Source organism: Nannobrachium achirus (genome assembly GCF_963921795.1).
Source record: "Nannobrachium achirus genome assembly, chromosome: 13".
NCBI lineage: Eukaryota > Metazoa > Chordata > Actinopteri > Myctophiformes > Myctophidae > Nannobrachium > Nannobrachium achirus.
This window is the reverse complement of record NC_137833.1, coordinates 9,646,657-9,790,835: the sequence shown is the minus strand read 5'-3', so window position 1 is coordinate 9,790,835 and position 144,179 is coordinate 9,646,657. Positions and strand designations below refer to the sequence as shown.

General features: G+C 43.7%; 2 protein-coding genes across 2 annotated transcripts; both read left to right on the top strand.

Annotated features, from left to right (window-relative positions):
* Nucleotides 1–56,525: 56,525 nt before the first annotated feature.
* tacc2 (transforming, acidic coiled-coil containing protein 2) lies at nucleotides 56,526–128,839 on the top strand (the record flags this gene model as incomplete). Its single annotated transcript, XM_080740113.1, has 21 exons — nucleotides 56,526–56,668; nucleotides 86,084–86,190; nucleotides 86,852–87,297; nucleotides 88,843–89,157; nucleotides 89,729–90,112; nucleotides 90,990–91,369; nucleotides 96,985–97,033; nucleotides 97,841–98,072; nucleotides 102,231–102,280; nucleotides 102,868–102,980; nucleotides 106,109–106,262; nucleotides 107,951–108,085; nucleotides 108,950–109,042; nucleotides 112,215–112,274; nucleotides 118,394–118,549; nucleotides 119,238–119,314; nucleotides 121,732–121,775; nucleotides 126,092–126,252; nucleotides 127,229–127,335; nucleotides 127,691–127,811; nucleotides 128,510–128,839. Coding segments are annotated over 21 exons (3,393 nt in total), but the record flags the coding sequence as incomplete, so codon positions are not given.
* A 2,371-nt stretch (nucleotides 128,840–131,210) lies between these two features.
* Nucleotides 131,211–136,776, top strand: ly6pge (lymphocyte antigen 6 family member pge; the record flags this gene model as incomplete). Its single annotated transcript, XM_080740111.1, has 3 exons — nucleotides 131,211–131,271; nucleotides 134,748–134,864; nucleotides 136,580–136,776. 3 exons carry the CDS (start codon nucleotides 131,211–131,213, stop codon nucleotides 136,774–136,776), a joined length of 375 nt encoding a protein of 124 aa, XP_080596237.1.
* Nucleotides 136,777–144,179: the final 7,403 nt, after the last annotated feature.

The window sequence follows — 144,179 nt, the reverse complement described above, 5'->3', positions numbered from 1 at the left end:
AATAAATACCTCAATCAATCAATCAAAAGGCATAAACCATCAGCCCAGGCCAGTTTCTTTCCGGCGTCTCTTCTGGTATTCAACTCATTCATATGCTACTGATTATAGCTATTCACCTTTTGTTGTTAAAAAAAAACAGAGAGAGGTGTCAGGATGAGAGGTGAGTTGCTTCTCACCGCGGTGAGAGACATAATGTTGTAGTTTACTCACCTAGTATGAATGAGCCTTTAGATACAGTATGTCACAATATCAGAGAGAACATCTGTTTCCATTATAGGACAGATCGATAATAACTTTTATACTTGGGTTTCCATCACTTACAGGGATATTTCACTTAAAAAAAAGCACCCCAGACAGTTTTACAAGTTGCTTGATGTAATATTTAGATATTTGATATCATTTTTATCAGACACGCCCGCTTCCTATACAAACACATCATAACTTCAAACTCCATTTTAACCATGATAGATTCATCAAATACACCTGTTCTTGGTTCTGGTGACTCATACTGTCCTCCTAGTGAGCTGGCCGTTTTTTTTTTCAATTACTTTTTTCATTTATTTTATATAATCTTTTTATTGTATTTAATTGTTTTCATTTTCCAAAACAGGACACACGCATGTGTGAATATATTATATCATACATACACATATCCCAGATCACCCAACTGTTTTGTTTGTGTATGTTTATGTGTGTGTGTGTGTGAGTGTGTGTGTGTGCGTGCGTGCGTGCGTGCGTGCGTGCGTGCGTGCATGCATGTGCATGCATGTGCATGAGTGTGTGCGTGCGTGCGCATGCTGCTTCACCAACCCAGTTTCCAGGCGGTTGCTGCCACCCCACTCTTTTGCCCTTTGTTTACAGCGTGGTGAACTCTGTCCCGTCCAGCTGACTGCCAGCCATACCAAGTCTGTCACAGCAAGCCCCCCCATGCAGCCCTCCCCCCTCCTCTGAACACCCAACAGTCATCATGGCTCACCCAGCTCCTGTTCTGTCCCCACCTCCTGTCCCATCTCATGTCCACCTCGCCACCTATCACCTCTTCTAACCCACCGCCCTGCTCGGCACCCAGGGCTAAGTATAGAACCAGGGGGGGGGGGACTCCTCAGAGGAGGCGACACACACGCGCACACATTGGCCTTGGATACTATTGGGGAAAACACTGGCGACGGCGCTGTCAAAAGCCTGAGGAGGACGCGTGGGTTGGACTAATCTATTTCTTGTTTGTTTTTGGTGAGTAGCCTTACCACAGATGTTCTTGTTTTCCTCAGTACATTTTATAGTTTTCTGTCAGTATAGGCATTCAAAAGAAGGTTTGTTGTTACTTGGGGAAAGTGAGAATTTGGAGATTCCTGGAAAGGACGATTATTTAACATTATTTAAAGCAGCTATGCTAAACATGTAACTGTTCAAACATTGGGAGCCACCTCTTCCTTTTATCATCCCGGTTGTATTGGTCAAATGAATGATGCAGAGTCATCCTCTCCTGCTGGCTGCCAGTCAATGACATTGTCTCTGCAAGTGTGTTTTAAATGGCACAGGCTGGCGTGCACACAGTATGACACCACTTACTGGGGCATGAAACCCTAGGCCCATTTCAGAGTTCGATTTAGGCGTGCCAATGTGCAAGCAATGACAATACTGTCTGTTGACTTAAATGCTTTGTTCTTTGGCACACCCACATCTAACACACTTATTAACTTTATTAATAACTGCAGCAGTGTTGTAATGTACTTTATTATTTTACCCACCTGCAGTTAGGGTTAGGGCTAGGGTTAAATAACAGAATTTGTTAATTTACGCACATGCATGCTTACTTTAATCCGTCATAGAAAGAAATGTGAGGATATTACACTTATTTTTGACAGTTGTCGCTCTCTGAAATCAGAGCGAGTCACTGAAGTTACACTGCACAAATACCAGAGTGTTGACTTAACTCAGAGTTGAACCTCTTAATCCCTATATACTTTGTTGACAGGAATCCTGCGTATGAGGTCGGGCTCACATGGTTAATCATCACGCATGGATTGTGCAGTGTGCAGTTGGAGTAGCTCTGGTCCATAGCGTTAAGGAGAATTCCTTCTAGTTGGAGATACATCAGTTTGTTCAGACTTCAGGCAAATCTGATTTGTTTCCACACTGTTAATTGCAAGTGATCAGATTGAATTTGTGCATTATTCAGAGTCATGACAGCACCCGGAATAGCGGTTCCATACAAGAGCACGTGATGTGGCAATGCAACACGTCGTGACCATATAGAGTTATGGTTGTGACCGTATTTTTTGGCAAGCACAAGGAACGTGGTTCATATCTGATTAACAAAAAACATTTCCCACTAGTCCTTACCCGTTTGAAGTTATGATAGCACCCAAAGTGCAGCGTTTGGGTTATGTGCTACGGCTGTGCACACGCCAGGATGGAAAGTAACTCTGTACTGTAAATGGCTCCTGCACAGTTAAGCGCGCATTCCGTCGCCGCGTCGTGGACCCACAGGGACCACACAAAACGCTAATAAACAGCTTGAATTTGGGGTGAAATTAACAACAGGCTTCCTCACGGTCTGAATAATGCTAATGGTCAATGCCATGTGCAAGTTGAGATCAACTGCTGAAGCCAGTGAGAAGGAAAATGCGGAAAGCATCAGAGCGTGACATTTGGAGAATTATAGGAGGATGTTGTTTTATGCTGTTCAGATTTGATAAAAAACAACCGTATTCCAATCTGGATAGGCCAAAGATGGGCCAGGGGTGTGCAATGCTGTGCATGGCCTTTGAGGCTGGTTTAAGGGTCAGCTGCAGGGCATGGGACACCAGTCTCTAACGAGGGCCGGGGCTGGAGCTCATGCCAATCCAAAGAGCTTAGAGAGATGGCCAGGTGCTGAGTGATGAGGGCCTGGCAACAAGCTCTCATCATGTGTTTCACTGGACAAACATCAGGAAACATTGCAGCTTGTTGTTATGTACACACGCACGCACATACACACGAGATAGATAGAACATAGCCTACACACACCACAGAGGCTGAAATTACACCTCATTCACTAAAATAGCTTTGGGGGCCCGGCACTGCAGGCTTCCTAGACCAGAGGATGCGAGTAATAGTGAAATTGATCAGGGAAAACCGTCAATGGTTCCATTTGTATGCCTCTGAGTTACAAAATGGATTTAAATGAACACTGAGGATTTTAATGTGTTGTCTGAATGTCCTCAGTAAGTGGAAGTGACTGTATCACAGCTCAACTTTAGACTTGGACTTGCATACGCATTATGCTATTGGTACAGGCAGGTCATATTATGGTACATTTGTGTGTTTTTCTGAAATGTAGTATAGAAGTATACCCTTATATAATATTCCACAAATGATGCAGGACACTGGACTGGAATAAAGTGTGACAGCTGATGACAGGACATAGATCTATTTATACATACCGTCTTTAGTATCCAGGTCAGTGCACTGTGGTTTATATGTAAACACACCCCACACACAGTGGTCCCACATGGGAAACACAAACAGGCTCTCTGCAAGAGAACTGTTTGTTAGTTTCATCAATATGTTTGGATTAATATTAGAGATAACAATGATGATAAGCACGTTTTGTTTTGGAAGTCATGTAGGTAGGTTTGGCATGAGAGGCTAGATCTTATTATTTGACTGCCATGCTTGTTGGTTGAATTTCCTCTACATTATCTCCAGTCTGTGGTTAGACATAATTTCAGACGATTCTTCAGTTTTTAACCACTTGAACAGATCTACAAGCTCACAAAATAAGAAGCTATGTTACACACAACGCAACACAGCTTGTAGATCGTCAATTTTATATTAGTAGAGTTGTAACTCAAGTAATTACAATATTGCATGATGGCAAACATGCATTTTCAAGTCAGTTTTATATTTCAGCTAAATGTAAACATAAACCATGGTCTCTCTAGTTAACAACATATTGGCCTTTTGAGCATTGCTGAAATGGAGAGAACAGAGAGGACTGATGTTTCAAATCTTTCAGTTGAAAATCAGTTCATTTGGAGAGTGACAACAAAGCATAAATTAGGCTTCAAAGAGGTGCTGCTGGCAGATTTTGATGGCATCCTGACAAAGTGCAGTTCTTTTAACAGATTGACACTGCTGGAATTCCACACAGTAAAGTCCTTGGTACGAAGGGGATCGATTTGGTTCCATTTATGCACTATTCTCAGTTAAATTAACACTGAGGATTTTATTGACACCACAATCTGTTATATGTCCCGTCAGGTGGATTATGGAGATCAGATCACAGACTTTGAGTCACCATGTCAGTCCCAAATAGGGATGGGACGATAAGCGATATGATTGTTCATCGTGATAAAAAACACGATAATCGTATTGTGGAGATTTAATTTATCATGAAATAGTCCTCCGTCATGCACTGGGATCAATTCACCTTTTATTTGCCGAGCTGCATATCCGGTACCATTTAAACCCTCTGTTGGTAAAACATACTTATATTATACTATACATACTTGATGCTGTCTTTTTTTCACTCTCTACCAAATCTCGTTGCCAAAAAAATAGCACATCAACGCAATGCAGCGCGTTGTTGTGAGCTTGGCAAATGTTCTGCCCCAGGAATATGGATGTTGCATGGGGATATTTTGATTATCGCGATGGTATCGTAAATCGCGATTTCTTTGGTCACAATAATCATGATGTGAAACTTTCATATCGTCCCATCCCTAGTCCCAACACCGTTTACCTGTATTCCGCTTTTATCTTCAGAATGAGATAATTATAGCCCTTCCTCGGTGCCTCGGTGCCTTTTGGACCATGTCACTTACTGTAGCTTGACCAGAGGAAGTCAGGTGATGGAGTTTAGCTCATCTGTGCTGAATTTACCCAGCAGGTGTTGAATTCATCCATTGCCACCCCTTGTGATGCCAACTCTCATCATGTGTCCGGACCAAACTCCCCTGTCATAAGAGACGATATGTTAGATGTGATGCTGGGAAACATTGGTTCAGCACTGTGTTTATGCCTGCATAACGTTGTTGTCGGGTGGAAACCGTTTGTTTTGTATTCATCATTTTTAATAAAATGATTTAAAAGTAGTGAAAATAGCCGATCCACAAGCACACAACGCCTCGCATCGCGAGGCGTTGTGTGATTTGCTATTTTCACCACTTTTGTGCGGCACTTTTGTATGATGAAGTTCGAGATTCAAGGTTTCTGCCTGACAGTGATGATAAGGAGAGGGAAACCATGTAACTTTGGTCTGAGAGAGAGGGTTACATCAGAGGGCGCACGCACGCACACACGCACACACACACACGCACACAAACCAAACCCCCACTACCTCTTTCTCGGGCCCCATACCAGAGCTCTTTAATCCAGTGGAGTATGTTATGTTACGTTGTTGTGTGTGCCTATACGGAGGGAGCGTGGCTCCCTCTCTACGCCCCGTGGCTCTGCTCTGAGAGCTGTGGTGTGATGCGGGATCGTCGTGTGCTTTTCAGTATCTTTCAGCCCCACCGATGTGAGAGGTTGCTGGTCTGAGGCCCGGCAGGCAGCTCACTCACACACACAGAGCCATGGGGAATGAGATCAGCGGCAGCGCCACAGAGGGATCGGTAAGACCAAACCCAGCTGGGTCCTAGGCTGCCTAATAGATGGCTGCTGCTCTCTGCCCCCGTTGCTGTGATGCATTATATATAGCCTAGGCCTACCCTGATCTACGCCGTATTGCTGGACTTTATACTTGGTCGCTGTGTTGTGCAGTGGTGGATATGCAATAGTAATTTAATTTACTTAAGTAGCCTACTGTACCTAATTCTGAGGTATTTCCAATTTTCAACGATTTTACTTGCAAATATTGTACTTTGACTCCACTACAATTATTTGAAAACGTTTGTTGCTGGTTTCTTTCTAGATTTTTGATTATTATTACAAGACATGCATTAACCACTTCAGCCCTGTATGTTCTTTGGCTATTTGAAAATCGACCATCTACAAGCTCACAACTGAGCTTGTAGATCTGCTGTTTTCAAAGGTTTTTTTTTAATACATTTTATACATTCGAAAACATGTGAAATGGGACCTTCTGCAAAATGATGACCATTTTTACTTTGGGTATTTTAAGTATATTTTGATGCCAATACTTTTTTTTTTTTTTTACATTTTCCCCTCAAGTACATTTTTAATTCTGAACTTGCACTTGTAACAGACTATTTCTACAACAGAGTATTGATACTTTACTTGAGTATTGAGTATTATTTCCATCACTGCGCACAACCAAGTATAAACTAGGTTTAACAAATGCTAACATTTCATCTCATGATCACTAACATTCTGCAGGCTTCAGTGACAGCTTGGTATGGTGTGGAGGGGCTGTGAGGTTTGGTACGCACCCCACTTACAACAGAGATCGCGCCTGTCTAAAACTCTTCAGATAACAACTACTGAATCCTTGCACAGCGAATGTGTTCAATGCTTACTCAGGTGTGGTGACTAATCATTTTGAAATAAACAAAAGTAGTGCACGCTCAGAAACGGAGGGCAAACTACTTTTGTTTATTTAGAAGTCTTAACAAGGCAGTGTGTCATTCTGGTGTTGAGATTGTGTTGAGATTGTTGTTGAGATTGTTTATGGCTGTGGTTTGCTGAGGCACACATTCTATATTCTTAGAAATATTAGGAGTCCAATTGTCACTTTCAACCTGGCAGCCCTAATTTGGGACATATTATGTTTAATTATATTATTATATTATACATTTGAATGATTTTCATTTGTTTTCACAGATTTTTTAACAATAACTGTTCGAATAGCTGTGCTACCAGCTCACAATGCGTCGCAATGCAACACAGTAGTGTGAGCTTGTGCACTGGATATTTTAGCTACTTTTGTACATTTGTGGTAGGCTAAATGAAATGAGTTTGAAGTGGCAATAGTACATTTAAATACACATTTACAGTGCAATATGAGTGACAACAGTGTTATAAAGGTTATTTTGCATGGATATGATAATACTGGCGTACCTTGAGAGTAGGACTTGGCCTTTGGTTTGGTTTGGGCACAATGACATTTGAAAACCACTGGTGTATGGCATGGCTTTCAAGATCAAACTTCATCTGCGTTTACATGGACAGTTATATTCCACTTGTTTTCAGAATGACTGCTAATTCAGAATAGAAATGCTCATGTAAACACCTCTATTGGAATAGAATATTCCATTCGTGTCAATTGGAATAGAATATTATATTCCGGTCTGGAGGGGTGGTATATTGCCGTTTGAATCGGAATATTATTATATTCAGGTTCCATGTAAACAGTTGGGTATGAATCTCTGTTCGGAATGAGTTCATTCTGAATGAATAATATTGTCCATGTAACTGCAGCCCATCATGGTTAAGAGAATTGCTGCTTGCAGGACATCGCTATTGCTGGAGTTTACAAAAAAGGCCACAGGTTCTATACCAGCTTGCAGCTTTTATTTCACAATATCTCTTTGCAAGAGAGCCGTTGTGAAAGTACACTCCATGCATGTCCTGCATTGAACCTGAGCCTGATACGCATAGAGTGATTTCTTACATGTGACTGACTGGACCGCCTAAATTGTGGAATTTGGGATTACCTTAATAGGATTAAAACAAATGTTTTCCCCTCATGATGTATAGTATAGGGCTTGCAGAGAATGCATCCGTGGCGTCGTGGTGTCTGCTGGAAGGGCTTTAGGTTTAGTGCTTTGTTTTGAGCGTGGTGGTAGGCTATAGCATGTGTGCTGGATGCATGCAGGTTACTGCTTGGTGACTCACTATCATAGAGCTCTGCCATTCCCCTTTTCAGCCAGAAGATGGTACTCCCGAGAACGTGGTTCTGTTTCCACCCGAGGAAAGTCAGAATGAAGTACAGGAGGAGGTACTCTCTCTGAATGTGTGTGTGTACATGCGTGCGTGTGTGATTTTGTCCTCAATTCCATGCTGTATTGATGTGGAGCAGGGGTCTTCAACAGGGGGTCCGCGACCCCTAGGGGGTCCGCGGAGGTACTGCAGGGGGTCCGCGAAATTATTGCTTAAAAAAAAAAAAAAGATTTCAAAAAATGTTTTTATTTTTTTTATTTTTTTATTTTACATTTGTTAAAAAATAAATAATGATTCTATCCATTTATATGCAATTGACAGATTGTTGATATTATTGACATTGGTTCTCAGTTAATAAGGTGGTGGTACGGCCCACCCTGCTCGCTGTAACTTGTACATGTTTAAAATAAAAAATATGTCGTAGCCCCGACCCCCGTACCCTACGAGGTGGTAGGGGGTCCCTGCTCCATCTCCCCATCAGTTTGGGGGTCCCCGGCCTGAAAACGTTGAAGACCCCTGATGTGGAGAGATGACAGTAAAACGTAGATCAAAATAACTTTTCTTCTACATTCTCTAGTTGTGTAGACTAAAGTAATGCATATAACAATAATGTAACTCTTGAGTGACACCTTTGATGCGGTTAAAAAAATGTGGGTGGAATTCTCAGTTGTACATGCTCTCCTGTCATTTGCAGTTTCAAGTAAGGGGTTAAACTATGTGCTCATATAATATTAGGACATTTTACATATGACCTATTTTGCTTCTTTCAGTGTTTCTGAGAAACAGGGAAAACAGGTTGTATTTAAAATATCCTAACGTGAGCATATATGCTCAAGGTGGTTAAAATACTTAAACATGGCGATGAAACAGCAGCAGAAACTGTCTGTCAGTGAGTTTGTTTCATGCTGTCATGGCAGAGTGGACAAACTACTGAAGCCAATTATCCTGTATTTCATTGGTTCTCAACCTTTTCAGACTGTGACCCCCCCCAAACAATCTGCCTGTGATCCCCCCAAAGAATCACAATGCGTCGTGACGCGACCCATTGTGAGCTGGTAGATCTGTTATTTTTAGACTATAAACTTTCTAAGTTCATTTTCATACCAATAATTATTTTTAACTTTTACTAAAGTATATTTTTTAATTACAGACTTACTTTTAATAGAGTAATCTCTACATTGCAACATTGCTACTTTTATTTAAAGGAGTAGTTCACCACTTTTCAACCTGTCTTCATATAATAGGTCCTCACTAATGTTCATGATAAAATATCACATTTTTTTTCTACTAGGTCCAAGTCTCCTAGGAGAGCTGTGGGAAGTTCAGAATCCATCGTCTTGTGACAGTGAAAAAAAAAAACATCACAAGGATGCAACTGGAACGTATCATCAGTGATGTAGCCTGGGGTCGACGGGTGTTTCGGGTCTCGCAACATCATACACCCTCGCCCAGGTGACCCAGCCGGGGTTGATCAAGTCCCGACTTACGTCCCAGTAGCTATCCACGATCAGTCCTATTAGGGAAAGACAGGGTCACTCAATGTGCTGCACCGGAACTACTCTGCCGGGATTGGGGGTACTATTCTGGCGCGTGGAAGAACTAGGCTCTATGGGTTGACTCCTGGCCGGGCTCCTCCTACGTCTCACCAGGTCCTCTCCTGCTCTCACCAGGTTCAGAACCTGTGCGTTGCACCAGACCCCAATCCAAACATTCCATTCAGCTGCTGCAGTTGAATGGCCCTCCTAAAGGCCTCACCGTGGATTTGTTGGGCTTCTTCCTCGCGGAAGACACAGGCTGGGGCGCTAACCCAACCTGCTCCCGGGTGCCGTCTAAATTCCGGCCGTCAACCGAGTCTCCGGTGGTCACCAAACTATTCCATCATCATTTTCCAAAAAAAAAATTTAATCAATATTTTTGAAAAAGATATTTAAATTTTTATTATCGCGAGAACAATGGCTTCCACTTTAAAATTGCAACTTTTCAGGAATAGAAAGCCTGCAGTTTCTATAAGCTGGATTGGCAATCGATGATGTCACAAGACGATGGGTTTCTGACCTGCCCACAGCCCTCCTCTGAAAAGAAAAAAAAAGAAAAAAAAAAGGTATTTTTGAGTGAGAACCAATTATATGAACATAGGTTGAAAAGTGGTGGAGTGCCCCTTTAAGTAATGAAATGTGAGTACTTTTCCCCACCACTGATCATGTGTTAATGTGAGTGCGAGGAGTGTGAACTGTGGAGGCTCTGTCATGCTGCAGCATTGCTGCTGTGTTTATCTGTGTTGGTGATGGTTGACATGGTGAATTATGCTGATGGATTGGAAACAACAGCATGCACTGCACAGTAGAGGTCAGTGTGGGACGGCCAGAGAGATTATGTGGGCTACTGGTGACTCAGTCACTACAGTACATGCATGCATGCTGTCTTTGCTATAATTATATGAGAGAGACAGTTTTCAGTGTTTATGTCTGGTGGTGGTGGAGTGTGTGTGTGTGTGTGTGTGTGTGTGTGTGTGTGTGTGTGTGTGTCCAGACATAACTTGACAGGGTGTAATTGATCCTCTCTTTTGGGGGGGGGGGGGGGGGGGGGGGTCACTGCAGTGGTGCGACCCTTTACCTAATTCCCAAGGTTCCAGTGGTTACAACACGTCGACACTCCGACACATCGCTATTCCAACCACCTAAACCTAACCTTAACCTTAACCCTAACCTCAGTAAAACTAATGCTGGTGAATGCTAACAGGTGAGTAGCTAACCTGCCGACGCTGGTGAATGTTAACTTGGGGGATCGTAATGAGGTTGTGCCGGGATGGCGACCCGTCCCCCGGTTCCAGAGTTAGATGAAACACACGCACAGCGCAGCACAGCAGCACCGGTGCGAAGTGAGCGGTGCTTCGCATGGTATCAAACACGACACACAGGCATATCTCCTTGTATGGGCCGTTCTGTCTGTGACATCAGTTATCTCCATACATGGAGTTCCGTGCTCATACGGACACTTGCCTATCTTTCACAGATATTGATCAGCTTGCTCGTAACGTGAACTGAGATATTTCGATGTCCCACTGTTTCGAATCCCCAGTACTGTGGTTAGGGTTAGGTTAAGGGGTTAGACTTATTCACCAGTTTAGCGTTCACCTGCGTCGGCAGGTTAGCGTTCACCAGCGACGGCAGGTTAGCGTTCAACGGCACATCGAAACATCACTACGCTCCCCAGTTGGCAATCTTCCAAAAGTCATACGATTGGAGGTTATTGCTCTACACACACTCAGAGGAACGGTGAGGTGTGGGGAAAGGGTCCATCTTGAAGCGACATGTGAAAGAAAGGCAAGCCATACGTACACTTATACGCATACGCACAGATATAAAAAGCTAGTTACCTCTTCCGCCGCTGCAGTTCATTGGAGCGACCCGTCAAACTTGATAGGCAGAAGTGCGGAAGTGCCAAAAGCACGCTGCCACTCAAAGTGACTACTGGCCAATCACAGCGCATGTTTTCCGGGACTTCAATTCAATCGAACGTCCCCTTCTGTGACACACGCGGAAGCGTCCACGCCTGCAGCCATACAGTCCTGGAAAAGTTGCCTTGATCATCCGAGACGGATGCGCCAGAGCCGAAGGAGGCATCTACCTTTTTATGTCTATGCTCATATATGGACACTCTCATACATACACACAAAGCCGGACTTAGGAGCCGTTAGCACCACTCAAAAACTACAGCGGATGGAGAGAAGGGAGGGGCAAGGCTGGCCGTCAAGGAGGGAAGAGAGGAGCAGAAGGAGGGGAAGAGGAGGGGCGCTCAGACAGCATGCAGGGTTTTACGGTAGAGGGGGAGGAGCCTCAGTCAGTCAGTCAGTCAACAATGCTGTCACGGTCAACTCAGCAGCGTGCACACACACACTGCACGCACATACACATAGCCTCAGGGCTGGCTGTGTTAGTTTAGGATTTGGAAGATTGCTCAAGCGTTACACTGGCCATCCCACACCATATACCAGACCCAGGGGAGAAGGAGAAGAAAAAGGTCCTCCTTTTTCATCATGGAAATTTAACAGGGGAGCGGGCGGTAGCCTAGAGAGAGAGAGAGAGAGTCGGCGTCAGCAGCAGCAGCAGCACGTGTCCCAGCATGTTTGTGTGGTTGTGTTTGGCTGTGATCATCACAACACAACGACACACTGCCCTGCAGGGTGAGTAGAGTGAGTGAGCAGCAAGGTGAGCAGCAGCAGCCTGTACTGTTGTATTGGCAGAGAGAGAAGCACTGCACTGTTATAGTCGAGTCACCTTCAGGCAGGGCTGCACGGGTGAGTCACTGTATAAGCAGCTATACATCAGATACATGTTGAAAGGGTGTGTGTGTGTGTGTGTGTGTGTGTGTGTGTGTGTGTGTGTGTGTGTGTTGAATATGTATGCTTTATTGGCAGTTCGCATTGGAATAGTAGGCTACAGGACAGTACAGTTAGTTCAGATATACAAGCTCTACGAAAAGGAGTTAAACCCAAAAAAGCTCAAATATAGGCCTATGGCTTGTTTTACTGTGTGTGTGTGTGTGTGTGTGTGTGTGTGTGTGTGTGTGTGTGTGTGTGTGTGTGTGTGTGTGTGTGTGTGTGTGTGTGTGTGTGTGTGTGTGTGACTGACTGAATGTAAAGGGGCTTCATTCCTAGCATGGTCATGGGTCATGTATATAGCCTAGCTATAATATAAACATTGTATATTAATGTTTATGTCAGCATATGGTCTCCAACTGAGCATGGGGACTCTACACGAGCTTTATCACTCACTGTTGGAACAGCAGCCTGCCTGCTGTATTTGTGCCACAACAAGCGTGATAATTCTGTTGTTACTGGTTAATTAGTAACAGCTAAACTCTTTCCACAAGGTGCTTTTCCCATCTTTACAGCGCTCTCAAAGGGCTGTTGACGGCCATTATTTGTGGCTAAATAAATAACAGTGGTGGAAAAAAAGTACTAAAATCTTTTACTCAAGTAAAAGTATCAATAGTGCAATGTAGAGATACTCTGTTGCAAATAGAAGTCTGGATTATACATTTACTTGAGTTAAAGGGGAAGACCACCCATTTTCAATATTGAAATATGTCATTAATATACCTTAGAGGAGTTGTGTGGAAATAAAATAAAAGTTCCCCCTCTTCTGTTTTGCCTAGAACTGGAGGATTGATTTTGGGGTTTGTATTGTAAAGTACAATGTGTGATGTCATCAAGTTGTACTTTACAATTCAGTAGCGAAGTGTGATGTCACTTCCGTGAAATGGCGTGAAATGTCGCCCTCTACGGGGTTCATGCTGGTATTGTCTTGCATTCAAATCGCCATAGGGGATTCTGCGAACGCCGCATACAAGGTCTGTGTTAAAAATATAAACACACCATGCTCTCGGATTGACCCAAATGGATATGAAGCATCGACTAAGGTGGAAATGTACAGATTTACCCAAAGAGTAACACAATAAACGCTAGAAACGAGTTACAACAGGCTATATCAGATATGAATGAATATCATAAACTATGCAGAACCCCCCCGCTGACAGAAACGCGCACATGGTGTGTTTATATTTTTAACACAGACCTTATATGCGGCGTTCGCAGAATCCCCTATGGCAATCTGAATACAAAACAATACCAGCATGAACCCCCCAGAGGGCGACATTACGCACAAATGACGACATGGCTTCGTTTCTCTATACAAACCCCAAAACCAATCCTCCAGTTCTAGGCAACACAGAAGAGGGGGGAAAATTTTTTCTATTTCCACACAACTCCTCTAAGGTATATTAATGACATATTTCAATATTGAAATATGTCATTAAAGTACAAAAGTATTTGTATCAAAAATGTAGTTTGGCTGAATTGGCTCTGCACTATTGGGCTGTGTTAGTAGTATTGAGTATTGCTTGTGTTTGACATGGCAGTGAGATACTTGTAGCACTGACTAGCATTGACTGTTATGGACACTTTTGTTAGGCACTGTATTGATAGCTGTGCTTAAGTATTGCTATTTGCTTTTTTTCACTTATGAGCATTGACTGTTTTTTGACACTTATTCTTCATTCCCTTTCTTTGGTGTACCTTGCTCTTTACTGTACACTGTTCAATTATTTTCGTTTCATACTTCTCTGTAACTTTGTAAACATCCTTAAACGGCTGTGCTGCCTCCAGGCGACTGATTTTCCCCCTTGGGATAATAAAGGTATCTATCTATCTATATCTGTCTATCTATCGATCAGATTGATCGATCGTACCAGAAGTAAAAGTACTTATTATGCAGAATGTCCCGTTTCAAGTTTTCAAATGTATGCAAATCTTTTGAAAATGTTTTCAAATGGGCAAAATGTATATAGGGCTGAAGTAAGTAATGTATGTTTTGTAATAATAATCCAAATCTACTATTAGCAACTAAAGTCAAATAATTGTAGTGGAGCAAAACTACTAATATTTGGATCCGAGATGTAGCGGAGTAGAAGTAAAAGTATTGGATATTGGAATCACTCAAGTAAAGTGCAACTACAGTAACTCAAAAGTGTACTTAAGTAAATGTACTTAGTTACTTTACACCACTGCTAAATACCAGCCATGAACATGCTTGGTCCACCTGGAGTCTTGCTTTGTCATTGTACACTGCCTTAACTTCCTTTAATTAAACACAACAGGTCATGTTAGTCTGTTCTCTTCATCCAACACTTCCATAGCTTCTTATGCTACTGTAGGTGTCTGGCCTGTAATGCTGCGCCCATTACTGTCTTCATAGTGACTTTAGTTGGTCTAATGTAATGTTTGGGCTCATACCAGAAAACCTCAACTATGTGAACACACTGTGGTCTCAAACAGTGATTCAGGAGAAGTGAGATAACTGACCATTTAAAAGCCATTTCAGATCACTGATGAACAAGTAGGGGTGGGCGATATGGAAAAATACAATATCACAATACTTTTTCCAAGCTGTATCATGTTACTCGATCTTACCACGATTATTTTTCTTGTTGGTTTTTATGGTCCGCAAAGTGGGGTCCAGGGAGGGACTGTCCTTTTGGGAGGTCTAAATTGATCCTTACAAGTATGTAACTCTGACAGTATACAAATGAAACCAAATGGATTTGGTTTCATTTGTATACTGTCAGAGTTAAGAGGACACCTTGACATTGTAAAGTTTGACACTTCCATAGCTTTGTATGCTACTACAGTAGGTGTCTGGCCTGCAATGCAGGTGTTGTTACTGTCTTCATAGTGACTTTAGTTGGTCAAATGCAGGGGTGCCCAAAAGGCTGTACAGGTAGATCACATGACATGCACCTAACAAATATAATCAAGTCACTTGAATTAAGGCGACTTGATTGATTGACATCAAGAAGGGCCTGTCAGCTCTCTTCATGGCTTCTAAAGTAGGCAAACCGCCCAATGGAATCCTTTGTTTTCAAGAGTAAGTAGCATTACAAAGAACCCCAAAACCCTACCACTTCCATGCAGAATGGGATGAATCCCCACTATTTCCCATTCCAAGTGTGTTTGTCTTACATGTAACACCAGTGCAGCTAGTCCAAGCCCCCTCTTGGTACATGTTTTTGGGGGTGGGTAGATCATGCTGAGCTGGTCATTTTAAAAAGTAGCTCTCAAGTCAAAAAGGTGGGGGCATCCCTGGTCTAATATAATGTTTGGGCTCAGATCAGAACGTTAATTCACCTATGTGAACACACTGTGGTGTCAAATGGTTCATTCGGGTGACGAGGAACTAAAAAAGCCATTTCAGATCACTGATGAACAATGAGTAGGTCACACATTTTTAACATTCACTGTACCACATTTATTTGGACATTAAATATATTTTGCACTCCATAATGGCTCTTAAAAATACAAGATGCCGTGTCAAGATCGAGAAGACATAATATAGAGACAGACAAACAGAGACAGGACTTTATTTCTCTTATCTCAAAATACTCTAAAAATGATCTAAACATGACTGAGAATAAGGCACAGTTGCATGTATGTACATACATACATACATACATACATACATACATACTGGAATTCGTTGTTAACAACTGCAGTAATGCATTATGTTTAGAGATGTTACCGATCAATCGGCAATGGATCGGATCGGGCCGATCAAAGCGTGATCGGCGATAATCGGTGGTTTAGATCAAAAGGTAAATTCACCGATCCGATCCGATCGGTGCATCCGATCAACCAGCCGTTCAGTATGCCCACTTGAGGCCATTTTGGGGCATTGATTTCCACAGTGCTGAAGGAATAATTAGTTACTGCTATGATAATAAATACATAGTAATGCTGGTAAATAACTATAAGGCAAATATATAAATGAATTCATGAGTGAATTAATTAATTAAAGTTAAAACATTAACATTTAGAAAATATAAATAATATATAAATAATAACTTGATCGGATCGGTGATTGATCGGTATCGGGTGATCAAACTTTTGTGATCGGTGCTCGGTCATCGGTTCCAAAAAACCTGATCGGACCATCCCTAATTATGTTGAAGCTTAGTTTTTAGCAATTTGCTATTGCTGATGTTGTCACCTGTGCTAAAGGTGTGGCCTGTCAAGAAGATTCCTGACCTTGTCCAAAAACCTTTACAATACAGTAAGACGAGCACTGGAACCGTTGTTTTCCAAATCTCAAGTGGACAATAGAGTGCACACAACGACACTATAGTGAACAATATAGTGTCTTAGTTGTAGTGATTGTTGTGTGTGGCCCTTAACAGTGTGATGGGAGCGGCAACATGCAAGTATAATTGTTCAGCTTTATGCTGGTGAGACTATCAGAAATGGATCTATGGTCATCATGTTTTATGTTTGCACGTGACGTGAGCAAACGGAGCCTTGGTGAAATGTAAACGTGATGGGCAAAATGAGGTCATAGCTTCTGGGTTGGTTCTTTCTTTGTAGTGTGGGAACACACAGGTGAGGTTGATGTGGCTAGAAGTGACTCAGAGCGCGCACGCGATCTCACACACGCGCGCATACGCGCACACACAGATCCGCTAACCCGTCTCCGATTACCAACAGCAGTAACAGTAAGTATATTCAAGGAAGGAAAGTAGACCATGAGGTCAGAGCAGAGCTCAGGATTCATCGCACCTTTAGTTTACAAGCGATACGAGTATAATACGTAACGTAACACGTCCATGTAGTAGTACTGGTATATGTCATGTTGGCTCATACTGTAAAATGGTCAATCCTTCATTCAACATGTCAGTCTCAGCCACATTCTGTTTGTACACAATCCCCCTGAGTGTACACTCTATGTACACAAAAGAAATGTAAGGGATCCATAAAAATGTGTCCGCAACCCACGGGTCCCGACCCAGTGCTTGTACAACTACAAAAAAATGGAGCAATGGTTCTCAACATGTGGGTCGGGACCCCCAGAGGGGTCCCCAAATTATTTTGGGGGGTCCCCAGATGTTTAGCTAAATGTTAACATTGTTTTCTCACTCAACAGTAAACAAACCAACGTAAAGTTGAAGTGTAAAGAGGGTATCTGCACATTTCTAAAGTGACAATTTAAGGACTTTTTGATACCTCTAAAATGACAAATTGAACATTGGCCAAATATTAGAGGCAGAAATTGTGAAAATAGCTGATCTACATGCTCACAACGCCTCGCAGCGCAAGGCGTGTAGATCTGCTATTTTCACAATAAAACGTGTTATACAATATGTAATGCCTCAACTCTTAGTGCTCGTCAGGGTGGGGGGTCCCCAGTTAAAATATTATTATTTTTGGGGTCGCGGCCTGAAAAGGTTTAGAACCACTGCTGTGGCGTCGAGGATTGTGTGTGAGTGAGTGAGTGAGTGAGTGATGTTCCTCTTTCTCCAAATGGAAGAATCCCATCCCCGAGGGAATCCCCCCTCCACTAGCAGTTTTACTGTAGCCGTCAAGTGTTCTCCTGAGGAGGGAAGATGTAATGTGACGCCACCCAGCCTTGTGTTGTGGTGTGTGTCTGTGGTTCAATCACTGTACCTCAGTAAAACATGGACAAGTGGAAAAGTAGGGCTTGGCCTGAAAATAAAGTGCAGTGAATGTAATGGGCAACCTTGGTACATCTCCACTTGCTAATCTTCTACCCTGCCCTTCTGCTTGTGTATACCATTGGTTCTCAAAGTGGGGTCCAGGGACCCCCAGGGGTCCCTGAGGGAGTTACAGGGGGTCCTCAGCTAAATGATAGTTAGGAACCAAATGGACCCATATGGGTATAACTCAGAGAGTGTACAAATGGAACCAAATGGTTTTGGTTCCATGTGTACACTCTCCAAGATAAATTAACATTGATTTTAGAATATAAATTGGGGTCTCAGAGATAGAAATGCCATAAATGGGGGTCTGTAGCATAATGCATGTCAAATGGGGGTCATTGAAAATTAAAATGGTAGGGAATCACCACCAGAGCTGTAAACATCTTCTCTTATTGCGGTTCCTGGCATATCTTTTCAAATGGGGGTCCAATGGCTGATAAGTGTCAATTTGGGGGTCCTTGACTCGTTATGTTCCAGCTGGATTGGCTTATTTTACCAATACCTTTTCCTTTTTTCTAAAGCTGTGAGGACTAACAATTGTAACAAACCTAATTTAGTAGTGAGTTGTGTTAATCCTCTGCCTATGAGCCAGATTTCTAACCACAAGTAAGTTGTGAGCTTGTAGATCAGTTATTTTCACAATTTCTGCCTATATTGACAAGCCTAAAAGGGATGCCAGATTGAGAGTGGTTAAACTTCAAAACCTTGTCCACTCAAAGCAGTACAATAGGGCAGGAGAGAGGCTCCACCGGCACCCGAACGACCCTTTTGGTTTAGTGATGAAAAGTGATGACTCATCACTTTTCACAGTTTTGTGGGGTCCATTTTTAGCCCAAGGAATGTTTTTCATCCTAAACAAATGCTTGCAATGGATTCCAGAATCGTGAAAAGCCCCTAGTTAGACCCCTTATATGCTACTTAAAGAAGACTTTTTGGGGGGTCTTTTTTTCCTGTAGGCCTATAGTAAGGCAACCACGGCAACAAGAAGAGGTCGTAACACCTTAAGGGTCCTAAAAGCACATTTAGAAATAATGTTGTTCGGGTTCTGGTGGAGCTTCTCTCCTGCCCTACTACAATCAGTATGTTTTGCCATACTGTATGTGCCATAATCGCCAATATTTCAGACAGAAAAACAAAAACAAAAAAACAACAACAAAGGAACAGAAGATAGCATTAAATAATGTCTTTATGCCGATCAAATAACCTTGCTGCTTTGATAGGTTGCGCCATTTGAGTTTGGCATCACGTATTCTTGGCTATATGATGTTTTATTGGAGTTGTTCTTTGATCCCAGCAGCAGTGTAATCATAGCTGGCGGGGAGACAAATTATAAGGCTGTCTGAATTGGTATGATGACAAGCTTAAAAACCTTAAGCCTCCAGCGTTTGAATAGGCCTTACATAAACAATACCTAATGCTGTCACCTATGGGTGGGGATTTGTTTGTGCTCTTGGGCTAAAGGAATTAGATCTATAGGTGTTGCATTACAGAGCATAACATGATTTTACCTAACCACCACCATATCTAGTTATACCGGAACTTGTATATCAGATAACCGAGTAGAGTACTGATCCATTGTGTTAAAACAAATGTTCGTCTTCATTGTTGTATAATACAAAAATAAATCTAGGAATAAATAACAATTCCTTTAAAGGAGTAGTTCACCTGATTAGGGATGGGACGATAAGCGATATTATCGTTTATCGTGATAAAAAAACACTTATTGTGGAGATTTAATTTATCTTGATATCGTCCTCCGTCATGTACTTATAGATCTGCTATTTTTTCACAAATGTTCCACCCCAGGATAATGGATTTTGATTATCGCAACATAATATCGTAAATTACTATTTCTTTTGTCACAATCGTCCCATCCCTACCAGTGTTGCCGTAGTCTTGGGTCACGCGCCCGCGACAACCCATATCTTTTCTGAGCCGGGGTCAACCCCCCCCCAAGTTCACAACTCGACAACTGTTTTAACAAAGAAACAAGCCTATAGGCATATCAATAGACCTGTATAGTAGGCGTTGAGCGACGTTCGCGACCCCCCAAACATTGAATCACCATTGCACCACTGATCCCTACTATCAATTACACACCCCATGAAGCCTTGAATTCATGGCAAAGTTTTAGTTTTTGTCTCATTTGCTAATAATTTGATATTTGAATACTTCCACCGGAGACTTGAGCATCTTTAGAATCCGCCGGTATCGGTGTGTGCTCACCGATACCAGCCCTTTAGGCAGGCAGTATCGGAGACCTTTACAACACTGGAGTGTACATTACATTAAATGTGTTTGTGTGTGTGTGTGTTTGGCTGCCCCACAGGCTGGAGCTCATGCTGAGAGTTTGACCCAGAAAGGAGAGAAGCGGGAGAAGGGGCGAGCGGAGCCCTCCAGCACCCAGCAGAGTCTGCTGCGTACAGACGAACCCGTGGTCCTCACCGGGGTGGAGGAGAAGAACAGAGACACCCCAGAGCTCCAGGAAGAGGAACTAGAACTAGAGTTCCCACACGACCTGCTGCCCAGTCTAGACTTCAGCAGTGAGCTCAACATCTGGGAGTCCTCGTTGGGGTAGGCTCACTTTAGAAAGTTACACCAGGCTGCACACCAAATGATATAACTGCAACCACACGCACGCACGCACGCACGCACGCACGCACGCACGCACGCACGCACGCACACACACACACACACACACACACACACGCACACAGGGCTGTCACGATATGACATTTTACATGCCGATTAATTGTCGCTCAAATAATTGCGATTAACGATTTAATTGTGTTTTTGTCGTTGACAGTTACATTTCTGTTTGGCTTGTAGGCTTTGAAGTTGTACATGGCAGATATGACACATAACCTATATACAATTAAATTACTGGCATATTTGACAACTTTGTACTTAAAAGCAGTAAAGGACTGAAAGGTTCGCTGCTAAATTTAAGACAATACATTCTGTATTGGTCTCAGCATGTTTTTTGTTTTTTTTAGGGGTTCTAGCCTTGGGATATTGAAATATGACCACAAATAAACAGCCAGTGATATACACTGGGCAACTCAAACAATGGCTGGCAACACTACCCAAAGAGATGCCTTTGCGGATAAATTATTTGTTGCCTGGAGAAAAACAAATCCTAGACTTGTGGCTTGGTTGCCAAAATGTTACCCATCTAAAGTTGTCCCAAAGAGATTGTTTTTTTCTCCAATGACATTACTAATATCTAAATTCTCAGGAAGTAAAGACCAAATGGAAAGCACAATCATTTGCATGCATCTCCTAACTAAACAGGTAGTTATTTTTTAAAACAGGTAGTTAATTATTACATAATCGTCTAATCACAATTATTTGACATAATGGCAATTATTTTGTCATAATCGTTTTCACATTGAAAAATGTTCATGTACTTTTCAAACATTAAAAGAAATAGTGGAAATAGCAGATCTACAAGCTCACACGCTGTGAACTTGTAGATGCTGTCTGGCTATTTTCCACTATCAGTGTTGTTTTTTTAACTCATTCTGTGCCAATCACGTGTATACACGTGATATATTAGCGCATCCCACAGTGCCAATCACGTATATACACGTGATTCAAAAAAAAAAAAAAAAATTTTTTGAAAATTTTTTTTTGAAATTTTTTTTTTTGGACCCCATCAAAACTAGTGAACATGATTTCAATCGCGATTTTGCATGTTTAACCCCCATACAACCCCCATACAACTCAGGTAGCAGACCTCCAAGCTCACAACAGTGTAAAACATAATGGCTATTATCTCAAGAATGCCTGAACGGATTTCCAATCGGATTTTTTTGTTTGAAAGCTGTGAACAAACTGCACAAACCCACAACAATGCAATCCAGGATTGCATTGGATTTTTTAGAGCTCATTCTTCTCTGTTTTTTTCCCATGCATGAGGTGTGCAAGGTTTAATCATGGCTAAGTTGACGAAAATAAGGCTTTTAAAATGCTTGGTAGCCAATAGCTAACTTCAAGCTAACTTCATCCTCTTCCTGTACATGCACAAAGGAAAGTGTTTAGGCAAGTCATGGCTGCAGGGCTTCTGCATATACCAGCATATCTCTATGGGATTGTCTGTGGCACACTGGGCCCCCTCTAGTGGTGAAAGGGTGGCATTAAATGAGTTAACTCATCCCCTGCTTATGACGAGTTTGACGAGTTATATAAGTGTGTCCACTCTGCCAATGACGAGTATGACGAGTTTTACTTAGAAAATGGATTTTTTTTTTTTTTATTATTTTTGGACCCCATTAAATCTAGTTAAAACGATTTCAATCGCGATTTTGCATGTTTCACCCCCATACAACCCCATCTTTCAAACAGGGCAGCCATTTTTGTTTACATAACATGTAAAACATAATGGCATCTATCTCATGAATGCCTGAACGGATTTCCAATCGGACTTTTTTGTTTGAAAGCTGTGAACAAACTGCACAAACATGGTGCATCATCTGTGCATGGGCGTGCATGATCCGTGCACTATAAATTACATGGAAGTCTATGGAGACCTCTTGGCGGGGAGCCCTGAAAGTAGAGCATTCAAAATGGCAGTAAATGAGTTTTAAAATTCACTTAAATTCATTTTTCTCAGCAATGCAGTTTTTCTTTTTTGGATTCCTAGCCCGGGGGCGTTAATGCAGGGTGCGGGTATCTCTACTGCAGACCACTTACAAGTTTGTCTTCTATACCAACTTTGATGCCCCTGTTACCACAGTCGCTCTATCATGTTCACTTGATATAATTCAGCTATGACAGTCTATCATGTTCACTTGATATAATTCAGCTATGACAGTCTATCATGTTCACTTGATATAATTCAGCTATGACAGTCTATCATGTTCACTTGATATAATTCAGCTATGATAGTCCAGGTGAATGTTGGACTGATCAATGACGATAGATTATCACTGTATGTGTGTATCTGTATTTGTGTAACAGCGGCACACAGGTTAGATCAGGGGTGAACCCCCTCATGCCTGGCCTGCCGGCTCACATGGAAGTCTTACCACAGGTGGCCTTGGACCAAAGGTACCACAGCCTTGAAGCATGACGGACATGACATGTTTTGGCATGAGGATTTGGGAGGGAGGATTATTTAATGGTCAGTGGAAGACAGTTTAAAGGAAAACCAGGACGCATGGAGTGAAAACTAAAAGACTGGAAGACAGAATGTGCTGTTAAAGGGAAACTTGGCCGATTTGAGGGAAAAATACACAGAAGTTTAGTTTTTTCCCTCCACTTTAGTTATTGATCTCCTAGCGGAAAAAACAATGGGATTTAGGTTGATCGGTGAGGTTTTCCTTTAACGCTGACATACATGGATAGATCATGTATGAACAGCCTGGGTGTGGTCTTTTTTAATGCTTGGGTAATTACGTTGCAGATTTACCTTTATTTGCAGTGGTGCAAAGTAACTATTTGCGTCCTCCTGTCTGAAGTGTTGCCTGCTGTCCTTCATTTGCTTCTGATAGCCAAGGCTGAACTCGTCAACATCTCACACGCTGTAACATCTTGGCGTTCCAGTGATTTAGCCACTTTCAACCTGGAACCGTATTTTGGCAAATTATCGGCAGAAATCTTTATGTCACCGCTCGACACCAGCATATACGACAAAGAATAAATCAAGCTGAAGTGGTTAAATGCTAAGCATTTGCGTCACAATCTACAGTAAACGGTGTGGTTAACAGTGCAAATGTGAAACCAGGGAGATTGCATGCTCAGCCAAATATCCCTGTATAAAAGAAAAAGGCTGGAAAAGTAGGCTACCTCCCACAGTCTGCAACATTGGCGTGAGAACAGAAAGAAAGAGGTTTGTGCAGTAGAGGGGTAGAGGGTAAAAGGCATTGAATGGAGGGTACCTACAGTATTTCCTTAGTCACCAAACACTGCAGTGCTCTTTACAGAGAGTGTTGCTGTGCCAGGCTGCAGGTATAGTGCTGGCTCAGTCAGCGGTGCCTCGAGGCTCTATAGGGCAGGCAGGCAACAGCTTGTTCTAAAAGCACAGCCCACTTCCAAAAGAGTCATTCCTTCCTTCACAGCTTGGTTTGGCTTATTTCATGTAAGGGAAAGTTAGCCTATTGCTACATCAATCTGGGAACTAAATCTAAATCACTAGCTTTCTTCACAAATGTGTTCATAAAGGTGTCTACTATCACCTCTGAACTTTGTCAAACCCAACTCCCTTGACATACTTTGTGGGAGCCAATCAAAGTTGGGGATATCGGGATACCCAGGGCCTGGGATTAAAGGGGGAAAAATAAAAAATGGCCAATATGAACGTATGAGGTGTGTAATTAGGGTATTGTTGGGCTGCTGAATCCATTCCAACCATTAGTTATCATTAAAAATGACTCCTTGGCCATAAAAAAGGCCTAATTGGCTAAGGCTTAGCCAATCATGTCATTCGAGTTCACCTGTGTCCTGTTAGTCCCTATGTTTTAAACCCTGTGTTTGAGTGTTCCTTGTCAGATTGTATCATGTTATCCTGTGTGTCATGTGTGATTACCCACCTGATCTTGAATAGTTTTCATGAATTCAAACCCTACTCCAACCTTTTTTTTTTATTGCCAATATTATATGTCTCATGGACACACAAAAGTAGATGTGGCCTATTTTATGACCAAGGAGTCATTTTAACTGAAAACGAATGGTTGGAATGGATTCAGCAGCCCAAAAATACCGAAATTACACACCTCATACGCTCATATTGGCCATTCTTTATTTTTCCCCCTTTAAGGCCCCCGGATACCCGGGGGCCTGGGAACTTTGATTGGCTCCCACAAAGTATGTCAAGGGAGTTGGGTTTGACAAAGTTCAGAGGTGATAGTAGACACCTTTATGAACACATTTGTGAAGAAAGCTAGTGATTTAGATTTAGTTCCCAGATTGATGTAGCAATAGGCTAACTTTCTCTTACTAATAGCCAAGAGTGGCAGTTTAATTAGGTAGAGACCACTGTTGTTGTCTTTTGAGTACAATTCATTTTATTTTAGTTTTGGTCATATTTTAGTCATCTGAAATGTTTTACTTTTAGTCTAGTTTTAGTCGACTAAAAATCACAAGAGCTAATCATTTTTGTCGACTCAATGAACTGTAGATTTAGTCGACTAAAATGATTTTTTGGTGGACGTGATGGCTGTTTTCCTTGGCTGCTTGCCAAAAATAGCTAAATTGTGAGCTTGTAGATCAGCTGTATTTGGTCTGTGACACCCGTGCACACCCATGATGACTTGTCTTTTAGTTCTACTGGATCTCTTCTCCACTAGTCCCTCCCAAACATTTTAGTCTAGTTTTAATTTTTTTGACGAATTGTCAGTATATTTAGTCATAGTTGAAGTCATCATATCATAGCTTTTATTTATTTTTCATGAGTGAAAAAATGTAGCCACAAACATTTTTCGTCAACGAAATCAATACTTTAGGAGAGAGGCGGTTGAATTGGTTACGGCCGGGGCAGGGCCAGAGCGGGCGAGGTGAGTGGGTGGCAGAGGTTGTGTTGTCAAGGAAATAGCAGAGCCAGCCTGGAGCTATATCATCCAACCAATCACAACGCAGCTTATTAACCCATTTAGGCCTAGAATTATTGAATGCTTTAACTATTGAAAAATAGCAGATATACAAGCTCACAGCGCAGCTTGTAGATCTGCTATTTTTGAAAAAGTCCTGAAAATATGTGCAAATCTTTGAATACATGTATTTTCAAAGTGAACGTTTGTAACTCAAATTTTGCTTCTGGGTGGTCCCTGGAACTAAATATTTTGAGATACAGTTCTGTGAACAAATAAATATCATTTTTGGGGTCCTTCACATGAAAAAGTTTGAGAACCACTGACATAGTAGTCTCTCAAGAACAGACTAACTGAGCTCCAGTTAAGCGAAAAGGAGCTTTTCTTTGACGATGGCTATAGCCAGATTGCTGGCATAGAAACATACTGTAGGTCGGCACTCGGTGCCGCGCTGTGAGCTTGTAGATCTGCCATTTTTCAGTAGTTAAAGCATAAAATAATAATACAAATATAATGTGTACCCGTTCTGAATGGGTTTTAATGACCCCCTCCCCACATGTTTTTCCATTTGTGGTTGAACATGACCGATGAGTTTTTTTTTTGCTAATGGTAATGTTTACGATATGAATGGACGTTCCTGTCGCGCAGGACAAATTACATCAGGATGGAGGAGGCTCTCCCTCTACCAGACTGTGTGTTTAGCACCGCTTTGAGCAGCGGCCCATCCTTCTTTCTGCAGCAGGAAGGGGTGTCACACCAAATTCTGGGCCCTGGGTACAAAGGATTCACTGTGGGCCCCCCATGAACTGGGCATGCATTATTACGCATTATTTTGTGCCTTAACTATTGAAAAATAGCAGATATACAAGTTTGCAGCGCGGCACCGAGTGCCGCACTGCGAGCTTGTAGACCTGCTATTTTAGAAAAATTTGTCCAAGTCTTTGAATATTACAAATCCTTCTAAGGTTAAAAAAAAATAAAAAAAAATTGAAATGTTTCCATTTCAGTGGTGCTCAAACTTTTTCATGTGAAGGACCCCCAAAATGATATGTATTTGGCCACGGACCCCCATCTCAAAACATTTAGTTCCAGGCAGGGACCCCCAGAAGCAAAATTTGAGTTACAAATGTTCGCTTAAAAAAACTCCATATATTCAAAGATTTGCACACATTTTCACGACTTTTCAAAAATAGCAGATCTACAAGCTTGTACATCTGCTATTTTTCAATAGCTAAAGTATAAGATAATGAAGGCCCCTCCACCTTGGGCCCTAACTCAGTCCCACTCCCCCCCTCCTTATTGTGATGCCCCTGGCAGCAGGATATAACCAGCGGGTCTATATAGGCCTGTTGGGGCTTATAAAACACAATATATTTGCTGCGGTCTGCTGCGTCACTGGCCTTGCAATGACTCAGCAGCAGTTATGGTTGAATTGACACTACCCATTTAGGCCTAGAATTATTGAATGCTTTAACCAGTGAAAAATAGCAGATATACAAGCTCACAGCGCGGCACCGAGTGCCGCGCTGCGAGCTTGTAGATCTGCTATTTTTGGAAAAAAGTTGTGAAAATGTGTGCAAATCTTTGAATATATGTATTTTCAAAGCGAACGTTTGTAACTCAAAATTTGCTTCTGGGTGGTCCCTGGAACTAAATATTTTGAGATGGGAGTCCGTGGCCAAATGCATATAATTTTGGGGGTCCTTCACATGAAAAGGTTTGAGAACCACTGACATAGTAGTCTCTCAAGAACAGACTAACTGAGCTCCATTTAAGTGAAAAGGACCTTTTCAAAACACCTTAGAAGGATTCAAAAGACACTTATAGAATCGGGTCAGAATTCTAATTTTCACAATTTTTCAAAAATAGCAGATCTACAAGCTCGCAGCGTGGCACTTGGTGCCACGCTGTGAGCTTGTATATCTGCTATTTTTCAATAGTTAAAGCATAAAATAATGATACACAATAATGTGTACCCGTTCTAAATGGGTTAACTGTTGGTGGGTTTTCTAATATTTCATTACTACCATTTCACTCTGGCACTAATGAGGCTGGTTTGCGTATAGTTCAGTGTGTTCCTGAACGCCATAACGTATCCGTTTTGCCGTCTGATGTCTGAAATGATCGCTTTAGTTGCCACAAGGAATTGCAAGTGTGTGAGCAGCATGACTCTGATCTGTGGTCATATTCACTCCATGATTAGTGATTATAATCTTTAATTCAGTTTTGATGTCTCTTCTCTTGTAACAATAAAATGTTAAAACAAGATGAAGCAGCTGATTCAATATGGGCCATGTTTTTTTTAAAGGACAACTTTTTAGATTGCAATTAGAGTAACATTCATATTTTAGATTGTAATTAAGAGAAAAGACGAGATAATTGTTAGAACGTTTTTATTTACTTCTTTCTATCGTTGTAGTGATTTTAATGACATTGATATCAGTGTTTGGGGGCATGTGTGCGAGTGACACAATAAGCCCATTCCTAAAATGCACCACAATCTTTCATGGGCAGATGTGACTTACAGTATGGGGGCTAATAGTGTTACTGTAAATAGTAATAAAGAAATTGCTGGCTTATTGTGTCTAAAAAGACACATTTAGCTACTTGCACACATGCCCCCATGCATGCACTGAAATCAAAGTCATTAAAATCGCTAAACAATAGAAGTAAATGCAAACATTTTGACACTCACCTTCACTCAACACTCACTCACTTTCTTTTCTCTTATTACAATCTAAAATATGAAAATGTTGTCCTTTAAGGTTAATTGCTGAAAAGTGCATTGTGTACGTTTTGTGTAAAGCATAAGTTGCGAAGCAACAAAATGCATTTATTACTAATTAGCCTTTTATGCCTAAATGAACCGCAACACGTTGTCATGTGCGTACCGCAATACGCTTGTAGATGGCCGGTGTTGAGTTCTCCGATGCGTGCATTTTTTGCAGTGTGGTGCATATTGTGGTGTGCAGTGGCCGAGCATGGCGTTTTGGCGTGTCCCATAGACTAATGTCATGGAATGAACAGCTGTCTACCGTCTATAGACCGCAGGGCGCAGTCTAACTCTGTCCCCCATACCCTGGTCCCAGGCCTCGCGGTGGCGACCCACTTCTCACTTCAGATGCCCACCCTCCACGTCCACCTCACACAGCGGTCACGCCATCCCAGGACGCTGACCTTCTCCTGGACCGCGAGCTCCAGGAGGCCTTCCAGGAATGCGAGGAGCAGATGGCGTCACTGGCCATGTTTCAAGCGGCTGACCCTTTGGGTGCCACGCCCGTGCAGCAGGCCACAGTGAAGGAGAGGAGTAAAGGAACGGGGGGCAAGGAGAGGGAGGGGGTTAACGGGGGAGGTGAGTCATCGTCCGTCGCAGCTCGGCCAGGCCGTGGCGATGGAAACCAAGAGACACACGGAAAAACTGAGGCAGCGAAAGCCCGGGAAGATGTCATGTTTAGTTTCAGGGATTACATACTGGGCACCGAGAGGCCGAAGAAAGAGGAACCCGGACCGAGTCGGGATACAGCCGCGAATCCACCGAAACAGACGGAGACAAACAAAACGCACGCCCGTGCGCAGTCAGAGGCAAACGTAGATTCATTTAAAGAAGCCCTAGTTGATCCTGTAATCGCAGAGAAGAGAGACGACGTGAAAGAAGCCTGCGATGATTCAGAGAGAGTGGTTAAGGAAGGTGTAGTAGATTCTCATGTGGAGACTATAAAGACTGAGGAAGATCTAACAGAGGTGGCAGATGTCCAGAGACATCAACAACAAAGTGATGTGCCTTTAAAGAGGGAGGTGGAGTCTGATATTGATCCACAGGCTGTTAAAGATGACGTAGTCAGCCAAAGATCAGTGCCCAGTGCACATTATCCAATGCACAGCCACGCTGTGTCAGAGTCAGAAACGGAGAGACAGGCAGCAGCGGACCAACAGACGGGCTCACATCCGGAACCAGACGCAGACATGGAGCTAGAAATGAGAAGTGACAGACAGCCCGGGCACGACACAGAGATGAGGAAAAAAGATAAAAAGAAACAAAGGAAAAAGAAAAAAGTAAAGGGTGTAGAGACGGGGCTGGAAGCTGACGCAGACACGCAGCCTCAGAGCCTTACAGACGCTGCAGCAGTTTTACAGGCAGACTTACACATCGGGTTTGAGACAGATTCCGGGTCAAAGACCGAGTCAATGTCGCAGACAGACACCCGGACGGTGACATGTAGTAAACAGCATGATAATGGCTCATATTACCAGGAACAGCTGAGCCCCGAGGGAAAGCCCAACCTCAGTCCCCCACTGCCATCCCCCCATGCTGAGCAGGATCATGTTACCGACTGTGTCTGTCCACCTGCCCCCGGCCAGGCCCATTCACAGGACCCCCGCCAGCAGTCAGTTGACCACAACCACACAGATGGCCCCCGCAGCCCGACTCAGGGCCCTAATAATGAAATCTCACACCGGAAGCAAAATGCCATCGACCCAAACACACCCGTGACGCTTGTCCCGACCACGACGATCGATCCGGTCAGCCCCGCTTCAGGTGGTGCCGCCGATACGACGCCGGGGGGCCCTCCACTCCCCCTTAACACATGCCGTGTAGGAGGAGGGGAGAGGGCACACGGTGCACTTGTAGAGGCTTCAGCGGTGGTTGCCGCGTTGCCACTGACAACGCTCACGATGCCAGCGCGGATACAAAACGAGGGAGAGCGAGAGCGAGGGTGGCGTGAATCACCGCCGGAGAGCAGGGCTCCGTCAACGGCGATAGAGCGCTCTGCGGGACGTGTAGATTCGGGAGTGGAGGAGAAGTGTCCGAGCTCTGCAGGGGGGGAGGAGGAGGAGGAGGGGGAGAGCGGGGAGCGCCTGGACAGGCTCCCTCAGCCCTCATTAATCTGTCCACAGGAAAAATGCTCACTCACAGCCAGGGAGCCACAGGCTGCATCTGAGTGCAGCAGCAGCAGCAGCAGCAGCAGCAGCGAAATGCCACAGAATTCAACCGAGGCTGGAGGAGTGAAGGGAGAGGCGAGAGAGCCGACCGACGGCACCATAGCGACGGAGAGAGAGAAAGAAAAGGAGCTGCTCTGGACAGAAACCCACATCAATACCTCCCCTCCTCCCCCTGGGCTGCTCGCTGGACCCGGCTGCCAGGAACACAGCGCTGTGGTATTGGAGAAAAACAGAGAGGGGGGAGGAGGGGGCGGCGGAGGAGGGGATGAGGAGGAGGGGGTGGTGGTGAGAGAAAGAGCAGGGTTGGCTAGAGAGCACAGTTCATTCAGCCAGCCGGAAGCCTCCGCTAGTGGGGTGTCATCAGCCGAGAACCAGACGCGTCCGCCTCCCAATGCTGCCGAGTCACCAGCGGAGTCACAGTGCCCGAGTGAGCTTATTGCTGTCTCTGAGAGCATCCGCACAGAGCAGGACTGTCTCCCTCGTCCCAGCCTGAAACGGGAACAGAACAGAGGGGACTCTGCTCTCTCCGAACAGAGCTCTCGCCAGACAGAGGGTGACTCAGGGGCCGATGTCAAACAAACAACTGCTACGGAGGAAAAGCATTATTCGGGACCCGTTCTTAAAGAGTCGCCCGCCGCAGAGACGGAGAGCAATCACGGAGGAAGCTGTCTATCGTTTATCTCAGCGCAGCCTTTAATCAGTCTGCAGCAGAGCGGTGCTGCCGAGGCGGGGAGCAGCAACACGCAACAGGTCCAACTTGTTAGCAGCAGCAGCAGCAGCAGCGCAGACACCGGAACAGCTGAGAGTGACCCCGAAAGACTTTCACACGCTCCGGCCCGGAGCGAGGGTGTCAATCCTACTATGTCTGCGGTAGGTGTGCTGCAGCAGCCTGCGAACGACAACAGTGTCGGACCAAGGAGAGTTCACTTTAATGACACGGTGACATCGGAGAGCAATTCCTCTATTGCTCTTAGGGACACATCAGCGCCTGCTATGGACTCTGCCTCGTTGCCCCCCATGACCATACATGAGAGCCTGCACCATCCTGTAATAGAGGCCAGCTATATCTTCCAGGGCTTTCTTGGCTCCCAGAAGCCAGAATTGCCCCCAGTGGCGGCAGCTCCTACTGGGCAAGAACCAGCCATTCAGATGTCCCCAAAGTCCCAGAAAGATGCCCAGTTTAATGCAGGACACGTCAACCAAGAAGACATCAAGGAGAAGCCAGATAGAAGCCTGTTGCCTAATGGAGAGAAACCCGCGACGAGCGCTGTGGAGGTAGAAATGCAGAACAAAAATACCGGTAAGAAACCACTTAAAGAACTCGAACAAAATGATAATGCTAATAAACAGCATAAAGACAGTTTGCAATCATGTGTGTCGGATGGCGGCGAGATTGAAAAGCCACGTGTTGATTGTAAGGGACTGGACGATACCAGCAGACCTCAGGAGACTCCTAAGACTAGTGACAATGTACTGGACACGCCTGGTGAGCAGCATACTCTCTCCTCATCTGAAATGCCTGGGGTGGATGAGCACACCTGCGCGCCAGGTAGCAACGTCTCCACTACATCACCTTCGGAGCTGCGCCCCGCTGACCTCCGGCCCCGACAGAGGCCTGAAACGGCAACGTTGACCTCCCCGGCATCTCGGCAGATTAAGGCGAGCGACGCCACTGATCAGCCTTCAAGCCAATTACGTCAGTCTGCTCCCGTTGACCTAGTTATTGCAGATGACCCCACGCAAAGCGGAGAGCGGCCTGCGAGCGCCGCGGCCCCTGCTGCTGCTCTACCTGTGGACAAATCGGCAGTGACGGCCCCTGAGCCGTCTCCCGCAAGCGGTGAGCAGTGTGCCCGTAAGCCTGCTGTGGTGCTCGGGCCCCCAGGCCCCATGCTGAGTCATCTGGAGCTCATTAGTGACAGTGACATCGCTCTTCCCCAACAGAGCGCTGAAAGTGACAGCAGGGTGACGTTGTCCTGTCCCGAGAGGGAGGAAATAATAATAATGCCAATGCATTCGGCGCACGATCCGAAACACAATAAGGCCGCTGAAAATGTGAACGAGACTGATCAAACAGAAGAGGATAGTAACGCCACTGCAGAGCCCACGTTGAAGCCTGCTGGAATATCCAGAACAACAGATACGATGCCGCCAGACGACGCGGCTACTTCTCCACAGAGTGGCATAAATAATCAAATCCAGCTTCCTCCCTCTCAGCCCTCTGGCACAATAATGACCGAGGCAGGTTACAGTAATGTCATTTCTCAGCCCCGCTCTGGTTCCGAGCCACGGTCGGAGCCCGCCAGCCTGAAGCCCATTCATTGTGACGCGTCCATTAAATGTGACCTCTCGCCGCCCTGCCCCGTCCTTCCTTCCGGCGAGGCTCGTAATGAAACTGCGCGTGACGAGCAAGACGATGCGAAGGAGAAGCACAGAAAGGAAGAATACAACGTGCGACTGTTAGAAGGTGAGCAGAAACGAGAGAAAGAAAACCAAAGCGAGCGTGAACGCGAGGAAACCGAGCAGGCCGTGCGGGAGGAGGAAATTGGACGGCTGCCACCTGAACATAAAGGCTACGTTAAACGGGCTGAATCACTGACGGTGGGAGCAGAGGAGGGTGGAGATACTACGTCTAAAATAAAGACGCCTTCCACCGGCCTGACACCTGCAGGGTCATCCCAGGACCTGGCGCACGGCCAGGCCCAGACTGGCAGCGAACCTGGGTCCGTCGCAGACCACAGCCTGCACCAAACACCCACGGCAACAACAGAGCCCCACTCTGACGGGGGCCCAGTACCAGACAGGGCTACAGCTGCTAACCAATCACAGAGTGTGACAGCTCCAAGTCGTTTTGCTCGGCAACAACAAGGGCAACAGCAGCAGCTGGAATCCAGCCCTGGTGCCACAGAGGAACTGTCAGGTGGTTGTCTGAGCGGGACGGATGGGGGAGAGGAAACGTCCGGCCAAAAAACACAGGCCCCGGGGGAGATGGGGGGAGGGGATGACCCCACCGGGATGAACTTGGGTCAGTCAGGACCAAGCAAGCGTGAATTGACCGACGGCTGTGGCAGTGATGGAAAGGAAGGCCTAGACAGGGGAGAGGGAGCGGGAGGGGAAGCCAGCACCGTGACGAGGGTTAATGTGTCTGCACACCTTGCCAGAGAGTTAAATGAGGCCAGCAGGGCTGACACAGAAATAACTACCGCTGGATCTCATGGAAGCGAGGAAAGACGGTCAAAGAATGAGAGAGAACGCGTCAGCTTAAGGCCAGACTCGGATCATCTGTCGAAAGACGAGTCGGTGAGTGATGTGGGTGGCGAAGGTCAGGGAACAACTGTGCTTTCACTTGCCTGTCAGGACCGAGGAGCGAAAACAGAGGCCTCATGGAACACTGCTCTCCTTGTTGAGCCGGTGTCACACAGAGATGAGACTTTGCCTCCGGAGCGGCCCGTTTCATCCCGGGTCACCGTAGAGAGCCATGGCGTTTGTCTACAGGCCGTGCCCATGGCAACCCGGGCCGTAGGTCTCAGCAGCGCTGTGGCTGGCTCTGAAATCGAGGCAAAGGTGCTCACTTTTTCCACGCCGGCGAAAAGCGGCAGTCGTGAAATCAAGGAGTGTAAAATTCAGGAGGCAGCGTGCTGCTGCGAGCCTCCCGGGGGCTCCAGTAAAAGCGCCGTCACGTTTAACAGCACAGAATACCACATAGCCATAAAAGGCCCTGCCGCAGAGGAGGCTGCTAAGGGAGATGAAGGAGCCTGGGACGAAAAGGGGAAAGGCAGCCGTGGGGGGAGGGGGGAGAATGAGATGAGACAGATAAACAATGAGGCTGAGGAGAAACGGGGGCTCACGAAACCGACTGGAGACGCTGTGGTCTCGGAGTCCCCCAGACGCTCGCCGCGTCGTGCAGCCGATGTGTCGCTCGGTGGCGACGAGACCCCTGTGAGCCGCGTCGTCAGCAAGGAGACGATTAAGCCAACGGACGACCGAATTGCAGCGGTCGAACCGGCGCCTCTGGGCGACGAGGCTTCAAGCGGTCCTGCTGCCCCCGGACCCCCGGCCCGAGCAGAACCAGCTGTAGACTGGATCAAAGCACTGCGAGAAGCTGCCTCTCTGTCTGAACAGACGAGCACAGTGGAGACCCCTGATGCACCGACGTCCTCAAGGTACACTATGAAAGTGTGCATGTGTGTTTTTTTAGGGCAGGGGTCTTCAACGTTTTCAGTCCAAGGACCCCTTAGTTGAGAAAGAGATGAAGCAGGGACCCCACCACCACCTGTTAATAGATTCCATATAGTTTCATCAAAAAAACTTTCACTCTGTACTTAGTCTGCTCTTTTCCCCCTCCGCACCAAAGATCTTTGCCGAAAATAGCCGATCTACAAGCTCAGAACGCCTCGCACCGCAAGGAGTTGTGAGCTTGTAGATCTGCTATTTTTGGCTAAAGTTCTCAGAATATGGATGCTAGGGTTCAAGTGGTTAACATAAAATAGGAGAAAACAAAAAGTTTCTATCATACAAAGATTTGGTGGACCCCCTGTAGTATTTCTGAGGACCCCCTAGGGGCCCGGACCCCCTGTTGAAGACCCCTGTTTTAGGGGTATGTATTACGGGGTAGTGGAGGGAAAGGACATTCTTTATCTAATGGGAGGGCTGGTACTACAGTGTTAGTGATGCTTAAAATCAAACCTCGGTTCGAAGTGGAGCGGTGAATCTGAGCAGCTATACCCTGTGTGTGTGTGTGTGTGTGTGTGTGTGTGTGTGTGTGTGTGTGTGTGTGTGTGTGTGTTGAGTGTGCCTGGCCTGCACAAAACAGCGCCCCTCCTTTAACTAGTGTGTTGTGTGTGGCCACTCAAGGTATTGCCAGGCTACGGACACGGCCAGCCAGCCACCCAGCCACCCACCCACCCACCCACAGACATACCCACGGACATACCTGTCTATTGGGAGCGCTTTCACCGCTCCAAAAATCATTTTTATCCACAACTTTGCAACATCCCATCGTGCATTGCGCAGAATGTGCAGGCAGCTTCCGGCACCGCAGCCGAGAGTGATCTACAAGCTCACAACGGTTGCATCTGCGACGCGACGTGAGCTTGTATATCTGCTGTTAACCGGAAGTGTCCCGCAAATAATGCTACAGTAAATTCTCGCGGAAACGGGTGGATCATATCACATATATAAAAACAAATCCCAGGGAGTTTAAATTGAAGACGTAAAGATGCTAGTTGAGCTAGAACCTAGGATTGTAGAGCTACTATACATTCATTACATTGTCATGATTTAAGTCCCAAAACAGAATATAAATGTATCCGTTGCTTCATAACTTTGTAGTCCATGAACAAACATAAACACTAGACCTAGTGAAAGGTTAAATGTTATATCATTGTTATATTACCCCTGGCGGTTCTCCAGCACAATCCTAAATCACTAGGTCACCAACATCCGGATAATGCAGGTCGGCTAAATGGGGGTGAGGGAACAAAGCAAAGAAAACATATCATGTGTGATACCCAGGTAGCTACACCTGTACAACCTAAGGTTCTACTACATGGCTTTAACCCATTTAGGCCCGGGATTATTTAAGGCTTTAACTATTGAAAAATTGCAGATATACAAGCTCACAGCTGCAAGCTTGTAGATCTGCTATTTTTGAACAATCATGACTTTTTTTTTTGCAGAGATGAGGGGTCATACATGTCATTTTGGGGGTCCTTGACATGAAAAAGTTTGAGAACCACTGACAATGCGCTTTAAAAAAAAAAAACCTTTTTAGAAGACATTTATAGAATCAACATATTACAATTTTCATGATAAAAAAAAAATAGCAGATCTACAAGCTTGCAGCGTGGCACTCAGTGCCACGCTGTGAGCTTGTATATCTGCTATTTTTCACTATTTAAAGCATAAAATAATGGTTAAAAGTAAAGTAATAATACGTAAAAATGCGTTCCCAGGTGTCAGGTGAGCAGGATATGATGTTGGTAAATGAATGTCACACCACAGCACCTCTGCTTGCCAGTGCTTGGGCTTTGACAATATTGACAAAGGTCAGAGTGGGATGCAGTGTCCACTGTCCACCCCCTCCCACACCCTTCACCCCCACTCAATGTGCTACACATAACAGAGTACATTGATTGTTTGCAAGCTGTCACATATCCTCTATTCAGCTTGACAGGGGAAGAGAGCACATGTCACGCTTTCCGTTTGATCTCCCCCTGAGAGTTGCTGGTGCAACTGTACTACGCTAATGTACAGCATGATTTACACCATTAGAATGTTTACTGTTCTAGTCAAAAGACTTCTAAAGCTATTTATAAATATCATTGAATCCTCGTACGTCAAACCATTCGTTTCGTGTTCGTTTTTTTTTTTTAAATGATTTAAAATAGTGAAAATAGTCGATCTACAAGCACGCACCGCCTCGCACCACAAGGCACTGTGTGCTTGTAGATGAAACCTCGTACGTCCAAAACCATTCGTTTCGTGTTCATCATTTTAAAAATGATTTAAAATAGTGAAAATAGTCGATCTACAAGCACGCACAAGGCACTGTGTGCTTGTAGATCAGCTATTTTCTCTTGTTTTCTGCGACAGTCTTGTATGGTGAAGCAGGGCTTTACTTCGCGAAAAACGTACAAATTTGAAACTTGGAGATAGTAGGTTTCTGCCCGACAGTGACAATATACTGTATATTTTTATTGGTTGAAAACATGTTCAGTGATTTTACACTCATACATCTTATAACTTTTATGCATTATTATTCAAAAATGTGTTGGAGCAGTTAACTGTATAAGAGGTGTTACTTACATTGTGCACAGTGTGACAATGAATATGAATGAGGAGGTAAACACAGAGCCGGACTTTGTGGTAACCGGAGCCGGGGTCAAATGACTCTGGATGTCGAGTCCCAATGCAGCCCATTCTATTCTACTCCAGAGGATGACATCAACGGTGACATCAGCTCTGCTCTTCAGGGCAAGAATGATCCTTTTCTTGTCTCACGCAAACAACACAGCTGTTCGCACAGCAATGGAAACGGCAATAATAACAATGGCAACGAGAGACACGGCACAGAAACGCCTCCACACACACACGTGCACGCACACAGACACACATTACTCTAGGCACACATTTGTCATTTGATCCTTGATCTGTGTATCATGTGTGAACTAAACAAACAAATGTCCCCTCCCCTCCTCTCTCTCGTATTGTTCCCCAGACCCCTCCCGTCCCTGGATTCTCCTCAACAAGAGTTCCTTACTCCAACCGAGGAGATAGTCGCTGCTCCTCTGAGTCGAGAGGAGAGCGCACCGCCACCAGCGGAAGCACCCGAATATCCACCAGTACAGCCAGAGAAGGAAGCCGCAGAGGCCTTGGGACCAGCGAGAGAGCCAGTAGCCGATCCCCAAATCCCAGAGGAACTCGCAGAACCTGCGAGGGTTGTGTCGGCAGATATCCAACCCGGAGAAAAGAAGTCAGCAGAGCTTCTTGAAGTAGTGAAGAGGCCGGTGGAACTCCCAGGACTCATTAAAGACGTCCCAGAACCACAGCAGGAGCAAGCCAAGAAGGCCCCGGAACCAGTTGGAGAGTTTGTGGAAACGGGTCTGGTGAAGGAGCAAGTTAGGATTCCAGAACCGCTTCCAGAGGTCGTAGATCTCCCGGAAACTCCAGCGCAAGCAGTGAGGAAAGCAGTCCAGAGTCCTGCTGCACCGGTCTGGGAAACCACAGTGAAACCAGACCAGAGCCCTGCACCGGTCTGGGAGACCCCAGCGAAGACCACATTCCAGGACACAGCCGAGGAGCCGCTGCACAGTGGGTGAGTGTCTTTGTAAGACTTTAATGACAACTTTGTTTTTTTACAACAAGGGTTCATATTTTAGATTGTAATCAGAGAATAGAAAAGATGAGTGTTAAAATGTTTTCATTTACTGATTTCTATCATTTTAGAGATTTTAGTTATTTTGATTTCAGTGGTTGGGGGCATGCGTACAAGTGTCTGAATATGATCTTTAGACACAATAAGCCCATTCCCAAGATGCACCGCAATCTTTCATGGGCATATGTGACTTATGGGGGCTAGTAGTGTTACTGTAAATAGTAATAAAGAAATTGCCAGCTTATTGCGTCTAAAAATACATATTTAGCCACTTGTACGCACGCCTCCACCCACTGAAATCAAAATGGCTAAAATCGCTAAAACGATAGAAAGCTGCAAATGAAAACATTTCAACACTCATATTTTCTTTTCTCTAATTACAATCTAAAATATGAACCCTTGTTGTAAAAACACTAAGTTGTCCTTTAACTGATGCACTATGCATGTCAATTTTACATTGCAAAATGCAATATGAACATCTTATGTATTCTTTGATGGTCTCCATGTTAAAGATGATTTAAAGCTTCACTACACAATTATTGTATTACGTTATTGTTCATAACACATTAACACTGGTGCTTTATCAAGTTGTAGTTTCACTGCTAGACCCCTAAGTGTGTGTGGGGTAACCAGCAGCCTTCGTTGTTAAGAGAATATATTGCCCTGAATTTAGCCTCTCCGGCAGCAGTCTAGAGATGGTTAGAGGGAGGACCAAGGTTGGTGTTACACTATGGCAAACTCATCTAAGGAGATGGGATTTATAGCCGTCTGAGAGAAAGTGCTGACATGATTTCTTTTTTTGTCAGGCCCCTCTGCACCCTTCCCCCAGACTACAGAGTCACTTTAAATTCTTGCTGTGTTCTCCCGATAGAGTCGTATTGATCTAGGTTCCATTTGCTGTTGCGATAGAGGAAAGATGTTGATGAGAAATTGATTGAAAAGATGATTGAAAAGCAGCACTCGGGACCAACACAAGCAGTTGATGTGCCAATCTTACAAACTTCCCGAAGGGTTCCCAGTTCGAATCCGGGCTCCCCCTGAGTTAATGTCGAAGAGTCCTTGAGCAAGACTCTGAACCCCTAAATGCTCCCGGTGAGCAGGTTGGTGCCTTGCATGGTTTCCTCCGCCACCGGTGTATGAATGTGTGCGTGAATGGGTGAATGTAACACAATCTATGTAAAGCGCCTTGGATAAAAGCGCTATATAAATGCACCATTTACCATTTATTTAACCAATGTTTATCACTGTAAACAATATCAATACAGTCAGGCATTGACACTAAGGCTTGCCCACCTGCCCCCGGCAGGTAAATACAACGTTCGGGCAGGTGGAGTTGGCTTTCAGGTTTTCCCGACCGGGCAAGTGCTCATTTGAAAGGGGACGCAACCGTCTAACGCAACACCAGATATCTGTCTAAACACCTGAACGTGGCCAGAGCGCTCTGTCTTCTGGTCTGTGGAATGTAAAATAAGAGCACTGTTTACCTATGATGTGCTGTTGTCACTGTTGCAACACTTAAAAATATAAGATATGTGTGAACCCTTAGTCATATTCAATCACAGCTATGTAGGTATTTGGATATTTGGATAAAAATGTAGGTATAACATTTATCACACAGCCCCAGGGGGTAAGAAAAAAGGGTTACATTGAGCGGTAATTAAAATCTTACCTTTCCTTTTATAATAGAAGATTTACTTTTGACACTAAGGTCTCAGAGGCAAGTGCCTCTGAGACCTTAGTGTCACTGTCAACCCCTGTACAGTATTTCATGGATCATTTGTTATTGCCCAATGCTACCAATTGGTGTCAACAGTGAGTTCATGCTTGTCTTTGTTCTACTGGATTTCTTCTCCACTAGTCCCTCCCTAAGATTTTAGTCTAGTTTCTATTTGCTGACGAAATTGTCAATATGTTTAGTCTTAGTTTTAGTCATCGTAGCGTAGTTTGTTGAGTTTTTATTTAGTTTCTGTCAGTGAAAAAAGGTAGTCCACGAACAATTATCATTTTAGTCGACGCAATCAACACTGGTGCTAAGACTGCATCCCCAACAGGTAAACATATGTCTTTTAGTACATGCAGTGCTGCTTCTTGAGGTGGGTGTGTTTAATGTAGGGGTTTCTGTGTGCCACCATGCATGAAGTGAACTGTACAAGAGCTGTCCATGTAGGCACAGTAACACCCCCCACATAAAACATAGCTACCCACAACTCGCCCACCGTTATTACCTTCAGCTGTGTTTACCTGTAAAAATGTCCACTTTGAAAAGAGTCTTATCAGCTCAATTCTAGAGGCAGACGCCGGCATGTGGCACAGAATTATTGTACACTAGTCCTGTGCCCTAGCTAGGGTGTGTGATGAGGGACTGAATGTAGGAGTCTCAGAAGTAATGTTGGAGAACCCAGACCGCTGCCCGTTGGGCAGAATAGTCACCATCCATGTACAGCTGTGCAATACCCGTTGTATTCATCTGTCTGGCTGGACTCTCTGTTCCAGGCCAGTCTGTGAGGTCATCTCCAAATTTGGGCACTGTAGTGATGTCAGTTGGGCATTGTTACCATGGACACTGTTTAGTATCAGTGATGTCAGCATGCAGACAGACGGAGGACGGCGGACAGACAGACATTTGGTAAATTAATAGTTAGATTTACTCGCTGTCTGGTTTTGATTCTTTATTGGTTGTTACTGTATTGGTTATAAGATGAGGTTACGCACAGCTTAGCAAAACATGCTGGTCTTTCAGAATGGATTTTCCAGCTCAAGAGGGTCTGCATGGAGACTTTGTTTGACTTTCAGGCATCTTGAGGCTGTGGATTGAGTGGCTGTTACCGTCTCAGTTGTTTAAACTGGACGGACAAAATGAACTGGTGCCCAGGGTTTAGAAGCATCTAGATTGTTACTAGTTGATGTCATTGCAGTGAACCTGTAATGTTGTTAAACCCATTCTTGTCACCCACTGAACGCAAATCTGTGTCACTTTAGATTTATTTTGAACCACTTTAACCATTATTTTATGCTTTAACTATTATTTTTGACCTGATTCTATAAATGTCTTCTAAATCCTTCTTCTAAATCAGTGCTTCTCAAACCTTTTCATGTCAAAGACCCCCAAAATCATAGTTATTGGGCCACGGACCCCCATCTCAAAATATGTTGTTCCAGGGACCCCCGGTAGCAAAGATTTGCTTTGAAAGTGATCATTATATTCAAAGATTTGCACACATTTTCAAGATTTTCCAAAATTAGCAGATCTACAAGCTCACAGGCGCTGTGAGCTTGTATATCTGCTATTTTTCAATAGTTAAACCATTAAATAATTCTAGGCCTAAATGGGTTAAACTCCCCAATAACTTAAATACACACATTAAACCTGCTTTCATCGACTCTCGCTCAGCATGGCTTCTCTCTGTTTCCCGTACACGCGGTGTTTATTTAACCACATCCAATGTTGATTTTGACAGCCATGTTTGATTTAGTTTTAGTCATAGTCTTTTGAATGCAATTCCTTTAGTTTAAAGGACAACTTTAGTTTTTTACAACAAGGGTTCATATTTTAGATTTATAATTGTAATTAAAGAATATAAAAGATGAGTGTTAAATTGATTTCATTTACTTCTTTCTATCGTTTTAGAGATTCTTATTTCAGTGGTTGGGAGCATGTGTGCAAGTGGCTAAATATGTCATTTTACACAGAATAAGCCCATTCCCAAGATACAACGCAACCTTTCATGGTTGGATGTGACTTATGGGGCCTAGAAGTGTTACTGTAAATAGCAATAAAGAAACTGCTGGCTTATTGTGTCTAAAAAGACATATTTAGCCACTTGTACGCATGCCACTTGTACGCATGCCCCCATGCGTACGCATGCCCCACATTTTAGCACGGTAAACGCGATAAAACAATAGAACGAAACAAATTAAAAAAACACTCACTTTTTCTTTTCTCTAATTACATCTAAAATATGAACCCTTGTTGTAAAAAACGAAAGTTGTCCTTTAAGACACATTGTAGTCATCTGAAATGTGTTAGTGTTAGTCTAGTTTAAGTTGACTAAATACCATACAATTTTAGTCGACTAAATCTTTAATGCCTGATTTTACACTCTGTCGCATGCTGAAAATGGCCAATCTACAAGCTCACAACACGTCGCGCCTGCCATCTCTATTTTGGGCACATCATTATAGTCAAAATTTTGCAATTTGTGTTTTTAAATGTCTTTTTGGAAATAGTCGGTCTGCAAGCTCTCAACACGTTGCAATGCCAGCCGTAGTGAGCTTCAAATGCGTTATAAACAGTGTATAAGAGGTTAGGCACTGATCTGGCTAGGCTAAATTCCCATGCATGTCACTCCATTATGATGCAACGTTTCTTATTTTAATAACGCCGGACATTCACTGGGGCAACATAAGTTGCGGCTTATTGTTTACGGCGATGGCACATCGCCATGTTATTTACGGTGAAACATCATCCGTGCTATAGTTTCTCTGCACATTGTTTTCATTGCTTCTTCCTGTTAGCTTGTGTGTCTTGGCTTGTGGCCTTCTGTTTATCTCTATCATCCGTCTCTTGTCACTCTCTCCCGTCTCTCACACTCTCTCTCCTCCTGTGCCCGCTGCGTGCCCAAGAGGACCCATCCCACATGCCAGAGAGGGCACTTGCTGCCTGTCAGTCACAGCAGCTGTCCTATAAGTCTTGCTGGAATCACAGTGGGGGCTGGCAGTCAGAGTCTAATGCTGCTGCTATATGGAGTTAGAACATACATGGGCAACTAGCGGCCCGGGGGCCACATGCAGCCCCCATAGCCACTCACCTTCTCTTAATTCGGCCCGCAGGTTAATTATCGGAATACTGATATATCATTGATTCCAGCTTTTGCAATTCCAAACAGTCGCTTAATGACTAGTATTACAATTTTATTGTCTTTTTTTATGTCTAATGTATTTGTATTTAAGTTCATAAAGTTAACATAAGAACATAATTAATGCATGCAAACTTTTCAGGATTCCAATAAAAAAATTGCAAAAAAAATAAAATAGGATTCCAATAAAAATAAAAATGTGCAGATCTAAAAGGTTTTAGATCGGCTATTCTTTTGTTGTTTTTGACTGTGGAGTCGAGTGTGAAAATATAGTGGCCATCATCAAAGTTGCCCGCCCCTGAGTTAGAAGGATGGAGTTTGTTAGAAGCATGTATCATGTGCTTGGTTGGAGTCATGTGTGTATTACAGAGGAAGAGAAAGAGAGAGAGAGAAATGTGACTGGGACAGACGTGTGTGTGAGTGTGTGTGTGTGTGTGTGTGTGTGTATATGTGCGTGTGTATGCGTTGTGTCTGTGCGTGTCTCTTTCACCCCGCCCCCTAGGGGCTGTCCCATAGCTGTCAGTCCCGGCTCAGTCCGCGCCTCCGTGAAGCCGTGAAGCTTGGGAGAGCGGGGAGGAATTTGGGACAGGCGCTCTCACACTCAGCCCACGCTGAAGTCATTCACGCCAGCCAACCGGACAGACTGAGAGGAACACGCTGCAGACGGCACTGTTCACAGAAACACTTGAGAGAGGCATGTGCCGCCGCGCGAGCAAGAGAGTCGCTCAGAAAGAAAGAGAGATAAAGGGAGAGAGAGAGAGAGAGACGGGAGGTAGACTAAAGCGGAGCAGCCCTGGTATTTGAAGTGCCACAGACGCCCAACAGAAGGCTTTTATTTTTTACCGTACCAAAGTCCAGTGATGGAATTACCCACAGCAGAGTTTTTGGTGAGTTAATGGAAAGTTTCTCCCATATAGCATAGATTTCAGATATTCCGGACCTAATGCAGTGGTTCTCAAAGTGGATTCCAGGGACTCCATAGGTTCCTTTTAGGGGTGTCTAGATTGACCCTTACAAGTCTGTATCTCTGACAGTATACACGTCTTCCCTGTAACTCTGACTCGGTCCATTTGGTTCCATTTGTATACTGTCAGAGATACAGACGCAACCACATCCAAAGATCCCCCCCCCCTCCTGTTTGTATACTGTCAGAGTTACAGACTTGTATTACAGACTCGTAGAGGGAAGGACCTTGAAATGTAAAAGTTTTGAGAACCAGTGTCCTGATGTGAGCGGGCAGACAGATGGCCAATGTAGGTAACTACTAACTAGCGCTAATTGCGTTGTGCCTCGGCTGACCTCTCCAGATGCTCGGAGGGAAAGGGGAGAAGTTAGTTTGAGAGATGAAGGGCAGGACTGGAGGGAAGGAGTGAGAGAAGGGAAGGAGTGAGAGAAGTTCTGACATGACACATGGTGTGTTTTTGGGGGGGGCAAAAAGAATACAAGTCGCAGCACGCTTTGTTTTGACTTTCTCTCCACTCCCTGGTTCTGTGCTCACTCTCCGTCTGTCTGTCTGTCTCTCTCTCTCTGACATTTGATGATGATGAAGAGTGTGTTGGAATCTATTTGTAGTTGTAGTACAACCGAGCCTCAGACTAGACCAGACAGGGGCTTGCTTTCTTTCTTTCTGTTTGCGGTAACTAAGTTGTCGTAGCGTCCCTCTCAACATCCTTCCTCCCACGCCACTCGCGTGTCAGACTCAAGTGGAGCTTGACGTTTGAATTAGAGAGAGAGTGGTGTTTCCTTGGCTGTCTTTAGGTAACGTAACCGTGTGCGTTTGTGTGTGTCTTTCCTTCAACGCAGGCACAAGCTTTAAAAACCTAATGGTAGTTTACTGAAATTAGCCTATAATCTGAAGTAGGAAACCTATAGAGTTGCTGTACTTAATTTGGCAATAGATTAGTCTTTGATTATGATTAGTTTCAGGTAAAAATGTGAAACCGTGTTTTGTATCTATTTGTATTTGTTTGATCAGTGTATTTCTCATCCATGTTTTTAGACAGGGGTGAGGTGGGATCATGTGAGGTAAACCCACAGTTTCCTGCAAACAGATCAGTCACCATGGTAACGGTAGTTTAATTACCATGTAATGGTAGTTTCCTATGTCTTTGTGTAGTTGCGTAATGACATGCCATTTGATTTAGGTTCACTACTGTATACAGTACCAGGCAGACTTTATGTAATGTTTTAGTCTTTTGGGGGATTTTGTGTGTGTGTGTGTGTGTGTGTGTGTGTGTGTGTGTGTGTGTGTGTGTGTGTGTGTGTGTGTGTGTGTGTGTGTGTGTGTGTGTGTGTGTGTGTGTGTGTGTGTGTGTGTGTGTGTGTGTGTGTGTGTGTGTGTGTGTGTGTGTGTGTCTGAATCGTTCCTGTTGCGACAGCGGTTTAAAAACCACAAGTCTCTTCAGCTGGTTTGTATTTATTTACCCTCCTCTGTTTATCATTAAACACTTATCTGGGCGCGTTGCTGTCATCCCATCCCAGCTGGCTCCAGCAGATTAGCATGCATACTCTACTGTGTGTGTGTGTGTGTGTGTGTGTGTGTGTGTGTGTGTGGCAGGCGTGCGTACACACATTATTAGAATGTAGTAAAATCCTGTTGAGATGCAAGACCTCCTTTTCGAGGGATAGGTCCTTTTCGAGGGTTGCTATGTCCAAAATAGCAGCAATAAAAAAAAAAACAATAAAACAAACATTAAAGCAAAGTTTGAGGCACCATTATAAAACCTACAACAACAAAAAAACGTAAAATACAGAAGTTATGGAAGGCAGCAGTTGCCATCAAACCGTGTGTGCGTGTGAGACGTAGATGTCTTATTTCATGTGCTTGGTCTGATGTGGAAATGTGTCATATGTCACATGAAGAGTCTTCTTGACCCATTAAGACCTCAAATTCTACAAATGCCTTCAACATATGGGCGGCTGTAGCTCAGGAGGTAGAGTGGGTTGGCCAATGATCCATGGGTTGGCGGTTCAAATCCCAGCTTCTCCTGTCTACATGTCGAAGTGTCCCTGGGCAAGACACTGAACCCCAAGTTGCTCCCGGTGAGCTGGTTGTGCCTTGCATGGTTTCTACCGCCACCGGTGTATGAATGTGTGTGTGAATGGGTGAATGTAATGCACATTGTAAAGCGTTTTGGATAAAAGCGCTATATAAATGCACCATTTACCATTTACCATTTAACATACAGTTTTCTGAAAACTGTATGTTGCTACTGTATATCAGTGGTGCTCAACCTTTTCATGTCAAGGACCACAAGGTTATATGTATTTGTCTGTTTCTACATACGCATATGTACAATACATATGTCCCACACTTAGCTCATCGGCCAAGCTTCATGGGACGCTTAAAGGGGCACTCCACCACTTTTCAACCTATGTTCATATAATTGGTCTTCACTCAAAAATAGCTTCTTTTTTTTTTTTTTTTTTTTTTACTCAGAGGAGGGCTGTGGGCAGGTCAGAAACCCATAGTCTTGTGACATCATCGATTGCCAATCCAGCTTATAGAAACTGCAGGCTTTCTATTCCTGAAAAGTTGCAATTTTACAGTGGAAGCCATTGTTCTCGCGATAATAAAAATCTAAATATTTTTTTCAAAAATATTGATTACATTTTTTCTTTGGAAAATGATGATGTCACAAGACGATGGATTCTGAACTTCCCACAGCTCTCCTAGGAGACTTGGACTGAGTAGAAAAAAATTGTGATATTTTATCATGAACATTAGTGAGGACCTATTATATGAAGACAGGTTGAAAAGTGGTGAACTACTCCTTTAATGAAATAATTAAAAATCACTGCTCACTTCACACTGGGTGTGATTTGCTCGTGACAGTTTTCCGACGGCAATGTCGCGAGAAAAACTGTCCTCATATGGAGCGCCGTCCATTGCGTTGGCGACGTAGCCTGAACCAATCAAATGAATAAATAATTATAAAAAGTGTTTGGGGGCAGGGCATGTCATGGCCATTTACCTCTATTGACATCGCCGCGAAACCTCGATCAAATAAAGTCTCTGCGAGAGAAAAAAGGAGGGAAACAAACGTACAGTATTTGAATGAGATTTCATCGCTCACGTCGCGTAGCTCGCGTTGCGGGCAGTGCGGATGAGCTGTGATACAGTATATATCTTCAGGGTGCCTTTGTGGCCTTCAGCGTACAGTAACTGTAGTCCATGACATCTTGTAGCTATAGTTGTCACTCTATGTCTATTGCCTTTCTATCAGTCTTCCATGTTTCTCTCTTGGGGGAGAAGTGAAGTCAGTGGTGATCCATATAGCAGTTGGGCCAGACTGTGTTGTGACTGGGACACTCTGGGACATCCTGCTTGTGCCAAGTTAATGCTGACACACATACTGTTAAGACTCTGCTCTCCTGTGTGGAATATGGGTCGTTGAGCATTGTAGCTCTAAATAAGAAACACTTTCTGCTTCGCTGGCATTTAGATGAAAGTGGCACTGCTGTCCTTTGTTTATAAATCGTAATAGCCTATCTGTAACGGTTAGAAGTTTGGATATGTTATTTTCTGTTTGCCATGCTTCTGTGAACGTAGCAGCCACAGCACTATAAAGAGCTGAACCCTGTTGTAAGTAAGTCGATGTACACAGTCAAATCCTCAGTGTTAATGTATCCATTTGTGACTCAGAGAATGTAAAGATTTGAACCAAATGTACACTACAAACTCACTGTAGGTCCTTTTGGTTCCATGTACTGTACACCCCCCAGCGTTAAATGATCGCAGAGGGTTTTCAGTGCGACTGACTGTGTGTAGCTCTAGCTACGCCCTTAAGAAAAGCATACTCAGACTCTCCCATTAAATGTCATTAAAGTCTGCAGCCTGGAGAAAGGTGGAATATAAGGGTATAACAGAGAGCTCCATTTTCAATTCCAAATGACCTGGAAGAGGGAGTGAGTAGTGCTGCTGCAGGGAGGGAGAGCCTGGGTGAGGAGCAGAGCTGAGCGCGGTTGGGCTGAGGTTTGCATGGCCTCTGCTGTTGTGTACGGTTTTAACCCAGCAAGCCCGGGAACGCTGATATCTGTGTCCCGTAACCACTTGACTTGACCGTTTTTTTTGTAAATACTTTGGCTATTCAAAAATAGCAGATATACAAGCTCACAGCGCGGCACTCGGTGCGAGCTTGTAGATCTGCTATTTTTAGAAGAGAAAAAAAAGTGAAAATTTGTGCATATCTTTGAATATAATTATATTCTTTTAAGGCAGACATTTTTTACTTTAAATGTTTGTTTATGGGGGGGGGGGTCCCTGGAACAAAACATTTTGAGATGGTGGCCCGCGGTCAAATGCATATAATTCTAGGTGTCCTTGGCATTAAAAACGTTTAAATACCACTGACGATAGAAACATTAGTTCTTAAAAACTTGGAAGGATTTAGAAGACGTTTATAGAATCGGATTGATATATTCCCAAATTGTCGAGATTTTTCAAAAATAGCAGATCTAAAATAGCAGATCTACAAGCGGCACTCACTGCCGCACTGTGAGCTTGTATATCTGCTCTTTTTTTTGAATAGCTAAAGCATAGAATAGTGATTAAAGTCTAGAGTGACACGGACAAGTTCCCGGTCTGGATGATTTAAGGCTATTGTGTGAAGCCCTGCTCTGCTCTGCAGTGGAGGCTGCTTGGTATTTTTAGCAGGGCCTAGCGGGAGGCAGGCGGCCCCGAGTGAACAACAGCTGCACGGCGGCCCGGCGCGTTGCCTTTCAGATTAGAGCCTCACAGCTCCCTGATAAGACATGGCCTGGAGGCCTGGAGCCTGGCCAGAGCCTCTCCACGCCACCAGGTGCTTAGTGATGACAGAGACAGCCAGGCCACCAGGCCGGGGCCCTCGGACATAAAGGGCAGGAGGTCCACTCAACCCAGGAGGGGATGAATGAGACAAGGAGGGGGACAAGTTCCACCCATCTCAAAATATTTGTTTCAGGGAACCCACAGAAGCAAACGTTTAAGTTAAAAATGGTCGCTTTAAAAGAATATATGTGTATTCAAAGTTTTGCCCAAATTTCGGTGTTTTTTCAAAAATAGCAGATCTGCTGCGAGCTTGTAGATCTATGTATAACACTATACTTTCATTGAGTTATCTAAAGAGCACAGAGTTAAGTTTCTGAATGGGCAATTGACTATGACATTTTCTCTGGCGTATTCTTCGGATTTCTGATACTGCTTAGATACCTCAGTAAAACTACATAGTGTGCTCGTTGAAAAAATAAGATACCAGAAAAGTTTGTTATATTTCATTTTCTTGAATCAATTATCTGACAAAGGCCTCAATCCATTGAATGATATTTTATTCATACACTTGCCCACAACGCTGCTGAATGTTGTGCTGAAAAGTTTACTACTATGAAACGCTCTCACTGGGGTACAAGCCATGGATGTGAACTACAACCCTCGTGGCCTGGTTTCTAGCCGCTTAGTGGCCATGACATTGTCCTAGTTCACTGTGTTTTTATGGCACAAACAGTGATGTTGACTTCTAGACAACTAGAAATAGATGCACTTTTGTAGAGGCAACAGCAGTCACTGACGCGTGATTATGGATCCCACTGGGAAAGATGGATGGAAACGGCATAGAGCGCTCGTTTTCACAGTTATTGTCCACGACACTGCAAGCAGCGCAAAGGCCAGCGGACCTTGGTCCTGCTCTTTGCCCCCGAGCGCCGCAGGCGCGAGTGGCCGCGAAGAGCGGGCCAGGGCCGGCCGCGCGAGTTACGAAGCCGTGGTGAATGCAATCGTTCTATTTATGCCCAGGCCGTAACGTCTGGGCAAGCGCACGATAAACGCAATGATAATTGGGGTTTGGTGTACCTCGCGCGGTCCAAGAGACTACAACGGAGCGCTCCCTACGTCCGGTTCAGCCAATCACAAGCTTCAAAAATGAGTCCGGGGCGTGGTTATCCATCTTTCCCAGTGGGATCCATAATCACGCGTCACTGACCATATTATGGGCATGCAGGTTGGTCCATGCCTTTGATTGATTGATTGATTGATTGAAGTTTATCAGCATTTTGGTGTCCTTCACATGAAAAGGTTTGATTACCATTGACATAGTAGTCTCTCAAGAACAGACTAACTGAGCTCCATCCAGTTCAAGTGAAAAGGACCTTTTCTTTGACGATGGCTGGCCAGATTGCTGACATAGGAACATGGGGTTTTTCCAAAAAACCATAGAAGTATTCAAAAGACACTTATAGAATCGGGTAAAAATTCTAATTTTCAAAAATAGCAGATCTACAAGCTCGCAGCGCGGCACTCGGTGCCGCGCTGTGAGCTTGTATATCTGCTATTTTTCAGTAGTTAAAGCATAAAATAATGATACACAATACTGTGTACCCGTTCTTTTGCAATAGAAAAAAAGTACAGTTTCATGACAGCACAAATCACTGGTACAAGGAACTGAAAGGAGGTCCTAGTAAGCTTTACGGCTTATTTGCACAAGAACCACTTTATGTATCTCATATAACATTGAAAGACAGACGGATAGAACATAGTACTTTACTTAGGATAACATCAATTACAAAAGAGAAGAAGAGGATAAAAAAGGGGGGGGGGGGTGGAAACATGGGGGCTTAGTCTATTTACAAGTCTCGAGTAGCAGCCGCCTGAAGGTGACTTTTCATACCAATTTTGAAGGAGACAATGGGATTTGCACTCCTTTAAGGCTTGCGGGAGGGCGTTCGGTTCCACATGTTGGTGGTATAGCTGCGGAACGAATTGGAGCCATTTATAGTGTTCAATCTAGGTTGAACATGATTAGTGGAGCTGCCTCTGGTGTTTTGATCCTGCGATCACAAGGTGTCGTGGAATTGTTGGAATACAGAGAAGGGCAGAAATAGAAAGTTTCTTTCAGTATGGGTTGTGTCATAAATACGTTTGTACTATATTGTATTATTGTACTATACTAGAAGCTGGGCCGCCCTTCGGGCGGCCCAGCGTCTAGTCGGCGACCTGGCCAACTCGGGAACGATGTAAATAGAGAATGAATGCCCCGCCCTTTAATGCAAACCCCATTATACCTGTTGTCATAGGACCCGTTTTGACCATCTGTTTGCCTGTGTCCATTTATGCCCATATATGGAGATATCTGTATCTGTCTGTCTGTCGGCGTCCATTTTATGTCCATATATGGAGATCACTGCAGATATAGTTCTGGGTCCATTTTATGCCCATATGCCCATATATGGAGATATCTGTCTATTTGCGTCCATTTTATGCCTGCCCCACCCTTTAATGCAAACCCCAATATACCTGTTGTCATACTGTAGGACCCGTTTTGACCATCTGTTAGCCTTTGTCCCCACCCTTTAATGCAAACCCCAATATACCTGTTGTCATAGGACCCGTTTTGACCATCTGTTTGCCTTCTGTTAGCCTTTGTCCCCACCCTTTAATGCAAACCCCAATATACCTGTTGTCATGTTGTCATAGGACCCGTTTTGACCATCTGTTTGCCTTCTGTTAGCCTTTGTCCCCACCCTTTAATGCAAACCCCAATAGGACCCGTTTTGACCATCTGTTTGCCTGTGTCCATTTATGCCCATATATGGAGATATCTGTATCTGTCTGTCTGTCGGCGTCCATTTTATGTCCATATATGGAGATCACTGCAGATATAGTTCTGGGTCCATTTTATGCCCATATGCCCATATATGGAGATATCTGTCTATTTGCGTCCATTTTATGCCTGCCCCACCCTTTAATGCAAACCCCAATATACCTGTTGTCATAGGACCCGTTTTGACCATCTGTTAGCCTTTGTCCCCACCCTTTAATGCAAACCCCAATATACCTGTTGTCATAGGACCCGTTTTGACCATCTGTTTGCCTTCTGTTAGCCTTTGTCCCCACCCTTTAATGCAAACCCCAATATACCTGTTGTCATGTTGTCATAGGACCCGTTTTGACCATCTGTTTGCCTTCTGTTAGCCTTTGTCCCCACCCTTTAATGCAAACCCCAATATATGGAGATCTCTGCACACACAGTACCGGTTGCGGAAAACTCTGATGTCAGACATCAGCTCCGCATTCGGGGATTCATTTTATGCCCATATCTGGAGAACGCGCGTGCCGGTGGGAAGAACGGTTCTCGAGATTCACATACATACATACACATTCACAGAGATTTTTTGTTGACTCCTGGCGTACGTGATGTCAGAGCCTTTTATGAAGTGATGTCACAATGAGTCAGCGATTGTGCCGTTTTTTGTTGACTCCTGGCGTACGTGATGTCAGAGCCTTTTATGAAGTGATGTCACAATGAGTCAGCGATTGTGCCGATTTCCTCAGGAACAGCCTGATGTTAACAATCAGCTCCGCATAAGGAGATTCCGAACGTTTCGCGCCGCTTCGGGAAAACCGCATGCCGAGCACAAATCACTGGTACAAGGAACTGAAAGGAGGTCCTAGTAAGCTTTACGGCTTATTTGCACAAGAACCACTTTATGTATCTCATATAACATTGAAAGACAGACGGATAGAACATAGTACTTTACTTAGGATAACATCAATTACAAAAGAGAAGAAGAGGATAAAAAAGGGGGGGGGGGGTGGAAACATGGGGGCTTAGTCTATTTACAAGTCTCGAGTAGCAGCCGCCTGAAGGTGACTTTTCATACCAATTTTGAAGGAGACAATGGGATTTGCACTCCTTTAAGGCTTGCGGGAGGGCGTTCGGTTCCACATGTTGGTGGTATAGCTGCGGAACGAATTGGAGCCATTTATAGTGTTCAATCTAGGTTGAACATGATTAGTGGAGCTGCCTCTGGTGTTTTGATCCTGCGATCACAAGGTGTCGTGGAATTGTTGGAATACAGAGAAGGGCAGAAATAGAAAGTTTCTTTCAGTATGGGTTGTGTCATAAATACGTTTGTACTATATTGTATTATTGTACTATACTAGAAGCTGGGCCGCCCTTCGGGCGGCCCAGCGTCTAGTCGGCGACCTGGCCAACTCGGGAACGATGTAAATAGAGAATGAATGCCCCGCCCTTTAATGCAAACCCCATTATACCTGTTGTCATAGGACCCGTTTTGACCATCTGTTTGCCTGTGTCCATTTATGCCCATATATGGAGATATCTGTATCTGTCTGTCTGTCGGCGTCCATTTTATGTCCATATATGGAGATCACTGCAGATATAGTTCTGGGTCCATTTTATGCCCATATGCCCATATATGGAGATATCTGTCTATTTGCGTCCATTTTATGCCTGCCCCACCCTTTAATGCAAACCCCAATATACCTGTTGTCATACTGTAGGACCCGTTTTGACCATCTGTTAGCCTTTGTCCCCACCCTTTAATGCAAACCCCAATATACCTGTTGTCATAGGACCCGTTTTGACCATCTGTTTGCCTTCTGTTAGCCTTTGTCCCCACCCTTTAATGCAAACCCCAATATACCTGTTGTCATGTTGTCATAGGACCCGTTTTGACCATCTGTTTGCCTTCTGTTAGCCTTTGTCCCCACCCTTTAATGCAAACCCCAATAGGACCCGTTTTGACCATCTGTTTGCCTGTGTCCATTTATGCCCATATATGGAGATATCTGTATCTGTCTGTCTGTCGGCGTCCATTTTATGTCCATATATGGAGATCACTGCAGATATAGTTCTGGGTCCATTTTATGCCCATATGCCCATATATGGAGATATCTGTCTATTTGCGTCCATTTTATGCCTGCCCCACCCTTTAATGCAAACCCCAATATACCTGTTGTCATAGGACCCGTTTTGACCATCTGTTAGCCTTTGTCCCCACCCTTTAATGCAAACCCCAATATACCTGTTGTCATAGGACCCGTTTTGACCATCTGTTTGCCTTCTGTTAGCCTTTGTCCCCACCCTTTAATGCAAACCCCAATATACCTGTTGTCATGTTGTCATAGGACCCGTTTTGACCATCTGTTTGCCTTCTGTTAGCCTTTGTCCCCACCCTTTAATGCAAACCCCAATATATGGAGATCTCTGCACACACAGTACCGGTTGCGGAAAACTCTGATGTCAGACATCAGCTCCGCATTCGGGGATTCATTTTATGCCCATATCTGGAGAACGCGCGTGCCGGTGGGAAGAACGGTTCTCGAGATTCACATACATACATACACATTCACAGAGATTTTTTGTTGACTCCTGGCGTACGTGATGTCAGAGCCTTTTATGAAGTGATGTCACAATGAGTCAGCGATTGTGCCGTTTTTTGTTGACTCCTGGCGTACGTGATGTCAGAGCCTTTTATGAAGTGATGTCACAATGAGTCAGCGATTGTGCCGATTTCCTCAGGAACAGCCTGATGTTAACAATCAGCTCCGCATAAGGAGATTCCGAACGTTTCGCGCCGCTTCGGGAAAACCGCATGCCGAGTCGGGCCGAGGCCCGGCACTGCACTCCGCGCCGCAGCGGGGAACGCGCGTGCCGAATCTGAAGCCGGTGGGACGAACGGTTCTCGAGATACGCGGATTACAAACAAACAAACAGACAGACAGACAGAGATTTGTCGCATTTATAGATAGATTACAGCTATACTGTTGTTGACTCCTAATGAACGATGGACTGAAGTGCACATCAGCTGCAGTGTGTGTTTCACTTTAAGAGCAGTGTTTGTGTTGAGCACATTTTCCTTCATTTGTATAGAGGAAAGAGGAACACGTCCTCACAGGGATTCTGAGTCACCGGAGTTGGCCGTCTTGTTCTGTCTCGTCCGTCTTATCCATCTCTTTAGTCCGTCCTCTACAGCAGGGGTTCCCAAACGTTTTTGTCTCAGGGCACCCCATAAATATTGTTTTTAATCCGAGGCACCCCTACATTATAATTTTCACTCCCAGCACCTTATATTTATAGCATAGCGTCGTTGTCGGGTGGAAACCTTGTATGTCCAAAACCGTTTGTTTTGTATTTATCATCTATAAAATGGACTAAACAGCAGATCTACAAGCACACAACGCCTCGCATCGCGAGGTGTTGTGTGCTTGTAGATCGGCTGTTTTCACTAGTTTTGTGCGACAGTCTTGTATGATGAAGCAGGGCTTTGCTACGAGGTCTCTGCCCGACAGTGACGATATTGTAGTGATTATGTTGCGAGGAAAACGTTGAGATAACAGCCATTTTGGTTAGAACTGACTGCAAATAACTTTGTAGCCTATACTTCAAGTTTAAAATGATACTAAATATTTTTTTCAAGTGTCCAAATGAATTCCAAATACTATCAAATGATCTCGCGGCACCCCTGGACTGCCGTCACGGCACCCCAGGGTGCCTCGTCACCCACTTTGAAAACCCCTGCTCTACAGGTCCTTCCAAACGTCTGTGTGTCCGTCTGTCTGATGTTTTTTTTGTTATTCTTTCTCCGTCCTCTACAACACTTCCAAAATAAAAGAAATGCAGCTTTAGTCCATGCATGAGGAAATGAGAAAATGTGTTTATTTTGTAATTCGCCATTAACCCTACAAGGGCCGGTCAGAGTGAACCAAAGGGCCGCATACGGCCCCCGGGCCGCACAATGCCCAGGTCTGGTATAGAGGGTATCTGCACATTTCTAAAGTGACAGTTTAAGGACTTTTAAGGCCTTTTTAATACCTCTAAAAACGACAAATGAAACATTGGCCAAATCATAAAATATTAGCGCGAGGCGTTGTGAGCATATAGATCAGCTATTTTCACAATAGAACCGTGTCAAACAAAATGTAATGCCTCAACTCTTACAACTCCATGTGTTCGTCAGGGTGGGGGGCGTCCACAGGTCAGATATGATTATGATTTTGGGGGTCGCGGCCTCAAAAGGTTGAGAACCACTGCTCTACGGGTCCTTCCCAACGTCTGTGTCCGACCGTCTGTCTGATGTAGGGATGGGTATTGTTCACCTTTGAATCGATACGATACCTTTTTCGATACCTGGGAATCGATACGATGCCCTTTTCGATACCTTTTTCGATACTTTTTATTTAAGTTTAACTGCTCTACCGCTGCTGCAGTAGAGTAGAGGTGATAATGATGATCACACAGTGTGGCAGAGCGGAGAGTATAGACGTTGGATAATCATCATAATACTAAACATTATAGGCTATTGTCGGCTAATTTCCACAGTAACGAGTGTACCCTACTAAAGCAGTCATTAAACTCTCAGTAGCCCAACTGTTACAGATGCGACCGGCCAGGGGTGCGTTCCAGAGTATCGAAACGAGGTATCGTTAGTTTTTCACGTGAACCGATACCCGATAGTATCGACGTCATGCAATCGATACCATTAAAAGTATCGCAGACGATACCCATCCCTAGTCTGATGTGTTTGTGTTTATTTGGCTCCAGGTCCTCTCTAGCTGAGCAGGCAGGGAGAGCCGACCCCTCCGGCGGAGGACACCACTTCCCTCCCGCCCTCCCTCCCCACCTCCTCCACCACAACGACTTCCCCACTCCTCCACCCACCCCTCCGGAGAAGCTCGCTGCCCCGCCTGCTGCTGCTGCTGCTGCATCTCCCCCACCCCCACCTTCACCTTCACCTCCACCACCCCCAGCCTCCCTGCAACCTCCACCACCACCCTCTGTAGGCCCGGAGGAGGAGGAGGCCCCTGCTCCCTGCCACCCCACCAGGTATGCTCTTCTTCAATTCAAAGGAGCTTTATTGGTATGAGAAAACAAACATTTACATTGCCAAAGCAAGTGTCACAAATAAAATAAAAACAGTTGAAAATGGGGAACATATATACATTGGGAGGGGGTACAGCATTGTGTAAACAGAGCTATGTCGCATTGTGACATTTTATATATATATATATATATATATACAGGGTATAAAGCTTTTGGAACAAATAACAGCATTATTTTTTCTCAAAATGCATTTAAAGGTAGCAGCTCTGTTTCATACTGTATGTGCAGTAGGTCTAGATGTCAATCCATGGTTTATAGTCCTTAGGGTGGTTGTGTTTCTAGCCTTCTTTTGTCGCAACAGTTCACAAATCTTGCTGCTGTGTTCGAACATTGTTGTATTTCTCCCAGTAGGTATGGGAGTTTTTCATCACATTGGTCATGTTTTCAAACTCACTTCGGGTGTGTGTAATCTGTGGGAAGTATGTGTCTCTGATGTCTTGGTATAGTGCAGGGGTCCTCAAATACAAATCTTGAGGGTCCACAAATATGTTTTTGAAACAGGTCCGGGTCCGGAAAAAAAATAATTATATATATATATATATATATATATAGTGTGTGTGTGTGTGTCTTTTTTCTTTATTAAAAGGGTCTTAGGTCCTTGCATGGAAAGACAACATCTTAGCCACTAGCCTAAAAGGGGAATTCCCCTTGGATGGGGGAGATTTTAGCCTTTTGGTCATCAGGTTGGATCCACCACTCACTTCAAACTGGGTTTGATTTTTCCAGTACACGAAACAGCAGAAGGGAGAACAGATTGTAGTAAATCAAAGTGGAGCAGAGATATTTTGCGCTCTGGTTTCTTTTAACAAACTGGGATAATCTTCGAATAATTTATGCTTGTGTCACAACGTGAATATCGATCTGAAAACAAGGTGACGATCGGAGACGAAGCGGCTCCTAGCGAGCAGGCTACTTCATGTAGCTCGCAGCAAGCTTTGCTCGATGCCGTCGCTGCATATCCATGCAGAAAGACAGAGGCGACCGAGGCGCGTCGATCGCGACAAACTCTCTGGAGAGAAGATTACAATCCTGCAAACGTATTCACGTTGATGCTGTGCGTGAATGAACCCCACTGATTTGCGTATAGTTGCACTAGTGTTGCAGGCTCAGGCTGCAGCTCCGAAAACTTCCGTGGTCTGTGGAATGAACTGTAGTGACCCAGGTGCTAACAGTCAGCCTAGCAGCGTGTCGTTGTCATAGAGATGACAACCCATAATAATCTGTGGCCAGCATCAGCCAATCAGCGCGTCGCTGGTTCTCTCACACACAGCGCTTGCAATGAAGCTGAAGTGAATGAATACAACGAGACGTGGAAACATTTTTTTTTCTTTTTTTTTTTTTTTTTTTTTTTCTACAATCCGTCCTGGGTCCGGACGGCGGTGCCTCGCGGTCCGGACATGGACCGCGGTCCGCCTATTGAGGACCCCTGGTATAGTGGGTTCACCCTTTGTCAAGTCCCACCCGTTGTCCCGCCCCTCTTCGCACCCATTGGTGTCTTGGTGGGACACTCGGTGGGACATTGGTTGCTGTGTCTTGGTGGGACAAAAGTCCTTTCTCTCCATCCACTAGCATTGCCATTAAATTGCTTCATATTGTTATTTTGTGAATTCAATTCTCATTTTAAACCTGGTTTCAGTCAAAAGGAGCCTCCCAGGTGCAGTATAGTGACTGGGCATGTTTTTAAATGTTTTTATTTTCCAAAGAATTATGTTTTAGCTAATTCAACTTAACACTCATCTGCTGCCATTTAACAATACCTTCGTACTCTCATATGCCAAACTGTCTCCATAGACTTCCATGTAATTCATAGTGCACGGATCATGCACACCCATGCCTAGATAATGCACCACATGTGTCCACATTGCTCACAGCTTTCAAACAAAAAAATCCGAATGGAAATCCGTTCAGGCATTCATGAGATAGCAGCCATTATGTTTTCCTAAAATGTAAACAAAGATGGCTGCCATGTTTGAAAGATGGGGTTGCTATGGGGGTTAAACATGCAATTTCGCGATCGCTATCATGCCTACTACATTTTTTGGGGTAAAAAAAAAATTTTGATTTTTTTTTTTTTTTTTTTTTTTTTGAAAAAATCCTCAGGTTCCTCGGGCGTGGCAGGGCGGGACAACGGGATTTTTTCGGGCTCCTCGGCCATGGCAGCATATGAGTTAAAAGCCAGAAGCCTGACAAAGAGTGAATTCACCTTTGATTTGCCAAGCTGCATATCCGGTACCACTTACTTATTATACATACTTGATACAGTATTTTTTTCACTCTCTTTGCCAAAAAATAACGATCTACAAGCTCACAACGCGACACGTTCTGGGCTTGTAGATCGGCATTTTTTGGCAAATTTTCCGCCTCAGGATAATATATCGTAAATCACGATTTCTTTGGTCACAATAATCGTGATTATCGTGACATGTTCATATCGTCCCATCCCTACTTCACGCCATCTGGACTTTATACTAACTAGTCCAGTGGCTTTCAGAGTGGGGTCTATCCATGACCCCCCAGGGGCTGGTCACATTCAACCTATTTGGACCTGTTGCGACCTACACATTGTAATATACCTTTCACCTCTGTGTCTCATTAGGATTGTCATATAGTAAGAAGTTTTCAGAAACCTTAGGTTAGGTTTTAGAAGGTGTTTTTTTTTTTTTTTTTAAGAATCGGTCTCTTGTCTAAATGGTTAAATGAGCTATAGTCAACTTTTTCTTGAAAAACGGATGCTAAAATAAAAATTATGTTTCGAAAATATTTTATAAAAAAAAAAGCTTCATATATGTGTTTCTATTCAAAAATGAACACAAAAAGCGTAAAATAATGATAAAATAATCATTTTGGCCATTGTCAAGCTGACACTTTGTTTACATTCTAGTCTATAGACTAGGATGTAAACAAAGTGTCAGCCCTACAATGAAAAAGTTGACTATAGCTCCTTTAACTAGAACTACAAGAACACAACACATCACATGATGTACACATGAGATTATTTGTACATCACCATTGTTTTCTATTTAGTTAACAAGTCAATTCGGCAGCCAGGTTATTTGGGGGTCACTGGCATGGAAAAGTGAAAAGTGAATCCCTGTAGTAGACCATGAGACAGTCACTGCACACACAACATCTGGCTGTCAATGTCTGTTATCTTCTCTCTTTTTTTAACCTGGCTTGATTGATAATGTCTGATGATTGATGTCTAAGTGGGAGCGTAGTTTGGTGGATAAAGAAGGCTTACATAACATTGTGGATTGGTTCTGGATGGAGGGTTTGTGGAATAGAAGTGTTTTTGGTCATAGTTTTCTCTTCTTGTGTCCACCTTTTTTTTGCTTCTTTCTTCAGTGTTAACTTTATAAGCGGGGTGTTTGCTTGCAGTTAAGAACTCTAATGAATGTCATGTTCTTTTCCTGTTTCCACTCTTAGCCCTAACTGTTCCGGCCAGGACGTTAGATTTGGCTTGTGTTGACAGTAGCTGCTTTAGCCTCTTCTTGATGAAACGTAGCTCTGGTCGTATCCTCTGAATCCTGGCCAGGCGTAGATGACAGCTTTAAATCTTCATCTCAACTCGAGCCTGAGATGATGAAGCAACGCTGAGAGAAGCAGGGCTTGTTATGACTTGTTGTGTGGAACTGCACAGAGGCGTACTGGTGTGAACCTCAAAGCTTCAAACCGCTGCCTCATTCCGACTTAAATAATCATGAAATACCTACCACTACATTACATACTTTATTAAGTCTTTTACTGCCAGATGCGGCAAATGGAGAGAGTATACTCAATAATCCGAGCGTTTTCACGTACCTTTGAAAAATCATAGACGATTATGGCTTGTCAATGGCGTTCTGAGCCTTGCGTCAAATGACGGGTATAGATGTCAGCCCTATTTTATGCTTTCAAAAACTGCTTGCCGATTTACTGATTGATTGATTGAAGACTTTATTAGAAGTTTGCATAGGAAAAGGTACAGTTTCATGACGGTACAGTTCACTGGTACAAGGTCTACTAAAAGGAGATCCATGAAAAGATTAAGCTTATTTCCACAGGAAACCATTAAAGTATCTCATATAACATTGAATGACAGACAGGCTCACAACGAGGCTACAAGCTCACAACGAGACACGTCGTGTTGTGATCGTGTTAGAATGTAGATCGTCTGTCATTGTTTTATGAACGTTATTGACTTTGACTTCAATTTATAATGGACGCCCACAGGGTTCGAACCAGGACGTTGAAACCGTGCCCACAATTAGATGTGTCACAGACGGCTGATGTCATGGATGACTGACATCATTCACAGGCTGATCACTGACATCATTCACAGGATGATCACATGACGTCAGAGATCCACACTGTTGCCAATAGCCATGCTGTTCCCATGTGGGAGAGACATGATTCCCTTTCTTTGTTCAGAGCTACAGATACTGTATGGAGAATTAATTAACCGAGTGCCGCGCTGCGAGCTTGTAGATCTGCTATTTTTGAAAAGTCGTGAAACTTTGTGTAAGTCTTTGAATATTTTGACTTGATTCTATAAATGTCTTCAATATCCTTCTACGTTTTCTTATTTTTAAACCCGTGTTTCTATCAGTGGTTCTCAAACTTTTTCGTGTCAAGGACGCCCAAAATGATGTGTATTTGGTCGCGGATCCCCGTCTCAAAATATTTAATTCCAGTGACCCACAAGAAGCAAAAGTTTAGTTACAAAATAATGTTCGCTTTAAAAATGCATAATATTCAAAGATTTGCTCAAATTTTCACGACTTTTTCAAAAATAGCAGATCTACAAGCTTGCAGTGCGGCACTCGGTGCCGCGCTGTGAGCTTGTATATCTGCTATTTTTCAATAGTTAATAAAGCATAAAATAACAATTTAAAGTGGTTGAAATCTAGAGTGACATTCGTTGTCCACAGAATTCCACAGCGTGTAATGGTCTGTGTTGCCTCAGCAACGCTCCCTGCTCGTGTGTTGTTTTTTAATTACTCTTTAAATTGCCAAATGCCGCCAACCAGGAAACATGATTTATTGATGGACGTGGTGGCTTTGGGAGATGATTTCCTACAGTAATGTGTATAATTCTGCTTTATTGATGCATCACAGCACGCGCGGCGGAGCACTTATCCACAATGAACAATGGTCTTCTTGACCATTTGAACGTTGCGTGGCAGATTTAACTGCTGTTTAAAACTGCCAGATAGCCAGTGTTTCCACCCCAGAACACACGCAGGCTTGTGTTCATTCACAACAATGATTTTGTTGAGTGCATTTAAACTGGTGCTTGTTACTTTATTGTTACCAGATGCTTTCCAATTTGATAACTATAAATGGCCAAAGTTATATTGCACTAAAAGACAAAGAAGAAAGTAATAGAAGAGAATGACTCAGCCACTTTTACACTATTTCAGCCTCTTTGTGAAATACCATTTCCAACCAGCAGAGGGGGTGTAATCCTCTTAGAGTTTGTGTGTGTCTGTCTCTCTCTCTCTCTCTCTTTCTCTCTCTCTCTGTGTGTGTGTGTGTGTGTGTGTGTGTGTGTGTGTGTGTGTGTGTGTGTGTGTGTGTGTGTGTGTGTGTGTGTGTGTGTGTGTGTGTGTGTGTGTGTGTGTGTGTGTGTGTGTGTGTGTGTGTGTGTGTGTGTGTGTGTGTGTGTGTGTGTGTGTGTGTGTGTGTGTGTGTGTGTGTGTGCGCACTCAGACATGTGGCCAGATTGTTGACTCCGCGATTTGCAAATTTGTAGATCTACTATTTTCAGAGCACAACCAAACATAAAGTGACTCTGAGGAAGACGAAAAGTCGAAACGTCAGTCACCCTGTAGCCTTCCCTAACACAGGCCTATTTTGGAATAGAGGGGGCGGATACACCGGCTGAAAACAGCCGGTGGATCCTATTGGTTCACGATCTGTGCCATGGCCCGCCTCCCACTTCCTATGCCAGAAATTTCAGCAGGTTAGCCCAGGCTTTTATTTTTCTTCCTATCGCCAAAATAAAAGCCTGGGTTTCCGAGGCTAGTCACCCTGTTGCAATAAATGAACGTGCAGACCAGTTGAGTGCTCCATCTTTTTTTACCTGGGTAGTCATTTTTGAAGTGCCCAGGTAATATGTCTTTTTGATAAAGTGACTTGTCTTTTAGTTCTACAGGATCTCTTCTCCACTAGTCCCTTCCTAACATTTTAGTCTAGTTTTTATTGGTTGACCAAATTCTCAATATATTTAGTCCTAGGTTTAGTCACCATAGCTTGGTTTCTATTTAGTTTTCAGCAGTGGAAAAAAGGTATTAGACGATATCAACACTACTTTGAGAAGCACTGTTCTTCTACACAGCAAAGGTGTTTGGGTCCATTATTGTACTGAGAGTTGAACCAACAGAAGTGTTTGGGTCCATTGTTGCATTGAGAGTTGAACCAACAGAAGTGTTTGGCTCCATTGTTGCATTGAGAGTTGAACTAACAGAGTTTTGCTGTGTAAACACTGTGTCAACAGTAATTGTTTATGGCTTGTACTGAAGCTGCTTCTCTGTGCAGCCCTGTTTTCCCTGCCTGGTGACAGAGCTGTCTCCAAATCAGTTTAAAAAATATATATATATTTTTTTACAATTTAGGCATTTAGTAGACTCTTTTTGCGACCCATTTTCTTTCACCCAGTGTCAATTGTCTAATGCAGCGGTTCTCAAACTATTGGTCGCGACCCAAAGTGGGGTCACAGGAAGGTGCCTTGGGGGTTGCCTATTGGCAACCAAGAAACGGTAATTCAAATAAAAAAGGTTGCTAACAATATGGGGTCGTGAGCTCAAAAGGTTTTGAGAACCCCTGGTCTAATGTAATCCTACCTTAGACATTCCCTCTGCCAACCTGGGGAGAGCAACGGACTGACCGTATGCTTCCTTCAGTTCGAGTTTCCCCGGTTGGATGTAGCGTGTGTAAGGAACATGTTATTCCAAGTCCAACCAGTTTCTTTCCCTTCCATCAGGTGCCCCGGCTGGCCAGGGGGAGGCAGTATAGAGACCAGGATTACTGCATGTTTTTTTGTGAGGGTACTAACTACCCTAGGGCAGGGGTTCCCACACTTTTTTGTCTCAGGGCCCCCCATGAATATCTTTTTAATCCGAGGCACCCCTACATTATACATTTTCACTCCCAGCACCTTATATTTATAGCATATCGTCGTCGTCGGGTGGAAACCTTGTATGTCCAAAACCGTTTGTTTTGTATTTATCATCTGTAAAATATACTAAACTAGTGAAAACAGCAGATCTACAAGCACACAACGCCTCGCATCGCGAGGCGTTGTGTGCTTGTAGATCGGCTGTTTTCACTAGTTGTGTGACAGTCTTGTATGAAGAAGCAGGGCTTTGCTTTACCAAAAGACGTACACATTTGAAACGTGGAGATACGAGGTTTCTGCCCGACAGTGACGATATTTTAGTGATTATGTTGAAGGGAAAACGTTGAGATAATAGCCATTTTGGTTAGAACTGACTGAAAATAACTTTGTAGGCTCCAAATAAATTCCAAATATCATCAAAATTATCTTGCGGCACCCCTGGACTGCCGTCACGGCACCCCAGGGTGCCCCGTCACCCACTTTGAAAACCCCTGCCCTAGGGGACACGGGGAGAACATGCAAACTCCACACAGAAAGGCCCTTTCGCCAACCCCACCTGCAGACGCACTAAATCCAGAGCGACTTACAATAAACAAGGACATATTCTCCAGTGCATTGCAGCATTGTTGTATGTGAAAACCCTATTTCATCATTCCAGTGTAGCAGTGTAAAATAACCATGTAAATGTTGTGTTTGCATTGACTTGTTTACATAAATTGGGCATTAACCCTGCAAGACCCGAATTAATTTCTACTGGCCCAATTTTTTTTTTTTTTAAATCAGATGGTGTTGTAGAAGTCCTAATCACAGGAAAATGTAATGTAAAAAAATTTATTATGTTTTTGTAAGGTTTTATTTATTTTTTTAATCATAAATGATGCTCTAATTTGCATTTTGGGGATATTTTTCACAATAATAACATATGTACATGTTCTAGACATTCTAATGATCACGAAAAACAATATTACAGGCATTTTACTTATGTTTTAGTGAGGAATAGCTTCAGTTAAAAAGTGAGATGATGTTCGTCCAGACGCTGGAATTTCAACTTCTCTGGGAGGTGTGAATGTCATTCTCTGTGGGGGGTATTTATATGCAAATATCGTGGCCAATGGCATTGTAATACTAAACAATAGGATTTAATGGTGATGTTAATGTGAAAAAAGAACAGGAAAACGAATTATAGCATTTTTGTAAAAAATGATTTAAAAAATGTTGCCAAAAAGCAACGCTGGGCCTTAAATCCTAAAATCATTACACATCTTTAACACCACCACAGTACTCCTAAACCTAACTTCCCTGAAACATATACTCCATTTAATAACACATCTTTTGCTGTTGCAACATATGGTTAGCCTCAAAATATGTGGGCTTTTCTTTTTTTCGTCTGGTGTCCCAGAAACCATAAACTGTGCTTGGCCAGGCCTGTCTTGTTAAAACTCGAGGCTGATGCATTCAGATATTCTCGCAGAGGCTCCGTGAAGTGCATGGACCATGGCAGGCAGCGACCTAGATTCCTCCAGAGGAGGGTTATGAATCTTTCAGACTAAACCTGCCACAGTTATATCATCCGGTGCCCGAGTTGCTTGAATTTTTCATTTCAGCAGCTGAAGTGGAACTAGTGGAAGGCCACGGAGGTCTTTCCATCCAGCACTGGAAGTACAACTGAGAGGGAGTTTGCCACTCATTTTCAACCTTTTTTTCATATCAAGGTTAGAGATGGGACGATAAGCGATATTATTGTTTATCGTGATGATGATTCAAGTTTCTTTATTAGGCTAAACCCCTTGAGATGTGCCATCTCGTTTTAGAGGGGGGCCCCAACATAAATACATGTTACGATGGTTACATGTATATACAGAGTAGACAAAACATACTGGACAGAACAAAATAAAAAAACAACACACATAACATTATGAACCTTGACAAAAATCACAGCATTAAATCAGCATTACATCCTATGATCAGACATTGAGAAAATTGTTAGCATACAGTATGTTCAAAACATTGAATTCAAAACGATATTATCAAATATAGAGACAAATATATATATAATAGAGTATAGAGTCATGGCATGTATGATGGCAGTGATAAAAAAACACTCATGATAATCATATTGTGGAGATTTAATTTATCGTGAAATTGTCCTCTGTCATGCACTGGGATCAATTCACCTTTTATCTGCTGACCTGCCTCTCCAGTACCATTTAAACCCTCCATTGTTAAAACGTACTTATAATATACGTACTTGACGTTCTTGACGTTCTTTTTTTCACTCTACCAAATCTCTTTGCCATAAAATAGCTGATCTACAAGCTCGCAACGCGGCGCGTTGTGAGCTTGTAGATCGGCTATATTTTGGCAAATATTCTGCCCCAGGACGATGGATGTTGGGGATATTTTGATTACCGCGATAATATCGTAAATCGTGATTTCTTTGGTCACAATAATCATGACATGAAAATGTCATATCGTCCCATCCCTAATCAAGGTCCATTATTTATTTGGCATTTGAGCCACAGACCACCATTTGATGAGATTTATCCTAGATGTATACCCCAAAATGTTGTCCACAATTGGTGGTACCATAGGAGGGATAACAGGCAAATGTTGCTAAACATGACAACTCTTCTACGTTCTCTAATTGCATGGACGTCTTGTAAACTGAGTAGAGCAGATTTTTGCTTCCACTACTTTCACTCTTGAGAGTGTAAAATGAAACCAAAATTAATGATAGGGCTGTCACAATTATTACATAATCGTCTAATCGCAATTATTTGACATGATCGCGATTCTTTTTCATAATCGCCACAATCGTTCCCATGTTGAAAAATGTTCATATATTTTTTTTAAAGTAAAACATAGTGGAAATAGCAGATCTACAAGCTCACAACGCGTCACAATGCAACGCGTTGTGAGCTAGTAGATCGGCTATTTCCACTCTCAATGTTCTTTTTTAAGTATAAAGTTGTCAAATATGTCAGTAATTTCTTTGTGTATTTAGGTTATGTGTCATATCTACCATGGCAACTTCAAAGCCTGAAAGCCAAACAGAAATGTAATTGTCAACAACAAAAACACAATTTAAATCGTTTATCGCAATTATTTGAGTGACAATTAATCGTCATGTAAAATGTCAAAATCGTGACAGCCCTACCAAATGACCCAAATGAGAGTTAAACATCAACGTATAAGCGTCCATTTATATGCCAACTCTTCATCATTTAGCTTGGTGACCACCTGGAACCCCCTCAAGGACCACTGGTTGAGAACCAAAGCCTTAATGTGAAATAATTTCCGCTCATGTTAATTTGGAGGAAAGTACATTAGATATTCTGTACATATGCTCCACTTTGCTGGGTAGTTGTACATATAATATGTTTGACTGTTTTGCAGTGTAAATCAATATTTTTGTTCCAGTGGGGGGTCTGTGTTGTGAGTGGGCAGCCAGTACAATCCCCCCGGGGCTATGAAACATTGACCGTGTTCAGAGGCTCATCTGGGACTGCTGTAGCGTCATTGAACGCATGTTAATGGACTTCAAGTTAACATGATGACAGATCTTCATTTTTGAGCGGTGGTAAATCGCTCCATAGAGTGGCTGTGCGTGTGTCTGTAGCCACTTTTTCCTCAGCGTTTTGCCATAGCAATGTGTTTTCCTCAGCGTTTTGCCATAGCAATGTGTGTGTATGTGTATCCTGTATTACATCACCAATTACATCCTAGACCTATCTGTAGCCTCAGCGTTTTGCCATAGCAATGTGTGTGTGTGTGTGTAGCTTGTATTACATCACCAATTACATCCTTGACCTATATCCTAGTCTGAAGACGTTATGCAAGCACGACCACCGCTCACTTCACATTGGGTGTGATTTTTCACTACACGGTCAAATCCTCAGTGTTAATTTCATCCATTCGTTTTCGCAACTCCGAGAGGGTACAAAACGAACCCAAATTGACCCATGTGGGCATTTGTAAATGAACAGGGGGGGGGGGGGGATTTTACGGTGTAGGGTAGGCCGACAGCGCGTTTGTGAGGTGACACAAGCACTACTAGGGCAAGGCTGCTATTGTGCAGAGCCCTCATTCCCTACACTTTCCCAGGAGTGTACAATGGATTGGTGTTACTCATATTTCAGACGCCCCATCTCATCTCGATCTCGGTTTCCCACTGCTGCCTCTGCACAATCAATGGGGTTTTTGGTAGAACCTGTTCCAGCCTCTGTCGCACTATTTCTGTCCTACGGCCATCTCTAAACACAACACTTTCTTCTGCCTCTGTTCACACACACAGCTACAAAAAAAAAAAAAAAACGTATCTCGTAAAACGCGGGGATTGGCAAACATACAGTAGGCAGACAGACAGTGATTAAGCCCCCTTCTTCCTGTCTTGTCTTTGATGTATTCGGAGGTTTGGCGCGAGTGCCAGTAAATTAGATCACTGATGGAGCTGCTGGCTCCCCTGGGAGAGAGAGAGCACAGAATGCATTCATTTAGAGATGACTGTGAGAGAGGCCAATATAATGCATTAGCTGTGACCTTTTCTTTTTTAAGGGAGACACGTAGGTATGTGATACAGTTGCCGTGGATAAAATAAACTGCAGAGAAATGTTATGTTGTGTTCGCCTATTGCGTACGTTGTAGAAATGAAACAAAACAGAACCTGTGTGTGGGAATGTGTCCCTGTTTTATCAGTTGTTTTGTCTTTGGACTTGGCGCTTGTAGGACTGAAAGATTTAACCACCAATTTGACTGCATTCTCTGGCATGAAACGCAGATCTACAAGCTCATCTGCGACGCGTTGTGAGCTTGTAGATCTGCTATTTTCAGAGCGCAACACCGGAGCGCAACCAAACATAAAAATGACTTTTCTTTTAGTTCTTCTGGATCTCTTCTCCACTAGTCCCTCCAAAACATTTTAGTCTAGTTTATATTTGTTGACTAAATTGTCAGTATATTTAGTCTTTAGTTTTAGTCATCGTAGCTTAGTTTTTATCCTGTTTTTGTCGGTGAAAAAGGCCTGACATTTTTTGGTCATAGTTGCGACCGTAGGTCGCATTTACTATCAAACCCTGCACAAAGTGTAAGTCCGTCAGTCTGTCTGTCACACCTCACACGTCACACTCTTGCCCTGCTCATATCTCCGCAACCGTTGCCCCGATCCATGCCAAATTTTGCACACACGTTCCTTACCTGCCAAACTACAACCTCCAAGGACCCCCGGAGCTCCAGGGACCCCCAGGTCCCTGGGGAACCCCCAGATGTAAAAAATGACCAAATGTGCTAAACTGACCAAATGACCACCCCCACGGGGCTGCTCACGGGGAATTCCCGGGGACCACCCACTCCTGGTGCTCCAGAACGGATGCAAAAGTGGTGGCGCCCCCAGTGGAGGACCCCCTACACTGCAGCTCACATAAAATGCCGTAACTCCGGCTAGGAGCGACCGGGACAGCCGGGGCCGGTACCTATTCGTCCGCCTTGCCGGCGCGGAGACCCCACCCCTCATTTCTCACATGGCCCTCTTCTAGCGCCACCATGAGGCCGATTCTTGCAAAACACATTTTTGGACACTGCTCCTACAATTTTTGCCCTAAAATCACGCAAATCGGTACACAGTATGTCTACACTCATCCCATCAACATGAATCTCTCCCATATAGCGCCACCTCCAGGCCGATTTTTAAAAACACATTTTTGGACACTGCTCCTACAGATTTTGCCCTAAAACCACGAAAATCACTACACAGTATGTCTACACTCATGTCATCAACATGGATCAGGAAGATTTTGGCAAAACACATTTTTGCCCTATTTGTGGAGATAAGTGACCTACGGTCGCTTATCTCCCGATTAGGGAGTCTTACTGGTTTTAGTAGACGAAATCAACACTCCTAGATCAGCTGTCTTCGGTTTGCGTGACGCGTCACACGCTGCACAGCCCGAGTGTAACTCAGGCTTTAAACGGGTCAGGGGTTGAGTAACAACACATGCATACTTTCTCAGGGTCTATTGTTTACATCATGCAGCAATCTGGTTGGCCATGCTGCTGGCTGGAAGCTTCCATTGTGTGAAAAGCACACACACACACACACACACACACACACACACACACACACACACACACACACACACACACACACACACACTCTGACATGTTCAATATGCAGCTCAGAGGGTTGGTGGGAGAGAGAGAGAGAGGTATGGTTTACACTCAGTGTATGGGGGGGGGGGGTGTATGTGTGGTGAGGGGTCTGTTATTGTCTAGAAGAGCACCCCCCCACTGCATAGTCGGGGTTTGCAGTCAGACGCGAGAAAAGCTGCTTGTCTTTTTAAAGGCGCGGGAGGCGGGTGTTTGAGGGAGAGAGAGAGAGAGAGCGGAGGAGAGAGTGGGGGGAGGAGGCAGACACACGGCTCAGCGACATCAGCAGAAGGATCCCTACTCACACACACATATGCACACATGCAAGACAGAAAGAGAACGGGATTATCATTGCATTCGTTTTGGATTACTTAATGCTTTTCTGTCCGACCGTTCCGAGAGTGATTCCTCCTGGCAATATTTCTTTAGTTTTATTTATTTATTTTTTCTTGTTTTCGTTTCGCACGTCGCTCTGCCGTTCTAACGGCGTTTCGACGAGGGAAACAGAGTGACGCGCGGCCGTAACCACAGAGATCTGGAGGGGGGGGAGAGGAGGGACGCAGGACACCTAAATCATCCTCTTCTTCTTCTTCTTCTTGGCTCCTGATGACATAAATAAAGCCTCTAGCTCTCATCTCCACCGCACTGCAGCAGCAGCAGTAGCAGCCCGGTCCGCTGACTGACTCGCGCCACCACCATACCACACCACGGAGCCCCAAGACCACAGCTCCTCGCCTGCTTCTGTTTCTCTGTGGCGCGCTCTCTCTTTCCGGCTCGAAGGACCACGGGGGAAGAGGAGAAGGAGTTTGTGTTGTGGAGGGGTGGGGGGAAGGAGGTGGGGGTGGCAGGTGGATGTGAGGAGGAGGAGAGGGAGGGAGGGAGGGAGAGAGGGGAGAGAGGGGGGACAGAAGTAGTTGAGGATGGGAGCCAACGAGTCCATGGAGCACGGTGGACAGGAGGCCCCCTGTCTGTCCCCGGGACACATGTGAGTTCATCATGACTGTTACTGAACCTACTGTACCTGTTCTGCTGCCCAGTCTGTCTGTGTGAGTGACATCAGGGTCATGTGCAGGACCATGTGTACCAGTGCTTCTGGGGACCACCAGAGACCACCTAGGCTTGAGGGAGTTGCAAGGGTCCCTAGCAAAAGGCTAAAGAGAGAGATGGTATAACTAGAAAGGTGCAATTCTGGGAAGTGTTGTTACCTACTGTATATATTGTGATGTTACGGGAAGCATGAACAATCCTTTCTCATTAGACATTATATTGTCCAATTAGAAAATGCACAGAAAAGGTCCTCTCTAGATGAAATAAAGCTGGACAATAGTCTGATAGGCAACCACACTAATGACTGTTCAGATCATAGGTTTCACTCCCTCCGCTGTCATCTCCCTACCTGCTGTATAGCCAGTAGAATTATGTCCTAAAATCTAATCTAACAATAAAATACGATGGGGTCCCTGCTGGGACAAACACTTTTCAAACGGGGGTCCACCATCTGTGGCCTAATACATTTACTGTAATGTACAGAAAGATGTCAGAGCCACTGATGTAAACACACAAAAAAGGCAGGGAAATAATCATAATCTGTAATAATTAGTGAATCAGAGTTGTGCACGAAAAGAAGTCAACTCCCCTAAAACTCTGTTTAAATGATGTTCTTGTGAGTTTGAGATCGTGGAAGACTGCCGGTCTAGAGAGAGTAGCGCTCCCATTCGTCCTACTGTGCCATTGTTGTTGTCATAGCGATGGTTGATGCATGTTTCAACATCAGCTGATGGTTTATGCACACGTGCTGGTCAGTGGTCGCTGGTCACTGACACCAAAGGGTCATTATAGTAAAAAACCTTTCTCAGGGTTTCATTCTTTCATGACCACAGCTACAGAAACAAACCAAATACAACATCTCTGTTATTGTTGTTGTTGCTTTTCCTTTGTGCTGTAAATGAGCATTAGGAGATTTGGGGCGCGCGTTAAGAAACATGTAGCCCCGTCCTGCCTGGAAATATCTGATCTACATGCTCACTGCTCGCTGTGATGGCGACTCGTTTTGAGCTTGTAGATTAGGTTATTTTTGGCGCGCGACTGCGTCGCCCTGACGAATTATGCATCAGGCTCATGCATCGACATTAACCGGGTGTGCAGAGGCGGCTGAGCAGCTGTGTGTGTGTGTGTGTGTGTGTGTGTGTGTGTGTGTGTGTGCGTGTGTGTGTGTGTGTGTGTGTGTGTGTGTGTGTGTGTGTGTGTGTGTGTGTGTGTGTGTGTGTGTGTGTGTGTGTGTGTGTGTGTGTGTGTGTGTGTGTGTGTGTGTGTGTGTGTGTGGGACAATAATAGACTGCTAGTGCAGCATGAGGCGACAGCATTGGTGGAAAAGGTACAGGTACTCACATATTTTACTCAAGTAAAAGTATCAATACTGCAATGTAGAAATACTCTGTTACAAGTACAAGTCCGGAATTCAAAATGTACTTGAGTAAAAGAATGAAAGTGTTGGCATCAAAATGTACTTAAAGTACCAAAAGTAAAAGTATAAAATGTTTGAAAATAACGCGTCGCAAACAACGCGTCACAATGCGATGCGTCGTGAGCTTAAAGATCGGCTATTTTCAAATAGCCATGGTATAAAATTAAAAAAGTAAAGTACAAATACCTCAAAATTGTTCTTAACTCATTGAGTGCCAATCCCGAACTAGTTCGGCTTTATTAGCGTATCGTAGAGTGCCGATCCCGAACAAGTTCGGCTTTTTAAAAAAAAAAAAAAAAAAAATTGAAATTTTTTTTTTTGAATTTTTTTTTTTTTTTTTTTGGACCCCATCAAATCTGGTGAACATGATTTCAATCGCGATTTTGCATGTTCCACCCCCATACAACCCCATCTAACATACAGGGCAGCCATTTTTGTTTACATTACATGTAAAACATAATGGCGATTATCTCAAGAATGCCTGAACGGATTTCCAATCGGATTTTTTTGTTTGAAAGCTGTGAACAAACTGCACAAATCCACTCCAATGCAATCCAGGATTGCATTGGATTTTTTAGAGCTCATTCTTCTCTGTTTTTTTCCCATGCATGAGGTGTGCAAGGTTTAATCATGGCTAAGTTGACGAAAATAAGGCTTCTAAAATGCTTGGTAGCCAATAGCTAACTTCAAGCTAACTTCATCCTCTTCCTGTACATGCACAAAGGAAAGTGTTCAGGCAAGTCATGGCTCCAGGGCTTGGGCATGCATTACCAGCATATCTCTATTATTCTCTGGTCACTGGGCGCACTCTAGTGGTGATAGGCTGGCACTCAATGAGTTAAGTACAGTACTTAAGTAAATGTAATGTACCATACACCACTACCAGTGCATGCCTACAGTATGCATGTTGTGTGAAGGTCCCTGTGTTTGCTGTCAACTCCAGATCCTGTCTGCCTGCCTGGTTCTCCCTCAGTCCTCACAGAAGGTGGGCCATTTAGACACATTTTTACAGTATGTCCAAACGGGGAAACTCCTCTCCTGTCAGGTGAAAATAAGTGGCTTGGACTCCTCATGCATAGAAGGAACCATGAGGTCTGTCTGTTGCTCTCCCCAGGTTGGCAGAGGGAGTGTAGCACCAGGATTATATTAGTTAATTGACACTGGGTGAAAGAAATGGGATACAGAAATCCTCGGATGAAGAAATGTATGTAGCCTATATATTTAAAGCTATACTGTGTAAGTTGCTCAACTAGAGGTCAGTAGCTCTATAGCAAACCGCGGTCGCGTCCGCGTCTTTCGCCGCGGACCGGGCCTCACACACCTGCGTCTGCCTCCACCTCGCCGAGATCTATCTTTAGAGGGGTCCCTGGTTCCTGTGCGTTCAGGCATTCCGGAGAAACGGACTCCTTCACCCGAGTAAATGTTGTTGTTATGTTGAGGCAAGCTACACGGGCGCCTACAAATATGGCCGCCGTATTGTGATAGCGACCCCACTTCAAGATGCGCTGTGATTGGCCGGCAGTGTATAACCCTCGCTGTGATTGGCCGGTAGTGTATGACGACGTAATTTTTCCGCGAAAACCGGGGCCCGGTCAGGATCATAGAAAACATATAAAGAGAAGGCTTTAGACGCTGATAATAACAGAGTGGGTGTTCTAAAACTTTAGCGATTTAACAGTTAGGACAATGGTATAACTTTAACCTCCTCCCATATACTGTATGTGGTTTCTGCCTGACAACAGAGATACAACTTGTAAAATACAGTGAACCATGTGACATAAAGTTACATGTTTCTGCTTATCTCTGGTGAACAAACAGAACTGTGTTCAAGGTTTTTAAGTAAATGTACTGAGTTACTTTCCACCTCTGGGCGACAGGCAGAGTGCCTCCGGGAGGCTGCTGCTGGTGGGGTGATGTTTGGCCGTGAGAAGGAGGACACCACCGTCCCGCTGGAAGCAGCCAGGAGCTGCTGATTGTGCTGAAATAGAACACGGAGTACAGGAGGAGGGAGAGATAGAATGCAGGAATATTATTAGTGTGTGAGAGAGAGAGAGAGAGAGAGAGAAGGGGAGAGTGATCTACTTTGCAGCATTTTATTTATATACAGTATCTCAGACACGCACTAACTCACAGGGGAGCGAGGACTTGGGGATTTACGGATGAGGGGGTTGGACTTGAAGGGAGATGACGTGTGGTTGTGTGAGTGCGTGCGTGTGTGGGGTGTATATACAGTAGTGGTGATGTTGGTGTAGTGCACACTGCAGGCTTTACGTGATGTAAACTCACATGAATGCATCAACAGCAGCCGTTTGCCTCTTAGTAATACCAGGGTCATTCTCACGGGAACAAAAATTAAGTATTGATGAATGTTTTAAAAAAGACTTGAATCGGTAATTATTATTGTTTGCAGAACATGGTCTGAATTGTAAAACACTTGACAATGTGTAACGCTTTTTTGAATGTGAAGTCGTTCCAAATCTCATTACTGTTAACGTCCCTAAAATATCATGCATTCCATGCATTTCCACATATGTTGAAATGACGTCCTTATGCAAGGTGGCAAACTCTATTATCTTTATTTTTGTTATATTAGACATTTACATTTTATAGTTAAAATTGTGTGTGACATTTAATTTAACAGCACACCAACATGCTCTCAACTGATAAACAGTCTTCTCAGCTGTTATATGCCTTTCTAGAGTCTTCATACTCTTGCTGTAAATGGAAGGCTAAGAGCTCTTATGTAATACAACCAACCTGAAAGCTTATTGTGGAGTCCCAGTCAGTGTTGATTTTGTCAACTAAAACTTTGACAAATGTCCATCGACTAACCTTTTTCACTGACAAACTACACAAAGATGTTAGGGAAGGAGAAGAGATCTTCTAAAAGACAAGCCATTTGATGTTTAGTTGCATTCTGGAGTTGCGCTCTTCTGAAATTAGCAGACCTACCGTACCTACCGTACAAGCTCACAATGTGTTGCACTGAGACATATTGTGAGCTTGTAGATCGGCTATTTTCAGCATGCAACCGAGGGTAGAATCAGGCACTACAAGTCTTTACGGCGCCATCAAAAACTTTGCCCAGGTCCTAAACATGGCAGAATAATAAAATATACCTAAGCACTATAAAAAGAAAACGACATAATACAGTATAGTGCAACAGAGCAATTGCATTTGCCCACTAAAAACAGTACTAAAAAACAGTATTAGAAAAAAAAACAGTTCCTGTGCCACAGTTCAGTCCATAGTGCAGAGTTCATAAGTAATCAAAGTGCAGAGATCACAGTTTCAAGGTCCAGAGTTCATAATTCTCACAGCTACAGGGAAGAAACTATTCTTTATCCTGGTGGCTCTGGCCTTAATACTATGCAGCCTCTGTGCCTGAAGGGAGGAGGGCAAACAGACCGTGAGCACGGTGGGTGACATCTTTCATGATGCTCTCCAGAGCCACGTGCAGGTGTGAAATCATCAACCCTAGTCAACAAACGACAGGGTAAGCGTTCGGTCACATACGTTAGTAAAGTTCAAAGAAAACAGTTTAGTGCTTCAAAGGAACCAGGATATACCAGGTGAACATCTGTCTGAGGCAGTCATTCACATCATAGTCAAGCTTCAGCCTTTAACCCAATATTATGACGAGAAACCCTTTTGGGTTTGTTACCTTTCAAGACTGCTACAGTATGTACTGTTATGTTGAGCAGTGCTTCCCAAATCCTTTCAGGTCCAGACCCAAAAGAGAAATTAGAGGTTTGCCCAGGACCCAAACTAGTGCAGATCTGCTGTTTTCTTATTCTATATTCTTTCTTTATTTTATGTATTTTATTATTTTTGAATGAATGTTTTAGTTTTTTTTCTGAAAACCTAGGTCAGGATTCTTAAGGCATTAAATTGGCCTCACTCAGGCCTAAATGGGTTAATTATTTTCGGAGGGGTTCCACCGACCCTCCATTTCAGTGATGCCGATATTGCATTTGAAAACATGTGAGTGTAGGGTTGGGGTTAAATGAACATAGCCACTGATCTCACTAAAGGCAGAATACTCCTCTTAAATGAATTCTCCTCTTTTTACTGTTCCACCTCTGCAGATCTTACCCGGGGCCATCTGCCTGGTAAATGGTAAATGGTGCATTTATATAGCGATTTTATCCACAACGCTTTACATAGATTGTGCATTACATTCACCCATTCACACACACATTAATACTCCGGTGGTGGAGGAAACCATGCAAGGCACCAACCTACTCACCGGGAGCAACTAGGGGTTCAGAGTCTTGGTAAATGGTAAATGGTGCATTTATATAGCGCTTTTTGTCCAAAGCGCTTCACAGAGATTGTGCATTACATTCACCCATTCACGCACACATTCATACACCGGTGGCGGAGGAAACCATGCAAGGCACCAACCAGCTCACCGGGAGCAATGTGGGGTTCAGAGTCTTGCCCAAGGACATTAACTCAGGGGGAGCCCGGATTCGAACTGGGAATCCTTCGTGCTCTAATAACGTTTTCTCTTCCCCTGAGCTATGCCGCCCCTGCTATGCCTGCTGACCTACTGGTCTGTAGTTACTGCCTACTGCTCTGTAGTTACTGACCCACTGGTCTGTAGGTCTGAGATGAAAGCCTGCTGTGGTTTTTACTGCTCTCTGCTCTGACCGGGTCTCAATGCTTTCTTTGTTTTGGACTTCCAACATTGAGAGTGGGTGAATGTATTTTCTCCCCTTAAAGAAAGAAAAACTAACACCATACTGTAGTTCAGGGGTCTTCTACAGGGTCCAAATCTTTATGTGATTGGAACGTTTTTTTTCCCGCTTTCTTACGTGAACCTCTTGAACCCTAGCATCCATATTTAGCCAAAAATAGCCTACAAGCTCACAACGCTTACAACTATTTCCGGCAAAGAGCTTTGGAGGGGGGAAAGAGCAGACTTAAGTACAGTGAAAGGTCAAGTTTATTAAGTATTGACGGTCCAAGTGGTTAAATATCTGAAAACACACATTAACATGAATCCAAAATACACTGTTGATCGTGCTGTCAAACAATGAAACTATATCTATGAACAGATCTTGGGGGTCCCTGCTTCATCTCTCTCTCAACTAAGGGGTCCTTGGCCTGAAAACGTTGAAGACCCCTGCTGTAGTTTGATGGAGGTCAATGTTGTTATTACCATGACAGATGAGAGGAAGGCCATCTGGTCTTTGAGAAAGGAGTGTGTTGTCAGCTCTAGTCTTAAAGTGATGTGTAAAAGAGACACAGAGTGATTCTACCTGTAGAGTCAGGTGGAGAGCAGGACAGAGCTTCTTTGTGTTCTTCACAGTAGACTCCTCAGTGTTCACTGTTGGCTCCATTCAACCAAATGGACCTGTACAGGCTACAGGGTCCATTTGGTTCTGGCACTCTGCTTATGGGACTGATCCCTGTTTAAACTAAACCACCACTGTCTGCACAGTAACTCCTCAGGGTTCATCTAACTAGAAAAGGACCCACATGTACGTGTTTTTATTGTGTAGACCAGTGGTTCTCAACTGGTGGTCCGGGGACCACCAGTGGTCCTTGAGGGGCTTCCAGGTGCTCCCCAGCTAAATGATGGAGAGTCGGTAACCAAAGGGACCCTTAATGTAAAATGAAATTAATGTTACACATCTGCGTGCATTACTTAATTTACAAGAAGTCCACACAATTAGAGAATGCAGAAGAGTTGCTATTTTGCCTGTAGTGTTCTCTCCTATTTTCTTTCTTTCTTTCTTTTTCTTTCTTTCTTTCTTTCTTTCTTTCTTTCTTTCTTTCTTTCTTTCTTTCTTTCTTTCTTTCTTTCTTTCTTTCTTTCTTTCTTTCTTTCTTTCTTTCTTTCTTTCTTTCTTTCTTTCTTTCTTTCACTGCGTATCACACATAAACACTTGAACAGTTTTTATATGTTGTGAAATCAAAGCATGCGGTTTCATGTGATGTTTGTGGCCCTGTTAATCATCTGTCCATAAAGAAGCACGGCAGCGCCCTCTGTGGGTTTCCTCTGGGATCATCTCTACCCTAGTCTTGCACTTGGTCATAATTTGTCATGTTACACATAGTATTACCCACAATGCTTTATTTTCAGAGCATGGCTTGAATCAATGAATTCGCACTCTTATCATTCATAATTAGAAAAAATAATAAAGTATTTGGATAGAACTTTTCTAAACAAATTTACAAACGGCTTTATAAAACAAGATTCAAATCGTACCATGATTACAAAGAGATAAATCAGCAAGTAAAAACCATTAAAACAAATGGCATCACATAACTTTGATTAAAAAGGCATACAAGGAGTTTAGCACAGATAATGATAGCAATTCTGTTTATTGTGATTTGTATGGGCTGCCAGCATGCCTGAAGAGTTAAGTTTAAACTGTGCTTCGCTTTCCTGTGAGCAGCACTGCTGTCTGTCAGTCAGTGCTTTTAATCTCTTTTAGAATGAATCTGAATGAATCTAATTATGGCCAAAAGCTGGACAGACCGAGAGAGAGAAGCAAGAGAAGCAAAGAAAATGTGCGGAGACCAGGGGGATAATGTTGGGTGATCACGAGAAGGCGGTTGCCACCCCCTAGTGTTCACATTTAACCTCAGATTCAGTTATTTTATGGATAATTTGTCCCTAACTGAATTGTTTTTGCAGATGAATCTGATTTCATTGTAAATCGATGCCCTTCCATCTACATGTGACAAGTGTTATAATTTACATAAGTGTTTTATTGTTTTAATGCAACCATTAATGTGTTAACCACTGTCAACGTGCAATTGGCATCCCAATCCTTTCACCCCCAAACAAACAGTGAAAATAGTTTAGAAATGTGCATATACTCTCTATACACTTAAACTTTATGTTGGTTTGTTTACTGTTGAGTGAGAAAACAATGTTGCACATAAAATTTAATCATCTGGGGACCCCCCAACATGATTTGGGGACCCCTCTGGGGGTCCCGACCCACAGGTTGAGAACCACTGGCTTAGACGGGCCGAGGCGAAAGAGAAAGTGAGAGAGGAAGTAAATGAGCAAGAGGAAGGAAATAGAAGGTCAGAGTCATTGACGTGGGAGTCCAGACAGACAGTCTATATTTACGCTCCATCACATGACGCCGTTACAGGGCGAAAATAGCTGATCTATGAAGTGACGTGTCGATGAGTTGCGATTCCGTCGTACGCACAAGTATAAATCAGTACATGGGAGTCTGTGGCGTCTAATCCAGGGGTCTTCAACAGGGGGTCCGGGACCCCTAGGGGGTCCTCAGAGTTACTACAGGGGGTCCTCCAAATCTTTGTGTGATAGAAAGTTTTTTTTCTCCTTTTTTATATTAACCACTTGAACCCTAGCCCATATTCCCAGAACTTTAGCCAAAAAATATTTTCTGCAAATAGGTTTGGTATACAGGGGGAAAAGAGCAGACTTAAGTACAGAGTGAAAGGTCAAGTTTATTAAGTATTGACGGTTCAAGTGGTTACATATCTGAAAACACAAATTGACATGATTTCAAAATACATTGATGATTGTGCTGTCAAACAGTGAAACTATATGGAATCAGGTTGTGGGGGGTCCCTGCTCCATCTCTCTCTCAACTAATAGGGGTCCTTGGCCTGAAGACCCCTGGTCTAATCCAATGATTTACTAATCCCACACAGCTGCTAGCACACCAGCAGTTCAGCCCTTCATTTCCTTATTCATTTCCAAGTTAATCTATGGCTTAATTTATGCACCACAACTCGCACCACAACTCGCACTGCGAGGCATTTATGAGTTTATAGAGAGAGCTATTATCACAATGTGTTCCTATTTCTTAAGTAACATTTGACAATTTGGCCAATTTGATGTGAAAAAGTCCTTAAATTGTTACTTTAGAAATGTGCAGATACCCTGTATAGACCTATGCCATATATTGGTTTGAAAACTATATACAATATAATATAATGAGAAAACCGTGTTACACATTAAGCTAATCATCTTGGGACCCCCACCAAAAGATTTGGGGACCACCGCCCTAATGCATATCAAACTGGGGGACCTTGAAATTAAAAAAAGATTGAGAATCACTGTTTTTTAGCGAATGACGGGTAGCTTTGGGTTTACGCGCAGGAAGTGTAGCCCAGATTTGCCTGATCTCTGGGGTCTAGGAGGGATGGCTCCCCCCGCCTCCCCCCATCCCCCAGCACGTCTGTTTAGAGAGGATGAGACTTGGCCAGAGGCAGAAAGAAGCATAGCAACCGTCCACCTCCCACTGTCTGTCTGAAGCATAGCGACCATCCTCTAACACTGTGGTTCTCAACCTTTTCTGTCCGCGACCCCCAAAATAATCATATTTTAACTGGGGACCCCCCTCCAACCTGACGAGCACTAAGAGTTGAGGCATTACATTTTGTATAACACGGTTCTATTGTGAAAATAGCAGATCTACATGCTCACAGATCATGTAGATCTGCTATTTTCACAATTTCTGCCAACAATTTTTAAGTTGTCATTTTAGAGGTATTAAAAAGTCCTTAATTTGTCAATTTAGAAATGTGCAGATACCCTCTATAGTCTATACACTTAAACTTTATGTTGGTTTGTTTACTGTTGAGGGAGAAAACAATGTTTCACATTAAGCTAATCATCTACGGACTCAAAATAATTTGGACACCCCCCTGGGGGTCCCGACCCACAGGATGAGAACCACTGGTCTACCTCCCACTGCAGAGCTTGTGTCTGCATGCAGGCATCCCTGTGTGTGTCTGAGACAATGAGCTGCTTCTCCCTTTGTTCCTGTTCAGCCCGACGCATGTTGCTTTCTTTCTTCTCTGCTTTGCTCTTTAAAAGGGAAGGGATGCTGTACATAGAAATAAGGATCTGACATTCTTATTGCTTTGACCGATCATTGTGCACAGACTGATGCTGTTGCCGCACCTACTGTAAAGATACTTTCCCTGAGCAGATATATTAAAAGATAAATCTGTAGTGTGCCTTTAATTGTCTCCTGTATCCTCGGACACTCGCTGAGATATTCATTGGACCAGTGGCTCTGTATGCGTGGTGCATGTGTATGCGTGTGTGCATGCGGTAGGTACAGTACGAGTGCGCGCACGTCGCGTCTGTGTCCACGTGACGCAGGCGTCACGTGTGCGTGCGTACGCATGCGTGTCTGGACGTGTGCGCATGCGTGTTGTGATGTCACAGTGCCTGTGTGGAAGCCTCCACGCTGGCTGCCTCTGCATCATCACTGGGTGGAACATATGGCCTCCAGTTTCCATGGAAACCCTGTGTTTGCAGACAGAGTGAAAGATGTCCTCTGCAATAGGGCATACGCTGCTTCCACTGAGCACTGGAATAAAAACACCCCTTACCACATCTCTGTTGCCAAACGCATTTAGTCTGCCATTCTAAATACAATCCCAAGCCGTGTTTGGTGCTATTTTAGTGTTTATATTGAAATTAGTCAATACTGAAAAGGGAAATAAAAAACACAGCTAGGTGAGGTGCTGGAGCTAAAAAGGAGCAAGATGAAAAAATATTTCATCACTCAAAACTGTGCAAAATCAAGTTATTTATTTTGAGTTTAGACAAGGTGCAAGCTTTCGGTTTATATTGAAATGAGTGAAATTTCGGGCCAAATAGGGCAGCAGCTGCAAAGCTATGACTGTGACATCCTGTTGTCTTTCTTTTTTTTTTTTTCTTCTTTCTTTTTTTTTTTTTTTTTTCTTTTTCATGGATTTAGGGATTTCTTTTGCATCATTTTTGTGGTTTCATTTCCATCCATCTCACTTGCTGATGGATGGATGGATGGATGGATGAATGGAAGAAGTCTCTTCTTGGCTGTTCTGGGATCTGTGTCTGTGCCACCGCCAGCCCATCTGACACCATGGCATGATGATCCCCTCACCTGATGGCTGATCCGTCAGGATCTGCAAGGCTGCCCAGTCCGATCCTGCTGGGACTCCCATAAAGGGGAATGGACGGGGTCTGGTGGTGTCCTGCTTGGCTTGATGTGGACCATCTAAACATGTCTAAATGTCTCACCCCTTGTTGTAATAATAACACCACTGAAAGTAACCCAGAACTCATCTTCAGGGGTTTCTGGACTGGTTCTCAGCACCAGCGGTCAAGCCCTGAAAGTTGGTGGTGTCATAGTTTTGTTCTTGTTCTGGTTTTCATGTGTCTATGAGGTTTCATTAGACCCCCTGATGTGGTTGTCATGAGCAATTATGTATTCCCTTTGTATTTTGGATTTCTTCCCGGAGGCTGACACATTGTGGGTCAAAAGTGCAGATCCAAAAACAGTGATTAAATGACATCATATAATCATCCCCTCCCCTTTTACCATTCACCCAACACTGTGGGGTGTGGCTAACTTCAGCTGGGTCACCACCCACCATGACAACCAGGCCTAATGAACTGATCGGTGTGGCCACATAAAAACCTAATTTTAACTCTTTCTGTACACTCTTTTGGAAAGAATCCTCCTCCTAGTATAATCATAATACCTAATAATCATGTTTTAGGGGGGAAATAAATCATGGCACTGCATCTTTAATGGAGCTGGCAGGTACCAGTGTGGCAGGTACCAGTGTATCTGCCTCCTCCCTGTCACAGCTGGAGCTTCGTGGTTTCTAGCCAAACTGCAGATGCTGACACAGAGAACACTGCAACACAGCAAGCACAGCTTCACACTGAGACCCTCTCCTTCTCTGCAGTTACTTTCCCCCGGGGGAGGTGGATATATATTGACAATAACAGTAAAAGGTTTTTATTGGGTTTTATTAGCCACCCACCCCCCACCGCCTGGCTTTCTGTACCCCCACCACCCCCACCCCCACCACGACCCTGTCCAGAAGCACTTTAATCTCGTTCAGCTCAGAATCTTTGTCACGGATTAAACGTGACAAAGAACGTTGCAGCACCCTCTCTCAATTCAGTTAGCTGATCCATGTGTCCGTTAGGTGTCCCAGGGTGTCACCATGGCCTTAGCCGTTCGCCCTATGGGTGTGCGATCAATAAACATGGAGCTTTCATCTTAGTGGGGGTCCCACTCTCCTCGTGTGTGTGTGTAGCTGGCATAGCCAGAAATCAATTGCAGATGGTTCTAAACCTTGCCTCAGGTATTTTGTTATAATACCATTTTTATTGTTCATTGTGAAAAGTTAATTTCGTGGTATTATTGCCATGGATATAATCGGACAAACAGTTCTGCAAAGGCTGTGCAGAACAATTTTACTCTTGCAGCAGCATTCCACTATGCCTATGTAAGCACATCCTAATTTGCATCCCAGAGTCTGCAAGGGTGTACTTTGTTCCAAGACCAAGGGCCAGTGAGGGCACACAGTAAAAGTATGCCCACTTTATCCAGTGGCTCTGTAACTCAGAGAGTATACAAATGTAACCAAATGGACCCTTTCAGGTCCAATAATAACAATTAAGGTTTGGTGCATAGTTCTGCATACTGATTTTTATCATTATGATTCAGTGCACAATGCACTTTATGTCTTGGTGTGATAGAGGAAGAAGCAACTGCTTTAGGTACCTGTGGGCAGTTAAGCTGTCCTCACCGATAGCCTGTCTTTGAAATGGACACAAGCACAGCCTCCTGCTGGAGTAGAGTCAGCTAGTTGAGAGAAAGAGAGAGAGAGGAGCGATGGAGATGAGAGGGAGGGAGGGAGCAAGAGGGAGGGAGGGAGAGGCAGAGAATATAGCGTGTGGCTGCTGGTGGGCTTCTGCAGACGAGGCTGTGTCGTCTGGGCTGTGAGACGGCATCCTTCCCTCCTGGGGAGGAGGTGTGAGACGGATTTTGATATGATCAGATAGATACTTGGATCGGAGCGGTGCGATCGTGGGACATCGATTGTGAGCTGCAAATAAAGAAACAAAGGGGGAAAGCGATTGACGTTGCAGAGTGTGGTGGTTTTGGTGTCTTGGGGTGGGCGTTTTACCTGCGTCTCAGACAGTTAGCTGCGTTTTTCTGAGAGCCAGCCAGCCAGCCAGCCAGCGGCCATGGCAGTGAGCTGGCTCCGTCCGGCTCTGTCCCCACTGCAGTGGGCCCGCTGGGGCTGGGACTCGCTGCTGGGAGGGGCCGGGGGCGACAGCCCGGGCTCGGACCCCACCCTGGGGCTGCTCCGCCGCCTCTCCTGGGGCACGCGGCACGACATCCTGCTCAAGGCGGCGGGCGAGCAGACGCTCTCGGGGCTGAGGTGAGAACAGGATGACGATGGGAGGCTGGGGCTGAGTGCCGTCATGCTGGTAGCGTCAATGCATCAGTCTTCAGTCTGTGGTTGTTCATGTACAGAATATATCGTCGTTGTCGGGTGGAAACCTCGTATCGCTAAGTTTGAAATTTGTACGTTCTTTCGCAAAGTAAAGCTCAGCTTCATCATACAAGGCTGTCGCACAAAAGTAATGAAAACAGCAGATCTACAAGCACTGCTTGTAGATCGGCTGTTTTCACTAGTTTAAATCCTGTTTAAAATGATAAATGCAAAACGAACAGTTTTGGACATACAAGGTTTTCATCGGACAACGGCGATATTTAACATGAATCATTTTCAAGAATGATCATGCGATAATTTCTTGTTTTGGACGGTTGCTCATCGATATTATTTTCAATCATTGATAGATATTTTGCTAAATCTGTCTCTTTGTCCGTTCTGGTAACTCCATGGCTGAGATATACTGTATTTAGATATGATTCTATAGTGGTCGAGGACAGTTGGATTGGTTGGAAGGGTGAGTGAGAGAGTGACTCTCTATGTCTCTGGCGTAACGTTATCCGTCTCCTCACTGCACATTCAGCGCTTTACTGTAATTTCCAGCCACAATAATCTCACTAGGGACACACAGACACATACATACATACATACAGGAGGAGCACATGCTGACAGAGAGGCTTTGGATTCCCTGGATATAGACATAGGAATTTCAATTATCAGCATAATTAATCATGGTACAGTGTACAGAGGCTGATGTAGTAACAGATTTGAGGAGATATTCAGAATAATGGTGGCATCAAATATTGAACCTGCTCTGTTTCATTGTTTGGATGAGTAATGATGTAGAGTTGAGTGGTAATGAATGGACCTACAACAGCTCATTGTTCTGTGCACTGTGCCGCGCTGCGTAATGCCAATCTGTCATATTATAATGTCATATTATATTGTACTGTGCCGCGCTGCGTAATGCCAATCTGTCATATTATACGCAAACAGTAAAATGTCTCTCTAGGAAACTACGTTTATTCAATTCCAATGGCGAAAATAGACGATCTACAAGCTCTCACAACGTGTCCATGCAATGCGTTGTGAGATTGCAGATGTGCTACTTTAGCCTTTTTTTATATATATATATTTGGAAGATGTTTGCCTATAAGATATTCAAACTAATTAATGTGCAGTGATCATGGATTGCATAAAGAAAGGTCTCTGCCCCCCTCAGTTCACATATTTCAGAATCACTGATCAAGATACGGTCGCACTTCTTTTTTGTGATTAATACTTTTCATCGCTCCACCTACCGCATACACAACTGAAAAAATAAAGCAAAATAATACTAAATCACTCAATGAAAAGTCATCCATATAATTATGGACCCCACATCGCACTTCTGTCATTTGCATGAGATTGACAGCTGGGCTGACTCGGTGTGTCGCATTGTGTTTCCTCGCAGGAGTTCGGACTCTGACGGAGCGTTTGAGACCCCCGAGTCCACCACCCCGGTGAAGGCCACCTCCCCTACAGAGGACCCCGCCCACCAGCTGCTGTCTGACCACACAGGTATGTTAATGATGGAATCCCACGTTGCTGCGGCTAGGCTCTGATGTGCTATTCTCACATTCTCCCCATTGTCAGATTTCAGCTAAGGCAGGATTGAAAGGCTAAGGGAGTTTGGAAGGTGGGCTTATTGCGACCTCTAGTGGAAAACGAGACGTACTGCACGTGTCCCTCTGTTGAGCCCAGCACCACCACTGCATAAGGCAGGGATTCTGGGGGATAGTACTGTAGCAGGTTTTTATTTTACTGGTTTTTGGTTGAATGATTCATACCTTAATCATTAGTGTAATTAAATATTCAAAGTCAGAATGGCTGATATTCCATACCATATAACACATAGAGATTCATTTCAACTGCCTTCTAATGGGAAATTAAATTATACAATGCCTTTGGTTTTAGACTACAAGCATGATGAGTCATTGGTGCATTGGTGCATTTAGTAACTTCCCTGGGATGTGTACATGACTGTATGTCAATTGCGTTCACAAAGTGAAGTTAATACTGAAACTATTCAAAACTAAATTAAAACATAACAATAAAAATGTAACTGTAACTAGCAAACCCACTCTGGAAACTAACTGAAAACTGAAACAAAAAACTATAATAACAATGTCTTATCTCAACCTACATTTAAATCTCTACGTCTCATTACAATGTGTTTCAGGAGCAGCAGCAGACCCGTCGGTCAGTGAGCCCGCCTCTGACGAGACCTCCTCGGCCGCTCCGCTCACCCGCTCTCTGTCCATCGTCTTCGATGAGGACAAGCCCATCGCGGCCAGCGGCCAGTACAACATCGAGGCCTTCCCAGCGGGCTCGCCGCTCCACGGCCTGACCCGCTCCCTGAGCTTCCAGGCTTCCGGAGAGGCAGACGAGTCCTCGGCAGACTTCCGCCCGCACTCCGAGTCCTTCAGCGTGGGCGCCGGCGACGGCAGCAACGCCACAGGGAGCCTCCGCCGGCCCAAGAAGGTCCGTCCCGGAGCCGTGAAGAAGAAGCCTCTCACCAGGCAGAGCTCCAACCCCGAGAGCGCCAGGCCGGCCTCCTCCGGCTCCAGCCCGGAGGTGAAGAAGAAGAGCCGGTCCCGGGCGACCAGCCCCCTGCAGCAGGCACAGGTAGGAGTGGGAGTGATATATGGAAAAATACAATATCACAATATTTTTCCTAAGCGGTATCACGATACACGATCGTATCATGATTCTTTTTCATGTTGGTTTTTATGGTTATTTTTCAAGTTACTTAACAGTACAACCACCTTTAACAATTTTGCTGCCATTTTAAACATAGCTGTAGTAAGCAGCTGCCAAATTGTCCTTACCTTTTAACGTGTGCACGTGCACGCATAGTGCATGATCTGTGCGCGACTCATGTAGTAGACCGGTAGACAAGATGACAGCTTTCGAGAAAAAAAAATCCATTGGAATAGACAAATCCGTTGCCAGGCAGTATCCTGCTGAATCCGCCAGTATTTACATAAGAAAACGTTGGAAACAGCAGCTGTGCGCTATGGTAACACGTGGGCACGTTCGCGCACATAGCAGACCATATGTGCGCGGATCATATGCCAGGCGGGCACAAGAATCAAACGGCTATCAAATAAATAAAAAAATGCGTGAAAAAAGACGATGATATGGCCGTGCAGCTCCTTCCTCTGTTTACAACGCAAACCTATGGGACGGCAGCTGCGATGGGCTCTCAGACCGGATATGGAAACCTAGATCCGGTCTAAACAGGAAATACGACCGGATACAGTTAGGGGGCGGGCCTAAAGTCTCCGAAACGGCTATATACAGCGACCATACTTTTATCGTTTCATAATGATTAAAGCTAATTAAATCGTCGGGCTCCTCGGGCATCGCAGAGAGGTACAGCGGGAAATCTCCGGTTTCTACGGGGATCGCGGGAAATGAGTTAAGGTAACAAAAACTAAAAGAAAAAGATCTTTATGGGGGTCTAAATTGACCCTTACAAGTATGTAACTCTGACAGTGTACAAATGAAACCAAATGGTTTCATTTGTACACTGTCAGAGTTAAGGGGAGACTTTTAAAAATTTGAGAACTACTGATTTAGACCAAAATGCAGTTTTAAATGGATTGCAATGAATCTCTGTATTAACAATTCAACTGGATTCGAGGCTCCCTCATTGTTTCACGATATATACAATATCTCTGAAAAGGCCTCAAATAGTTGAGGATAATACACACACCCTCCACAACTATTTTAATTTAATGGCCTCAGGCCGTCGATACAGAGCCTCGGCCTTTAAAAAAAGGGGCTTAAACAGCTTTGTGCCCACCTCCATCAGACTGCTGAACACCTAGGTCTGGTGGAGCATGTCTGGATTGCCCCCCCCCTCCCCAACCTGATGGACACTAGTGAACATATGTTTTGCAGATTGTCACTTACCTTGCTTATTTATTCATACATATAATTTCTATATCAATCTTTTACATACATTTTTTAAATAACTAGTTTTTAAATGTAGTAGTGCTTTTATCATAGTGACATTTATGTTTTTATGTTTTGTGAATGTATGTTTTTAACCACTGCACAAACAAAGTTCCGAAAGGAAAATAAAGTTCTTTGAATTGATTGAGGCATATCTTGGAGACATAGTATCATCTCAACGATATTTATCACCATATCGCCCACCACTAGGCACAGGAGGACAGATCCACCCCCAGTCCCGGGGGAACCCTCCGCAGGACCCGGAAGACCCGCGTGGAGACCCCTCCTCCGCTCCCGGAGGAGACCACCACCGGTCACGCCGGCCCAGAAGAAGAGAGCCAGCTCCCCCCTCCGGCCTTACCCCGCTGCCAGGAGGAGAGCCCTCTCCCCCCTCCTGCCTTACCCCACTGCCAGGAGGAGAGCCCTCTCCCCGGAGCCCCCGCGCCGGAGAACCCGCCGGCCGAAGACGACGTCTCCCCTGTCCCCCCCAGCGCCTCCTACAGCTGGGACCCCGACAACTTCCAGGTAGGGCTGTAACAATACATTTTAACAGCGATACGCATCACAATACATGGTTAACGATACGATACATGGACGATATTGATTTATTCATGGCAATACGATACGATTCGATTCAATGATTTAAAATCGTTATAGTAACTAAGAAATTAAATCTGTATAAAATGTGTAAAAAGTCTGTCATTATGGAAGTAAATGCTGTGATTCTCCCAGACATTATGGACATTATATTTCAACACATATGGACAAACCCACCTTGACATGAACACAGAGATTACACACATTTATCGATAGACCAAGAGTAGCTATATGGAATAGAATGGTAATTAGACCCCTCTTTTTCATTTTCCCTCTTAAAATTGCCAAATACAAGGCACAAATACTTAGTTTCCACTTTCCATACAATCAATTATTTGCATTGCAAAACGATTTTGATACCGATTACGGCATTTTAAAACGATACGATACAAAGCCAAAGCGGTACGATATTTTGCTTTTGCAAACAACATAGTAGATCATTGCAAATTAAAATCGATTTTTCGATTCAGTTACTATATCGTTACACCCCTACTTCCAGGACATCGACCCTTTCAATACCGGCGGGAGCAAGATCGCCAACTCCCCCCTGTTTGGCCGTAAGGCTCCGCTGGGCGCACCCGCGGCCGAACCGCCGGACAGCCCCCCGCCCCTCCCTCCCGCCGCTGAGCCACCACCACCTCGCCGCCGCGACCCCCCGGCCCTCGTAAAAGAACCCCCCCTGAACGACCCGGAGGAGCAGCCCGCCGTCGCCTCCCAGCGCCAGCCAGTGAGGCTGGAGTTCGACTACTCTGAGGAGAGCGGCGAGGCGCCGCGCCAGGCCTCTCCTCCTCCCCCCAAGAAGCTGGGCAAGAAGCCTGGCACCAAGATGCCCCTGAGGAAGCCCAGGCTGGGCCTGAAGAAGGCCTCGGTGCCCGCGCAGACGGTAGGGCTGCAACTAACCATTATGTTCATAATCGATTCATCTGTGGATTATTTAAACGATTGAGCGATTCATCGGATTATGGCACTTATTTAGCCATTAAAAAAGTAGAAAAATACGCACATCTCTTAACTCATTCACTGCATTTTAAAAATCTTTTTGAAGTTCCAGGATGCCCCAAGTCTCCATAGACTTCCATGTAATTCATAGTGCACGGATCATGCATGCCCTGTATAGATCATGCACCACGTGTGTGCACACTGTTCACAGCTTTCAAACAAAACAAAAACAAAAAAAAAACGCTTAGAAATCCTTTCAGGCATTCATGAGATGGCAGCCATTATGTTTTCTTCAAATGTTAACAAACATGGCTGCCATGTTTAAAAGATGGGGTTGGTATGGGGGTCAAAGATGTAATTTCACGATCGCGATCATGCCTAGTAGCTAGAAAGCAGTAAAAAAAAAGTAAAAAGAAAAAAATAATAATAATAAAAAAACTCGGGCGTGGCAGCGGCAGGGTACGTGAATAACTCGGGAATCTCGGGAGGGGGCAGCAAATGAGTTAAATAAGGTGCTGGGTGGAAAATAGCATAGTCGAAAAGAAAAGTGCACACTCTGCATCCAAATGAACGTTTGGAGCACTTGCTCTTTATCTGGTCCATCTGTGAAATTTGACCAGATGACAAGCTAGTGCTCATTTGGAGCAGAGTGTGCGGGTTACTTATTTAGCCATTACCTTATACTGAAAATTAGATTTGAGGTTCAGTATTAATACAAATTCCAGCGATTAGTAGCAGATTCGATTATGATTACTGAATTAGTTGGCAACTAATTTAACTTTCGATTGCGATTAATGGATTAATCGTTGAACCCCTACCAGACGGAGCAGCTGGACAACGCCCCCTGCAATGAGGACGACATCCCCATCCCCGCCCCCAAGGTCTCCTACAACTTTGACCCCGACAAGTGGGAAGACCCCAACTTCAACCCCTTCTCCGCCAAGAAGGGCATCCCCAACTCGCCCAAGCTCTCCCGGGGAGCTCCGTACGGCTTCGACCCGGACACCTTCGACGACTCTGTGGACCCTTTCAAGTCCTCCAACAAGATGGGCAGCTCTCCCCCGCAGAAGGCCACCCCCGCCGCGTCTTTCGAGGTGGCGGCCAACGACAACGACGGAGAGAACGACAACGACAACGTGGGCGAACTGGGCGATCACAATCAGAACAAGCCGGCCAAGAAGAAAAAGACTCCTATCAAAAGGTGTGTTTGTACATTCATCTGTCACTAGTCCTGTGCCTGGGGGGTGTGCGATGAGGGATTGAAAGTAGGAGTCTCAAGTAATGTTGGAGAGAACCCAGACCGTTGCCCGTTGGGCAGAACAGTCACCATCCATGTCCAGTTGTGCAATACCCGTTGTATCCGTCTTGTCTAGCTTCAGGACCCAGGCATTTTATTCATTAGAACAGGTACACATTATTGTATATCATTATTTTATGCTTTAACTATTGAAAAATAGCAGATATACAAGCTCACAGCGCGGCACCGAGTGCCGCGCTGCCAGCTTGTAGATCTGCTATTTTTGAAAAATTGTGAAAATTAGAATTTTGACCCGATTCTATAAGTGTCTTTTGAATCCTTCTAAGGTTTTTTGAAAAACCTATGTTTCTATGACAGCAATCTGGCTAGCCATCGTCAAAGAAAAGGTCCTTTTCACTTAAATGGACCTCAGTTTGTCTGTTCTTGAGAGACTACTATGTCAGTGGTTCTCAAACCTTTTCATGTGAAGGACCCCCACAATGATATTTGTTTGGCTACGGACCCCCATCTCAAAATATTTAGTTCCAGGGACCCCCCCAGAAGCAAAATTTGAGTTACAAACGTTAAAAATAGCAGATCTACAAGCTCGCAGCGCGGCACTCGGTGCCGCGCTGTGAGCTTGTATATCTGCTATTTCTCACTGTTTAAAGCATTCAATAATTCTAGGCCTAGAAAGAAAAGCCTGGGAAAAGCCCCCCAGTAACTGTGGTTCAGCCAATCAGGCGAGTCTGTGTGTATACAAACACATTCCCCCCTCCACTCTATGACAGGCATCAAACAGGTCGTTGTCTTTGATGCTTTCATTGATAAGAGAGATCACTAACGAACTCTTGACACTTTTATGGCCCATCAGATTACCTCAGTTCACGACCCCTTTGAAGATCAAAGGGAGCTATTAACTCTTTTACCGCTTCGGACGTTCCCGTTCGCCCCAATTTTCAACCCAGCTCGTTGCCAATACGGCTCGCTCTTTTTACCTTGTCTGATGACTGTAAGCTGATGAGGGGTCGCGCCGCCGTGTACAGTAAAAAATATCTCCCGTAACGCTGCTCTCAAAAATCCACCACACGATAGCAATAATGGAACGATCCCAAATCACTTTCTGTGGATCTGATCTAGAAAATGCATTTCTATGCTCTGAATGGATGGCAAGCGGAGCGGCCCAATTCACATTAATTCTTTAGATAAGGCTGCCCTTTGCCGCCAGTTTGGCTAAAGTACACATATGAGCGTCCATTATAAAAAAAAATAGTTTGCAAATAATCAATAGATAATTTTCTATAACATCGCAAAGGTAAGCTGCTTTTTGCTGGCACCAGCCCCAATAAATAAATAATAAATCTGGCAGTAGAACTGTTAAGAGCTCTGGCCAGCATGTGAAAAAAACAGAGATCAGTGAACAGAAGCGGCTTGGACTCCTCATGCATGGAAGGAAGCATTCGGTCAGTCCATTGCTCTCCCCAGGTTGGCAGAGGGAGTGTAGTGCCCAGGATTACATTAGACGATTGACATTGGGTGGAAAAAAGGGTTACAAAAATGGTGGGATATAAATGATTAGGAAAAAAAAAATACTGGTTCGTTTGAGGTCCATGGCCTAAATAAAAATCAAAACCATCAAACCTTGGGGTCCTTGGTGGAGAATCACATTCTTTACAATGTTTGTTGCGACCGTCAGGTCGCAGTTACTGTCAAAACCTCGACCAGCTGTCCGTCAGTCTGTCAGTCTGTCACACGTCACATGTCACACTTTTGCCCTGCTCATATCTCCGCAACCGTTGCCCCGATCCATGCCAAAATTCTCACATGCCACTCTTCTAGCGCCACCATGAGGCCGATTCTTGCAAAACACATTTTTGGACACTGCTCCTACAATTTTTGCCCTAAAATCACGCAAATCGGTACTCAGTATGTCTACACTCATCTCTTCAACATGGATCTGTCCCATTTAGTGCCACCTTCAGGCCGATTTTTTAAAACACATTTTTGGACACTACTCCTACAGATTTAGCCCTAAAATCACGCAAATCGGTACACAGTATGTGTACACTCATCTCATCAACATGGATCTGTCCCATATAGCGCCACCATCAGGCCAATTTTTTCAAACACACTTTTGGACACTGCTCCTACAAATTTCGCCCTAAAATCACGCAAATCGCTACATAGTAAGTATGTCTACACTCATGTCATCAACATGGATCTGTCCCATATAGCGCCACCATCAGGCCAATTTTTTCAAACACACTTTTGGACACTGCTCCTACAAATTTCGCCCTAAAATCACGCAAATCGCTACATAGTAAGTATGTCTACACTCATGTCATCAACATGGATCTGTCCCATATAGCGCCACCATCAGGCCGATTTTTTCAAACACATTTTTGGACACTGCTCCTACACATTTTGGCCTAAAATCACGCTGCGACCTGACGGTCGCTTATCTCCCGATTAGGGAGTCTTACTGGTATGGATGTATTGGATGGAGATGTGTCTGTAGGTCTGTGCCTTGTGTGTCTGTAGGTCACTGTACCTGGTGTACATGTCTGCTTGTGCCAGTGTCTGTCCGTCTGTCTCTCTGTCACCTGTGTCTGTGTATTTATGTATTTATGCCACAGGAAGTCCAAGGCTGTCTCCTCTCTTTGTTGTCTGTTGTAAGTACAGGGGCAACACAACCATCTATGCTTTTTAACCCTTGTTTCAACATTCAGCTTCTTCTGATAACGGCATGTCGCCCTCAATGCTCTCCTTCCCCTTTTCAATTAACACAAACCTCGCTCCCCCTATATAGTCCATGGGCCATACGAGATGTCGGTATCGGAAAGGTGGCAAAGGTTATCATGCATTTTTGAAAAGCTCTATATCTGTAGATTATATTTTGGTATGATAACCCTTTCTGAGACACAGCTAAATTGGTGTTATCAGCCGCTAGAGTTGGTGTCCCATTAACTTTACATTACAGGGAAAACAAGCAAAAAAATAATCTGCTTTAAGTAGCATATGAGGGGTCAAACTAGGGGTTTTTAATGATTCTGAATCCATTGCAAACATCTGTTTTGCACAAAGGACATTCCTTGGGCTAAAAAACGGCCCCACAAGACTATGGTTTAGTGATGAAAAGGGATGAGTCATCACAGCTGTGTCTCAGTTTACAGTTTACAGTTTAGGCATTTAGCAGACGCTTTTAATCCAAAGCGACTTACAATAAGCAGATCAAATATCACAATAATAAACAAATGTCAGTACATCAACAGCAATATAACACATGCAAATGAATATCTATCTAGAAAAACAGTATAATCTGTAAAGAAAAATAAAACAATAAAAAAGGTTTCTAAAAACCTAAAAAACAAATGCTAACTAGCTTCATGTATGGACATTGATTTCCAGTAGTGCTGAGGGTTTTGGTGGAGTCTGAAAAGGTGAGTCTTCAGTCCACAGCGAAAGCTAGCGAGTGAGTCCGTTGTTCTAAGTGCGACAGGGAGTTTATTCCACAGCTTGGGGGCCTGGAGGGCAAACTGTCTCGGACGAGTGGATTTTTGCCCTGGGGTTTTTAGCGAGGGTTCTGTCAGCATCCCTGTGTTGCCTGATCTAAGTGCACGGGTTATCATACCAAAATATAATCTACAGATATAGAGCTTTTCAAAAATGCATGATAACCTTTGCCACCTTTCCGATACCGACATCTCGTATGGCCCATGGACTAATAGCGACGATATATCTCAGGTTTTGCAGTCCTGCTCATCTGCCTCAGCGTTTGACTTCTCCGATGCCTTTTATGTTTTTCTATCATTGTTCAGTTTCTGTATCATCTGTATCATTGTTTAGTGTATGTATCATTTCTTTTCACCATTCATACTTTTTTTGTATCGATGACGTATCAGTCATTGAGCCGTGTGTATAACCGGATCCGTCTCGATGAGCATTACAGCAATACAATGCTGGATAAAGATCATAAAGATCATTTTCTTCACTATTCATTTATATTTACATTCTTACATTCATGCTATTTGACATTGTATTTGCTCAGGATAAAACGGCAAAGCTCCATCCATGAGCTCCATCCACCTCTAATTGTTCCTGCCATTCCTTTTAAATTAAAACTGAACTTCAAAAATTAAAACTAACCCTTAAAGGACAACTCCAGACTGAATAACATCTTGGCTCATTTTCCTACTTATATTGATCCCAAATGACTGTCCATGGGGTCTATTAGGTAGAAATGCCCCTGTTGTCCAGTTTCCCCAGCACAACCCAGCAGCTCTCATAGCATAGAGTGGAGCACATAAGCCTATCGCTTTGACACTATTTTTTGCGATCAAAAGTGATTTTTACCAGCTTGCAAAGCAGGTCTACAGGTCGTCAGCCAATGATGTCATCCAGTATGCCAAAATCTCCTGAATTCTGACCAAATATGGTAAACACTACCACACTACCACGAGGCCACAATCACTATCAATGTGTTACTAGTTGTCATTGTACACATCCATGCCACCGTTGTCCCACACGAGCCACCACACTCTGCTAAACAGATGTTATGCTGTTATGTGTTTTGCCAAGTCCTGGAAAATACACGCTGTGATTGGCCAGTACAGTCACTTTGATTGGCAGTATTGCCGAATGCTCACCCCAAAACATGATTTATGAGACTGTCACTGTGGGACAACCAAGGCATGGATGTGTTTGTAATGACAACTAGAAACACATTCATGAAAAACACAATAGTCTTTGACCGAAACAAATAGTGTCAAAGCGATAGGCTTACGGGCTCCACTCTATGCTATGAGAGCTGCTGGGGAAACTGGACAACAGGGGCATTTCAGCCTAATAGACCCCATGGACAGTCATTTTGGATCAATATAAGGCCATGGCTACACGGAGCTGGATATTTCTGAAGCTAGACATTTTTTTGTGCTGTTGGGGCTTGCAGCCACACAGAGCTGGATATTTCGGCTGCGAAGCTGGATATTTTTGAAACCGGATAAATAAGTGGAGAGATTGAAAAATATCCGATTCACTGGATCCGTGTAGACAGGGAACCCGGATATCTCTGAAGACTTTACTGTGTGCGTGCTTGTTAGACCTAGATATCTTTGTCGTGTGGACCTAGATATTTTTCTATGTGGATATCTGAAAAACCTGGATATATGAAATATCCAGCTCTGTGTAGTCATGGCCTCAGTAGGAAAATGAGCCTATAGATGTTATTTAGTACGGAGTTGACCTTTAACCTGGTCCAGATTTAGCAGTTCATCTACTCACACTGTACAGTAAGTAGTACACTTACGTATAATGTTAATGTACATTTATTAGCTGAGTATTCAGTTAAACAAATGTTATCATTTCACGCCAATGCATTATTGCTATTAGTAGATCATCGCTGACATTTTTGACTTACATACAGACATTGGAGAAGTGAAACAGATATACCAAATGTAAAACGCATCAAACCTATTTTAGTAGGTTAACATATCAAACCTATTTTAGTAGGTTGTTTGTTTTGAGTGACAGAGTTTGAATTTTGACCGTGCATTGTTGTTGTTTTCTTGCCTTTGTTTCAGTAACACTTTCAGAGTGAAAAGGTCGCCTAAGAAGTCACCATCTGATCAGGTGAATAACTCTCTACATTTCCATGACGACCCTGCTGTGTTCTCCCAGCGGAGGGAGTTCAGCTTCAACAGCTCAAAGTGGGGTCCGGGCCGGGGACCCCCAGGGATCCTTGAGGGAGTTCCAGGGGGTCCCCAGCTAAATGATAAGTTAGGAACCAAGTGGATGGACCCTTATGGGTCTGTAACTCAGAGAGTGTACAAATGGGTTAATTTGGTTGTACACTCTCAGAGTTAAATTAACGTTGATTTTACAATATAAATTGGGTTCCCAGAGATATAAATGCCATTAAATGGGGGTCTGTAGCCTTATGCATGTCAAACTGGGGGTCCTTGAAATTAAAATGTTTGAGAATCACTGCTAGAGCCGTAAAAATCTTCTCTTATATGGGGGTCCCTGGCATATATTTTCATGTGGGGCTAATAAGTGTCATTTTGGGGATCCTTGACATGAAAAGGTTTTAGAACCACTGCTATACATCACATTATATATAACAAGAGTTTCATCTCTCTCTCTCTCTCTCTCTCTCTCTCTCTCTCTCTCTCTCTCTCTCTCTCTCTCTCTCTCTCTCTCTCTCTCTCTCTCTCTCTCTCTGTCTGTCTCTCTTTTTCACTCTGGATTAAACTAAACGTCATATGTATACTTAGACGTATAATAGTGTCTTGTGCCCAAAATAGCCAATCTACAAGGTGTGTTGCGATGCAATACGTCGTGAGCTTGTAGATTTGGCTATTTTGGGCGCTGGACACTGGCAAAAATATATACCTGTAAAGCCAGGCTTAACGCTTTCCCCTTAACCTCCCCGACCAGGACCCCGCTGCCGCGGACGAAGCCTCCTCCTCTCTCCATGCCACATCCGACGACCACGCCACAGACGAGGAGAAGCTGGCCTCCTCCAGCGGGCACAACAAGTGGGCATCGGAGGAGAAGCTGGCGTCCTCCACCGGGAACAACAAGTGGGCAGCGCGGCATGAAATGGACGGGCAGGAGCAGGACTTCCCCCAGCCCAGCGACCTCACCGCCTTCGTCAACGAGACTCAAGGTTAGGAGTAGGGCTGGGACGATATGAAAATTTCATATCACGCAAGATACGATATTATCGCGATAATCAAAATATCCCCAACATCCATTATCCTGGGGCGGAACATTTGCCAGAAAATAGCCGATCTACAAGCTCACAACCCGTCACAATTTTTGGCAAAGAGATTTGGTAGAGTGAAAAAAAATACTATCAAGTACAAACAGTACATATTATAAGTACCTTTTGCCAATAGAGGTTTTAACTCTCAAATACCTGGAATGCGCCCGAGTCGCGTTAGATTGTAACCACTTTAACCGTTATTTTATGCTTTAACTTTAGAAAAATAGCAGATATACAAGCTCACAGCGCGGCACCGAGTGCCGCGCTGCGAGCTTGTAGATCTGCTATTTTTTGTCGTGAATATTTTGTCGTGAAAACGAGTGCAAGTCTTTGAATATCTTTGACCCGATCTTTGACCCGACTTCTAAATCCTTCCTCTGAATCAGTGGTTCTCAAACTTTTTCATGTCAAGGACCCCCAAAATTACAGGTATTTGGCCACGGACCCCCATCTCAAAACATGTTGTTCCAGGGGCCACCCAGAAGTAAATATTTGAGTTACAAATGTTCGCTTTTAAGTAGATATATTCAAAGACTTGCAAAAAAAAATCATGATTTTTCTAAAATAGCAGATCTACAAGGCACCGAGTGCTGCGCTGTGAGCTTGTAGATCTGCTATTTTTCAATAGTTAAAGCAGTCAATAATCCTAGGCCTAAATGGGTTAAATGGTACCGAATATGAAGCTCGGCAAATAGAAGGTGAATTGATCCCAGTGTGTGACGGAGGACGATTTCAGGATAAATTAAATCTCCACGATACGATTATCGTGAGTGTTTTCTATCGTCCCATCCCTAGTTAGCAAGCCAAGTCTGACCAATGAGATCAAGGCAGGGATCATCAACATGTCCTCACATGGACTAAGGCCATGGCTACACGGAGCTGGATATTTCATATATCCTGGTTTTTCAGATATCCACATAGAAAAATATCTAGGTCCACACGGAGCTGGATATTTCATATATCCCGGTTTTTCAGATATCCACATAGAAAAATATCTAGGTCCACACGACAAAGATATCTAGGTTTAACAAGCACACACACAGTAAAGTCTTCAGAGATATCCGGGTATCATGACTACACAGATCCAGTGAAGCGGATATTTTTCAGTGTCTCCACTTATTTATCCGGATTGAAAAATATCCAGATTCACTGCCAAAATATCCAGCTTCGTGTGGCTACAAGCCCCAACAGCACCAAAAAATGTCTAGATTCACAAATATCCAGCTCTGTGTAGCCTTGGCCTAAATGTGTGGCCGTTTTCATTTTTACACCCCAATTATAATGTTCTTATTTTCAACATAAGACCCAATTACTGAATGTCAGTCTCCAGGTCTTCTTCAGAATTTGAATGACACTTAATTTACTCTAACACTAGTCATAGGAGTCAACTAGTACTAGTGGTTCTCAAATGTTTTATTTGCGAGGACCCCCATAACACTGAGTCCAATGTCCACCACAAGCCAGCATAGTGATGATCCCTAGATCAAGGCATATAATCGTACGCAGACAAGAGTCAGATGAATTTAAAAGCTTGCGTGTATTCAACGGTATTGGCGTACAAGCACTTTCTGCTGTGCTGTGTATTCATTGTATATTCTCCCGTAACCTTGCAAACCAAGATCTCTTGTCATATGTTTTAAGTATCCAAATAGTTACCTTTTACTATATAACCAATTTTTCACACATTGCCAAATCTGACAATTGTCTAATGTAATCCTGGGCGCTACACTTCCTCTGCCAACCAGGGGAGACAACGGACTGACCTCATGCCTCTGTCTCCAAATAGTTTCCACTTGGTTTTAGCCCCATTGAGTTTAGATGTCAAGTAGTCTTCACATAGCCAGACAACTATTCCACAATCTGCTATATCGAGTCTGGAACTACACCTCCTGAAACGAGTAAACTGAGGGGGGGGCTCTTTCCATTCCGACATTGACTTCTTATTGTCGGAGTGGCAACACTTCCATAGAGGTTAGGGTTAGGGTAAGGGATAGGGTTAGTGTCGGAATGGAGACATGACGGAAAGGAGACATGTCGGAATGGAGACATGTAACCTAAACTGAGTAACGGAAGCTGGCATTTCAGTTCAAGATAAAATAGATTTTAAAATATAATTTCTGGTAAGCAACAAGCTATATTATGCTTAGATGATTTTGATTTATTTTAGGATAAATATGCCGCGACTGTAAAAAAACGAAATAGAAGCGGAAAAGAGGCTTCACATCCGCTTCCGTTTCTCCAGACTGTATGAGGGAAGCAGTTGCACATAGTGGGAGGCAACAGTCTGGCCACGCCAGTCTAGATGTCACCAGACGTATGGTTGTGTGTGTGGTGTGCTGGCACCATTTCCTATTTTTTCCCGGTACCTTCGGGGACCAAATCACACCACAGATGCCCCTGTTTAATTCTCTGTGCCATTTAAATGCCTAAGCTGTCATTTTGCCCCCTGGTGCTCAGTAACGGACATTACAGGCAACACATGAATCACTGTAGCGCCCGTGTGACTGCAGCAATAAACAACATTAACTTGCTCTGGCAGCAGCATGTACAGTAAGCTACCGTGCAACGTGTCACCTTAACCCATTTAGAACGGGTACACATTTTGTGTATCATTATTTTATGCTTTAACTATTGAAAAATAGCAGATATACAAGCTCACAGCGCGGCACCTGAAAAATCGTGAAAATTAGAATTTTGACCCGATTCTATAAGTGTCTTTTGAATCCTTCTAAGATTTTTTGAAAAACCTATGTGTCTATGTCATCAATCTGGCCAGCCATCGTCTAAGAAAAGGTCCTTTTCACTTAACTGGAGCTCAGTTAGTCTGTTCTTGAGAGACTGCTATGTCAGTGGTTCTCAAACTTTTTCATGTGAAGGACCCCCAAAATGATATGTATTTGGCCATGGACCCCCATCTCAAAATATTTAGTTCCAGGGACCCCCCAGAAGCAAATATTTGAGTTACAAATGTTCGCTTTTAAATAGATATATTCAAAGACTTATATCATGATTTTTCAAAAATAGCAGATCTACAAGCTCGCAGAGCGGCACTTGGTATATCTGCTATTTTTCAATTTTTAAAGCGGTCAATAACCCTAGGCCTAAATGGGTTAAACACTGTTAAAAAGTGCCTAAAGCCAAGCTGTCTAAACTGTGTCAGAATGATTCCAACACTGCTGTAATTAGGGATGGGACGATATGAACATTTCATATCACCATTATTGTGACAAAATAAATTGGGATTCACGATATTATTGCGATAATAAAAATCCATTATGCCGGGGCGGAACATTTTGCCAAAAAATAGCCGATCTACAAGCTCACAATACGTCACAACATGACGAATTGTGAGCTTGTAGATCGGCTATTTTTTGGCAAAGACATTTCCTAGAGAGTACGTATCAAGTACGTATATTAGTACCTTTTACCAATTATAGAAGGTTTAAGTGGAACTGGATATGCAGCTTGGCAAATAAAAGGTGAATTGATCCCAGTGCATGACAGAGGACGATATCACAATCAATTAAATCTCCACGATACGATTATCGTGAATGTTTTTTATCGTGATAAACGATAATATCGTTTATCGTCCCATGCCGAGCTGTAATATGTGTTAAAGCCAAAGGGGGCAGGCGTCAAATGTATCAAAGCTTCATGTGACTATACCGGGGTACGCTTGAAAGCAGAGCGATGCAAGACTATTAATTTAGCTGCACTATTGATTTTTGGTTCCGCTGGTGAAATGAACTGGGACTGGCCCAGTTGTCCACTGCCCCCCCATAAGGGCCACCCTTCCCAGAGGCTGTGTCTGGCTGGGAAGCATGTGGGTCATGGATGGAAATAACTGACAGCACGCTGGCTCTGGGCGTCTGGTCCCACCAGCACTGAGCCTGTTGTTGGTACAGAGGTCACTGATCCCTCATGTCCTCTCCTCTGTGTCTAACGGGCCATTTTTATCCTTTCTCTCTCTCTCTCTCTCTCTCTCTCTCTCTCTCTCTTTCTCTCTCTCTCTCTCTCTCTCTCTCTCTCTCTCTCTCTCTCTCTCTCTCTCTCTCTCAGCGCCGGACTATGAAATCGAGTACATGGAAAAGATTGGCTCCTCTACACCCGTGAGTATTTGTGGTTATCGTGTTCTTGGATTTTAACCACTCAAGTCCTCTATACTTTTTTTGACAATTGACAGTTTGACCATTCTGAAGACATTAGTGCGGGAGAGTGTTTTTTGCAGGTCGTTCAGTCCGAGTGTATCAAAGGGTGCGTTTGGAAATGCGCACTGGGAGTGTGCTCAGTGTAGTGAGTGCAGTAACCTCAGTAAAACTATGCCTAACCCTAACCCCTAAACCTAACCTTAACCCTAACCCTGACCTCAGTAAAACTATGCCTAAACCTAACCTTATGCCTAAACCTAACCCTAACCTCAGCCTCAGTAACCGTGACGCAGGTGATTACCTCTAACACACCCGGTGCGCATTTCCGAACGCACCCTTTGATACACTCGGACTGAACCACCTGCAAAAAATACTCTCCCCAGTAGTACAGACAGTAGTACATTCAACTGTGCGTTTTTGGCATGTTTGTTAGTTTTTTGGGGGGTATGAGAATGATTTGAACTAATACGCAAGAGTAGTATTTTTATTGACGTGCCTGACTGCTATCTTTAATCTACATCTCTTGTTTGTTTTTGTCTGACTTGTAGCCCATGTCGTTGAAGAAGCCTTCTCTATACCTGAAGCTGGACTCGGTGACTCCCGACAACTTGAGCAACAACTCCTGCTCGCATGGCTCTGAGCCCAGCTCCCCCTATACCGGGTAAGAACTCCTGTTTATCTGAGCCCAGCTCCCCCTGTACCGGGTAAGAACTCATGCTCACAGTCATATGAGCCTAGCTCCCCCTGTAATGGGTTAAAACTCATGCTCACATTCATATGAACCTAGCTCCCCCTGTAATGGGTTAAAACTCATGCTCACATTCATATGAACCTAGCTCCCCCTGTAATGGGTTAAAACTCATGCTCACATTCATATGAACCTAGCTCCCCCTGTAATGGGTTAAAACTCATGCTCACATTCATATGAACCTAGCTCCCCCTGTAATGGGTTAAAACTCATGCTCACATTCATATGAACCTAGCTCCCCCTGTAATGGGTTAAAACTCATGCTCACATTCATATGAACCTAGCTCCCCCTGTAATGGGTTAAACTCATGCTCACATTCATATGAACCTAGCTCCTGTAATGGGTTAAAACTCGTGCTCAAGGGGGCATGGTGGAGCTGTCGGTTGCGCTGTCGCCTCACAGCTAGAGGGTCCTGGGTTTGCTTCCCACCGTGGGCGCTGAGGGCGTGTTCTTTCCTCCTTACTGCCTAAACCTAACCCTAAAACCTAACCCTAACCAAATTAGGACTAATGAGATGTAGGACTTAAAGGGATATAACACTTTCAAAACTTTTTTTTCGTCTAATCAGGCTTTTATGAACAGCATGAACAGTTTTTAATTTACTTGATTCAATATTTAGATATTTGATGTAAATGTTACCAGGCCTCCTCCTCCAGGGCCTCTCCCCACACACACACATTGTAACTTCAAACTCCATTTTAACCATGATAGATTCATTAAAAACACCCATTATTTTTTCTGGTGACTCATAATACCATCCTAATACGTGAGCAGGCCGTGTTTTTTCAAAAACCTTTTTCATTTATTTTCAATAAAATATAATTGTATTTAATGTTTTCCATTTTCCAAAATAATTATTAAAAATAAAAGAAAAAAGATATTGAAAAAACACGGTCTGCTCACGTATTAGGAGGGTAATATGAGTCACCAGAAAAAATTATGGGTGTTTTTAATGAATCTATCATGGTTAAAATGGAGTTTGAAGTTACAATGTGTGTGTGTGGGGAAAGGGCCTGGAGAAGGAGGCCTGGTAACATTTACATCAAATATCTAAATATTGAATCAAGTAAATTAAAAACTGTTCAGGCTGTTCATAAAAGCCTGATTAGACGATAAAAAAGTTTTGAAAGTGTTATATCCCTTTAAGGGCAGTCCCCGGTGGACTTGGTGAAAGGGGGGCGATTGTCTTTTGCATGTTCTCCCCGGGCGCCTGATGGAGGGGAAAGGAACTGGTTGGACTAACGTGTTCCTTCCACACGCTACATCCTAGCAGGGAAACTCCCCCCTGTCAGGTGAAAAGAAGCGGCTTGGACTCCTCGTGGATTGAAGGAAGCACAAGCTCAGTCAAATGTTCTGCTCCTTGTCCGAAAAACACAAATTACACAAATGCGTTCCCTTTACTGTAAAGAGCCTCGATGGACAGCTAGGCCTACTATGTTGCAAAAGACACTAGCTAAGCTTCCTTTTTATGTAGGCATTGTCTTTTTGCCAGACCCATGAAATGGGTAGGCCTACATAAGCAAATGTCGGTCTGTCTGTCCTGGTTTTCTATATAAAGGGTATATATGATGATGACATGATGATGACATGCCTACAAAAGGCATGATGTCATAAATGATGATGACAGACAGGGGGTCTGGCACAACCAGGTTGACCTGGTCTAGTTTAATAAGAGGGACGATATTAAATCTTGTAGGTTAATGATTAATCACCAGATTTGAGAGGGGGGGGGGGGACTCAAAGTGAGTGTGGTTCGTTCAGCCAAAATTGGTCTCACTTGCGTTTCGAATCTAATCTTTCCACTCCGCTCATATGCTCTGGCTGGCATGGCCTATACTGGGCACAGCACACATACCATACCGTACATACACAAGTGACAATAACAGGCCTAATACTTCAGACGGACCCATTTCAGTCTATTACTGTTCTACTGTTTCGCCATGCATGTAGTCAATAGTAACAGAGTTCCATACTACAACATCAACAACCATGATTTGCACTGCAGAATAATAATAGAATTATGATAGTGTAATTGAACAAAATGTGCTGGTCAGCATGTACCTTGTGTGCAAGGCTGTGCCTAGTTCACACGTTACAATCACACGTAATTACATTTGACCGCCGTTTCACCGGCACTCAATTAGCACCGCTATCCATCACATAGCAGGCATGTGCAGACATAGACATCAAAGGGGGCTTGTTGAGCCCCTGTCCTTTAATCCGTCTGTAAAGAGTGCCATCTCCAGACCAGGAATGCCGTTTTTACTGGGGTGAAAGACATGCAAATGCCCTCTTTCCATGCCATACCTGAAGGCAGCATTCAAGAGAATTGCCTCTCCTGAATTTGAACACAGCATCTTATGTTGAAAGAATCGCCCTATTTGTGTAGAAATCCATGATGTTACACCACATCTCCAGTATTAGCCCTATTCACGGCCCGCCCACTCAGCAAATCTCTCAGCAACTTCCTGGTGCTGACGTCAGTTTTGAAGGGGAAATTAATACAGAAATAGCTGGACTTAAAGCCAACAAATCATTATTTCGAACGGTAAAGTAAATTATAATGCTTTGTGCCTTTTACTATCTTGTGTTCTTGATCATGCTAGCCGTATTTTATACTTTACTATTCGGATATTGCATTCAATTTACGATTTCTGTGTTAACTCTATGGGCTTTTAGCAGAGTTTTACCCTTCAAAACGTGACTTCAGCACCAGGGAGATGCTAAGTGGGCGGGCCGTGAATAGGGCTAATTGACTTGATTATGCTTAGCTCAGTGTGGTATCATCAAGCACTGGAAATAGCTGACCTCTAAGCTCATCAACACGTCGCAGCGCGAAGGCGTTGTGAGCTTGGAGGTCTGCTATTTTCGATATTTTCACCAAAAGGCCCTTTTGGAAATCCCAGCCCCTGCCTCTCTAACATTCTCTGCACGTCCCTGTCACATAGGCATGATGTAAGTGTCAAATTTCTCTCTCTCTCTCTCCCTCTCTCTCTCTCCCCCTCTTCCTCACTCACTCTCTCCCTCTCTCTCTCTGTAGGAGTTTTGAGGAGATGGAAGCCCAGATCACGGCAGGGATGAAGACGACGCCGCTGTCCTCTCGGCCCGGGCCAGAGGGCTCGTCGGGGGACAAGGGGAGGAAGAGGGAGAGCGAGGCGCTCAGCCGGACGCAGAGCGCAGAGAGAGACGAGCAGGTGAGTCACAGTGCACTGCCTACTGGTCCTCTGACTGCCATCATCATCATCATCATGTGATCCACTGTTATACCGTCTTGTCTTGTCCATTATTATTAGAGGAAAACGTTCAGAGACACTTTATATGAAACCCATGTCTATGATCCCATGTCTATGATGCATTATATACTTATAATAATGCATTATCCTCTTGTAACTGTATAATTATAGTTACACGCATCATTATACTTGACCGTGTCGTGTAAGTCATTATAAAATGCTTTATATGTTATTGTTATAAAGCATTATGGGTATTTATGAGTACTTATAATAACTTTATTTATATAGCATATACTCATAGACATGGGCCTCATAAAAAGTGTAACCAAACATACAGTGCATTTCTTTGATTTCCCAGTTCTTATGCCATGTCATTGTTCTGACAGTAGGGGGAGACAAAGCACCACACTGTTTTCAACACTGTGATGCTACATTTAACTCATTTAATCACTCTATTTATCCTTAAAGCCATTAAGACCAGGAATGGATCTTTGTTACGTTCGATTTTCACCACTTTAACCATTATTTTATGCTTTAACTATTAAAAAACTGCAGCTATACAAGCTCGCCGTGTTGCTAGCTTGTAGATCTGCTATTCTTTAGTCTTTGAATATATCTTTTTTAAAAGCAAACATTTGTATCTCAAATATTTGCTTCTGGGTGGTCCCTGCCCTGGAACAACATATTTTGAGATGGGGGGTCCGCGGCCAAATACAATAAATTTCAGGGGTCCTTGACATGAAAAAGTTAAAGAACCACTGATTTAGAAGAAGGATTTAGAAGACATTTATAGAATCGGGTCAAAAATATTCAAAGACTTGCACAAAATGTTAAAGATGTTTCAAAGATAGCAGATCTACAAGCAGCTTGTATATCTGCTATTTTTTTTTATAGTTAACACCCATGGGGCCAAACTCGTTCAGTAACGAGACAAGGCCACTGGAGGTCGCTGTGCCAAAACTCAGTTGTCTCGTTGAGAGACGAGACAAAGGGTTAACTTTGCAGCGTGCAGCTGCGCGCATGTCGTGTGCCCTGTGAAAGACCCTGGTCCATACGTCATAACGTGACTCGCACAGAAGCAAAATGGAGCGTCTATGCTGCATAGACTCCAATTCTATGCTGAAACATAAAAACAGCTTTATCTATGAATAAGGTGCAAAGAACGCCAGGGAAGCAGAGATCTGCTTGTTTTCACGGCGACACTATACCGCAATGGTCGGCCCCGGTTTGGATTTTAGTTTCGCGAGCGTTTGTAAACAAAATCTTCCTCAATCGTAAGCAGACACTCACGTGCACACGCACGAAGCTTCCGAGGCTCTTCAAAATAAAGCGTAAGTGAACGGCGGCACCAGCAACAGCTAGAAATGTTAGAAACCTTGGCTCCCATTCTGTAGTTTAAAGCATAAAATAATGGTTGAAGTGGTTCAAATCTAAAGTGATGGCCTAAGTGGATTAAAGCCTTGTCACTAGCAAGGACCTTACAGTAGATATCCAGTCAGTCACACACTGTTGGCAACATGAATGAACTCAGCAGCTCAGCTCCCCACTATACTCCCACACTGACCCACCCGGCGCTTGCTTTGCCCTGCTGACCCCCCTCCCTGCCCTCGACAACCCCCCCACCCCACCCCACCCCACCCACCCTGTAGCCCCCCTGCCAGGGCCTCACGGAGCCCACCCCAGCCCCACCTCTGGCCACCATGCCCCTGTTAGAGGACCCCCTGCAGTACCTGGACTCAGACCTGGCCGAGACCAACCCCACCGCCTTCGCCCACAAACTGCAGGTGTGTTGACAAGACAGACTGGCCGTGAGCCTCCCCCACCCCCACATCCCCCACATGTATGCCCTTCTCCTCTGCAAGCAGAGTCGGAGAGAGCCCTTTAATGCCCCTGAGGGGGTCCTCCCTATGTTCCCAAGGTTCTGTGTTCCCATTCACCAGCGTCGGCAGGTTAGCATTTCACCAGGTTGGCATTTCACCAGGTTGGCATTCACCAGTGTTAGTTTGACTGAGGTTAAGGTTAGGTTTAGGTGGTAAGTGGGGAACATAGAGCCAATGGAACATAGGTACGGTCCCCCTCTGAGTGTCTGATGTCGCCTTATGTTGGTTTTCATTCTATATTTTCAATAGTCTACGTTTGTTTCCTCTTGTCTGTCAGGCTCTGTCTGCACTTTCACTCCTTTTTTAGTTTGATCACAGTTTGTCACAGTCTGTTTGTGTGTGACCTGCAGACAGTAGAGTCGTTCGCTGGCGACCTGGCGTTTGCCAACGAGTCTGAGCACAACGGTGGGGGCCGAAAGTCGGGGGGGGGGGGGAAGATTTACTATCCTGGCCCCCTGGTCGGCTCAAGCGGACCTCGCAGCGCTCGTTGTGGCGACTCGCTCGCTTTGGCTCGCTCGGCGGTGTCTCACGTGGCTCAAGTCCGCTTGAGACGGCGCGCCTCCGTCACCCCCGCATGCGCCCCCCACCGTTGTGCTCAGATTTGTTGGCAAAAACGAGTAGGCCGTTCGGTGTGTGTGTGTGTCTCTTCAACTTTGGTTTCTGTATGTCTCCCCTTCCTTTGCTCTCTCATCCGTGGGCCGCCACCTCCCTCCCTCCCCACCTCCTCCCCCCCAACCCCTCACCCCCCCCCCCCTGTGCGCGGCCCAGGAGGAGCTGGTTCTGGCGGCCCTGAGGATAGAGGCCCTGCAGGTAGCCAATCACATCTCTCAGTGCCCCTCCCTCTCCACTGTAAGCCCCCAGGTACTGCGCTGAGTCAGCCCGCACCTGCGGTGTGCGTGCACGTGTGTGTGTGTGTGTGTGCGTGCACGTGTGTGTGTGTGTGTGTGTGTGTGTGTGTGTGTGTGTGTGTGTGTGTGTGTGTGTGTGTGTGTGTGTGTGTGTGTGTGTGTGCAGAATGATGTAGGATTATCACCTGACTCTGCCAGATGGTGGCGGTGTTGAGTTCACAAGTTAAGTTCACAATGAATACGGCATCCATCTGGGATCGCTCAACCCCAACCGCTGAAGAAGTCCGTCCCTTTTTTTTCAAGCTACTTTGCAGGTGATTGGATGGGACCGTCTGTCTATCAGTGACCGGGCGTGCTAACTCCAAGCCAATAATGACGTGTCTACATGACATACTTTATTTTTTATTTGCTTGTATAGCACCTTTCATGACATGAAATGCAGCTCAAAGCGCTTTGCAGGGCAGAAAATGAAGCACAAGTGCTTAACAGAAAAAGTACACATGATTACAATAAAGCTGAAAAAAAACAAAAAAAAAAAAACATAAAACTCTATCATAAAAAACATACTAGCTGTGCCAGCAGGAAAGTATACACTAAACGTGTGTCTGTTTTTCATGCGAGGCTAGGGCTGTCACGATATGACATTTTACATGACGATTAATTGTCACTCAAATAATTGGCGATTAACAATTTAATTGTGTTTTTGTCGTTGATAATTACATTTCTGTTTGGCTTTTAGGCTTTGAAGTTGTACATTGCAGATATGACACATAATCTAAATACACAAATAAATTACTGACATATTTGACAACGTACTACTTAAAAAATAACATTGATAGTGGAAATAGCAGATCTACAAGCTCACAACGCGTCGCGATGCGACGCGTTGTGAGCTTGTAGATCTGCTATTTCCACTATTTCTGTCATTTTTCAACATTCACGATTATGACGATTATGACAAAATAATTGCGATAATGTCAAATAATCACGATTAGCCGATTATGTAATAATTGTGACAGCCCTATGCGAGGCTTGCATCCCCCGCGCCCCCAGCGCGTCTCTCCCATGCCGCGAAAGAGGCTTCTCTCTTTCTGTTGCAGTCACAGAGTAGCAGTAACGACTTGTTCGTGGTGGTGGCCATGATGAATAGTCCCAACAGGTGCTTCTCGATTGCGTCACACCCACTATCGCCAAGATCCCACCTGTTAGCCGCCGCTAATTGGTTTGAACCTGGACGTGGGTCTCCAGATGGAGGCTGTATTGACCGCGAGGAAGCTATTCGCAAGCTTGTCTATGAAGGGAGCGCTCGTTTTATGGTTAGATGTCACAGTTATTGTCCACGACGCTCAGTTATTGTCCACGACATTGCAAGCGGCGCGAAGGCCAGCGGACCTTGGTCCTGCTCTTCGCCCCCGAGCGCCGCAGACGCGAGTGGGGCGAAGCCGTGGTGAATGCAATCGTTATATTTATGCCCAGGCCGTAAGGCCTGGGCAAGCGCACGATAAACGCAATGATAATTGGGTTTTGGTGCACCTCGCGCGGTCCAAGTGACTACAACCGAGCGCTCCCTACGTCCGGTTCAGCCAATCACAGGGGGCTTGGGGGAGACCGGAACCAGACCGGAACAGGGACAGCCTTGCGTATACGCCAGACGCGTTTGGACCATATTCACACCGCGGCCATCTTGGATCACATGACCACATGGGGTGGCAATGCAGCCAATCAGAAGCTTCCACGGGCGGGTCTTGCCAGCTTCTGATTGGCTTGCGTTGCCACCCAATGTGGTCATGTGATCCAAGATGACCGCAGTGTGAATATGGTCAATTGTGAACCTGTGAACTGAATACCGCCCCATCTGGTGGAGTCAGGTTAGTAGGATTATGCATTTTGAATAAATGAATGATAATGAAGTGTGTGCGTGTGTGTGCACTGTGCAGGTGTGGTGAGTATAGAATAGCATGAGCGTGTCTCAGCCTGCCTGTGTCCTCCTCCCTCTACTCACACCATACTGAGTGTGTGAGTGTGAAGCTGTGGTCGTTCCTACATGGCTTACTGCCCCCCCCCCCCATGTCCTCCCCTCCCTCCCCTCCTCCCTCCCTCCCTCCCTCCCTCCCTACCTCCCCACTAAGCAGCTCTGTTGGATGGACTCCCCTCAGGAGCAGAGTGCTGTGCCATCTTTGATCCTCATTCTATGCCGTGGCTATGCATCGCATGCCGGGCAACAACATGCATGTTGCCTGTACAGCAGAGGCTTAATGGTCCCTAAACAATGACTCTGAGTAGGACGGGTGTCATAAGTAAAGCTCTAATCACCGTGGAAGCTGTCTGTAGTTCTTGATGCAAGTTATTCTCGCCCTGCACATCCCTGTCACGTTTGTTGTTTTGTGCAATGTTCCCTAACCCTGACTAACAGCACTAATACACACCCACATCGGGACAGGTGTTGAGGAGTCACTCCGTTGTGTGTGTGTGTGGGTATCAGGGAGGTGATCTGGCTGAAGGGACTGCATTGGGGTGGGGGGATATTACCTCACTCTCCTGGGCATGGGAATGGTTGATATTACCTCACTCTCCTGGGCATGGGAATGGTTGTCCTGCGTTACGGTGTAGCCTGGGATCGCTTCACATTTCGGGGTTTGATCTGGTCGGGAGCGGAAACCACTCTATGTCATCTTGTAGTCCTCAAACGACTACAATTTGTCTGGAAAGATCAAACCGTAAACAGTTTAAACCCAAAATAATTCCCCTGCACTCAAGGACATACTTTTAGGGCCTACCTAATAAACACCTTGATGCAGCGTAGTTTTGCTTTTGGAAAATTCGTTTGGTATATGCATCTTTTAGTCCAACTCGTAGCGACTGGCAAGACTACACTACTAGGCTACTCAAGCATTTTAATAGGGATTGGGGAAACAAACAGGAGGAAACAAAACAAAGCAACGCTGCCTCTTCTGCTTGTGGTTTCCACCTAGACCGGATCAAACGGCCCGTTGTAAACGACGGAAAGACTGGTGACGCAAGGTTAGTTACGGCGCAGAACCTTGGAAATCTGACCTCTGGTGGATGGATGAAATCCAACCTGGTTGGTGTGTCTGGGCGCTGGGCCCTTTCCCCCCCGTCCCGTCTCGTCCCCCCTCCTCTTCCTCTATCCCATCTCTCATCCTCTTGTCTTGCACGATCCACAGTCTCGCCTCAAGAAACCCAGTCCTCGAAGGTGGAACGTCAACGGTTCACCCATAGTCAAAGTAAGAAGAGCAATGTTATGCCCCCTACCGTCCCTATATGTCCCTAATGCACCCTAATCCAACTAGAGCCAGAGCCCAATGGCCTTGATATCCTGTTGGTATCAAGATGTTTGTGTTTTCCTCCGTCCCCCGTAGCCATTACGTTGTCCTTGTGAGCAAGTTAAACCCTCGTTTTGTTTTTTATGCTGTTTTGTGAAGTTTCTTTGTACAGGAGAAACCCTTCAGTTGTTCTTTGTCTTTGACTCAGTTCCTTTGTCTTCCGTGCGTGTCAATTTCTGTTTCCCCTTGAGCCTGAATTGTTTATGCCTGTGTTGTGCTGCAACGGCTTGGATTGTTCTTCGTTTAACTCGGTGCAAAATTCCCTGGGAAGATACCACTGAAAATGGAGCTGTACTGTATATCTATCATCTAGACTAGAGGCCTCCAGCAAACCACACTCACTCTAAGGCCTTTACTGTATACTTTCTCTGACTCAAGATATGAGTGATTGGCTCAACGTTATAGCTGTCAATTATTGGCAATGAGGCAGCTCACAGCAAGCGCACGTGTGCGCGCGCGCGCACGCGCACACACACACACACACACACACACGCATCCACCCACGTATGTATTCATGCACACACTCCTCCTATTTCGTTTTTACTACTAGCTTTTACTCAGTGTACTTACCACACTGTGTTGTCATTTGATTTTGAGAGGTCTCATTTAGGCCATGGCTACACGGAGCTGGATATTTCTGAAGCTAGACATTTTTTTGTGCTGTTGGGGCTTGCAGCCACATGAAGCTGGATATTTCGGCCGCGAAGCTGGATATTTTTCAAACCGGATAAATAAGTGGAGAGGTTGAAAAATATCCGATTCACTGGATACATGTAGACAGGGAACCCGGATATCTCTGAAGACTTTACTGTGTGTGTGCTTGTTAGACCTAAATATCTTTGTCGTGTGGACCTAGATATTTTTCTATGTGGATATCTGAAAAACCGGGATATATGAAATATCCAGCTCCGTGTGGACCTAGATATTTTTTCTATGTGGATATCTGAAAAACCGGGATATATGAAATATCCAGCTCCGTGTAGCCATGGCCTAAGACTGAGGTTAAGTTCAGAGTCAGAATCAGTTTTATTGTCACTTCCGTAATACATTCCGTATCTCAGGGGAAAGAATTGCATATGTGTGTGCGTGCGTGCGTGCGTGCGTGCGTGCGTGCGTGCGTGTGTGTGTGTGTGTGTGTGTGTGTGAGTGAATGATTTTATTTCCCTGTCTGGCTGCGTTTCACAGCCCATTCCTTACAGGATTATTCAGACACAATTTCAAGAACAGTATTTCCAGTGCCAACATACAAACACACAAAATAATAATAATAAACTAATAACGTAATACCGCATACTGTAATGATCATGTCATTGACAACACATGCAGTCTCACAGAGAAGCCAGGGACTCGGTGTGACTCCATAGCTCCCTCTAGTGGCTAACAATAGACTCTCGTCAATCTACGGCGGTCTGGCTTACAGTATGTAAGGACTGTCGTCATATCTGGTCTGCGACAGTAACCCAATTAAACTAACACCAGTTTCCCATACTACTCAGCCCGAGCCCACCCACCCACCCACCCTAACCCCCTCCCTACTACTGTATTGTGAATATGATGATGCAGTTGATGCTTTGCTATATATACTGTCTATATATATACATAATGCGCTGACCTTCCCTCCCCTTGCCTTGCCTGGACCCAATCACATTCAAGCTACTGAGACGAGCCGGTGATCATAACCAATAAGCCGTGGGCATCATCATCAGCCAATCACTATTGTGGCGTTTTGAAGACTGTTTCATCCAATCATGTTGCAGCTGTCCTAAGTCTTCAGGAACACCGCAAAGCCCACCATTTTGCATACTTTTTTTTGTTTTGTTTTGATGTTGCTCTGTGGTATTTGTTTTATTTATATATAGTTTGATGCTGCCTTCTTTTGGTTTGGTTCAGGAACCTAGAGGAGGAAAAAATCCTAAAAAAGAGCCTTAGTTTTTGAGGTACCCCTACCCGGGGTAGAACAAAACGCGACATAGTTTTTTCATATCTTTAGGATGTCCCCTTCATGAAATGGATTGTCCCAAGTTTTACTTTGACTGCAAAAGTCATGAAATTGATCCATGAAGGGACTCATCACATAGGCAAAAAAACGCCTATCCTGAAAGATGGAGTTCCAAGTCAATCCTTTGTCATTTTCTACCTGCAGGTTGTTTTTACCTCATACTTGCACAGATGGTCCACAGGTAGTGTCCTTACATCCCAGAACAATCAGAATGCAAAAATATGGTTCTGTTTTGAATCTGCAGCCTTTTATATAAGGACTTTCTATAGGCGGAAATTACATTTCTAAGGAATGTTCCCCTGTAAGTCTGGTGATAATCTTCTATAAGGGGTAGAACAAAACGCGACATAGTTTTTTCATATCTTTAGGATGTCCCCTTCATGAAATGCACTGTCCCGAGTTTTACTTTTACTGCCAAAGTCATGAAATTGTTCCATGAAGGGACTCACCACATACTGTAGGCAAAAATCGCCTACCCTGAAAGATGGGGTTCCAATTCAATCCTTTGTCATTTTCTACCTGCAGGTTGCTTTTACCTCATACTTGCACAGATGGTCTACAAGTAGTGTCCTTACATCCCAGAACAATCAGAATGCAAAAATATGGTTCTGTTTTGAATCTGCAGCCTTTAATATAAGGACTTTCTATAGGCGGAAATGACATTCCTAAGGAAGAATCCCCTGTGATCCTGGAGATAATCTTCTATAAGGGGTAGTACAAACCCTGACAGTGTTTTTACTTGTCCTCTTCATGAAATGGATGGTCAGTAGTTTTACTTTTACTGCAGAAGTCATGAAATTGATCCATAAAGGTACCCACCATAAAAAAGCCTACCCTGAAAGATGGAGTTCCAAGTCAATCCTTTGTCATTTTCTACCTGCTGGTTGTTTCATCTCATATTGCACAGATGGTCTACAGGTAGTGTCCCTACATCCCAAGGGGGGGGGGGGGCTCTCTCCATTCCGACATGTCGCCACTCCGAAATGGACTTCTTATTGTCGGAGTGGCGACACTCCCATGGGCCTAAGGTTTAGGGTTAGGGGTAGAGATAGGGTTAGTGTCGGAATGCAGACATGTCGGAAAGGAGACATGTCGGAGTGGAGAGATGCACCCATCCCAAGGCCTAATTCTCTTCACCTCAAAAGCAGCAAACATATTGTTCTATAAGCAGTCTATGGTATTCAGACTTAAATGCAGTACATTATATATGTAAGCCTATATTCAGTAGAATACACTACACTTTGTGCGCCATTCTTAATGCCAAATAATCAGCTCATTTTCATTTATTTCTTTTTCAATCAACAACTATTTTGAGCAGTGTAAGGGAGACTGACCAATGTTTGATTATTTGGCATGCAGTAAGCCAAAGATTCTCAGATCCTGAAGTTCATGAATGTGCTTCGCCAGCTTGTTGAAAGCTGTATTATTGCTTATTCTGAACAGGCTGCTCGTTGCATTGCATCCAGTCAATGCGTGCCATGCTAGAAGACTCTCACACAAAGCCACTCCCAATGTATTTGTAATATCAGACATTGGGATGTATCGTTGTCTATCCCATGACCAGCATGCATGAAAATGGCAGCTATTCCAAGGAGTTGTTGACTGACATAGTAGGCGAGCAACACAAGTATATCCATAGTACTGTACATATAAATTAGGTCAGGGTCTGAGAACCTTTGGCTTGACAGATAGTCTACCAGAGGCTTCAGGATGTTCAAGACAATATGCCCTCACTCTCTATGGCCTAAAAAAGAAGGCAAAGGGCCAGGTGTGTTCTAGTCTTGATGAGCTCCGTTGTATTCTTGCATCAACGACAGACATGCCAGTCTCACACCTGCCTCCCACTGAGGATATTTTTGAATGTTCAACAGGCTATGTACCAAACTGGTACAGTATATGGTGCCACAATCATGTCCCCAAACCCCTTTTGTGGAATCCAGTTGGGAAGGGTTGGATGCTAAAGGATACATCACTAAAGCCTGTCCTGTTCAAAAAATAGCCTGCACCAAGCAGTAAGAGACCTCACCCAACTCTACTGCTATGATAAGGATTGTTGCAGTCTAAGTAGTACGTGCCTCAATGTCTCTCTGTGGGATTGTGTTGTACATAATATTGCTCCTGTATTTACAGTACATTGCCTGTAAACTAAAATAAACAAGAAATGACACAATCCTTTTATACCAGCTTGTGCCTTGTGGACCAGCCTTGACTGTAGAGCATTGTAGTGGCCCTTGGTTGTAATCCACTGGGAACTGAATTCCTTCTTACCGTTTATATTATAATAATATATACCATCATACCATATTTATTACCATAACATAAATAGTAAGACTGAATTCAATTAATCCATTGACCAGCCATTGACCAATAGATACACAGCCGATTACGTCACGAACAAACTCCTGACAAAATTATGTCTGAATTTGGGAGATCACAGCTTTGTATCCATTGACCAGCTTTGCAAATTGGTCAGTCCCCCTCACACTCAAATTAGTTGTTGATATGAAAATATTGAAAAAGAAATAAACGAAATAAATTAAAATGAGAAAAAGCTGCTGTTTGATTATTTGGCATGCAGTAAGAATGGCACACATATATAGAAAAACTCCTGATTCACAATACAAGCATATTATTTATGACATATTCTTCTGGTTTATTTTGGTTGTTGGTGTATTCCCTATTGACAATCTGAATGGAGTTTGTTAATTTGTATTGATAATGAGCACCTTATCGATCCTGCTTATTGACCCATGGGCTTTTATCGAGCCCACTGTTGAGCGCTTTATAATATTTTGTGGGAAGATGTGAGATGTGAGATTCTGAACAGAACTGGTATCTTTTTGCATTGGCCAGTTGTTGTGAGTCTGAGTTTGTCTATGAGAATGAGAATTGACAAAAGTAAAAAATATTGTCATTTAATATCTTTAGAAAATCATTCATTAGTGTGCAGTAAGTGTTAAATGGCTATATATTATGAATAGTACTGTAACAATGTATTAATCGCCTCTTGTCTTGATTATTTAAACATGATGTCATGGGCCGCTATGCTTAATAACAAGCTTGATAAGCCCAAAGCTTATTGATACCGGGATATCAAGTTTGTAGTAGGCCCTTGTTTCCAGCTCCTTCCCTACCAGTAAGTGGAAATGGTGTATGATTAACTTGTGGGGATATTTCTGCCCTTTCTTCGTAAATCACTTTTTTGCATTCTGATTATTTTGGGATTTAAGGACGCTACCTGTAGACCATCTGTGCAAGAATGAGGTAAAAACAACCAGCAATAGAAAATTACAAAGGATTGACTTGGAACTCCATCTTTCAGGGTAGGCGTATTTTTTGCCTATGTGGTGAGTCCCTTCATGGATCAATTTCATGACTTTTGCAGTAAAAGCAAAACTACTGACCAACCATTTCATGAAGAGGACAAGTAAAAGTTATGAAAAAACTTTGTCATAGTTTGTACTACCCCTTATAGAAGGATTACAGGGGAATTTTCCTTAGGAATGTCATTTCCGCCTATAGAAGGTCCTTATATAAAAGGCAGCAGATTCAAAACAGAACCATATTTTTGCATTCTGATTGTTCTGGGATGTAAGGACACTACCTGTAGACCTTCTGTGCAAGTATGGGGTGAAAACAACCTGCAGGTAGAAAATGACAAAGGTTTGACTTGGAACTCCATCTTTCAGGATAGGCGTTTTTTTGCTTATGTGATGAGTCCCTTCATGGATCAATTTCATGACTTTTGCAGTAAAAGCAAAACTCGGGACAATCCATTTCATGAAAGGGACATCCTAAAGATATGAAAAAACTATGTCGCATTTTGTTCTACCCCGGGTAGGGGTATGGTCAACTTCTGGCCTATTTTTTCCTCTACTATTAGGCAACGTGTGTGGCCCATGTGGGCGTTTGTTTCTTTTACAATACGTCCCCATATTTACTCCAAGCTAGTTGTCTAACTGGCTGCATTTTCCTTTTTTCCTCAACTCCTCCTCCTGTCCCTGTCGGTTGCCCCCGGAAGCAGCAGAGAGACAGAGACGCGCCGTCGCCAGTAGAGAGCGCTGTGTCCAAGAGCTCGGTCTACAACACGTCCAGGACCTCCACCTGCTACAGCGAGGGGGAGAGCCCCTACCTCCCCAGGGACATGGACAGCTCTCTGGGCATCGCACGGGAAGAGGTAGGCTGAAGGAGCCCCGGCCATTCTATGACCCAGAACTTCTGAAGGGCAGGGATACGAGCCGATGGATCTGAGCGGCCAATAGCATTTGTTAACTGATCTTTTTTTTTTTTTTTTTTTTTTTCTTCACGTGCAGGCCAGAGCTCTTAATTGCTCCCTTTGAACTTCAAAGGGGTTGTGAACTGCGGTAATTGATTGACCCATACAAGTGTCAAGAGTTCGTTAGTGATCTCTCTTATCAATGAAAGCATCAAAGACAACGACCTGTTTGATGCCTGTCATAGAGTGGAGGGGGGAATGTGTTTGTATACACACAGACTCGCCTGATTGGCTGAACCACAGTTACTTGGGGCTTTACCCAAGGCTAGGGAAGAGGTGACCCCCTCCCCCCCCCCCCCCCCATCCACTACCACTTTAACAACCCATTACTATAACTAGTGGTGTCAAAAAGTGCGTTCAGGAATGCATCGACTTTGCTTGATTCTGCATCGTTGCAGCAACGTGACATAATCGATTATGTCATGATTATAATATAGGTTTATCAGAAAACAGTTAGGACATGTATATGTGTGTACTTTCTAAATTTTTTCAGGTGAATTAATCGCACGAAAACTGCTTCTGGTGTCTTAAATGCCCTTTATTTAAGACTAATAATCAGTTACATGTGTTTTTTTTCCATTCTCCTCAGATTGTGAGCAAAGAGAAAGAGGTTCTGGAGTGGCAGAGGAAGTACGAAGATAGTCGACAGGAAGTCGTGGAGATGAGGTAAGTCGGCTTTCCCAGCGTTTCCCATCCACAAGTTTCAAGGGTGGGGGGTTGGGGGGTTGGGGTCAGGGTCCAGCTGCTCTGCCGTAGATGAGACACAGATTACTTACTTACTAATAACTGCTAATCAGGAGACGTGGCTAATCAATCCTCTTAGCTCTCTACCAACCTACCTTTTTTTCCCAAAACAACATTTCCTATTGGCTCCTTCAGAACATAGTGTACGGTCTGCAGATACAAAATATACCAGTGTTAATTTAAACGTTAATCAACTAACGTTTTCTTTTTCACTGACGAAAACGAAATAAAAACTGAATAAAAACTAAGCTGTGATGACTAAAGACAACATATAATTTTGCAGATAAAATCTAGACTAAAATGTTAAGGAGGGACTAGTGCAGAAGAGATCCAGTAGAACTAAAAGACAAGTCATTTTATGTTTGGTTGAGCTAGCCGATTTACAAGCTCACAACAGGTTGTCTTTTGATTGATTGATTGATTTCTTTATTGACATATTAGCATACAAGCATACAAATAGCCAAAAGGATGAACATAAGAAAGCTGGTAGGCTTATTTCCATTATGGTCCTTTCCAATACAATATAATACAACAATACAGTACAACAATAGTCTCTAAAAGCATCTTACTGTTGCAAATGTGACATGGTTATGAAAATTGTCTTTTTTCTTCTAGCCATCTTTTATGTGAAGATTTAAAAGTGTCCTTTGAGACTATGGATTTAAGTTTCATAGGAAGTCCATTCCACATAACGGCTGCTGAGTATAGAAATGTGCTCTTTCCCAGACCGCTGTTGAATTTGTATGGTACAAAGTCAGTAGAGCTACCTCTGGTGTTATACCGATGGGTGTCCTTTACATCTACAAAATATTGTATCAGATACCTGGGTACCTCCCTGTTCTTAATTCTGTGAACCATGCGCATTTTTGTGTGCGATACTCTCTCCTCGACTCGCATCCACTTTAGGCTATGAAAATGTGCTGGGAGAAGATGAGTTCTGGGATGAAGTCTCAGGATTAGTCTAATCATTTTGTTTTGGGAGGTCTGTAGCTTTGTTTTGAGGACTTTAGGGATGCTGGAATACCAGGAGGTACATGCATAGTCGAAATGACATTGGACTAGTGCTGATGCTAGTATTGTCAGCTTGTAATCTGCCATTACGACACCATCAAGATACATTTTTTTCACGACAAAATCAACTAGTAGTCGAAAATCACATGATATTTAGTCTACATTTTATTCAAAAGACTATGACTACAACCAAATCAAAATTTGCTTTCAAAATTAACACTGAACTATACTATACACATATATGTGAATATAGTGGTATACATCAAAATGAATGTAAAGATTTACAATGACAACCGCTGAATTATCTTAACTCATTTAACGCTGATCCCGAGTATACTCGTGAAAAATACTCGAGTATTTAGAGTGCCGATCCCGAGTATACTCGCGTAAAATACTGTATATAGAGTAACGCTGGCACCCTTACCCTACGGTCCGTTGGAAAGTCCTGGCACAATTGGACTCGCCGATTCATCATCATCACGGATCCACGTGCACAAAATAGTAATCCCTTAACATGGAGGCCGACGGTGGATCTCATCTTTAATGTCCATTTTCTCCAAACAACACTTTTAAAGCCAAGGATGGCATTAGATTCTCGCTACAATAACGTAATAACAAAGGCAACGATCGGCCATTTTCGCAACGGCATGGGGTGACGATCGCTTCCGTTGAATGACGTCATGATGTCAAACCGGAAGTGTTTACGCTATGGACTTCTGGCCTTCAAAATAAGAGAATGGCAGCGTATGGAGCCTGCGAGAGGCACGCTGGACATTTAACCCGTTCATGTCTGGAGCACTAAATGGGTTAATTGGTATAGAAACATGACATACATTATTTTAAACTAGTCTTGTGCCCGGGGGTGTGCACAGTATATGAGTCCTCTTTGTTTGTTTATCATCGACCTTGATGATTGGTTGGCGACAATTTATTTCACAAGATTTCTTGTCACTTAGTATATGAGTGATTGAATGTAATTTTGGAGAAAAGTGGGCAGAATAGTCACCATCCATGTCCAGTTGTGCAATACCCGTTGTATCCATCTGTCTGGCTGGCTCTCTTTTATGCCCATATATGGTGTTCCGTGTCCCGCCAGTCTCTGATGTCATCTCCAAATGTGGGCACTGTAGTGATGTCACTCAGTTGAGCATTGTTTCAGCATGCGGGTTTACCATGGTGGCGACACTGTTTAGTATCAGGGATGTCAGCATGCAGACAGACGACAGACATTCTGTAAATTAATAGTTAGATGGTATTACATGAAATGTACTTATGTTTTCGCAGTATATACCATAATGTTATTAATCACATCCTTTTGTCATCCGTAGGAGAATTGTTGCGGAGTATGAGAAGACCATAGCACAGATGATTGGTGAGTTTGAGATTATAACCAGCTTTACAGAACAATTGTCAACGATAGGCCTTTCTCCTCAGTGCACTTTCATTTAGTTCAAACCAATTGGTTTTGTGCTCCCCAACCCCCCGCACTGCTTTATATGTTCTTTTCCACTCTTTTTGCAAATTACAACAATGCATTATTTGTGCTGATACACTGCTACTAAATTAATAATTCTAAACTATTTATCCATCCACTGATACACTGGCTTTTAGTCCCCTTCCACTCAAGCCCTAATTTATACGTTGTTTTATTCCGGTGTCACTGGTGAAAATATACGATCTACAAGCTCACAATGTGTCACGCTGTGAGCTTGTAGATTGGCTTTTTTCTTTTTGCTATTTTGGAACATTTGGGGGAACGGAGATGCCCCAGACCCGTTGAAGAGAGAGTTGCGTCATGCTTTGATCTCGCCGCAAAGCCGGGTGCTATTGGTCCGTAGTTCCAAACGTAGGAACTTCCTCATTGAGATGAGAACGAGAACTTCCGCATTCCATTCTTACACTGGGAGTTTATGCTGGTGACGCAACTCTCTCTTCAACGGGTCTGGGGTTAACATTGGATTGACCTGTGCTGAATCATGACACGATCAGAAGAAGAACTTTTCTCACTTTTCATCCCACCTGTCCATTCTCTCTGGCCTCACTGATCAACACCACCTCTGATCCATTGCATCGTACCAACTCTCACTCACATCTTCCACACCACCTCTGGACACAGAGCATTGCAGCGGAAGTGGTTTACTGGTGCCACTAAAAATCTCCCATTCATTTTCCCCATAGACTTTTACAAAACTATTTATAACGATTATGTTAAGCCTAGAACCAAGCCATCCAGGATCTCAGTGAATCATGACCATAAAACCCTTGATCCTATATAAAAAACATATTTTAATATTGAATTATTTGATATACTACATTTAATAAATACCCATTTTTTGGCGATTTTCAAAATTGTCTTTGCATAGAAACAAAGGTTTCATGGTCATGATTCACTGACATCCTGGATGGCTTGGTTCTAGGCTTAACATCATTGTTATAAATATTTTCGTGAAAGTCTATGAGGAAAATGAACAGGAGATTTTTTTTAGTGGGACCAGTAAACCACGCCCACTGCGATGCTCTATTTCTCAAGTTCTCCTTCTTGCCGCTCTCTTGATTCCAACGCCGTGTTTTCATATAGCAACAAGGTCACTAAAAAAGGAGCAAATCCATCTCTGGGTTTTTTGGCTATTGTCTTTAACACTCTGCTGTCTCACCTGTCCTGCCCTCCCAGCTTGACTTAACACGGTCCCTTCTTTTCTGTTCTGCTCCCGTATTTGCCCCCCTAACTGTTTGATAACCCTGTCACAGGCCTGCCAGGTGAGTAAAGGGGAAATCTTCTTTCAGTGGTGTTTTGTGTCAGCTCCCATCATCTGTCCCATCTGTCCGTCAGGGAGGGGAAGAGCAGATGTGCTCACTTCCTTTTCATCATGTCTAGTGACATCTGTGTGACTCCATTATTTTGACTTCCATGTGGAGACCTTGTCCTCTTTTAAGTCAGGGGTCTTCAACAGGGGGTCCTCAGATGTGCTACAGGGGGTCCTCCAAATCTTTGTGTGATATAAACTTTTAGCTCCTTTTTTTTACATTAACCACTTGAACCCTAGCGTCCATGTTCAGGAACTTTAGCCAAAAATAGCAGATCTACAAGCTCACAACGCCTCGCAGATCGGCTATTTTCGGCAAAGAGTTTTGGTGTAGAGTAAGTACAGAGTGAAAGGTCAAGTTTATTATGTATTGACGGTTCAAGTGGTTTAAAGGAGCTATAGTCAACTTTTTCTTGAAAAACGGATGCTAAAATAAAAATAATTTTTGAAAATATTTTATAAAAAAATAAGCTTCATACATGTGTTTCTATTCAAAAATGACCACAACAAGCGTAAAATAATGATAAAATAATCATTTTGGCCATTGTCAGACCGACACTTTGTTTACATTCTAGTCTATTCTTTGATAGTGTTAGACTAGGATGTAAACAAAGTGTCGGTCCGACAATTGCCAAAATTATTATTTTATCATTATTTTACGCTTTTTGTCGTCATTTTTGAATTGAAACACATGTATGAAGCTTATTCTTTTATAAAATATTTTCGAAACATTATTTTTATTTTAGCATCCGTTTTTCAAGAAAAAGTTGACTATAGCTCCTTTAATATCTGAAAACGCAAATTGAACTAAATCCAAAATACACTGATGACTGCGCTGTCAAACGATGAAACTGTATGGAATCTATGAAAAGGTTAAGGGGGTCCCTGCTTCATCTCTCTCTCTAAACTAAGGGGTCCCTGGCCTGAAAACGTTGAAGACCCCTGTTTTAAGTCATAATTATGAGTCTAAAGTGTGGGTGGGAGCACTGGCGGGGCAGGCGGTATAAAGCTCCTTGTGTTGCAGGGCCATTTATACTTATTGTTTTGTGTTTACGGCCTCGTTCACCTCCTGTCGTGAAGCGTCGCGGAGCTGAATTGGATCATGACTCTCGTAGTAGTCATGTGACTTAAGCCCTTTGCACACAGGCGCGTTTAACCGCACGGATAAAACGGACAATATAATTTTTTGAAAAGAAAACAATGATTCTCTATGACCTCACGCACACCGGCTCCGAATTAGCCGTGCGACGAGTGGCCGCCGCCGTGCGTTTTTTTCTCGATCGAACCCAGTTCGATTCGTGCGTCTTGTCGCATGCGGTAAAAAACTCATCACTCCTTTTATGACTCCTTTTAGGATCCGCAGCGCCGATTCCGCACAGCCTTGCACACCAAATCCAAAGCGTTTTATTCATGCCGCAAACGAAAAAAACGCAACTGTCCTGTGTGCAAAGGGCTTTACTACGTGTGCCTTTGTGTACATGCCTTTGTACTCTGTCGTGAACCTAATAGCCTAAGTCATTTAGGCAGAATTAGTGACTTAAGCAGGTGGGTCGTCTCTAAGCCTACAATGAGAAAGCGAGAGAAAGGGAAAGCTTGGCTTTTTGTCTTTCAATTAGAAGAGTCAGTTGGATGCCGACTCTCTTTATCTACGAGTCTCTGTTGTTTGATCTGTATTGTCTGCATGCTCCACGTGGAACTGGTTTAATGAAGCAACGCCATCCTAAAACTAACAATGCAGCTCGGTAGTATACTAACACACTAATCCATTCTATTGTCATGATGTTAAGTGCGTGTGTGTATGTTTGTGTGGAGAGGGAAAAAGAGAGAGAAAGGGGGCGATCACACCAAGACTAGAGCATCGTCAGCAAAACTGTTGTTTTCCTAGGGTATGCTTCTGTGTCAGACCTCTGCGTCGCGTTTTTCTAGTATTTTTAGATGCACATAAAAGTTCAGATATAGAATTTTCTTCAGGCACTCAACACAATGCTTTGTAACAAAGTACAGCAGTAGGTTAAAAAATATATATATTTTCCTAAACGTTTCTGAACTGTCCACGGCCACACCTGTTCTGACTAGGGATCGGCCAGATATCGGTATCGGACGATATTTACAGTTTTTAGGCAATATCGGTATCGGAAAATAAAGCTGACATTCACAGTAGACGATATTTATCTGCAGACATTTTGCACTGGCTATGTTGGGGTATTCGTTATCTGCAGCCTACCAAGCTGTAGTACCGTAATTGCTGGACTAAGCCGCACCTGAATATAAGCCGCACCAGCTAAATTTAGGATAAAAAACGAATGTTTACATATATAAGCCGCACCTGACTATAAGCCGCAGGTGTCCTTCCTGCTTCACGCTAGAGCACCCCTGGTGGCTGTTAGCTGTATAAATCTATAAATCCTTGTTAAAGACCATTGTAAAACGAACTAACTGGCCGTTAGCTGTAAAAAATCTTTATATAAGCCGCACCGTTGTATAAGCCGCAGGGTTCAAAACATGGGAAAAAAGCCGCGGCTTATAGTCCGGCAATTACGGGTAGATTCTGAACAGTTATTTCTCATAATGAAGATGTATATGTTTCCCTGGCACAAAAAGGGGACAATAAATATAGAAACAAATATCAGTATAATTTTGTTATCGGCTAAATTCTTATTCTAAACATCGCTATCAGAAAAGAATGTCCATGTCAGTGCATCCCTAGTTCTGACTCGTCTCGGTGTGATCACCGCTATAAGACACTCCCTCTATCACGCGTCACTGTGTTTCCGTGCTTGTGCACGTGCCCACCGGATGTTTCCGTGCACGTTGCCCATCACTGGATGACTTGGTGGCGTCCATCCGTTTGATGTCCTGTGCATGTTGTGTGAATCTGTGCCAGAAGACGAGCAGAGGGAGAAGTCTCTGTCGCACCACACCATCCAGCAGCTCATCCTGGAGAAGGACCAGGCTCTGGCAGACCTCAACTCAGTGGAGAAGTCCCTGGCAGACCTCTTCCAGCGCTACCAGAAGATGAAAGATGTCCTGGAGGGCTTCCGTAAGGTACATATGCAGTGTACTAATAATAGAGGGTATGCGTGTGACATCATCATACCCAGAAGTTATGCGGGAACGCCTACTGAGTGACAAAAAAACGTGTCCTTAGAGTCATGAGGAGTCAGTAAGGAGTCATGAGGATCTAAGAGGCTATAGCTAAATTAGAGTAATCTTTTAAATTGAATCTGACTCCTTAGTGTAGACTTTTTTACTCTTACTGTATGTCTGTTTATGTCTAGTTTCGCTTAGCCAGACAACTATTCCACAATCTCCGGATGCTATATAGAGTCTGGAACGGCAGCTCCCGAACGACGAGTATCGGAAGTAACCACTGCTGCACGGAAGTTGACGGAACTGTAGTCCCACTGGAAACATAACAGAAGCACACTCGCACAGTCATTCGGGCGGCATATTCTTGTTATGCTTGTATATTTAAGAAAACGTTTGACAACATCATGGAAGTAACACCAACAACACCAGAGAAAGACGAAATAATGCCCCAAAAAATGTTGAAAGGAGACATTAACGTTTCCAGTAGGACATGTTATTGTTACTGCACCAAGGGAGCGGTTGCGTCACATCCGCTCTATCTCGCACTCATCGTATCTATTTCCGTGCCCCAGACTGTATGCCGGGAGCATTTGCCCAAATCGTGGAGGCAACAGTCTTTATTTGATATTTGTTTTAACTACTTTTACTGATTTTACTTAACTTGCATTTTGTTGGGTCAACCTCCCCTTTTTGAGGGTAATGTGTTGTGTTCCTTTGGTTTCTCAGAACGAGGAGGTGTTGAAGAAGTGTGCTCAGGAATATCTGTCCAGGGTTTGGGTTAGGGTTAACCTGAGTACCCCTCTCTAAGGGTTAGGTTAGGGTTAACCTGAGTACCCCTCTCTAAGGGATGGGGTTAACCTGAGTACCCCTCTCTAAGGGTTAGGGTTCTGAGGTTAATATTATATTATGTTGTGTTCCTGTGGTTTCTCAGAACGAGGAGGTGTTGAAGAAGTGTGCTCAGGAGTATCTGTCCAGGGTCCGTAAGGAGGAGCAGCGCTACCAGGCCCTGAAGATCCATGCAGAGGAGAAGCTGGACAAGTATGAGCTCCAGAGCCTCCATGTTAACTTTGTGCTTCTCCGCTGCTTTGCTGTTCTGCCCGTTTCTATGTCAATAATAATGCACCATTTATGATGACATGGTAAAAATAACTCGGGGAGCATACAAGGTGCTCTACTGATGGCATGACTACGTAGAATCTGAAAGTGCCTTTACAGAATAATTTCATTTTTATTGATTAACACAAAATTCCTGATAATGATCATACAGTGGAGCTTATTTTTACCAGTCTGCTGCAGTGTTAATTTTCGACAGCTAGACCTAGATCACGTTATTATTTATTTTAAACAATTTATTTAAAATAATGACACATTGTGTGTGCATGCTTCCTTCCAGGGCCAACGGAGACATTGCTCACGTGCGCTCCAAGGCCATGCAGGAGCAGGCAGCGCACCAGGCCAGTCTGAGGAAGGAGCAGATGAAGGTGGACTCTCTGGAGAGGACCCTGGACCAGAAGGTACGTGGACCCACCTTCTAGTTGTTATTAGCATACCAGCTCTGTACTGTAGCTTTTAATCCCTATCTGTGACATATGTGAGAATGTAGATGATATTATATTTAATCCAAATGCATGTCATGAAAATATTACATACAAGTCAGAATTAGTCACCTTAGGAACGACACTTAACAAGCTCACAACACTTAAAGGTGTATTCAGTGATAATGAAATGGCCGGGGGTCATCTAGTCTCTTACTGGCCTTACAGCATGGAAATGTTTAGTTTTTTATAGATTTTTTACACCATTATAATGTCCCCGTTTTGATCATTAGACTCAATCACTGAATATCGGTAGGCCTACGTCTCCAGCTTCAGGATATGTATGATACTGATTTACTACGAGACTGTGGCATTTTATGAGTTCAGTACTGTAGTTTACAATCTAGGCATTTAGCAGACGTTCTTGATTCAGAGCGACTGTGGTTCTCAAAACTTTTATTTTGACCATCATAACTAAACATCATAACATAACTACGGCCATACTCTACCCTGATTGGTCGAGGACTGGCTGGCCACCTCTGAAAACCGAATCTAGCTATGCTTGTAACACGGGCCATGGTGGAAGTCCTTATATGGTCAGCACACATTCTAGTGCGGAGAATGAATGGAAAATGTACCGACACTTAATGAGCTCACAACACTGTTCTGTCCCGCAGAACAAAGAAATCGAGGAACTCACAAAGATCTGCGACGAGCTGATCGCCAAGATGGGGAAGAGTTAGCGGCGTGGCGGTCCCCTCCACCCACGCCACCCCTCCCAGAGAGGTGGAGGCTGGTGGGGTTGTAGGAACCAGGGAGAAGAGAAGAGAAGAGAAGAGGTACCCTGGCCTTCACTGGACTGTAGGACACCCAGGGGACCATGATGTGACCCCTGGGAGTTCTCTTTAAGACAGACTTTGCCCACACAGTTCACACGAGGAGCGGGCGTCCTCCTTATCATCCTGTATATTTTGATGTGTTTACGTTTCCTGCATCGGGGGTCTTGCTAAAAAAAGAAAAGAAAATGTTGTGCACACCATATCGTTATTGTTTGTGTGATTGTGTGAGAGTGATGGTGAGTGTGGACATTTTGAATGAGTGAGTGAGAGAAAGAGTGCATGCGAGAGAGTTAGAGTGAGATGCGGAAACAGCCGATCTGCAAGCTCACAACGCAGACAGGTTGTTTTCCGTGCGAACATGGAGAGGATTATCTGTGGGTTAAATGCTCTGATTTGATGATGTTGACGTTTGCCATGACGGCCACTGATGGAGAAGACTGTTTACCCACTTCCCGTTGTAGTCTTTTATAAATACCACAGAAGGACGGCCTTTGAAAAGAACTACAACTTCCTGTTGTAGTCTTTGTAGTCCAGATATATATTACCCAGAGATGAATGGATAAACTGTGGACTTGCACCACTGAGGCACACACCAAAACACACCACTAGCTTACTGCATGTGAAAGAGGAACGATACACAGTACTCAATGTTTTGTAAATAGAGAATCCCCAGCTACGACAAACTGCACCTGCATTTTTGATACAGTTGGTTCTGACAAGTCGAAAACCTGCTTTCCCCCCCCCCAACCCCTCGTGCGACCTTGTAGATACTACGTTGACGTATTTTGTGTCATATAGCTTTCTTGATGAAATCGTTGGGATTGTATTTTTTTGATATAAAGGAGAACTTATTGTTGAGTGTAATCAGTGGTGACCGGGGTAATTTAATTTTGGATGGATAAACTATGTTTTTTTTTTTTTTGTCACACTGAAGAGCAGCTCCTAACGCTTTGGCACAGCTACTGTACTGTACAGCATCTGATTACAACGTGCAATAAAAAAGATGGCAATACAAGACATGGAGGTTGTTTTCTTTCACTCACCTACTGCAGTGGTTCTCAACCTTTTCAGGCCGCGACCCCCCAAATAATCATATTTTAACTGGGGACCCCCCCATGCTACGAGCACTACAACGCCTCGCAGCACGAGGCGTGAGCATGTAGATCTGCTATTTTCACAATAGTAGATCTGCTATTTTCGCAATTTCTGCCTCTAATATAATTATGTACAACCCGATCAATGCTAGACTTGTTGCACTCATGTTGCAATGTTGCAACTCATGTTGCACACACACAGAGCCTGTGTGTGTGTGTATCCGTGTCTCTTTTCTGTTGTTTCTTATTTCATATCCATGCAATGACCTCCCTTACTAACTTGCGAAAATAACCAGAAGAAAAAAATAAGAAAATAATCGATAAATAAATGGCTGCAAATAGTACCTAAGAATGCAAGTTTTACTCCTTGACAACTTGTCATTGAGCGTTTTTAAAGGTTTATATGCCATATGCAAATTACATATTATCAGCCAATCCAAACATACAGTATGCTAATTAAAATCCCTTATCAAAATGGTACATAAGCAAAACACATTTAAAGTCTTAATGGTGTGCTACAGTAGTACAAGTATTCATGGAAGACTGCATGCACCGAAAATAGCTGATCCACAAGCTCACAGGGTGTCAGAGCGTGGCGTGTTGTGAGCTTGTACATCGTCTATTTTCAGCACGCCACAAAGTGTAAGTGGAGCCCTACCATGACATAAGAACAAGGGCAATGCCAGGATAGGGGTCAGAGGGCAGGGACGTGCAGAGAATGTTAGAGAGGCAGGGGCTGACATTTCTAAAAGGGCCTTTTGGTGAAAATATTGAAAATAGCAGACCTCCAAGCTCACGACGCATCGCGCTGCATCGTGTTTTGAGCTTGGAGGTCGGCTATGTTCGGTGCTTGATACCACACTAAACATAAAGCATAAAAAAGGCAATACTGGAGATGTGGCGTAACGGCATGGTTTTCTACACAGAGAGCGCAATTCTTTCAACATAAGGTGCTGCATTCAAGTTCATGAGAGTTTGGACAAGACAATTCTCTTGAATGCTGCCTTCAATTATGGCATATGGAAAGAGGGCATTTGCATTTCTTTCACCATAGTTAGAACTGCATTCATGGTCTGGAGAGGACACTGTTTACATACGTGCCTGTCTGAGGGCGTGGCTGGGGAGAGGTCAGGGGTGGGGCAGTGATCCAGGGAGATCGGTGGCAGACGCAGATCTCACTACTACTCTACCTCTCTGCTGCTCGTTCTGCGTGAGGAAACAACCTTGTGGATGTGGAGACGGAGCGGCCAGCCCAGGGCCCAGTCAGTGAGTGGAGGAGCTGCTAATCTCCCTGTGGGTGCAGGCCAGGACATTAAGTCTGTCCCATAGCTCAGATTAAGATCAGCGGGTGGGGAGGGGGGGGGGGGCTTTAGCAGGAAAACAGCCTGCATTCTGCAGACCCAGCTCAAGCTACAGACCCAAAGGAAGCACCGACCGGCGGAGACATGAGAGCTGTCCAGATCTGCCCGCTGCTCCTGTCCTCCCTGGTCCTCCTAGCTGCCCACGGTAAGGACTCTTATCTTCTCTCTCTTCCCTTCTCCTCGTCTCCTCCCTTCTCCCGTCCTCCCTCCATCCTCTGTCCTTCTGTTATTTGAACTCCTTGCCATTGGTCCACCTGTGCATTTAGTTGGATACAGCAGGTAGACAATGTAGGACCAGAACTTATTGAACCAATGTGATGACCCTATCTGTGTTGAGGACTAAATGAACCCTCTAAATCCCTATAATATACCTTTTCGTATGATGAATAGCGAAAACAGGCAGTCTATAAGCTCACAACATGTACACTTGTACAGTGTAGCAACTGTGAGCTTGTAGATTAGCTATATTCGCTCCTTTTGAAAGTGTTGAAAATGTTGAAATTCTTTGGAAATTGATCGTCTATATAATGCCCAGAGTAGGGACGCCAAGTTGAAAGTGGTTAAAGCTTTTTTTTTATTTTCCTAGATTCTTTTTTTTATGTCATATAATAGTATATAAATTGGATATAACCATCAGTAACTATTAGTTTATTCACATTCATTGTCAAGTATAATTGTCTTCTGCTGTTCCGTTTAAAAAGGCAACACTAATACTACTGCTTATTGCTAACTGTCAACTAAGTCTACTGGAAGACGGAGATGAACAATGTTTTGATAATCCTTTATGCTGCTTACTTATCAGTTTGATCAGGCTTTTGGACTTTTAAGCCCGGATATTTTATATTAATATGGGGCATAGTGATTAATTTTGGGGTAAATTTGTCGTTTTTCTTTCCCCTCAGCCGCCCTGTCATCTCCTTCTGTAGCTAGCGGGCAATCCCAGCAGCTAATCCCCTAATAGGCCTGCAGGCTAATTCTCCTAGCATGTGTGGAGAGTTGCTGGGAGGATGGATTGGGGTCAGATCCAGAGTTCCAGACAGCAGGAGACATTTATATAAAGTAGGCGCCATAATGAAAACGCCACAACAGACAGCACATTAGTTTTCAGTGAGTCGCATTGCTGTTTTATCTCTGAAAAGTAAGGTGGACAGAACATGCCTAATTCATGCTCCATCTGAACGCACACTGAACATAGCTGATCGACAAAGCGCAAACTAGTAAAAAATGCTCCTCAGAGGCGAGCACAGGTCTCCGCCAGGTCAGGTAGGTTATTGTGAGCCAGCAATGGTTCAAATGCTTGGGCCTCCTGGTGGCGCTAAAACAGGCATGTATGAACCTTTATGGCAATCGATATCGGACACTGCGTTCATGATTTTGAGGCATTATGTCCAAACAAACTACTCCTGTAAACTTTAGATGCATATCTTAGCCAAAGATCAGACAGATCCGTATTGATCACATGACTGGAGATCATGTGTACCGATTTGCGTGATGCTTGGACAAAAGCTTTTAGAAATATCATATATGTTTTTACCAGGCGTGTCGTTGCCAGGATTTTTTTTTTCAAGGCATTTAGTTCAAAACGGACTAACGAAGCCAATGTTAGACAATCAGGGATCAGAGATGATGTGTGTACCGATTTGTGGGATGTTTGGACAAAATAATATAATATTGGACAGAGTAATATATAAAAAAAAAGAATAGGCACTATAAAAGGCCAATCTTTAAAAAATAGGGGCATTCAGTCAGTGTTGTTTTTGACAACAAAATTTTGATTTAGTTTTAGTCAGTCTTTTTAATAAAATGTTCATTTAGTTTTAGTCATAATTTAGTCACCTGAAACGTTTTAGTTTTAGTCTAATTTTAGTCGACTGAATATCATAAGATTTTAGGCGACTAAATCTACAGTTGATTTAGTCAACTGAAATATATTTTGGCAGGCCTTGATGGCATCGTAATGACTGATTTTACACTTGGTTGTGTGCTGAAAATAGCAGATCTACAAGCTCACAACGCGTCGCAGCGCGACGCGTTGTGAGCTGTCGACAAACATCGACAAACATTTTTCGTCATAGTTTTAGTCGACGAATTCAACACTGCATCCAGGGAGTGCGTGTGCACAGTTTCACGTAGATCGGGCCAACGGGTAATAGATCGTCTCTGCCCTGCCTTCGCCCTGGCGGAGGCGACCAGGCTAGCACGCCAAGTCCAGTTGTAGCAGCTGTCATGTCGGTGGCCTTTCCTTCATAATTTGACTTCACTCGGCTGACTTGATTCGTTGGGTTCAGCCGTTGCTGTCAGACGTTGTATAGAGCGTTCACAGCGGTCCGTCTCTCTCTCTGAACACTCTGCTGCCATGCCTGACAGGCCCATGAAAGAAAAGGCTCCCCGGTGATAAGAGGGGTTAGTTTTGCCGGTCAAAACAGGAGATGAGCTCTGGCAGGGGATGTTTGTAGCCGTCAAAGGTCCCCGCGGGTCATTCTCCGCTTGATCCTCTCAGTAAAAGAGTATGAAAGGCTGCTCGTCAACGAAAAACGCTTTTTTTTTCTCTCCTTTAGCTGCGTGGAGATTTTCAAAAGGACCTTTTAAAGGGATATTTCATAGGTCAACAGTAATTCTCAAATAGCGTTTCTCCCCCAGAGAGGCTTTAGAAAGATATTGGAAAACTTGGGTGGCAGCCATGGCTGCCAGCTACTGTATAGAGAACACTACAGAGCCTGTGACTGCAGGGAGGTTGCTAGTTTGATTCTCTGGATTGGCTGATGGCCAACGGGATGGTGCGGTAACGGTATTCTCCTCTTGATTCATGATTTCTGTCAATGTACCTTTTAAAATAAATCCACTTCCCCAACCTACTGTACCCCTCCAACAGGTGTGTGAATGTACAGTAGGTACAGGTATACTGTAAATGGGTCCTGTGTTTCATAACCACTGTTATGCCAGGACATCTGAATCCCCCACCACTGGATCAATAACAGTCTTACAGTATGTATTCTATTCTACACTAAACATTTCTAAAGGGGCCTTTTGGTGAAAATATTGAAAATAGCAGACCTCCAAGCTCACAACGCGTCCCAGTGCAAGCTTGTGTGGTGAGCTTGGAGGTCGGCTATTTTCGGCGCTTGATACCACACTGAACTAAGCATAATCAAGTCAATACTAGAGATGTGGCGTAACGGCATGGATTTCTACACAGAGAGGGCAATTCTTTCACATAAGATGCTGCGTTCAAGTTCTGGAGAGTTTGGACAAGACAATTCTCTTAAATGCTGCCTTCAGGTATGGCATCTAAAGAAGGCATTTTTATTTCTTTCACCATAGTAAAAACTGCATTTATGGTCTGGAGACTGCACTTTTTAACGAATGGGGGTACATTTATTGTTATCACATTTTTGTCTTAGAAATGCGACAAAAAACTAAAAATATGATTGAACTCTACTCTCCATGGCGTGACTAATCAATAGAAAAAAAGTCATTTTGGGGGTGAACTACTCCTTTAATATGTCCCTTAGTAAGAAACGGGAAATCGCCTATAAACCTTGTCTATGTCGACATGCCCACCAGGTTGAGGGTATTTTAAGTACCACGTGATCATGTGTGGTGTTTCTTGTTGGTCTTCAGGTCAGGCACTGCAGTGCTACACCTGTATGGCCTCCAACAACAAGGACTGCAACCGCCAGGGTTCCAGGACCTGTCCCAGCTTCTCTGATGCCTGTGCCGTAGTGGTGGGCCATGACAGTGAGTCCTAACCGTCACATTACTGTACTAGCCTTGTGATGTGGTGGTGGGCCATGACAGTGAGTCCTAACCCTCACATTACTGTACTAGCCCTGTGATGTGGTGGTGGGCCATGACAGTGAGTCCTAACCCTCACATTACTGTACTAGCCCTGTGATGTGGTGGTGGGCCATGACAGTGAGTCCTAACCCTCACATTACTGTACTAGCCTTGTGATGTGGTGGTGGGCCATGACAGGGAGTCTAACCCTGTCATACTACTATTGTTCTAGCCTTAGGATACCCTCCATGACGAAAGTGAGGGGTGCCTCAGAATACTTTGATAATATATTAACTGAACCACCAAACAGCCAAAACAACATCTACAAGCTCACAACACATCACAACGTAGATCTGCTATTTTAGTGAATGTTCCCCCCAGAATAGGGATATTGAGGTTGAAGTGCCAGAAGTGGTTAAATTGCAAGTATGAAGTTATTTTCAATCTGTAGTAATGGAAACTAGTCAAACTACTATTCTCTCAAGTTTTCCTCTTGACATACAGTACTGTATCATATTTACATACCGTGATATGACATAAATGTAAGGTTCTATGAAGTAACAATGTAATTCAAGGAGGCCTTGCATGAAAAAGTTATTTACAGGGGTGCCCTCAGCCAAACATGTTTGAGAACCACTGCTGTACTCTACTAGCCTTTCCTCGTTAGTTTTATTGTAATGTTACCTTCTGAACTCAAGGATAAAGTCTCCAGTACTGGGAACTGGGGACTGCTGTTTTTTTCTCCTGATGACTCTTTAGAATGATAACTACTCCTCATTGAACATGAAAAAACAAAACAGTATTGGTGTTTTTCATGTTCATCGGGGACTAAATGGCCAGTCCATACCAATGCCAACATCTTGCAACCACTTGCAACCAAATAGCACCAGTCTACAACTGGTCAGTGTCTGCAACAGCCTCTTTAAAAAAATGCGTTGCTGTGAACTGGCCTTTACTTACCGTAGCCAGTGGAACTACCTTGAAACTAGTCTCGCTTAGCCAGACAACTATTCCACAATCTCCCAATGCTATAGAGTCTGGAACTATACACCTCCTGAACTCAGAGTAACAGAAGCTGGCTTTTCCGTTCACGAAAATAAATAAAATAAATTAAAATGTAATTTGCTGATAAGCAGCAATGATTTTTATTCACATTAGGATAAATGTGTGCGATTGTAACAGATTGTGGGAGGCAACAGTCTGGCCACGCGAGACTACCTTGAAACTAACAAACTGTTTCCTGGGTCCTCCTTAGCTGAGCTGAGTACCACCGCTGTACAGAATATATTCCAAGGTGTGGTCTAAAAATAGATTGAAATATAGCTGTGTGTTTGTGCGTGCCTGTGTGTGTCTGTGGGTGTATTTATGTATCTCTGAGGATATCCTGCTTCCTGAGAGTGTACACATGTAACCAAATGAACCCTAGATTCAGGATGTCAAGGTGTTAAAGCAGTAGTCACTATTTTCTATACATTATTACACACCCCACGAAGCCTTGAATTCATGGAGATTTTGTAGTTTTCAACAAACTATTGGCTTAGGAATGCGACAAAAACAAAGAAATAACCATGAATTCAAGGTTTGATGGGGTGAGTAATCGATATAATAAAATATTTGTTGGGTGAACTACTCCTTTTTAATGTGAGACTCCTTTGTGTCTCCCCCCTCCCTTGCAGGTGGAGTGATGAAGTCGTGCTCCTACCGGTCGTTCTGCAGCCAGGCCAACAGCCAGGGCTACCGCTCTCCGGGCGTGCGGGTCAACTGCTGCTACAGCGACCACTGCAATGCCAGCGGCGCCTCCGCGCTGCTGCCGGGACAAAGCAGCTCCCTGCTGCTGCTGCTGCTGCTACTGCTACACCTGCTCTCATACTGAGCCATGAATCTATGTCCTTAATACTGTACTGTACCGTATGCCTGCTTTACACCTGGACCCTATAATGTTGCACCCGCCCAACCCGCCGTCCCAGAAATGTCAGCGGCGCAGCACCTACAGTATATACACACCTGCCCCTGTAATGCCAACATCGTTGCATAACTCGGCTTACTTTACTTTTTACTCTCTGGCCTGTTGTTTATCCACGAACCCAGACTTTGTTTGGAGGAGTTCCGTAGAGGAAGTTTGTGCTGTTGGCTGGGGACATTTACGGGACGCTAAGTCACATTGGATTTCTGCCATTACTATGCAGTAGAGGATCTGTGACAATAAGCCAACCGTACAAAGGATTCCATGGACAATACATTACAAACCCTATTATGTTATTTAGTCATGCCATAGACAGGATTGCTATGGAAATGTACAGGATTCATATATGCTGACCAGAAAGAGAGAGAGAGAGAGAGAGAGAGAGAGAGAGAGAGAAACAACTATATAATAATGGTCTGGAGCCATGTAGTCCATGAACACTGTGGGTCCGTTATTAAAACATCTATCGATGCTCCAACTTGGACACATCATCATCAGTGTTGTTTCCTGGGGTCCCTGGGTGTTTCGGACGGGTCTTGCAACAGACACCCCTCCTCCAGGCGACCCACCGAGGCTGATCGGACCCCGGGCCGGCCTGTGTCCGGGATGTGCCTAATCTTTGCAATGTTACGTAGGTTTTAAAAGGCGGTGCTTGACGCTTGTTTTATGTGTGAGTTAAAGCACGTCAAGATGCCATCCTGTTGTGATATCATTCAATAATGCATTTCTAATCGTGTATAGGGCCCAAGCACAACCTCAGTTAGTCCGTTTATAGTAGAAAGACATGTTGGAAGTTTTGTTACCTGATTAGTATTCAACTGGCTTCATTGAAGAAGAATATAATTCAATACCAAGTGTTTTTTATTCCAAATAAGTATTATTAGGAAACAACTGTAGTTAAAGAAAGCATATATATAAATATAAAACGTGGATAGACTTGGTGCAAGCACTGAACCTTGTCCAACTCATTGTCTAACTTGTGCGTCATTGTTAATGTGTACACTCTGAAGTTGATCTGATGAATAAGACTTAAAACAGCTTAATGCTGTGTGTTCTTCAATTAAAGGACAACTTAGTTTTGTTTACAACAAGGGTTCATATTTTAGATCGTAATTAGAGAAATGGAAGGATGAGTGTTAAAATGTTTTCATTTACTGCTTTCTATTTTAGCGATTTTGATTTCAGTAGATGGGGCATGTGCACAAGTGGCTAAATATGTATTTTTAGACACGATAATCCGTCGATTTCTATGTTACTATTTACAGTAACACTATACAAGTCACATCTGCCCATGAAAGATAGTGGTGCATCTTGGGAATGGGCTTAATGTGTCTAAAAATACATATTTAGCCACTTGTATGCATGCCCCCATTCACAGAAATCAAAATCATTAAAATTGCTAAAACGATAGAAAGCAGTAAATGAAAACATTTCTTCATCTTGTCTTTTCTCTAATTACAATCTAAAATAAAAAGTTGTCCTTTAAAGGCTCTAGTCTCAGTAATAAGACGTGATGGTTGATGGTATCAAATGCAGTGCTAGAAGGCCTCTCCATACTTCGACAGAACCGAACTTTTCGGTTGAAAAATACACTTTTTTATTTTTTTATCTTTTACGGGGGAAAAAGCGTCGGATGTTCATACTTCGCTCCTGTTCGGAGGGTTCGGGGAAAAGCGTACACCACGCTGCGTGTGGTGTAGGAGGCGGCGAGGAGCATTGTGAGGAGAAAGAGAACAGGAGAGAAGAGAGAGACAACAACAGCAGCGACGGCGGAGATGGAAAAGTTGGAAGCGGTGGCACGTATTGTGGAGGTTATGGAGGAGGATAGGAAGACGAGGAGGCAGAGGAGGAGGAGGATTTTGCCCTGCTTTGTGCAGCTGAGGAGGAGGCGAGCAAGCACATCTAGCCGGCGGGGGTACCGTATATGTCCGAGCCACTGCAGCTGGATGAACAGCTTTGGGACAGTGTTGTGGCCACCAGCATCACCCGTCTTCTTGTGAACACACACGTGATCCAACCGACCAATCACGTTTGCCGTTTCACCGAACTAGATTTCGGCGAGTCACAACATCTCGTTGTGCAAATTTCAGAACTATTGTTCGGAGAAAAAGCATTCCAGAACTTTCGAGGAATTTAATTTTATAGTTGAAAAGGACCTTTTGACTGAAAACGGCGGTTTCGGTCAAAGTATGGACAGGCCTTTACAAAACAACTACAGCGAGAAGTCCTGTGTCTGATGCTGGTAGGAGGTCATGTGCTGTGTCTGTGCTACGATGTACTTTAAATCCTGACTGAAAATCTTCAAATAAATTATTGTAATATATAAAGTCACGTCAGCGACTGCTTTCTCAAGGATCCTGGAGGGAAATTAACCCATTAAGGCCGAGGGACTTAAAAAAAAAAAAAAAAAAAAAAAAATTAGGGCTGGCAACAAAAAAAACAAAAAAAATTATATTAAAAAAGGGCTGCCCCCCCCTAATTATGTTCACTATCAGACTAGGGTTACCTATCTCTCTCCTTTTCTTTCTCTCTCTTCCTTTTTTTTTTCCTCTCTCTCCTCCTCTTTTCTTTTCTGTTTTTTTTCACTTTCGCCTTCTCTCCTCCTACTTTTTTCCCTTTTATCTATTCATTTATTATTTCTTTTTAAAATAACCAATTATAAAGTTCAGTTATATTATCATTATTATTATTACCTTAATTTTACTTTACTTCTTATTTTTCTGTTAATTTCTTTTATTTTTTATTGTTTACTCTCTCATTGAGAGGCTGTTAAAGAGTTATATGAAGTAACATATTATTATTTGGCGGGAGGGCATAGGGGGGAGGGGAAAGAAAAAGGAAAAGGGGAAACTATATACTTTTCTTTTTTTTTCTTTAGACGGTTTTAGAGTAAAAAAAAAAAAACGGATTGATACAGTGCTGCTGGTTAGAAGAATGCCCACAATATGCTCATCAACAGTCATAGATAATATTTTGCTGTTCAAGTTGGTAAATGTGATGAAGCAAACACAGATTGCATTAACACACATTTTATCGTGTGTGTGTCTTTTGTTGTTGTTCTATATTAAGTTAAATTTGAAGTGGCATGAAACCAACAGATTATTATTATTATTATTTGGGGGTGGGGAAAGGGACTGATGAGAGTTGCTGTTACCCACTAGGATGGAGAACACAAGTGTTCTTAGAATGTGGGTAGGAGCGTTTTATCTCTTGCTTGCTAGGTCAGGACCTCTCAGCAACACGTGCCTATGTAGTTTTCAGGAATATGTGTTCTTGTTGTTTTTCTTTTTGTGTATGTTTGAGGTTTTCTTTTTATGTTTTTTAAGGTCATTTTTGCTTATATACGTTGAAAGTGGGTCACATCAGCTCAACATGTCTTCATGTCAATATCCCAGGATAACAACAGTATTAATAGGTAAACAAGCTAAGGGTCATCATGAGTACAACTAAAATAATCTCAAATAATGTAAAGGGGCTTAATCATGTGATCAAGCGAAAGAAAATTCTAACATGGCTCAAGAAAGAGAGAGTACATATAGCACTACTACAGGAGACCCACCTGATAGACATTGAGCATGAGAAACTTAAAAGAGAGTGGGTAGGTCAAGTCTTTTTTTCTTCTTTCAGCTCAAGTAAAAGAGGGGTAGCAATACTTATAAACAAAAACACTCCATTTATTCTAGAAACATGTATTAAGGATATAGAAGGGCGCTATGTCTTAATCACTGGTACGTTATATGGTGAGAAAATTACAATTGGCTGTGTATATGCTCCAAATGTGTACCATAGCGAATTTTACTCTAAACTGCTAGCTGATATCTCTCCGATGCTGGTTCCACTTACTATTTTATCTGGTGACTTTAACTGTGTTTTGTCTCCTGAGGCCGACCACAGTCCATCGTCACTAGAACCCCCCTCCAAGAAAGCTTTGACAACTCTAGAAATATGTACAGATCTCAACCTGTACGATGCTTGGAGAGTACTAAATCCACAAAAGAGAGATTTCACCTTCTTTTCCAATCCGCATCAGAGTCTTTCTCGTATCGATTACTTTTTCACCTCTAGACAGGTATTAGATAGAATAAAGGATAGTGGCATTGGGATTCGTACACTCTCTGATCATTCCCCCATACATATTTGTCTCACCTCACCTCGTCGTGATTCAAGTTCGTTCCAGTGGAGCCTTAATCCTACTCTTCTTAGCAGCCCTGATTTTATAACATTTTTAAAGGAGCAGTTTGCTACGTATATGTCTATAAATGACACTGAAGATGTAAATGCTTCAACTCTATGGGAGGCCGCTAAGGCTGTCCTTAGAGGGTCAATTATCTCTTTCAGTGCTGCTAAGAAAAAAGACTCGCTTAAAGAACAACTAAAATTGGAGAAGGAGCTGGGCGAACTTGAGGAAGATTTTAAGACTCACCCCTCTAAAAACCTCTCTAGAAAAATAGCGATCACTAAATCAGCTTTAGATGAGTTATTAACACAAAAGGCAGAATCCTCTTTGCTCTATGCTAGACACAGGCTCTATGAGATGGGGAATAAACCAGGCAGACTTTTGGCACGCTTAGCTGCTGGGAGGCGTGAAAGTAATACCATCACCTCCTTGATTGACAGCTCTGGAAACAAACAATATGAAACAAAAAAACTAACTAAAATCATGCAGGAATTCTATACAAAATTATATAGTTCAGAACTCAATAATATAGAGGGAGCGCCTAACTTTCTTGAACAAGTCAATCTTCCATCCTTAACAGAGGAAGATAAAGATCTGCTATGTAGACCTATTACCAAAGACGAGATACTTGAAACAATTAGGTCCCTTCAGAGTGGTAAAGCATCAGGACCAGATGGCTTTGGCCCTGACTTCTATAAAACATTTGCAGAGATGGTAGCGGAACCACTTCTACGTATGTATAATGAGTCATTTGTAAAGGGATTCCTCCCCCCAACTCTCTACGCAGCAAACATATCCTTAATTTTGAAAAAAAATAAATCACCTGAGCTATGTGAATCATATAGACCAATTAGTCTAATTAATGTGGACTGTAAGTTGCTCTCTAAGCTGCTAGCGAGAAGGCTAGAAGGACTGCTGCCTAAAATAATTAATACAGACCAATGTGGATTTATAAAAAATAGGCAGGGGCAGACTAATATGCGTAAACTATTAAACGTTATTCAACATACAGAGGAGACGCAAAATAAAGGTTTAGTCATCTCACTCGATGCCGAAAAGGCATTTGATAGGATAGAGTGGCCTTACTTATTCGGGACTCTTGATAAATTTGGATTAGGTGACACCTTTATAAAATGGGTAAGACTTCTTTACCACTCTCCAAGTGCTAGTGTGGTGGTTAATGGGACACGTTCACCAGCTTTTAAACTGGCCAGATCAACCAGGCAGGGAGATCCGCTTTCATCGCTCTTGTTTGCGATCGCCATCGAACCCTTAGCAGAGGCGATAAGAAGCAATATAGACATATCCGGTATTCAAGTGGGAAAACATAAGCTTAAAATCGTTTTATTTGCAGATGACATTTTATTATTTATTTCCAACCCAGAGACCTCTATCCCGGCCATTCTGTCAGTAATCGACTCTTTTGGTCCTGAATCAGGATACAAGGTTAACCTGAGTAAGTCTGTAGCAATGCCAGTAGGTGGCACCACTGATCCACCCAATATTACAAACTTTCCTTTTAAGTGGTCGACAGCAGGTTTTACTTATCTAGGGATAGTGGTCTCCCCAAATGTACAGGATCTGTTTAGATTGAATTTTATCACAGTGTTGCGAAAAGTGAAAACTGACTTGGATAGATGGCTACATCTTCCTATATCATGGCTAGGTAGAGTTAATCTTATAAAAATGAACATCCTACCACGTTTATTATACCCTATACAAATGCTTCCACTGTGGATAACTAGAAAGGTAGCTAAGAGCCTAGAAAGAGATCTTTCCAAATTCATTTGGCATGGTAAAAAACCCAGACTTAAGTTTAAGACACTACAGCTTCCTGAAGAGAGAGGTGGATTAGCACTCCCTAACATTCTAAATTTTAATCTGGCCTGCCACGCACAGATCATTCATGAATGGGTAAAGGATTACATCAGTGGAACATGTAACCATATAGATGCGTGGTGCTGTTCACCTGCTACACTGTTGAGTCTACTGACTGACCGTACGAAGTCGTTACCATCAAGCATTAAAAAATCTTTTATCTTTAATACAGTGAGGGCCTGGAGGGAAATCATCATCTCCATGGGGAGAAAGGAATTCTCCTCCTCCTTGACCCCTATAACTGGTAACAACAACTTCCCACCAGGTATCAACAACAGTACTTTTAATTTCTGGTTTAGAAAGGGAATCAGGGTTATAGGTGACCTCTTTACTGAAGAAGGGCTCATGTCATTCACACAGGTCAAATCTCATTTTGGAATACCCAACAACCATTTATTTGCCTTTTTTCAAATACGTCACTTCATACAAACTGAAATGGTGTTCCCCCCTGGTGGGTTGGTTAGAAGTCTACTAGATGAATGTCTCATTCAGTTTTCGCAGCCTAAAGGCTTTATCTCATATTTCTATCAGTTCATGGATATCTGGAATAAGCATAACATAGATAATGTAATATCAAACTGGGAGAAGGATCTGAAAACTAAATATGAAATAGCTGACTGGAAGGCGAGCATTCTTTCCTGTAGTAAAACATTTTGCTGTAACAGACTCAAGGAAACTCAATACAAAATTCTACATAGACAACACAGGACACCATACATCTTAAACAAGTTTGACCCCACAAGATCTCCATTATGCTCTAAATGCAAAGATAAAACTGGTACATATATGCACTGCTTTTGGGACTGTCCCGCAATCTCCAAATTCTGGTCCTCAATTTCTAAAGAGATAAACAATATTTTTAAATGTAATATCAAGATGAAACCAGGATTATTTCTTCTTAGCCTTCCAGATCGGCCCTTATCGCTGAACCTGAACTCATCCAATGTTATGCTTCTCCAAAAATTGTTAGTTCTGGCCAGGAAATGTATCCTGTTTAATTGGATTATGGATAAACCACCAACAGTGGCACAGTGGTACCGAGATATATATAATATCCTACCCATGGAAAGAATGAGTGCTAGATCTAAAGGCAATGAGAACATCTTTACCAAAATATGGAAACCTCTACTTGATCACTTACCATCTGATACGGTTGCCCCTCTCCCGACAGATAGTGACTGAAGTGACATGTCTGACAACCTATGTTGGTTGGGGCAGTGGTTCACTGCCACACCAATAGAGGGAAAACTAGACATGT